This window comes from Chaetodon auriga, chromosome 3, assembly GCF_051107435.1.
Source record: "Chaetodon auriga isolate fChaAug3 chromosome 3, fChaAug3.hap1, whole genome shotgun sequence".
Classification (NCBI taxonomy): Eukaryota; Metazoa; Chordata; class Actinopteri; order Chaetodontiformes; family Chaetodontidae; genus Chaetodon; species Chaetodon auriga.
Genome location: NC_135076.1, coordinates 21,514,033 through 21,658,211, shown reverse-complemented (window position 1 = coordinate 21,658,211; position 144,179 = coordinate 21,514,033). Strand labels below are relative to the sequence as shown.

At 43.5% G+C, this 144,179-nt stretch overlaps 6 protein-coding genes across 7 annotated transcripts; 2 read left to right on the top strand and 4 right to left on the bottom strand.

Moving 5' to 3' along the window:
• Window positions 1-47,836: 47,836 nt before the first annotated feature.
• Window positions 47,837-60,707, bottom strand: tmem59l (transmembrane protein 59-like). Its single transcript, XM_076726106.1, has 8 exons — window positions 60,353-60,707; window positions 58,947-59,052; window positions 57,971-58,065; window positions 57,641-57,793; window positions 51,670-51,775; window positions 51,471-51,585; window positions 50,791-50,908; window positions 47,837-49,675 (listed from the first exon to the last, which is right to left on the bottom strand). Exons 1-8 carry the CDS (start codon window positions 60,515-60,517, stop codon window positions 49,517-49,519), a joined length of 1,017 nt encoding a protein of 338 aa, XP_076582221.1. The 5' UTR covers window positions 60,518-60,707; the 3' UTR covers window positions 47,837-49,516.
• Window positions 60,708-61,653: 946 nt separating this feature from the next.
• crlf1b (cytokine receptor-like factor 1b) lies at window positions 61,654-72,208 on the top strand. 2 transcript variants are annotated; one of them, XM_076726104.1, is made up of 8 exons: window positions 61,654-62,150; window positions 64,287-64,565; window positions 65,043-65,172; window positions 65,389-65,561; window positions 67,400-67,557; window positions 68,036-68,204; window positions 70,083-70,264; window positions 71,113-72,208. In XM_076726104.1, exons 1-8 carry the CDS (start codon window positions 62,099-62,101, stop codon window positions 71,134-71,136), a joined length of 1,167 nt encoding a protein of 388 aa, XP_076582219.1. In that variant the 5' UTR covers window positions 61,654-62,098; the 3' UTR covers window positions 71,137-72,208. The 2 variants fall into 2 exon arrangements, with proteins under 2 accessions (XP_076582219.1, XP_076582220.1); XM_076726105.1 differs by having other exon boundaries at window positions 70,083-70,268.
• Window positions 72,203-75,675, bottom strand: rex1bd (required for excision 1-B domain containing). Its single transcript, XM_076726108.1, has 5 exons — window positions 75,532-75,675; window positions 74,997-75,079; window positions 74,650-74,854; window positions 72,829-72,917; window positions 72,203-72,628 (listed from the first exon to the last, which is right to left on the bottom strand). The coding sequence occupies exons 1-5, from the start codon at window positions 75,532-75,534 to the stop codon at window positions 72,556-72,558; spliced, it is 453 nt and encodes a 150-aa protein (XP_076582223.1). The 5' UTR covers window positions 75,535-75,675; the 3' UTR covers window positions 72,203-72,555.
• Window positions 75,676-77,175: 1,500 nt separating this feature from the next.
• Window positions 77,176-83,347, top strand: fam78bb (family with sequence similarity 78 member Bb). The gene is made up of 2 exons (XM_076726103.1): window positions 77,176-78,463; window positions 79,832-83,347. The coding sequence occupies exons 1-2, from the start codon at window positions 78,087-78,089 to the stop codon at window positions 80,352-80,354; spliced, it is 900 nt and encodes a 299-aa protein (XP_076582218.1). The 5' UTR covers window positions 77,176-78,086; the 3' UTR covers window positions 80,355-83,347.
• Window positions 83,348-83,615: 268 nt separating this feature from the next.
• On the bottom strand, window positions 83,616-94,128 carry slc35a3a (solute carrier family 35 member A3a). Its single transcript, XM_076726102.1, has 8 exons — window positions 93,715-94,128; window positions 93,423-93,632; window positions 92,303-92,457; window positions 92,092-92,214; window positions 88,665-88,839; window positions 86,778-86,896; window positions 86,474-86,607; window positions 83,616-86,365 (listed from the first exon to the last, which is right to left on the bottom strand). The coding sequence occupies exons 2-8, from the start codon at window positions 93,610-93,612 to the stop codon at window positions 86,275-86,277; spliced, it is 987 nt and encodes a 328-aa protein (XP_076582217.1). The 5' UTR covers window positions 93,613-93,632; window positions 93,715-94,128; the 3' UTR covers window positions 83,616-86,274.
• Window positions 94,129-94,758: 630 nt separating this feature from the next.
• On the bottom strand, window positions 94,759-137,067 carry notch2 (notch receptor 2). Its single transcript, XM_076726114.1, has 35 exons — window positions 136,738-137,067; window positions 125,564-125,645; window positions 113,062-113,336; window positions 112,254-112,461; window positions 111,940-112,073; window positions 111,257-111,379; window positions 110,620-110,853; window positions 110,080-110,235; window positions 109,805-109,990; window positions 109,291-109,404; window positions 109,077-109,190; window positions 108,659-108,892; window positions 107,386-107,496; window positions 107,008-107,200; window positions 106,536-106,681; window positions 106,302-106,415; window positions 106,052-106,171; window positions 105,768-105,920; window positions 105,197-105,425; window positions 104,741-104,942; window positions 104,482-104,638; window positions 104,013-104,197; window positions 103,767-103,899; window positions 103,235-103,486; window positions 102,999-103,111; window positions 101,635-102,170; window positions 101,183-101,524; window positions 100,905-101,050; window positions 100,590-100,794; window positions 100,152-100,239; window positions 99,846-99,999; window positions 99,446-99,765; window positions 99,197-99,344; window positions 98,720-98,817; window positions 94,759-98,332 (listed from the first exon to the last, which is right to left on the bottom strand). The coding sequence occupies exons 1-35, from the start codon at window positions 136,808-136,810 to the stop codon at window positions 96,884-96,886; spliced, it is 7,527 nt and encodes a 2,508-aa protein (XP_076582229.1). The 5' UTR covers window positions 136,811-137,067; the 3' UTR covers window positions 94,759-96,883.
• Between the last annotated feature and the right edge of the window lie 7,112 nt (window positions 137,068-144,179).

Here is a 144,179-nt window from a genome sequence, read left to right as displayed (position 1 = left end):
TGGACACTGGAAAACATTTTATCACCAACTCTTGACCCATGCTTAAAGCAAAAGCAGCAGGCACTTGAAACTGCTTGAGAAATGTTTACAATATGGATCAGTGGTGCTCGTGCTGTCAAAATGGTATGTGGATTGGGCCTTTAAAAGAAATAAGTTGGCTCTCTGAAACCCTCATTGATTTTTCTGGTACATTAGCTACACATACAGATATTGGTGAGTGTTTGCCTGATGATAATCACTGACTGTGTTCACGGTTTATGCACCTTTTATTCAAAATGATCTGAAACTGAGAAGCGATCATTGTTGGTCAGAGACTTACCACAGAACCAGCTCTGAGGTTTACTGAATCTGCTTTCTAAGCAGCGAGGGATACATGATCTCTTGTTATTCAGATTATTAAAAAATCAAAAATGAACGGGTTGATGTGGGTCCAGAAGCGATGAGTTAATCAAGGGCGTTCTTGGTTAAGACAAGGGAGGCTTAAGCAGCAGTCTCCAGTGCCAAGTCATACTCACTGTTGTGCATAGAGAGCGATCAGCCCACAGCCGCAGCAGCTTCTAAAGTACACTTCATGTCTCGAACAAGGCCGCGGTCCTGATGAGATCTTTAGCTGATTTTTTGTTAGCTAAAAGGGGATTGGTTATTATTATTCATTGCAACTCTGACACCGCAGTGACCTGAGGGCAACCCACTTTCCCTGGCACTTTTACACCTCCGACTCCAATTACAAAGCAGCTGTGGGGAGGTGGCACGCTGGTTGTTCCATATCACCCAATGTGACCAGCTCCGTATAACAGCATCTACGATTAACCACCAGATCCTTAAAGTAAGGCACGTTTATGGTGTTTGTCAAATAGGCCTAAAGGCAGGATGTGCTTGTGATCTTTAACTTTTAATATCCTATAGCCTGCTCACTTATCAGGCTGCTCGCAGAGATCAGTGTGTGATACTGTGCTGGCTACAGGAAGGAGACACAAGGCAGGGACCAGATCTGAAGTATACAATGGGGTTATGGTGGTTATGCAATCACTTATTTTGGATGTGTTCTTAAAGGGGAGCTCCAGCAAGTTTCCATTGCCTGTCCTTCACATTGAGGAACTCACAAGATGGATCTGAAGAGGAAGCAGCAGAGGGTCAACCTCCAAAACCACTGGATCCTACATTTCCCATAATGCAACTAAATAGCATCCTTCATTAGATCCTTCCTTCCCCTGTTCAAATCCTGCAGCTCCACTTTGCAATGTTGGCTCTCTGTTGGTTAAAAGTCTCAAGCCCAAACTGAGATGAGCCTAATGACATAATCAGGGTTATTTTTGCAAACTTTGGAGAGCCGCCTCCAGAACCACAGAGAACATTTAACTACTGTTTTCACATGCTGAGCAGTGCTGCTTGTGACAAATAAACTGGACTTCAGTGGCCCTTTAATTTGGTGGAATTTCTTCGTGACTTGTTCTAATCTTGGCATTGTATTGATCAATACCAAAACCTATGATTGCAATGCGTGTTTGACGTGAAAGGTTAGAGGAAATAATAGTGCTGATATGTAATAACTGTAATACAATCCAATTTCAAGTAACAGAGACCACGCCTTGCAGAAGAATATCTTTCACTGGTATTTATTTATACTGGATCAGAGCGGCAAAGAAATGAATGTGAGAAGTACCGAATAAAACCAAGATAACATGTCATTATTTGGGCAACCTATAGCAATTTTAGGAGGAATCTAGAGGTAAATGTGCTGTTTTTCCCCGCTCTGCCTTTTTCTCTTTTGGGTGGCCTTTCATTCACTCAGGCAAGCAATGTAGTTACAAAGCCAGAAACCACTAAGCCATCTCTGGCCTCACTAACTTTCTTTACCATGAAATGTGTGTTAAACTCTGGTTGCTCTGTTCCAGTCTGCAGAATGCAGTCCTTCCCCATGAAAGACTTTCATGTTATGCAACAGCTCCAGCAGCGAGGGTCCGCGTCAGACGTGCAGGCATCCAGTACCCCTGTTAGGTCTCTGCTCCGCCCCGACATCGGCCTGCACGGGAAGGAAAAACACAATAAGTTGCAGTCCAGACCAACAGAGGAATTCCCCCAGCCCCTGCCTTTGTGAGGCCAAATTATAATTAATCACAGGTTGAATAATTCAGCGGCGAGCGAATGGATGCCTTTCTCAGCCCATTTCTCGGCACCTGCCTCAGGAGGTGTCCCCAGAGCCTGCACGTATGTGCGTTGGTTAGACTTGTGTGTGTGTGGTGGAGGAGCTTCTCCACTGCCAGTAAAAAGAGAAACACACAACCCCAAAACAACTAAACACTAGGCAGCAGTGAAACCTCCACCCTACAATCCCTATGAGTCAGTCGTGACTCGTAGTGGCCCCTTGATCCGCCTCTCCTCTTCTCCTTTGCTCTCAGTCCATCTTTCCTCTCCTCCTCCTTGACATCTTGACTTACAGAAGAGAAATGGCACTTTGAAATGCATTATGAAGCACCAGATTCCTGGAGAGGGGGGTGCTGGTTCTACTCAAACGCTTCTTACCCTCTTTATGTCACCAATTGGGTCAACAGGTTGGAGGAAGTTCATGTGTGTGCATGTAACAGAGAGCAGGAGACAATGGGAGCCATGCTCATGTGGTAAAATCTTTGATGCTACTGCTGTTTTACATGTAAGTGTGAAATTTACACCAGAGAATACAGAGAGACATCGATCAATAAATCACTCAGCCGTTGTTAATATGAAACATATATTTAACTCTTGGTTGGATTTCAGTCACTGACATGAAACAAGTGTCTGAGAATCATTTGAGTCTCTGTTCAGTTGCTCGGCCTGAATAATGCTCCGCTTAAGGTAATTATTTTTTAATAGCAGAAACTACATATCTCAGCAAAGGCCAAAGAAAACACTGAGCATGTAGGAAATTGTTTGCAAGAGAAAAAAAAATCCATCCACACAGCACCATCTTGATAAACATCTACTGCTGCTGAAAGAATTGTGAAGCTGTAAGCAGCTGCTTACATAACTTCAAGCACTCTGTTATCCCAAATATGAAACTGTCTGTCTGTTAGGTCTGTCTGTCTGTCTGTCTGTCTGTCTGCGTGCCTACCTACCAGCTGTTAAGTCTGTCCGCCTGCCTTCCTGTCTGTTTGTCTGTTTTGATTTGCGTCATTCCACTTGGTCACCAAGTTCATCTGTGCCATTCCCAAACACCCGGCACCCTCCCCAACCACCCAACCCCCCTCGCTTCGCTTCATCCATCTGACACCCAGCGGCTACTGCGGGCCTCTGCTGTGATGAAGAAAGACTCTGTGCTCTTCAGCGCTCCCATAATTAGAGACAAAGAAAGAAAGAAAGCTTTGGCACTCGTTGCTTTTGTGCGCCTCCTCTGCAGATACAGGTTGCTGCCACACATGAAAGAAATAATAATAAAATCCATCTCCCATATCTTTCCTTCCAGGCCGCCTCGTAAAAATGTTCAAAGTCATTGCGAACTTTAAAAACACTATTTCACATATTTCAGTTGACAACAGAAAAGCCTTAATGGGTTAAAGGCATCTGTGTCACATTTCCCCTTTCTTTTTAACTTATATATGCCATTACTTCAGATTTACCAGCAGCTAAAACCACCTTACCATCAATCAGGCCTTGAAGCGAGAAGAGATGAGGCCTTAAAAGACAAGACTGCATTATCACCTGTGGTGGGGTCATGTTGTTTCAAGTGCCAGTGAAATCCAACACAAGAAGTCCAGTTTGATCACCAGATTCGTGATGACAATCACTGCATACAAATGTAAGAGAAACAGGAGAATATTCCTGTTCAGGTTGCAGAGTTAGCTTGTGAGGTAGCTGGATTCGAGATCACGCGAGCCGAGAAAACATCTTGCCAGGCTTAAAGTTTTGTGCTTGTGGCCGAGCTGCAGTCATTCGGAACGATCACTGTCTTATGAGGAACTGTTAGCAGCTTTGAACGTGGTTCAGGTGTGTGACAGCGCGAGAAGTTCGAAAGCAACAATGTTCTGCTCCTGAAGAGGTTAGCGTAGATGCTGCTATCTCTTCACTGAAGGCTTTTCTCCCAACCATTTTCTAAGCAGTTTCCATGGATGGCGTCCCAGATGGCTGTGTGAAACAAACTGTCTGGCAGGTTAGTTACAAAATAACACAAAGAATGAGTGAATGCATGTATTTGATTGGTCACCACAGTCCCTTTCTATTTGACAGGGTATTGTGCTGTGTCAAAAGTTGAGAGTAGGTCTACGCTACGACATCTGATTTTTAAAATGTTGCTTGGCTCTGCATCCACGCTCATGTTTCCAGGCCGAGGCAGAGACTTCTGCCCGCAGTGAAACACCTGAACCACATAAAAACAGCTAAATCTCTTCTTCCTCTGCAACCAACAAAATTATAGATCACAGTTGCGATATAATCTTCCAAAATCATCATAAATATAGGTTAATGGCAACTGGTTTGCCATCTTCTATGTCAACATTTAGAATATGAGGAGAAAGTTATATACATCCAAAAGTTGTCTTCTTAACTTTGCTCCCACACAACCTCTGACCCCCAATGGCTGGCTGACATCATTGTTTTTCCCTGGATCCGCTGAAACCCTGATGAAATGTAATTTTGAGGTGAGAAAAACACAGTTTAATTTGGATGAAGGGCTGACAAAGAGAGAAAAAGGTGCGTTTACAGTTTAACTGGCTTAGCGTGGACGTACACTGAGGTGAACCTTTTTACTGGATGGACCTGCTTTATTTTATATTATTTTATTTCATTTTATTTTTGCAGGACCCCTCCTTGATGGTACAGCATCAACGCAGTGGCCTCGTCGAATGTCTGCATGAACTTCATACACTACATGATTTTGGGTTATCGCAGACAAAAATTGACGTCAAAGAGAAACGTGGGGGTCACTGTGAAATGCTGGTTTTAGATCACACGGCGGCCTGACAGACGTGGCCGGCATCAAAATTCTGACAATGTGTCAACTGTCGCTAAATGTTGACGTGACGTCCCGGGCGCCATTTTTGAACTGATGCCCAAACAAAAACACGAGCGCGGCCCAGATGGCGTGTCTTTGCTTGCATTCGTCGCACAATCCGACATGCCTCACAGCTGATATCAAACAGTCCGACGCAGATTGAGACACTTTATTATACCATCTCCCAGAGTGTGACGTGCAGTGAACCTGTAAGATCGCTGTTATCGCACAGTGTGTGGGGGCCTTGACATTACGGTCCATTAAGCACACATATAGAACATGACAGCGTGTTTGTTTTCACCTCACCAACCTGCTTTAAAGTTGTGTTTGTTCAAGTGTTTGTCTTTAACATGGTCTGCAGAGAGCAGGATGTGTTTTGATAAGTGAGTTTCCCTCCACTTTTTATTCTCTACTCGATTACTTTGTCCCTGTGCCTTTAAGAACAAGACGAAGAAAGGAGGGGAGGGGGCGAGCGAGAATGGGGAGAAGTGCAGTGGCAGAGAGAGAGAGAGAGAGGGAGGGAAGGAGGGAGGCAGTGGTAATGTTCTCATGTGTTTTCTTTCTGTGGGAAGTGGCACAGCCCCACCGCAGCATAAACACACACATGCATGAACACACGCCTGCCAATGTAAGCGCACACGCACACACACACAGGAAGGCAACACATTTTTCTACGTGTGAGTGAGGGTCCCTATCCTCACACAGTCGGGGAAGAGGGAGTCATGTTGACGACCATATTCCACAGCTGCGATCCCATCATCCTCTGCAGACACGGAAAATGAAGGGACGGCATAGAGAGGAAGTGAGACATTGAGAGACGGACAGGAGGAGGGGGACGGTTACTTGGGTGAAAAAATTTGCTTGACAGAGTGAAGAAGGCTGACAGGAAAGCGTGGCTGAGAGGAGGGAAGAAAAGGAGGATTAAAGAGAAACATTTCTGCATGTTAGAGAGAGAAAGACCCCAGATGGGCCACTGCAGCGACAGTATTGGAATTGATCTCACCAGAGGAATTTCCTTTGTGACTGATACATCACAGACAAACATGGCTGTAATGTCACCACCAGTAGATCCCCTTTATTTCTGGGCGATAACTGTGAGGAAGAATTGCTCTGGATTTTTCCAGTGCGGCTTCCTGCTTAGTTTTAGATGGGAACCACAAACAGCTAGGCCCAACCCGACAGAGCCACACTGAAACATGTGGTTAAGTCCTATGCCTGCTCTCTCTCTCCTTCCATTATCCATTATCCACCATGCTCCACCCCACCATCCTCTACTTCCCTACCACCACAACATATTGGTTTTGCTTTCCTCAGTCGTAGAGTCAAATTACCATGACAGTGCTGAGGAGGACGACGGGCTGCAGTCGGCCCGCACTCGGCGAGAAGCGAGAGTGGCGGCTAGCTGTTTCTGTAACAGGCTTTGCGGTACCCTGATCCCCTAAGCTTGACCTGGAGGGAACTGGCGAACCGCAGTCACACTCTGATAAGGGCCGGCCCGGCGGTGGCAGAGGAACACGCGCCCGCCTGCCAGTGAAATTGCATCATCAGCGTGAAGGCAGCCACCACGCCAAAAACACGCCTCGGTGGAACCCGCAAAAAACATGCCGTGCCAAGTCACTCCTCCTACCATCCCCACTCTCCGTTTAGCAGCCTCTCTCCGATGCCACCCCTCATTTCCCTCCCCCTGCTCTCTGTCACATTTTTTAATTCTCTGTTCCAAAACATGCACATGAGCACGCTTGCCAGCTTGCGTGCCCACACTAGCGCGTGCATACATTCTGCAGCACAGTGTGTCTCTGCTGCAGGTCTCCCACGCGCCTTCGTACACCACTGCCAGGCAGCACAGAGCACTGTGACCTCCCACTGCCCTGAGGGCCCATGTGTACATGTGTGTGTGCGTTGCAGAGGGGGATGGGGTTTAAGCAGACGGGTAATGGGGGTTGTCACACCAGGGAGTCAGGGATAGACGGTTGTCTGCTCCTCTGTGCCCTACAAGAGAGAGCTGGTGCCATTATGAGCATCATTCACTCTCCGAGCTTCACAACACAAGCCTTCAGTGATGAAACTACCATTCACACAGGGAGGAAAATGAAACCTGCAACTTTTACAGCCATTAAATATTTCACTTTATTCCAGACTCATCGCCATGAGTCAACTCCGTCTCCTGCCTGCAATTCAGATTTTTTCCGAACGTGCCATCGTTTCACCTGAAAAGAGAAAAAAAACCCCCACCACAAATCAATTACAGCAATATGGAAGTATACCAAGGGCTATGATTGGTATTTATAAAAATGCAGTGACGGGTTGATGGAGACAGTGGAGTGAGACTCCTGTGTTGTCAGCTGCTTGTGCATTTGACCAACTTGGCTAAACTGCGTGTGATGCAAAGACGGGGTCAACGAGGGGACAGGGTTGGCGACACGATAGCTGGAGGTGTGTGAGTGTGTGTCGTGCGAGGGTGGGTGTAGGGGTGGGCGGACTGGATTGTGATCCTGTCAGTGTACAGAGGAGGGGTAGGGGGGGAGGCGGAGGACTCGGTGACGTGAATAATACCACACAGAAAGTAAACAGCCATTCTTAACGTTCTTAACACCTACACCAGCCGACTGGCAGATAGAGGTGGTGGGAGGGAGGGGGAGAGACAGAAGCACACACGGAGAAGGAGATCAGGAGACACTTCTGTGTGAAGTTTTCCTAATTTTTTAAGCTCCCGAAATAGCCACAGTGGGATGATGAATTTAGAGCTGCCTGTGTTGTCAGGAGAGTAGGATGGAGGTATTGTTTGGTTCCCTTCTCCTCCCTCCTCCCCGCTTCCCTGCACTTAAACATCTCGATAGATAGACCCACGGGAGCCTGTCTCCTGCATGAACCCTGCTCCTGCTTTAAATTGCACTGTAAAAAATCTCGAAGTCTGTAAGACGGCAGCAGGGACGGCACACTGAAGCTTTTGTCTCAGCGCGCGCCACTGTGAAGAGAAAAATCAAAACCGAGCCAACGCCATGGGATGCCTGGGGAATGCCACCGCAGGCTCCACACTGAGGTGGAGGCTCGGCAAGATGCTCACCGGGGCTTTTTGGGTTATATGAGAAAAGCATCCTGGTGTGTGTGTGTGTGTGTGTGTGTGTGTGTGTGTGTGTGTGTGTCAGGAATGTAGCATCCCTCCCTCTCACTCTTTTTCCCTCTACCTCAGCTTCACTCAAAGTGGCTCAAACTAAAAACGGGTGTTTTAAGAAGTGAGGAGGGGTTGTACGTTTTGCACTGACTGGATTTCTGTGCGTGTGCGTGTGTGTGTTTTGCACGTGTGCTTGCGTGCTTCAGTACATGTGTGCATGTTACATGGAAGGGGGCTGTAAGCCTTGCAGAAAATAGGTTGACGTGACCTACATATCCATGTGGCTTCTTATTAGCATACACCCATATTTCACATAGACACCCTTGCGCACTGTCACGCACACACACACACACTCACACACACACACACACACACACACACACACACAAGATAACAGTGAGACAGACAAGAAGAAGGCTATTTACATTATTTGCATTGTGTCCTTTGTTTGCCTTTAACCGTCTCAACACCAGACCAGATGGCACTCTGACACACACACACACACACACACACACACACACACACACACATATACACACACGTGCACTATAGATGGTTAGATGGACATCGACACTGAAGGTGTGAGGATTGCATGGCAAACAGTTTCCATGATGAAATCAATATACTTATGACATCTAGGATGTTAAGGAGATAACTGTCATTTGTTAAATGTCCTAAATAAAGTCTTATCTTATCTTATCTTAAATTTGCCTACTCCTATACCAACCCTGACTAAATTACATCTACATACTACCAAAAAAGTGTAGAAGGAAAAGAAATTGCTGCCTGGATTTTGTCCACTGGCAACATTTTTTCCAGTTTAGGAATTGCTACTAACGATGTTGACGCCGTCTTCTGGGTCCAACATGTGGTTAGATTTAGGCCGCAGAAACACTTCGGTTAACGGTAGGAAATGATTGTGGCTTTGGTAAAATATTGAAAAAGTAAACATGTCCTGTCTCTCACTTCAAGTCAATGTTGCCTCTTTCAATATTTAAACAAGACCATGATCTTCCCCTAAACCTTAACCGAATGCTTTGAGCTGCCGAAACATAACCATGAAACCGCCAATCCTGCTTTACTTTCCACCTGCAAATCAAAAACCCACAAAACCTGTTCTGGAGATGGGCGGAGCGGCTGGATGGGTGATTTCAAGGTGGGAGATGTTTGCCTGCATCCCGCTTCCTTTTTAGGTTCACTTTGAACCATGATCGCGATCTTTCCTGACCCTTCACCGAGCAGCTCTTCTTTTAAACATGACTGCGATCCTTCCCTGACGTTCGCTAGGTAGTTTTTGTTTTTAAACATAACCAAACCTCAACCATAGCGGTGGCGGCGGGTCAGACAACGGCCATATGAATCACTTGTAACGCTTTTGGAAGGCACTGACAATGCATGCGGTTATAAAAGACTTAAAAAAATGCTCATATTTTGCCATTTATTTTGAAGGACTTGTTAATAATTATGCAAGAAAACAACATTCCAAAGAATTTCCTTTATGGCAGTTTACATGTTGATGCTCACACTGCAGTGAACGCGACCACCGCCATGACACAGTAACAGGTTAACACATGATGACACACACAGCTCAGAAGGTCAATTCAAGGCTACACTTACAGTACTGGTATTTTAAAAGAAAGAAAGGTACATGGGGGAAAAGCAAAAGCAAACCTCCACAAACATAATTCATTGTGGTTTGTGATTCACCATCTTACCAACAATGACACCATCCTCTTGACAGGCTTTATTCATAAACCCTTTTTTAACACACAATCGCAACACAACAGGAGACATTCAGAAATCTCTGAGCTCAGTTTTCTGTTTAACTGTTTCAGACCCCTGAGCAGGAGCAGCCTCTCTCTCCCCCTCTTCTCTCATTCTTTCTCCACTGCTGGTTCTTTTTTTCCTCCTCTCATCCTTCACTTCATCTCTTCCTCCCTCTCTCTCCCTCTCTCTCTCTCTCTTTGCAGAGCAGCCATCCCCAGGACAACTATTAATCAGAGGCAGAAATGATAGATGTTTTGCTCACCAGCATTGCCGTCTATTTTGCTTAAGTACAAACAGTAGATGTGCTGTGCATATTTATTTCAGAAAAAAAAAAAAGCAGTGGCTCAAAAGAACACACATATTTGCACATCTACAAATGCATACAACACATATTCTCGTCCTCTGTAAACAGCCTCCGCCACAGTGACGCAGAATCCAGACTTAAATATAACAGATTCAGCTCTCTGTGTTTTGCCTCTGCTTGTGTTTGAGTGTCTGGGTATTATGTGTCAAGGCACCTTGCAGCTCCTCCAGCGCACTGATGATTAAGCAGCACAATGAACACTGTGGTCATTGTTGGCGTAGGCTTTCTTAAAAAGACTTTAACTAGAGGCATTGGTGAGTCAGAGGACTGTAACACTAGTTTATAAATAGTGCACTCCACAAGGCGTGAACCCTATTGATATGAATCATTCACTGTCTGAAGTATCATGCAAACGTACCGATCTCTGTTTTTCTTTCACAGTGAACTAGACAACCATCTGACGACCGACCGACCAGAAATGCAGGACCAATTTAAGCTATTCATGCTGTTATCTGTTTCTAACATCAACCAGAAGGCTTGTTATCTTGTCGAGTGGAGGGAGCTCACTGGTGGGGGCCAGCAATTGTACCAGGGTGGCCTTGGCCCCCCGTACCCCCTTGGCGGTGCCCCTGGTCGTACTAAATTATTGAACACGTATATCACACTAACCTCTGCGATGGCTGGAGCTGCTTCTCTTTGGCGAGGCGCCTGATGTCAGATGGTAGTGATGATGATGATGCTGCTGGTTTTCCAGGTTTGGGTCAGTCAGTCTTGAGCAGAGCTGAATCTTTGCAATGGTAAGTTTTGAAAAGAAGTGCTCTCAGTAGTAGATTGTTGCTTTGTAGTTGCAGTAAAATTGGATTTTTTTTAAAGATTGTACCCATAACCTTTGAAGTTCTGGCCCTGAACTACACTGCAGACCTGTGCACAGCCTCAGATCACCAGGCGGGGCACTCGAGCTGCTCACAAAGGTAAAGGTACGCATGTTTTTTATTTTGTTTTCAGCACCTGAAGACTTCACCTTAAAATCACCTCTTAACACCCATTTTTATAGGCTTGCTTTCATGTGACAGCTAATTATGCCACCGAGGCAAGCATTTACACGTAACCCCATTAAATGTGCTGAAGCTGCTACTAATGGCTGAGGTATGCTCAAAAAGAGCAGGTTTGTATGACATGCCATTCAACCAGTGACCACTTTTAGACTGTTTTCGGGGGTGCTCAAGCACAGCTACATGTCATCTCAGTGCCCCAAAAAATATTATAACAATTTTCTTTATTATTGTCCTGTGAAAAGAACAAAATGTTTTATGTTACTTTCATTCATTTCAGCTCAGTGTGAGAGTCTTTTCTGTGTTTTGCTGTCATTTATGGTTGCGCTAGTTTAGCCCCTATACACACACACACACACACACACACACACACACACACACACACACACACACACACACAGAACAGAGGAGAAACAGTTGAAGTGAAGATAATGTTACTCAAGTTGACAACAACTCCCAACAAGAGTGTTTTATCTGTCTAAAACTAAAATGGACAGATTTCGACCTCAAACGGCTGAAATTCATGCCAAGATATGAACCTTTTTTTAAGAGCACCCCACCTGAATCTGGCATCAGTGGTGAGGATGCTAGAAGCTCTGCTGCTGATGGGAGTGAAGCTGCAGAGCACTAGAAGCTTTCCTGCTGATACAGCTGCACCCCCGACAAGCACAGGAGGACAGGCTTTGATCCATCTTGACTGTCAGAGAGGAAATACTCCCGGCATAATAAGGCCGATATCGGTAAGGTGAGACCCACCAAAGCAATCAACCTACAGGAAACACTGCAGTGTTTCTTGTTCTGAGAGAATTGAGCCTTATGGTACATTTTGCAGTGCATTCAAGGCCCTTGCACATTTTGTTCTGTTTAAGATGCAGCATGAATTTGCAGTAAAGACGTGGCAATGCTAAAGCCCTTTTTCAATTTCATATATGACCTGACAGAAAGGTCTGTTTCTCCACAAATGGATATTCAAATTTCGCTCTCATCAAAACAGCCAGGTGAGGCTGTTCGGGTGACACAATTAGGTCAAAATGATGTTACCTGACTGCACTGCACACAGCACCCAATATTCAATCAGAATAATGTTAGAAATTGATATGGATTGTCCCCAATCTCCCTACCACTTACTGCATAAAAGCTCTGTTTGGTTGTTATGTTTGTCTCCCACAAAGAGGGAGAGAAGGAGAGAGAGAACAGAGAGAGGAAGAACCAGGTGAGAAGGCAAACAGGTAATCAGGACCACATAGTTACAATGCTAAGGCTGCTCCTATTTTGCCCATATTCACAGCCGTGTGCTCTACAGTGATTTCACATTATTAGCAGTATATTGATTTACTGTTAGCAAATGTCCTCCAAACTCCTTATACAATTATTTACACCATAAATGCTGTGTTTGTTTAAGTTATGATCAGATTTTTAGCTGCATACAGTGCATACAGTGAAGAATGTTAGAGTGGCAAATGGTAACTGTTTAGCCAAGGACCCCCCCCACCCCCCCACCCCCCCAACTCCATTCACAAAAGAATTTACATGCACATTTTACAACTCCAGCCCCCTAAAGGTCTGATCCTAGAATTACCCCTAACCATAAGTGTTTATAGTTGTCAACAGCCACACAAGAGGGTGGGGTGAAATGATGGCCGTCAAAGAGCGGAGGTAGACATAATAGTGTTGACGTACGGGGATAACAGCGTCCATTCTCAGATTGTATGCTCCTGTGGGTATATGCTCCTCAGTACTTGTGTTCTCAAACAACAATGGTCCATACTCAGCATAGCTGTAATACCAGGGCCAGTGTGTGTTCATGTAAAGTGCCTTGAGTAAATAATGGAGCCAGAAATTCTGGCTTTTTTACATCAGTGCTGTGTTGTGGAACAACCTTCAAGTTGCTGAATATGAGAGGAGCTTATAGAAGACGTTTTTTGTACAACATGTTAACAGATTTAGATTAGACAAGCTGTTCTTGTTGATTGATGTGGGAGCAATTTTTTATTGTTTAAATTGTGACTGTGTTCTTGGATTTCAGGACTGTGTTTAGCTTTTATGACGAATGTCTGGTACTTCTTTGGTTTGGGACCATGTTGGAAGTAAGAGCTCATTCTGAAATGGTAAAACAGTAAGGATGGCTTGTTATCTTGCAGAGTGGAGGGGGCTCATGGGGGCCAGCAACTGTATCAGGGTGGCCTTGGCCCCCCTGCCCCCCGCTTGGCAGTGCCTCCAGCCATGCTAAATTATTGAACACATGTATCACACTAACCTCTGCTGAAGCTGCTTCTCTTTGGTGAGGCATCTGATGTCAGATGGTAACGATGATGATGATGATGATCATGATGCAACTCACAGCTGCTTTACCAGGTTTTAAGAGTCAGTTTTGAGAAGAGCTGCTCCCGGTCATAGGATGTTGCTTTTCAGCTCAATAATTTCGTGGTGTTGGTTGTCAGGCTCATCACCTGGGTCCACATTAAACAGCATCACAAATATGTTCAGTTCCAGTTTACTTTTCATGTCCTGAAGCCTCTCACTAAATGTCTGAGGGAGTTTTCACTCAGCAGCATGTTCAGATGTCATATACACAGTGTTTCCTATTTCCAGCTGCACTTGCCACAACTTTAATTTCGCTTCAAATGATTTCACATTTGACAGCAGAGATGCTGGTGGCTGGTGTTTTAGGAACAGGCAATGTCCACCATAAAGGCCAAATCACACAGACACTTTCCATCAGGTATTCCCTTCAGATCCATGAATTACTCCAACAAGACTCTCCTTCACAAATTCTCCTTCTGAATTGGGTTCCAGCTTCTTGGCTATTAGCTGGCTCACCACAAAACTTGACTGCATAACACTGTCTCTGTCAGAAGAGAAAGCTGCTTGTTGTGCACCCATACTCCACCAAAGTTATCCAAGTGCATCCGTCCTTGCACCTCATCTAGATTAGCATATTTGTAGCTAATGATGCAAGATGCAAGACCACACAAAGTGCCGTGCTGTAATTCTTTGAGTTGGACTTGGTGTCAGGATGTTACATGATGTTAAGAATAATAATGTTTATTAATGTTGTGAAGCCATTTTACACTGTGTGAACAAAGGCTGGACAAATAAACTGGACTTATATCACTATATGTGGATGATGTTGATTTTTATTTTGTTGTTTAAAAATTTTATTAAGTGGAACTTTGTTTTTGTTGGATATTATCAACTCAGTGTAAGTTGTACCAGGGGTGCATGCAGTGGTGGAGCAGATGGTGTCACACACTTTCACGTCTCGGCACAAACTCTATATGGTTTGTTTGCCATTGTTCTATAGTGACTGAATCACATGAGGTGGGAAGTTGGAGGGGTTTGGATCAGTGTGTGAGTGTGTGTGTCAGTTTGGCATGACTAATGAGGATTTAGTTGGAACAAAGAGGCGTATCAGAGCCACAGTGCTGGCTATGAGAGAGGCGCAGTCGTAGCTACAAGATACGTTTGCCAGTGATTGCCCAAGACAACATGGCCCAGTCCTGAAGAATGCTTCCTCCCTGGCCGCCTGCCTTGCTGGCTGGCTGTATGACTTGCTCAGTGCCTCGGAATTAATTGAATGGGCCACTCCACGTGCAATAGGGCACATGCCCTGTGTGTCAAGCAGTGTCAATTTACTGCTGGGGATGGGGGATGGGTGGAGTGGGGGAGTAGCAGGATGGAGAAGGAGGAAGATGATCTGCTGGTTTATAATATTTTGAAAATGAAGCATGGGGAAGGGTCTATCATGAGTTGAGGGTTTCTGGTGGGAGATTATTGTACCACATGCATGAGAACCGCCCCTAGAAAGGTAGACCAAGAGCTAGTCCGCTGCAGAGGATAAGTTCATTACAGTTACAAGCCTCAGAAATCACCAATTAACGGCACTTCAGATTAGAGCCCACATAAATGTTTCACAGAGTTCAAGTAGCGGACACATCCCAACATCAACTGTTTGGAGTAGACCGTGTGAATCAGGTTGAATTGCTGCAAAGAAACCACTACTGAGGGAGACCAATGAGACAGAGAGAACTGCTTGGGCCAAGAAATACAAGCAATGGAAATAAGACCAGTGGACATCTGTACTGTGATCTGACGAGTCAATGAGATCTTTGGTTCCTGCCAGCTTTTGTGGTTTCCACCGTGAAGCCTGGAGGAGGTTTGATTGTGTTGGGGTTATTTGCTGGTGACACTGTTGTTGATTTATTCAAACTTCACGGCACACTTAACCAGCTTGGCTACCACAGCACTCTGCAGTGACATGCCATCCCATCTGGTTTGAGCTTAGTGGGACCATCAATGACCCACAACACAGTTCCAGGTGATGTTGGGGCTATTTGACCAAGAAAGAGAGTGATGGACTGCTCCATCAGATGACCTGGCCTCCACAATCACCCAACCATCCCATAATTCAAACCAAGGCCTGATTATAAAGTTTGTGCAAATGCTAGAAAAATTACCAAATTAAGTTTAGATATATGTGTTTGAAAGTTTGCTTGATTTTTCAGTGTGCTGTTGAAGCAAACGACTGTTGTGTAACTACTTACACACCAAGACTTTGAACAGCTACTCAAAGAGTAGACTGCTAAAGAGCTCCTCAAGGAAATATATAAAGAGACTGTATACAGTAGTGCATTTGTTATGGCAGCAACTCACAAAATAAAAGAAATAAAGTAATAAGTTCTTGGAAGAGCTGTTTTGTCTGCAGTTGAAAAGTCTTCAAATAAAACTGTCTGAAGTGTGTGCCAAAGTGCTTGATTGATGGTTGTTGTTGCACGAATTACATCATTTTCTGTATATTAACTGCCAAAGAAGTGCACTTCCAACATTATCACACAATGTAGAGTCATTTTTTATAGTATCAGTGTACTGTGCACACACATATACGAGGTGTATCTATGGTACATGCAACAGCACTAAAGCTATGATGAACGGTGGTCTGAAGACACACCAAATGCCACAACTGGAACAAAAAGGAACACTTCAGAATAAAGAGAAGACGTAACACAAGAAATGATGAGTCACGTCTTCATATTTAAGCTGGTAGCAAACCGTTGTGAAAGATACCATATGGCATCTGATCAAGTTTCGCAACCGTAAAACTTTGGTGTGGCATCACTTGTAATAAGTCATTACTCAGCACCACCATCATGGGTTTGTGAGACTAAATGAGCTCTCCTGCTGTGTCCCCTTGTTAAACAGGCAGCTGTGGACCAATGTGGCTAACGTTGAGGTAAGAGAGAAAAGGCTTAATTACCTCCGCCAACGAGGTTATGTTTTCACCTCAGCTTATCTGTTTGTCAGCAGGATTATGGAAAAACTATGACCCTATTTACATGAAACTTTGCAGAAGGGTGCAGCATGGGCCAAAGAAGAACCCATTACACTTCGGAGCAGATCCGAATCATGGGGCGAATACATGTATTGTTCCTCTCTTTCGTTAATATAGCGAGACAGGGCATTTGGCCTTTGCAGGAAATGCAGTAGATGGTAGTAAAGTTCAATAGTGACAAAACAATCAGAGAAATACGTACATATACAAAATACTTAAGTACTGGTAACTGGTACAATTACAACTCTAACAATTTTTCTCTCAAACTAAGGTGTGGCTGCAGAAATGTAAGCTAAATATGCACATATCATACAAATAATTATACTATTACTCCGCATCCAAATGTAGAATTCTGACAGATTTGGAAATACAAACATGCATAATGTTTGTATTTGTAGATTTATATTTCATAGAAGTGTGAACTTTTGTCTTTTATGTATGTAATGTGATGAAAGGTTATTTTGTGTGGATAAAGAGAACAATTGGTTTCAAACAGAAGCTGTTAGGTAGCGGGTCAATATGCAATGATAAAAGCAATCGCTTTTACCTTTCGTCTGCTAAAATAGACAAATCCACAGATTGATTTCATCATCATGTCCGATCTATGTGGACAATTATGTTTACTTCCAAGACAAAATCAGGCCAGCTTTTCCTCCTTTAATGAGTCACCCACCCATGAACTCATTTACATGACTGAAAATCATGCTTCTCAAAATCAGTCACGCACTATAGACCCCAAGAACGAACCGGACGTCTTGGCAAAGCTTGAAGTAAGCCAACAGTATGGAGAGTATCGATAATGAGGACACAAACCTCAACTAGACTGTGGAGCACTGCTCAATATGCCAGGATTTGTCCAAGTAGATAAATCAGAAATAATTGCCCAGTTCCCCTATGTTTCCTGGCCACACTGAATGGAGATGAGGAGCCACAACACAATACAATCAGACATCAGTCACTTCTTAGCCTTCATGGGTCAGCGGCTGAAACAATAGGGAACATAGAGTAATTGTTTGCCATATTTTTTGGACAAAGACAGTGCTTTTCAATTTCTTTTTGTCTATATTTGGTCAGCTGAGAGGCAGAGATTATATAGAGCTCTTTGTCCAATTTCTCTCTTTTTTTTTTTTTTTTTTTTTGCCAATCTTGGCTCACCTATCAGCCGCTTTATACATGTGGCTGTCAAAGTCTTCATGTGTAATAATGGCATGTACAAAAGTTTGGAAACCGCTGGGATCTGGGTCCGCATCAATAACGTGATGTCAGTCATTGGTTGCAAACAAGACAATGGTAGCAGACACAGTGTGCCTGTTAGCTCTCGACAGCTTTTCAAACTGTCAGAAATTTCAAAATGCCACGAAAGTAACAGAGAAGTCTCTCAGTAACCGAACCAGTATAAACTAGTTTAAGTGACAGTTGCATAACAGAAGTGTTTACTTTAGGAAATAAATATGGGAGTGTCTGCGTGCATGCTTTTCTCTCTTTTTTTAAACAGAAATTCTTCTAATGTCAGGCGGCAGTGTTAGGTCAACAATGGCTGACCGAGGGGAACTATAAACAGACAGAAGACGGGGCGAGAGGAGCAGGACAAATGGTGTATGGAGCGCTGAAATGGAGTGAATCACCTTTTACAGGGTCCTGCCTCAGCGCTCCTGGGTGATTGAACAGATCAGCGGGGTTCAGCCTGACAGAGTGAAAGAGACAGACAGAGAGAGGAAGACAGGAAAAGAGAGATTTATCAGTATATAGGGATGTGATCCTCCTACTGTATGGTACCAAAGTAGTAAATCACAGTGTGAACACCTGCAGGGTAAAAGGTTGGGTTGCCAAGGTGATGGCAAAACCCTGTGCTAACACGTCCTCATGATCTGTTTCAGGAGATGAAAGCACATTGACAGTAGAGGTTAATTCATGTCCAGAGCACAAAATAACTGCAAAATCCAGGAAATGGCATAGAATACCTTCAATTATTGGTAAACTGGTAAAATATGAGATTGTGAATCTACTCGTATAGCATTTTCCACGTCTGACGGAGTCTTAGAGCCGTGAGTATTTCATAGCAGTCATACATGTTTCTAAAATTCATAACAGAACAAAACAAAGAAGCAAATTTAAAGAAATGTTTGCTGCCCCCTCAGTGTGACATTTGATCGGAAGCACATCACATGCATACGATCAAATTTGTGCTTATTATATCTGATAATTTTCAATCATGCTGTACTTAAAGTAATAGAATGCAAGAAGAAATGACATATGACCAAATCATTACATTTAGCAATTAGTAAGTTAAAAATAATGCTGCAAAAGTTGCAATATCTTTTGATTTTGTCTCTATTTGCTGCATCTTAAGACTCCAAAAGTGTCTCAGTAATTACAACCCAATTCCCAAAAAGTTGGGACGCTGTGTGAAATACCAATCAAACAGAATGTGATGATTTCCTGATCCTTTTTGACAAATTTGAAAATAGTACAAAGACAAAATATTTGATATTTGACCCCTTCGGCTTCATTGATTTTTGTAAATATTCATTTATTCTAAATTTTATGAAGCAAGACGTTTCAAACAAGTTGGGACAGGTGCAACAAAAGACTGGGAAAATAGTGGAATGCTCCAAAAACACCTGTTTGGAACATTCCACAGGTAAACAGGTTCATTGGCAACAGGTGAGAGTCTCATGATTGGGTATGAAAGGGGCATCCTGGAAAGGCTCAGTCATTCACGAGCGGGAGTGGAGGGAGGTTCACCACTTTGTGAACACATGATTGTATACTACTGACTATATTACTGCATGGGTTCAGGAACACTTCACAAATCGTTTTAAATGATTGCATTGTGTTTTTATTTATGTTTTTACACAGCATCCCAACTTTTTTCTGAATCAGGGTTGTAAGAACGCGGCTATGGAGAGACCCCTATGGTTCAATTTGACTGAAGGATTGTTGCAGTGAAAAATGTCCCAATATTTTGAATGCTTTCATAATGCAATGTGATCAAAGTGTGTTGAAAGTGTGTTTCAGAGCTGTTACGGTGGCATAGAGGCCACACAAAGTGCAGCGTCCCCGATTCATATCTGGGCCTGGGACCTTTGCTGTGTGTCACGCCTCCTCTCTTTCTCCCTCCACATTTACTGTTTGTCTTCCAGCAGTTGATGTGACACGGTGACCAGGTCACGATAGCCTTTAAAATGTGCTCCCCTCTCTCTCATACAGAGTCAGGTAGGTCTATGGGAGGAAAAATGGCACACAGAAATTGTGTGTTTGTTTCTGGCAGCAACAACAGCAGGACGGTGGATTTAGCATGAGCAGTGATAACCACCATGACTGAACAAAGGCCCCGTTCAGGCCTAATAGCTTGTATCCAGATATATCTAGATTGTGTCCAGATCCATTTCAGATGGCCTGCAGAGTGCATCTCAAATGTGTCTCCAGTGACCAATTCTGATGAGATTTTGCTTCCCTGCTCACATGTGATTTTATCTGTGGGGATGCTGACGGCTGCCAAACAGAAAAAAGTCATCAGAGGAGAGGACTCCAGCGGCTATTTGCTGTCTCCAATGGGACTTCAAAATGCTTTCTGAATTGGCGGGCATAGTCAAATTGACTGTTTTGAAGCTTTGTCATGCTATATGCACACTGTGCTACAAAGCTGAATATGTAGTCCTTCAGTTCGGCTGTGGGTGCGTGTGCATTCACACTACATTACTTGAGAATATGGTTGTGCATGAAAACAGTTTACTTACCAGTTTAAATGATTCATTCGAGGGTTGCAAGGACTCAGCACAGCATTACAACAGAGCCTGTGAGTCATCAGAAATACAAGCAATCAGACAGGTTTCAAACAAGCCCAGTTTAACCCAAGTTTAGCTGAATGTTCAAATCATTGCACAAATGTCCTATTAAAAATGGCTATTTAAATTAGACCTCCCTGATCCAACGCATAAACTGTTTAATAAACAGTGGACGTGTCCTCCATTATGTCACCCATTGGTTTGTGGACTGCTGTTTGTAAAACCTCAACTTTGACATGAATGCCATCTTGGTTTTGACCATATTTGGACAAGAGGGTGGAGCTGCCATGGATATGCAATGCAACGCCTCCATCCTGATTGGATCTGACTGAGAACATGACATTTTAGCAACTTGCATACCCTGCTTTAGTGTCTATTTTACTCTAAATGGGACCATATTTTGCAAATTGAACATCATGCTGTATTGAAGAAGACTTAAAACAGATGATTGAGACCATAAACGCATTTGGAAAATGTTAATTGAGATAGTAAATCAAGTGAAAAGTAGGGTCGTTTTCTCATAGGCTTACATAGAATCAGACTTCTCTTTGCATCCAGTGGAGTCGCCCCCTGCTGGCCATTAGAAGAAAATGCCAGTTTAAGCCACTTCTGCATTGGTTTATCACTTATTAAACTCAGTGATTTGCAGACAGTTTTCTTTTGGATGCAGTCACACCTGTGTTTTGTTCTGACCTCTTGTGATCTGTTAACGCAAAGTGAATTTTCGGTCTTTTTAAGTGTTAACAGGGTAGAAGAAATGGTGCCAGTTACAGACTCAAATTTTAATAAAAAGAACGGAAAAAAGAAACTGTGATGGAAAGTTCAAAAACACCACAGTTACCACTTACCACAGAGTATATTTCATTAATATTGCATTAAATTAAATGATGCTGGCAAATGATTTCCCCCTAAAATAGATATTTTGTTACCAAACCATTGAATCAATTCTAAGGAATTTTAGTAGATCATACACATTTTTACTTTTCTTGTTATGAAAGAGGTTTCACCCATACATACAAACACATAAATAAACCATACATATACCACTGACTTATTGCTTTGTTTACTTCAGGATTTAGAGTGATTTTCTCCACTGCATTTGGTTTAAATATCAGGGCATAGCCTCAGTTCTTTGGCTTTACAGTACAGAGTCTGTTTAAGCTTTAAAAGAATATTTTATTAACGTATTTTATAAAATTGTAAAAGCCGTTCCCTGGGTTACATCACTCAGAGGAAACATTTCAGTTCATTAACCTTCAGTAAGTTTTGAAAGAACTGTGTTTATAAATTTATAGTTTTGGAATATTTTGGAGATTGTGTGCACAGTAAATCAGTTAGTATCACAGTAAAACAGTTTTTTAATGGTGCAGTAAATACTGCACAGAACCTCGTGACTATACACTACATGTGCACACAAAGAGTATTATTATTTTTCTGTCATGAACCGCTGCCATTGCCTACCATTAAAACCGTTCCACTTCTTGTCTTCCCCTTTACTTGAACTCATTTATTGAGTTGTATTTCCATGACGGCCCTGCAGTATATGGTGCATTTCCATAATATACTCTTCATGCATGCTAATGGATCAGCATATATTGACAGACACACACACACACACACACTGTAACTAACATTCAAATGTAGTCCTGTCAGTTTTTCATGATCAACACTTGTCATTCCCATCAGATCTGCACGGAAGTTAACATTCATTTGCTTCAACGGGTCCAACCTGTTCTTTATGGCGCGACTGTGTGAGTGACTGCCTGTGTTTAATGTCTTGTATGTGCATGTGAAAATGACAGCGGCTTGTTTGGCTGGAGCCTCACTGAACTGTATGTTATCACAGTATGAGAAAAAGTCTTTTGTTTCAACACACCAGATTGCACTGTTTTCACACTGATGATGTCATTAAGCCACATGTTGCTTGCACTTTACAGTGAATCACTGCAGGTACTTTTTAGCTCTCATTCCAGGTGCAGCAGTTCAACTTAAACAATCGTCTCATTGTCTCTTACCAATGTGCAAAGAAGCGAGAGGCGACCGTTCTTCAATGTGGATCGACTCAACTCATTGCATAAGGACACTTGTTCAGGACCCCTTTGCGTCACTTTCTGAGGAACTGGGTACCCCTTTTGTGTCATGTTTCAATGTGCAGGGCTCTGCAGTCAAGTTAGCAATTATAGAAATGCAGGACAGGGTTACACTTTCAAAATAAAGCTTGCAGAGAACAATAATAGTCACATGGTTACTATGAGGAAACAGCGACACTTTGGTTAAGTTCAGGATCCAAAACTCCTGTGTTAGGTTTAGGTAAAGGGTTGGGTTGGGTTAGAATAAGTATGATACTTACATACGTGAGGATGAGCTGTCTAAAGAAGTCAATAGACCATCCTGCACATTGACGCCCATATGTGACGAGCTGGGAATGACAGTTCTTGGAGCTAAATGCTAATGTCAGCATGCTAACATGATCATGATGACAATGCTAAGCTGCTGATCAGGATCAATCAGCAATAAAGACAAAGCACAGCTGAGGATGATGGGATTAGTTCTGCAGTTTTTTTCTTCATTTGTTTAACTTAATCTTTATTTAACCAGGAGGTCCCTTTAGATCAAAATCTGTTTTTCACAAGAGACACCTGCCGAAGATAACATATCTTTACAAAGTTACAAAAATGATAACATAGAGGATTTTAAAACAGATAAGGGACAACGGATACATAAACACAGTGGAAACACAGTTTTTATCAGGGAGAGAAAATCATTAAGCTGTAGCTTAATAGATAAATATTTGTAGATATCTGAGTATAAACCAACAGCATGGGACTTCATAATGCTGCTCGAGGAAAAGTTAAGGGATCACTGACGACACCAGGCTTCACCATGAATATCTGTACAAAACCTCAAAGCCATCCATCCCATAGTTTGTGATATTCAGTCTGGACTGCTATTCATAGAGCCGTGCTGCTAACATGGCTGGAAATTAGCTTATTACTCATGTTTTCAAAAGCAATTATTAAACTATGCATTTGAAACAACTGCATTCAGCATCTTTCTTACTTTTGGAAATCAGACAAACAAATGAATAATCATCATTTCTCACCTAAAATATTTTATCCAGTCCAGTTTCCAGTAACACAGCCTCATTTTTTTGATGGATTGGTAACACAGCAAACTTCATTTTTGATTGCTCAGATGATTTGTGAAATTGAAAAGGTAATTCGTTCCAGCTGTCATGACTGGGAATGGCTGGGGAGTATGTGATACTGTGTGATAGACACAGATTTATGCGATTGTTCCAGCAGCGTTCTTGAACTTTAACATGAGTTGTAGCAGATGAGATGAACTATTGCCACCTCTGGCGACTCGTTAGTGCTAAGCTAATTACTGGTGCTTTGGTGGAGGAGGGGGATGTGAGGGGAGGAGCCAAGCTAATGAAGGATTAGACAGAGGTTGTTAGCCTGTTTCCTTTTGATGGGATTATTTCTGCGGAGTATATATGCTGGCTGGCTTTTAATGATGGTCGTTCTGGTGTCATTGGAAACAACATCCACCATAAAAGTGGCCCTGGGCACGAGAGGAGAGGGGAGAAAAACGAAAGGAAAGGAGAAGGGAAGGAAAGGAAGCTGTGCTGTGACACTGCGAGGTTTAGTTAATTAACCCCTATTCTGCACCGTGGCTGCTCTCTGCTATCACCTCGCTCTGGGAGACACACAGAGCATTAAAGGGATGCTTCGCTGAAAACGCTGCTGCAAGAATACCAACATTTCACACTGCTACATATCCAGAGCATGTGTAAAATGCTGATGTGCTCCCCACCAACAAAGTGTGAAAACTAAATGAGTAAAAAGGTATACATGTTGTGAGAAATATTCATATCATTGGGAGTTGTCATGGTAGCTCAGTTCTCATTGATATGCATACCAGCTTATAATTTCAGCTCTGGTGATTCTCAGAACAGGATGAGTCACACCTACCCGACTTCACCCTCTATTACTTCTCCTTCTCAGAGCTGGCTAGCGAGGACTTGAGACTGAATTCATCCACATTTAGAAGACGAGATATTTACTTTCAACTCAGATTTTACTACGTGTTTACTGTCTTCAACAAGAAATGCTCACACGGACGAAAATCTCATAAACCAAACGCGTAAAGCTCCACTAATCAATATTATATATATTAGCAGTGGATCAAAGTGACAAACTCACAGGGAAAAATCACCAGCTTCTGCAGTGAGATTTCAGCCCCTTTTACTTCATTTTACTTCCACCCATGAACCTGTCATAGTATTTGGTCTCATAATGACGTTTAACATTAAATTCCATCCGCACCGAAGCACAGATCACTTCACACGTCCCCCGAGGTCTGACAGAATAAGAGCTGATTCATTTTTTCTGAAACCTCCTTCTCTTCTCCACCTTACAGGGCTTTTTTTTTTCTGCGGTGGCTCTTCCATCTCATTTCCACATTAAACTGCTGAGTTGTCCAGTGAAGTCACTTGGGTTTGGCTAACAGCGCTAGCACCGATGACAGAACGTAATTCCCTGATGCTCGTGAGGTTCCACTGGTTGCGATGAAACCAGCAGCTTTAAGTTGTCATTCCTAACCTGACAGACGCTTGTTAGCAGGGTGCAGCTTGATGCTAGCCAAGTAGTGCATTACATGTCGGCTAGTGACAATGAAAGTATTGAAATAGTCTGACAATTGAAATAAAATACATGCATTTCACATCGTATCATGTGCAGGGCTGCACAAAATGTTTCTGAGGGCCATAACGGGCCCAAAGGCCACACATTGAGAAACTATGGTCGAGGGTTTATGGGAGCATTCCACAACTTTCCCAGTCTTTAATTGCTCCTGTCCCAACTTAATTGAAACGTGTTGCTGCATCAAATTCAAAATAAGCACATATTTACAAGAATCAATAAAGCCAATGAGGTCAGACAGCAAATATTTTATCTTTATGCAGCATCCCAACATTTTTGGAAATCGCTGTTGCGCAAACATTAGTGTACAGGACGTGTGTGGTCGGATTAATGTGGCATAGTGCATTATGATGACGCCAAAGAAACCATAAGGCTCCTCCCTGTCAGGGCCCAAAGGAGAGGGATGAGGAAGCCGCCAGAGCCCCCGCATAAACCGAACTGACTCAACAACATGACGGACATCACTTGTCAATATTTGTATAATAGATGCTGCCTGAAGCTTTGCACTGTATGTACAACAGTAGGCTCTCTCTCTCCCTCTCTCTCTCTCTCTCTCTCTGCTTTGTGCATCAGTGACAGACTCGTCCAGGGAGTAAATTTGCCCTCTTTGTTTTGTTTTGGGGAGCTTTAATTTTGCTGCTGTTGGAAAATTACCCATAATTGCAGCCTGCAAATGCTTATCCCTCTCTTTCTCCTCTCCAGCTACTCTCTAGTGTACACTAGCTGTACACGCCAACATACACACACATACACACACTCACACACACAAACACACACACAGACCGATACCCTCTGTATAGATAAAATGGTTGCTGCTGAAGGATAGACCCACATTTTCTCACTTTCACACTTGGACACACACACACGTTTGTATGCACACATGCGTGCGCACACACGCACACACACACACACACACACACACACAAACACACATCCACCCTGAGGTTGATAATGAGACTGGGGAAACATGATTTATGTTTTCATAGTGCAATCTAATTGATTTGATTAATCACATTCTTTCTTGACTAATTAAATTACCACAACAGATTACAGAATATTTGGCCACAAACGTGCCCGGCAGCCACGCCGTTAGTTTTCAACTCTGTGTTAGATTACGTGTTTCTCAAAAGCTGTGATCAATGAATTTTATGGCCAATAAATCATTCAAGGTCCATTCCTAAAGCAGAGTTTGTGCTTTGCTAAACATACAGATGAGAACTCCTCAATACATTTGTCCCAGTAGTCAACTTGTGTGATGCAATATGTTTTCTCGTTCAGATGGTCTAGATTGTGAAATTCCACACATACTCAAGATAATATGTAATACACACTGCACATTGCATACATACTTCTCTATGTTGCTCATCCACGCTCTAGTGCTATAGCATACGGAATTGAAACATAGGCAGCATATATCTAATAGCAGACTGCATAGAGCATATTTTAATACTGTCTTTTAAGAGTGTTGATACTGTACATGCTGTCCTTTGGCCCAGATATAGATTAACTGACCTGTCTTATCCAAGCTTAAGCTGCACTGTATGGTTTTATTCCTGTGGTTTTATCTCTCATTCCCTCACAGTGAAACCCAGCACGTGAGCCCAGAATTACAAATGTACTTTCCTCCGAATAGTTTTTAGTATTAGTTTGGAAAATGTATGTTCTGTTGGAAAATGAACCGATACAGTCTCATTTGATGGACTGGTGACATGTCCTTTCGTCAGATTGGATCAGATTTGGCACATGGAAAAGAAAAATGTGGATCTCAAAAAGAAAAAATTACAAAAATAAGAGATATAAAAAGCAAAATCACCCCAGATCTATTCATCTGTCATTCTGATCATGCATTAAAGCCCTCAAAAAGGCAAACAACTGACGGTTTGGGTCCTCTGTGTGTCGTTTAAGCAGCAGATGTATTTCACATGACCTGACATGCAAGTATTTTGCACGTGAGCGACAAAGAGAGAGTGGGCACCAATTACAAGGCTTGTCATTGTTAGCATCTGGTGGTAGCTAGCTAGCTAATTCACTAAAGCAAGACATTAAGGCTATGGATATAAGAAGCTTCACCAAAAAGAAAGAGAATGAAGGCAACGAGGTGCAGGCGAGGCTCGAGGAGGTGGAGGAGGAGTCATCTTCTTCCATCTGTTGCTGTAGCAGCAGATGAGTCAGGACGTGAGAGAGCCACTGAATCATCTGCAAGCTCAGGTGGGTTAAGAAGAGGGCTCTTTAGCAAGGTAGCTAGTCCAGCTCAAATGTTCTTTTTTGTCATGAGAAACACCATTTAAGAAAACACACAGCTTTACATTTGAATATATCTCTGAGAATCACCAGAAATGACACTAATTCCAAAGCACACCTGGCCAGCTTCAGGTCACCACCTCGCCAAACAGTGAGAGGCATTGGCACTCTCTGTGATATGAAGTGGAACGTGGGTAAAGCATGGAAAGAAAGTGGGAAAGAGAGGAGAAACAGTTCAATAGAAGAGTAAAGATTTTGGGGGTGGAAAGACATGACATGAGAGGGCAGAAACACCTACAGATAGCAAAGGAGTGGTGTGGAGAGGTGTGCTGTGTGGTTGTCAGCCCATATGGAATAATGAGCAGTGATGACTATTCATCCTCCCTATGGGATGAAATGTATTATTTGTTTGCTTTTGTACATCCGTTATTGATTGATGTGTTCAAATAATCGGTTAAGTCTGTGTATTAAAAAAAATTATGATCCAGTCATCATTTGGTTAGATTTGGGTTGGCATGTGCTGAGAACAGGAGGAGCGAGCAGAGGAGATGAGGAGGGTGACAGACACCAAAAAGAGCGACAGGAGAGGTGAAGAAGAGGAGAGTATCAGATCGACAGAGGCAGAGTTAACACAGTTTGTCACAGTTCAAAAGGAGTCTTTGTCACACAATAGGAGCAGAAGCTATGAGACCAGAGTTGGTCAGTCGAGCATATGACTGCTTCATCAACGTTATTATTTTTTCTTAAGGTTTTTTACCCCTGCTGCTAAAAACTCCTGCTGCTAAAAATAAAAATAATAAGGAAGTTGAATGAGAACTCAGATTGCAATCATTGTATTTATTCTGATTTCACGTTGTGAAAGCCAGCATTCGCACCTGACTGGAAGCTTTTGATAGAACACAGTGTCTGACATTTTATACTCATTTTACTCTGAAAGAACTTGAAAATGGTGCAATTATCGGGTGAAAATTTAAAGATTTCTGGCCTGGTGCACAATGTTTCAAATACTGGTAATGCTTTGAACAGGTTTAAATATAAGAAATGAACGACAGAAGGAACTTCTTTTTCACAGGTATTTTGAGAAGAATAACTTAATTTAAATCAGCATGTCAGATCCCAATTTTGGATATATATTTTTCTAGAAGTAATGTCAGGAAAGTACAATACAAAAGCATGAATGTGAGCTCTCTTTAAAGAGTACTCCCGTATTTGGTATTCTATTGACAGAGTTGTGAGATACCGATGAAAAAACACAGTGAAAACCGAAGAGTCACGGGGTAAAGCTGCCAGGATAATTTGTCACAAGTGCTTGTGGGATTGTTCAGCAGCTCCAGATACTCCCTCGCCTTCCAATGTCCAAATCAGGGGCCTGTGTCTGACCATTTCTGCAACTTTCCGAAACCGACAGTCCAGCATTTCCATCCAACAATTTACCTTGCAAGGCAGCTGGATTCACACGATCATGGGATGATGAATCCGTCCTTTCCAGGCTCTACGCTACACCCATGAGGATGAACTACAGTCAGTCAGACCAATCAGCATCTAATGAGGGGCTTCTGACAGCTGCAGGCCTGGTCTAGGTGTGCTCCTGTAGGGGTTAGCATAGCTGCTGCTATAGCATCAGTGTATTTCTTCATTGTAAGAAGAGCAAAGAACGGCGCTGGAGCGTTTTCTCGATGGAAAAGATGTTCTCGCTCTTCTGTTGGCTTTGGCAAGAGTTTGATTTAACTCATATGGTTTGCTGATCTGACTGGTTGAAGTTAGCCCGTCATAGACGGTGATAGACAGATGGCTCATCCAATCACGTGCCAAGTATTTTTTGAAAGTGCCTGCATTTTTCCAAACAGTTTCCATGGACGACTTCCCAGATGGTTCCTCGTAACAAACCATCTGGAGTGTCAGGTTAGCGAACAACTGTATGCTACCCTACGAATGCCCCATATTTAAACGCCCAGCTTTTCAGTCCACCTTCGAGTGTAGCCGCAGTCAGCAGCAAACACGTCCGAACTCGGCCAGAAAACACAACGTACAACCTATTTCTTTTCTGGCATAACCCAACCAGAAGGCCACATTTCCTGCAGTGCCACACGATCGTGTTTGTTAGACCCTCCCTGCCTTGTAGATGCTCGTCAAACTCCACATCCCAAATTAAGAATATGTATTCTCTCAACCCAAGCTGAAAGAACCGAATATCATCATTTGACTATGTTCACAGGTAGGAAAATTGGATTTGTTTCTCAAATCAGCTCTTTAAGACAGACTGTCCACACTTTATTTTGTAAGTGATCAGATCTGTGTTTCCACACATCACCAACATATCTGCATGGGTTGCTGCGGTAACGACGTAGGTGTCAGCAAGCAACACAGCTTTCCCACGAGGAAGCATGAGAAAAGGACATCCATCATCTCGCCCGTGATACAATCGCACCGTCAAATGATGGTTACGTGGACTTTTGTTCTCTGAGCTATCCTGCCGCTCTGCTAGCAGCTGCAGGGATTGTGCTCGGCCAGTCTGATGACCGTCACGTGCCGTGTTGCGAGCGATGCAAAAGACACTTTGAAATCCGATTTGAGAGCCCAGAACGTCCTGACTGAGACACATCTGTAGAAATTGCATTTCAAACCACCTCCAGATGTGACTTGGAACCCATTTGCAAAAAAAAAAAAAAAAGATTGCATTTCATGTGGTTTTTTGCTGTCCAGACTTTGTAAGGATGTCCCAAACAATGGATTATGGAAGGCAGTCTGAACAAAGCCAACGCGTCCTCAGTGTAATTTTTCCAATTTGACAAAGATCCTCCAGAGCCACAGAAGTGTTTGTACAACTCTTTCCGATGCCGATCGTGACGCTTTACAACACTGGTTTGAGACTTACGATCATGCAAAACACCAGAAACTTTTGTCATTGTTACCAAATTTGTGTTACGTTTTGAGAACGTAAGATGGAATTTACTTTACATCAACAAATGTAACGGGTACTGGAAAGACCCGGGTGCAATACCCGCCAACAGTAAACACGGACAGACAATCAGAGGACCGAGACAACTGTGCACCGAACTGAGTCGAGAGCGACCTCTGACAGATTTGCTGTGATGAGACTTCGAGGACAGAAGCCACTGAGAAACTTCAGCCAGGGAGAAACGTATCAAGAGTTCAGATCAGGTTCAGATGAGGCCAAAGGCTGAAAAACACACTGAAGAAGATCACTGGTGAGTCAAGCATGAGCCATGACAATCTGGCAAATGAATGGTGGCGACTGGGCTCCTTATAAAGTGAGACTGATAAAGCTGATGGGAAACAGGTGTGCAGGTGAGCAAGAGTGCAGGTGAGCAGGGAGGCATGGCTGAGGAGTAGCAGGTAAAAACTGGCCTGGATGTGACAAACAAATCTGCAAATGCATTGCATGTACTGTTTTCTCCACTCATCCACCAGGACACTGCACCACCAGGCTATTTTCATCAATCTCACTGTCTTTTTTATGGTTGCCGGAAGTCGTCTATATATTCGCTCGGCTTTGGCTGCTGTTATGAAATGTCTTTTTGCCATGTTGAGACACAGGGCTGCTGAGAGTTGGTGACTAAGATGGCCGTAGCACAGAAAATGGATAATAAATTCTGTGCGAGCGGGGTGAGGAAAAAATAAAAAGAAAAGACTGAGGAAAGGAAAAAGGGAAATACAAGGAGCGCGGGACTTGTGAAGTTTAGAGGTACAGCGGGACCTTATAAAGTGGGCGAAAGAGTGTGAAGATAGAGCACATAAAAAGAGAGCGGGGGATAGGGAAGATTGGAGAAGAGAGCGAAGCCAAATAGAAGACAGATTGGTCTGCAGAAAGTGGAGAGCAGCGAGATGAGAAGGAGAGGGTGCAGGAAGGAAAGAGAGAGGACAGAAAAGTGCAGGAAAGAGAGAAAGAGTGAGAGAGACCTAGAGGGAAAGAGAAAGAAAAAGAGGGGGAGAGAAAAGAGGTCATGGAGTGGTTATGAAACCAACTCTGACCTAATCTGGCATGTTTATGACTCTGTGTTTTCCTTTTTTTTTTTTTCCAGGCGCTGAGATGCAGGCTGGAATTAGACTGGGCGGTGGCTTAGGATGAGCTCAAAGAGAGGAGAGCGACACAGAGAGATGGGAGCATATTGTACTGTCCTTTTCACTGAGACATGCAGCTCTGAATATCTGTGTGTGGCTGAGGTCGGGGAGGGTCACAAACAGCTTCATTCAGATGCGCCCAGCAGCACCGGAGCCTGGATCACTGTAATCATTAACCAGTGAAATCAGTGCAAACAATAGAAAGGTGGTTTGGTAAGTTTCCATCATATACAGGAAAGGTAGCTAGTTGGCCTTTTCCCAGAAAGGAAAGGGATGTTGTGAAGGGAAATGAAGCACTATTTTACTTTTGTAGAAGAATTTAAAGCCAGATTCACTTATTACAACTGTGATTCCAACAAAGTTGGGACACCTGTTTGGATCATTCCACAGGTAAACAGGTCCATTGGTGACAGGTGATAGTATCGTGATTGGGTATGAAAGGAGCATCCTGGAAAGGCTCAGTCATTCACAAGCGAAGATGGAGCGAGATTCACCACTTTATGAACACATGATTGTATGAGGGATGTTCCTACATGAGCTCAGGAACGCTTTGTAAAACCACTGTCGGTAAACACAGTTCATTTTAAATGAAATGATTCTGTTTTTACTCACATTTCACACAGCGTCTTAACTTTTTTGGAGTCAGGGTAATTCTGGTCCCGTCATGTTCATTACAGTGTCAGAAGGAATCCGGAGAAAATCCAGTGATTCTGTCCTGTAGACCAAAAAATGAATCAGTAAAACACCAGTGAAAAGTCTGTGACGTCTAACGCTGTTCGCCCATGACTTTCAGTCCCATGTGGGCAATGCCTCCAGTTCTAAGGCATTTACAATGTTGAACTAAGCATTTGTGGTAAATCTACATCCTCCCCACGGCTTTGGGGTTGAATTCATTTTTTGAATATGTGACTGGAGGTACATCCAAGCTTCAACAGGGTGTTGGTCAAGTTTCTCTCTCCACCATTTTTTTCCATTTAAAACTGAATTGTTGTGTGTGGAATTTTCCCTTAATCCAGATCAGAAGTCTCTGGCCATGTTCAGACAGGCAGCAGCTATACATGAATAAACGCAGCAACCTCATTCACTTCAAGTGGGCGGATGCTTTAGGTTGTTCCGCAGTTGTAAAATCCTGTTTCATATTATTGTCAACTGCTGCCCAGTGTTTTTGTACCTGATGAGCCTTCAGGCACATTAATCTATTACTCAACCTGGACGTCCTGGTTCGTATTTCATGATCTCACTGCTACCTGATACAAACACACCCCCGCCAACACCACTTTTTTTTAAGTGCACGGTTGTTTTCAGTCTGAACGCCTACGAAGTATAGAGGGTATTATGTGTTGTACAGATTCTAAAAAAATTCTCCTAAGTCTCTGAATTAAAACATGACCAAAGTTTGATCATTTAGTTTCTCTTCACTCTCCTGTCATTGCCCTCGGCTTCCTTCATTGTCTATAGCTCGCGTCTAATGCTCCAGCCATGCTTTACACTGAATTATAGATTTGACATTACATTCCAGTTGACCTGCTGCCACCCCACTTTGAAAGTGAGACGTGCTGCTTTTCTGCTGGCTCGTTGTTGCATGTGGATTGTACAAGAGAGTCGGTGATCTTCTTCTCATCATAACTAAACCACAGACAATGTGACACTAATGCTCATTTAATATGCAAATCTTTGATCCAACCTAAACATGCGCGAGTATGAACAACTCAAAGCTGCTGGAATATGACAGGAAAATATGCAAATCTGTAGTGCTATCAAGATCTCAGGAGTTTGTCCATTGACAGCTTAATAACAGCCTGTGAAATCTACTGTGAATTTATCCCATTACAGAGATGGCGTGCAGATTTTTTGTAATATTAGATACTTTAAATACGACCATTTATTGTGTGTGCTCGCTATGTACACTCCTACATCCACTCCTACATCCAGAGAAGGCTGCAGAGATCAGCAGAGATTAAACAGGTCACCCAAACTGGACATGTTAGCTTCAGTGTGATGGCACAGTCACAGCCTTTGTAACAGCAAAATTTAAAGTAAATTCTATATTGAGATTTCACTTCCCAACTTCATACTTACTTACCTACTTGTTAACAATGAGGCTGCATATCAAAAAAATTTCAAGTGTATCCTCACAACCAACACTGACAAGCAGCTGGTTATTCATGATATATGATTGTATATCACTCAACTCTGATAACAGAAGTTAATCCTGACTTTGATTGTGTGTGCTCCCTGGTTGGAGCTCTGCAGAGGTCATCACTATGACAATTCAGCAGTTTTTATAGGGTTTATACCTGATGCAAACAATTTGTGGCAAATGCTGTGGCCCTGTGCATCGATCCCAGGAGGGATCGCTGTGTGATTTTTAGGAAATTAAGTTACAGAGGACACTATTTCCCAGATTGCATCTCTGTAGTATCTGTCGTTGGTGTTCCTCGGACGGCTCGGAAGTCATTCTTCTGACTTTGGTGCGTTCCTGAGCTTTTGAGTGGTAATGTGGAAACAATATGGACGCTATAAAGAGGATGTGTTGGCTTTTAGCTTTTCTAACTAATCCTGTCTTAATTCGAGGTCAACAACAACAACAGTTACAACCTAATTCCATATTACAACGACAATACATCATTAAAAATTCATATGCAATACGTGAATTAATGAAAAGTTTCCTACCGGGGACCAAACATTTACTTTAATCTGCTTGTTTCTGCATATATGACGTCAATGTCCGTCAGTCATGTACCAGAATTTTCGACTTTTGTTGGTCCAACCTGAGGGGTGTTCACATGAATTTTCCAAGTCGGGAACTCTTTTATTCCGATTAGTCCGACGCCACATGAAAGCGCTCGTGTTTGTTCAAGTGAATTAGCTTATCCCCAGCCAAATCCATATTTATAGGTAGCTAGCTTGTTAGCAAATGTTACATTGATCATACTGGTGGCCTTCCCCTATGTTTTAATGAGATCTGCCACCTTGGCCACAGCGTCCAGTTGGACATATCGAAGGTGATGGATTAGCACCAGGAAGTGTTTCTTGATAATATCAGCAGCCCTGACTACATTTTTCTTGTGTGTGTGTGTTACTCGTTTCACAATTAAGGTGCATTACTCGATCGTTTGCAACTCCAAAAACTCACAAGCTCAGCCAAATATTTTCAGGAGGTCATATTTTAATTAAGAACAGACCAAAATAGAATACATGGCAATAAAACGTGTTAGACATTTTTGCCATGACTGCAAAGTCATCATAATGTCATGGTAAGTGGGTTATCGTAACAGTGACATATTTTGGAGAGGCACCAAATGTTCCATGTTCATGTGTCATCACAACCTTTCATCACGTTGTGATTATATCAGCTGAGGGATCATGCCAAGCCCGTGTAACATAAACCTTGCGTTGTACCTCGTTCAAGAGCCGCAATTCATTAATGAACTTGATAGTAGGAGAGTGTGTGTGTTTGCATGTGTGTGGCATGACAGATCGAAAGAGAAATTGTGTTTCTTTGTGTGTGTGTGTGTTTCTGGGAACCAGCAGGGAGGCTTACCAAGTCCGCAGACTGTCTGGGAAAAGGCATAAACAGTGGTGTTTTAATGCTTTCCTCTGTCCTCTTCTGCCCGCATCTGACTGCAAAACAACACTGCTCACAGGCTTGTGTGTCTGCTTCACTTTCAAGCGAACGAAGCCAAAGCAGACAGCAATTCTCCAGCTGTATTTCTTCTGATACAACTCACAAACATATTGTACAAGACGCCCGGTGGAAAATTCAGATCTGTATTCAATATTTTTCTTTGTTTTCCCCAATTATGATATTAACCTGACATTTAACTGACATTCAGTACAGTTTGATTAAATGTTCATCATATTTAGATGACGTGCATGCACTTCACAATAAGCTGGCTTGGATTCATGTGTATCATGTGCTGTTTCCTGCAGGGAAAAGGCCAACTAACTACCTTCAGGTTTTCTGTCTTCTCCCTTACAGGGCCTCTTCAACCCCCACCCCCCTACTCTTACACACAAACACACTAAATCTCTCTCTCACACACACACCCACACACATCACCGTGCGCACAATCTGTATGACACACGAGAACACATAGAAATGCTTCCACACACGCACGCACACAAGCACACACACATTCCTACCCGCTCGACTGAGACGGTATGTGAACAAACCACAGGCAGGGAGAGGTAGAGAAGGCCAGGCCTCCACTCTTACTGATTACTGCAGGAGAGAAGAGGAGAGAGGAGGCTGCTGCCAGCTCCTCTCACAATGACCTGCACACACACACACGTGCATACACACATGCACGTACACACGTACAGAGAGAAACAATAAACGTCTCTGCTGGCTGCTACACTACAGCATGTGCAAACGCAGACAACAGAACATGCATGTTCGCACGTATAAAGAGAAAATGTGACGCTCACTCACAGAGACACAATCAGTAGAACTGTGAACACACCCAGACACACTTTCAGATACACACACACCAACGTAGGTGCACCTTTTGGGTCTTAAAACACACAGTGCGACATACATTAATGCTTTTACAGCTCCCACTCTCGGACAAACATTTACACTGGCTCCCCTTCTTCCACACCTCTCCACCCTCTTAAACTCCTGTTCTAACACCCCTGTGTTTATGGAGCCACGCTCACACACTCCCATGTGTAACCCTCAAACCTTCCATGCGCTGCGCTGTACAAAGCCATGCCACACACACCGACACACAACAGTTTACAGCCTCGCAGTGCTGTATGTTGCCATGCCAACAATGCTGAACATACAAAATTTGTGGCTACCATTTCCTCAATCCACGTTTCTGTTGTGCATGTGTGTGATGCTAAAATTGACATTGCAAAATGTTTTATTATATTCATTTTTGAGAGAAAGAATATTGATTTTTTTTTTCCATTTTCCTAATTGTGCTGTAGAGTGGAATAAAAAAACACTTTGATTGCTGCTTAGGTCAGAAATCAGAGACAGAAAAAAATGTTCAGGTAAATTACTCTCATATATTTAGCTTGCTACGTTTTTATAGAAAATACCCAAATCATTGCTTTGAACTCCATCTATACCCTGCAATTCAGTTTTATGCATTTGTTCAGTAACAACTATGCGTCTAAAGTCCATTTGATGCAGTTAGTTTTGGTTTCACATTGCAATTATGTGAGTGTGCCAAAGAACTATGCAGGACATACCTGCGTCCTGTTGTCCTCGCCTACAGCCCCCTGTACTTGCAGCTGATTGGTTTGTAGATGGTGGGCGCCTGGCATCTACAAACGATGACCTTTGTTGTCAAGTCGATTGAATTCGTCTCTCCATCATCCTCTCGGTAAATAATCAAAAAGTTTCCAGTTCTGATGATAGCCTGACAGAAAGTGGTCCGAATGTCTGAACCATCCAAAACCATCCAAAACTGAACCATGACTCAGTTTGATCTGGACCGAGACCACCTCTTTTCATCAGGCTGATGGTTCAATTTTTTTGAGCTGGACCATGGTCTGGGGGAGGTTTCACAACAGTAATTTTGGTCATTTTCAAATCAAACAGAAAAGTCTGGAACAAATGAAGAAGGGGTGGCAGCACCCTTAGAGTCTATAGGCACACTAATGGCTTTGTCAGGTTGTCTTTAGTCACAGCAGTGCTTTGACTTAAATGCTCAGCATGCTAGCATGCTCACAGCGGCTATGCTAACATGCTGATGCTAGCATGCTAGCAGGTATAATGTTCACCATGTTCACCTTTTACATTGACCGCCTGACGACAACACTAGATCAAAAGTCATGGATCACTAAAATCTTCAGGATTCATCCTGTTGGCACAAACAATATTGTTTCCAAATTTCAGGGCAATGTATCCAAAAGTTGTTAAGACATTTCTCTAAAAATCAAAAATGTCAACCTCATGGTGGCACCAGAGGAAATGTTAAAAGAGGAATTCATCTTCTGGCGATCATGAATGTTTCTAGCAACCCATCCAATAGCTGTTGAGATACTTCAGTACGGACCAAAGTGGTGGACCGACGTTGCTGTCCCTAGAGTGGCTAAATATCACCATTACTTTCGCACACAAACACATCAAGACCCACTCAGCTTTTGATAAATGGTGTGTGTGAGGATTAATGCCTTGCATATATCAGGCTGTGTCAAAACATAAGCTCAGTGTTCAGTCAATGGGTTCTGCTCACTGTTTGGGCAAAGAACAGGTGCCAAAGTACACACACATAAGTTTGTACCTCTATACTTGTGAGGACCCTTAATGACATAATGCATTAGCAGGTCCCGACCCTCACGCTATCTTTAATCTAAACCTAAATCTAGTCTTAGCCTAAAACCAAGTCTTAACCTCCAAAAAGGCCTTTGAAGGAGTGCAGAGTGACCAAAATGCTTCACTTTCCAAAAATGTCCTCTCAGAGTCTAAAACTCAAACAGGTCCCCACAAAGATTGAATTACAAGAGCACACACATACACCTTGAGACATATTGTATTTCTCCTGTTGCTGGCCAAGTTCATTGATGTAAAATGGACTGTAAAATGTCCTGTCAAGCATTCACGTGTCCCAATAAAACATCTGCTCCAGACAGGTTCCCACTCCATCCAGCAGCCTGATCGGCACCTGAAAACAGAAATCCTTCTTTTGGGGCTTTGTGTATCTCTGGGTTTTCCATGTCTGCGTTGGAGCTCCTTTGTTGCTGTATGAGTTGGTTGCCAAAATCAAAGCCAGGTCCCCCTTCCTACAGACACCAGGATCAGTCTGTCTGTCTGTCTCCCTGTTTTATTGTCTCTCCCCAGCTCTAAATCTTTTTTATCTCTTTTCTTTTCTCTTTCTGTGTTGACAAAATAAAACTAATTGTCTGTTAAAATAACTCTTTGAACACAAGCCATGACTTCACCTACAGTCATGAATACAGATTGGGATTTGCAGAGATGGATGATTGCTGGGGGAAAATGCTAAATTTAAGAGTTAAATGTCCAGTGTCGTCTGCAGCTCTGTGTGTTTAGTGTTGACGGGTGGAGGTAGGCTGGAGCTTGGCATCGTTCAGGGTAATGTGCATCTAGAAAAAAAAAAAAACTATCTCTGCTCCTTGCTTTCCTATCGCCTGCGTGCCGCCATTTGCATGTATATTGCAGACATAGAAATGCATATGGTTGAGAGGTTTCTAAACTCCCAAACCACCATCTTATCGTCTTTCTTCTTCTTTCTCTCTCTTTCACTCTGCTCCACGTCACCTCATCCCAACCACCTCAGAATCTTTGCAAAATCTCTCCAGCGCCATTTTATTTTTCCCCCTTTTGTCTGAAATATATTAACAAACTCCTCCTCTCCTCCTTCACTTTCCCTCCTTTTCTTTCTTGCTTTCTTAATTTCTCTTTCTTTTGCTCCTCTAGTGCAGCTATTATTGCGAGCCCTGTTCTTTTTTTTATTAGCGGTCTAGAAAGCGTGACATTTATATGAACTGTTCTTGGAGTTTCTCTTCCCTATTGTCTATCAGTGGAGCTGCAGACCCCTCAGCACTGTGGCTCCACACAGGGTCAGCTCTTGCCCTCTGTCGCCATTCATAATTCTCATATCAGCCAGCAATGAAACTTCATATCTTCATATCAACGATCCCTGCCTTTTAATAACACGGGAAATTGCTGGTCTAGGTAGCCGCTTGCAATGAATATTCTGGATCTACATCAGCTGGATTCATTAAACCAGAAGAAATAAAGGGGAGGAAAATATCTCGTTAACTATTGTTTTATGAAAATATTAAATCTGTCATTTACAAGTGACAGTGATGTTCATTTTCTCCAGGTTTTGTCTCCAGCAAAAATGCTTTCATGTGATTTCCCTCGCTTTCTCACATGCACACACAAACACACACTTTCATATGTGCAACACAGCGATGATGAGTGTACCGGAGCCTCTAATGACCACAGAACGTTTCCCCTCCCACTGCTAAGTCTTCTCATGAGAGCAACCTGGAAACTGAACCTGTGTGAATGCATGTGTGTGTGTTTGCTGGGCACATGCGCACATGCTCACATTAAAAGACACAGCTCCTGACTGATCTGTTTAAAGACACACCAGCCTCTCTGATTACTGTCTCCAAAGCCAGCCATAAATAATGAGATTTAGCTCAATTAGGATCCTCTTGAGGTGTAAAACAAGTGGAGAGGCTACAGTTAGCCTCCAGTAATCCACACAGTCCTGCTCGGCCTGCTAGTGGATTACAACCCCTGGGTCACTGTTTATCCTTTACGTAAACTAGCCGCTGTGTGCAGTGCTCGGGCTGTAGAACGGAGCTGAGCAGAGCAGACACTTCCTGGCCCGATAGCATCTGATCTCTCAGCTACTTGACGAACAACAGGACACTCCGGCTTCCACCTTCCCCCCAGCAGCAGTACCATCAGCGCCAGCGCTCCATCCATCTTCCAGCTCTTACTCTGGATCTCTATCTCTACTGCTCAGACATGGGGGCTGGAAGGGCAATTCAATCTCGGTCATATCTGCTGAGAAATGGTGATGCTGCCGCCGCCTTATATGGTGGGCTGTGGGCCACGGGCCACATGTGTATGACACCACACAGGAAGTCCCACACTTGAAAGAAGACCTTTAAAATTCTGATCTACTGTGAGCAGACCATTTAAATATTGATTTCAGGAGATTATGTTCATATGCTAGTGCACCGTTTTAGATTTCTGATGATCTGATATTCACCAGTTTTTCTGTACCAGCCTGGAAATGAGGTGTACTGTTCGCAATCCCTTTGGATTACAAGATCCCGATCTCGTCTTTGGAGTCTACGGTCGAAATTCAGAATTAGTGGGAGTGATACTGAACCAAATTTACAATGGCTCAAAGATTTACAAGCAATTTACAGTCTGAAAAGTGCATCTAGGCTGTATTTGAGCTGCTGCTTGTTAAAGTTCTGACCTCTCCGACAGGTCCAAGGTTCTGTTTTTGAGATATTCGATGGTGTCTGTCCAGGGTGACATGCCCTATTTTCTGCAGATCAATGTAGACTATCCATGAAGTTGAAAGTCAATCCTCGTGGCCAAACTAAGGTTGTAATCAGGTTTTATTTTCACAGCATAATGCGCTTTGATAGTCCAGCAATGCTCTAAGTTCAAGTCATCGATGTTTGGTGCCAACTTGAAATCAGCGTTGTTTTGTTCACTGGCAGAAGATGAGCCCATTTCACAAGTCAGCTAAGCACACCGGGATAAGCAACGGTACTTTATGTTCAGTACAGAAAATCCATGTATTCAGGCAAGGAAGGTGATGCAATAAACAAGAGCATTTAGATGACTTATGAGGATGCCACAGTGATGACGGAACTGCAAAGACAGCGTTAACATTTTTGAGATGACGCACTGAATTTTCATGCAGTTACACAAATCTCCTGCCAATCAGACCGGTGTGCATCTCAATGAGTGACAGCAAACCTTTGTGGGTATGAAAGGCTGCAAACTTCACCTCAGAGGTTTGAGCACACCTCAACCAATATGCGACAAAAACTGTAGTTTTGCAGGGGGGGTGATGGAATGTCTCCCAGAGAGGTGTGGTCTGTCTGTTGGTCTTTTGGGTTTCCATTTTATGGCGTGTTGGTGAGGCCGACACAGATATGGTTTCACTCCCCTTGGCAGAGCCAGGCCCCGCTGCTGACAGCAGGTTTTATTTGATGTGGACGTCCCGTGTTGGGTTTCAGAGCTGGCTTCAACATATGATCTCCATTATGACCAGAGGAGGAGCGCATGCTGGTGGATGACTGGTGACTCTGGGCAGACAGGAGAAAGGGGGCGGCGGGGGAGATGGAGGAAGGCCAACAGATGGAGAGTGGCGTGGTGGCGTGGAGGGAGAGAGAAATGTAGAAGTAGAGAGACAAATGGATCAGGTGGAGGAGACAAGAGGAGAAGATGAAATGGAAGACGGGATGAAATTGAGGGAAATTAAAAGCAGATAGATGTGGAGGAATGAGTAAGTGAAGCCAATGGGCTTTGGTGCAAATACAAACCAGTTTAATCACAGCCAGGCCCTGACCTCTGCATTTACCTACACAATTATTACGTGACAAGTGTGTCACACAACAAAGATAAACAAAATCTTCTTGACTTAATTGTTCAACAGATAACTTTTTTTTAATCACAGTCAGCGGTTTGGTTTGATTTCAGGGTCTTACAGAATATTTACCACACAACAGATGTTGATGACACTAATGAAATGTATATTTTCTTTTGGATATGCAGATTACAAGTTTACATCTTCCCACATGGTCATCATGTACCATCTGTTCATTTATTACATAAAAGTCAAAGCTATTAATGCTGTTGGCTTTATTGCTATTTCGTAAATGTTTTTGATAAATTTGCGAGCCCATGCATCATTCTCCTTCAACACATTTTACTCAATTACTGAATTTTTCCCAATTTAATAAAGACATTTAGTCCATTAATTTGAAGATGTAAACATAGCACCCATTACAGTAATAGTTACATATGAGAGCAGTTTAGCTGAATGAAAGCAAATTTGTGTTTTCAATAAAAATAATTAAACTCAATAATATTCTGAGATTACAAATGAGTCATCTTTTTCATTTTCAATACTCCACTAAACAGCTCCACTGCTGCAGGATTCAGCGGCACGCAGTCAGTCTTTACAGCATAGGTCTTCACTTTTTATGAAACTTAATCCATGACACAGACCAGGCCTATATTTAATTGAAATCTCAACAGTCTCACAGCAAACTTTATGAACCACTTCCAGCATTAGTTCCCCAGTACAGAAAATGAGGAGGCTGTAATACGTTCCCTTGCATACAGAAATGAAATGAAAACAACTACTAGCTCAGGATGCAAATTGCTAATCTCATACAGCATGCATTATGCTCCATGAAACTTAATTATATGTTGGCACAATACTTGGATGTTACTTAACTCGTGGCCTCTAAGTGCAGCCCTTTGAAATCTGGAATATGTTCAACTAATAGATTCAAGGTGTTAGGTGGCATTTTTTTACAACAACGAGAATTAACTACATAAAAAGTCTGATAAAGCACCTGCTGTGAAAGGTCAAAAAGATAAGTGACTTAACTATGGCAAATAGAGGTTGTGCATAACAAATTTATTAATTCTAATAAGGATGTCTAATAAGTCAGAGTGTAGAAAAATGACTTAAGAAATATACAGAGTGGCCTCCCTGTCATGCTTTCCCCCATACGTCAAAGTCAAACTCCAACTAAGTGGCGTGATGACTGACACAAATGGAGCCTGTGATGACAGTAATATAAGCAAAACAGTATCATCATCAGTAACGCTGGCAATCAATTTTGACAATTAGGATTCAAACCTCTAACAGATGATATTCTGCATGACCTCCAGAGGCCTAAAACACCAACAAAAAAAGTATTTTGCATAATCATGTGTGCATGTCACTTTGAAAACAGTGTTATTAACACAGCCTTGCAAATGTAATTCTTCAATAACGGGAGTAAGTTGCTTATGGTATACAGCCTCCCATCTTCTCTTGTGTTGATAAGAACTTGGCCTAACTTTAGCACCGATGTGTTTAATAATTTGATGGAGGAGGGGGAAAAATCATATTTATTGGATTTAACTGTTTTGGGGTCTCTCTCTCCGTCAAATTGAGCCTGCACACCATTCTATAATTCCTTCTTATCGGCCAGAGGCTTTAGTTATTTACTTTAAAATGGACTAATTTCTTATTCCAGCGGAGGGGAGACCGGCCGCTGACTTGAACAGCTGCTTCATGACCCAAAAAACTGTCAGTCTTTCCCTGGAATAAATTGTGGAATGTTCCATTTCGTGGCGCGGGGGTGCGGCAATGTGGGAGATACCACGAATCCCAAGAGTAACGAGTTGTCTTTCTGTTGCAGCGAAATAAACATAATTAAAATAACATTTTAAGTTACCCGATTGTACTTGTGTGACATTCGATGAGGTGTCGACCCGGACTGGACACGCTGCTTTCTACCGCTCACCCCCGCCTCTGAGAGCAGAGATTCGTGTAGGCTCATAGTAGAATCAATTCACAGAGAGGGCAGCTTGAAACCGGCCGCTCATGCCTGTGCGCCTAGTTTGGAGAGAGTGGCGTGTCGGGCAGCTTGGAGTTTAATAGTCCGGGTAGCATCCGTGCTGTATGTACATGTCTGTCTCCCCATGTGTACGTGCATGGCTGCTACGGCTGTAAAAGACCGAGAGACAGAGAAAGAGAGAAGCAGAGAGAGAATGTCCCCGGAATTTTAATTTGGCATGTTGTTAAAGCTCTGATTGAATCTTTGTTATAGGCGCAGCGGAAGTTTATGACAGATGTCGTGGTAAAATAAAGTTACTGCTTCAACCAAGTCCGCTTTGGTGGTTGTTTCCCCTTCTCTCTCTCTCTCTCTCTCTCTCTCTCTCTCTCTGTGTGTGTGTGTGTGTGTGTGTGTGTGTGTGTGTGAGAGAGAGAGAGAGAGAGAGAGAGAGAGAGAGAGAGAGAGAGAAACAAAGCGACTGAGATGAAGAGTGAGTATTTTCCCTCCCCCCACCCCTCCAAAAAAAAAAAAAAAAAAATCCCACCAAACTTTTCACCGTGTCAAAGCAGATCTGACACAGAATCACATTCATTTTGACACTTGTCACACACAGTTGGCGTGACTCAGATGGCTGCAAAGTTGACAGGTTTCATGCTTTGCTACCTCTGTTATTTGTGCATGATGTGCACAAAGAAACATGGGGGGGGAGAAAATCCGATCAGGTCCAGCAGCATTCAAGATTTCAATTTCTAGACTTGTCAGATTATGCAGACAGTCAACCATCCATTCAAGAAAAGCATGGGCCCGGTATGTGCTAGTGTTAGGAGGGAAATAAATGCTGAAAGTCTCCCTTAACTCTGTGGCATCTTTAATATTAAAATGCTTAAAGGCCAACTGACACGTCCCCATTAAGACCGTTTCTCCTGCTTCTCCTGCAGCTTCATTAAACTTCTCATCTGCAGGTCACTTTCTTGCACAAGAGCGAGAACACATGACATTTTCATCATTTTCCCTCAGTGTAGTCTCTGAGGGGAATTATTCCCAAATATACACTACAGTGTAGACTGTCCAATCAATCCCCCCGATGAACTCTCCTTCTCCTTCCCCCTTAACTGTCTCTGACTGTTCGCTCCTCTCTCATTATTCTGTTCATTTTCACAGTCACACACACATCTTCACATGCAGCTCTGTGTGTATTCGCCTGTTTATGTGTGTGCGTGTGTGTGTCAGTGGTGGTGGCTTGTTTAATGCACTGCAGGTTGGCTCCTGCAGCAGGTCTGGCCAGATAAGAGCAGCACACAGCTTTCTGCTGGGAGGGAGGGAGAGAGAGAGAGAGAGAGAGAGAGAGAGAGAGGAACATTGCCTCTTCGCTCACATAAACCATTAAATTGTAATAATGGGGCCACCAGCATTCAAACCTGGATCCATAGCGCCCCCTGTGGGTGATCAGCTGAGCGACAGTGACGGGGGATCCTTGCTTGCTGGTTGTGCTGTGTTTGTGCACCCCACTGCTGAATGAGGCACTCATGGCAATTACTTGGGGCTGATTAGCCAAAAGGTGCAACAAACTATGTTCATTTGCGATGTCGCGTGGAAAGATGAAGATCAGCAGGGAGGAAAGAGGGAGGATCATGAGAAGAGAGGGAGGAATAAAAGGGGGCGATGGCAAAGAGAGGAACTTGGAGATTTCACATGATGGCTGTTTATATAGAGTCTGATATTGTTTTTGCTCCAGCATATTTAAAATGCCTTTTTTTTGCACTACAATTATTTTCCTGGAGGTGTTGAAACAGCATTTAAATCATCATATGAGGAAATAAACATCTGCCATTGGGAAACATTGTACTCAGCCGTGTTGGTATGTAAAGTCATGGCTCGAGCCTTGATGGGAGACACTATCTGGTGAGACAGAGCGAGGCCTGAAGGATGTAAAATCTCAGTTTGTCTCTCCCTGCGTCAAAAGTCTGATTGTGGGAGACAGAGAAATAGTGAGACCACAGGGCCCATTTGCATTAAATGAGTCAGCGTGTCAGCGTGGAAAGTACAAACCATTCCTACTCTTTTTCATTTTTAGCTTCCTCCTCCTCCACAGCGTCCACACACAAACATGGGATCTATTTGTAGCCAGTTTGAGACACACACACGCACACACACATATGCAAGACCCCCCCACCACCACCACCACCACCACCACCACCACCCTCCTCTTCTCTCTCCGCCTCTCTCCGGTTCGTTATCAATGGGAGCCCAGCTGCTGCCAAAGCCCATTCACTGCACACAGAGCGAAGGCCGGCCCGGTCAAGTTAGTGAAGTGGCACTACAGTAGGCAATTTTTCTCTCTTTACCTAAAGTGTCTGAATGTATGGCAGACAAATCAGAGCTGTGATGCAGCCTCCTGTGAGGTGGGTGAGAGGGAAGTCAGAGACACAGATTTACACCCTCTGCCCACACAACAGCCTCTGACGAGAGAAAACAAGAAGAAGTCTTGCTCTGAAAAGTTTCTTGAGGCCTCAGGTGTCATCACCTGTCGACGCACACTCGGTGTTAATGGAGGGTGTCGGTGCTGCCTTCACAGACCTACAGTATGCAGAATGACCAGCGGCCACACACACACGTGGCACTTTCCCCTGCCAAAACATCACAGGGTAATGTAACGTAACACCCGCTTGTAGAGAAGCTTCTTCTCTTTGATTATGTGTCACAGCTGACAACAAGGAGGCATGTTTTGATATTTCCTTCTGTCTGTCTGTCTTTCACACAGCCAGCCAGCATGTTATGCTAATTGGACACATGCACTGGGAGCTCTGGTGTGTTGCCCCCGTCGTGTGGTGTTTGATTATGTATTCATTGTATTTGGTCTGCTTTTGATGCAATGACAGAGAAACCAATGCAGATTTCTGTCTTCTTCTCTTATTGTCTCTTTTCTTGAGTGAATCTTGTTGGAGATGAAGCATTAAATGAAGCTAAATGCCTTCATTATATCTGTTACAGGTAAGCGTAAATAGAGCAGTGCGTGGTATTATAATCTGGTCTATTTTGGACTGAACTGCACAAATTTCACTTTATGAATGACAGACGTCAGGTGTCTGATTTCAGCCAAAATGCACGCGCCAGCTCAGGTTTAGATGAACTTCATTATATGTTTCTGTCTCCTGCAGGTGAAAGCAGGCAGCTGCTTCATCTATTCTCTCAGCAGTCATCCCAGCAGCTAAATCTGCCTTCACTTGATGCTGCAGCTCTCATCTGTCATGTTGTTTTGTGATCATTTTTTTCACCCCTTCAGAAACAAACTTTCAGCTCAATGCCACCCATTATTTTTCTCAGCTATCATGCCCTCCTCAGCCCCTTCTGTGCATACTGTCGTATGGATTTTCCAGTTAAGAGCCAGAACTCTGCAGCTACACATCTGTCCTCTATGGCTGCAGAACCTGCTTTCTCTGATTAGATAGACTTTATTTATCCCACAATGGTGTGGGACATGATGTTAAATTGCGTCGAAAATAAAATCATTGCTCTCAGATGCATAAATATGTATAATTATCAAATTCATCACTTCAGCTCAGGTGAACTGAAAACAAGGCACGGTGGACTCCAGCATTTAACAGAGTGCCTCCAATAAACTTCTCATTATGGTAGAAATACTGGAACTCTGCTGCCACCAAGTGGACAAAAACTTGTATTACACACTTAAGATGGGTTATTGGGAGTGGAAGCTTTTCCTGAAAAATCACCAGCACTAAATGCTCAATTATGATTTTTGAAAAGAAACTGATGACCTACATTATTTGACCAAAAGTATGTGGACACACCTTTGTTCTGGGGCTGTTTTGGTGGTTTGTGTGAAGCAAACCCTGAAGCACCAAGGAATGGTGAATTATACACTGATGCTTTAGACAAGAATGTGCTTTCATCTTTCAAATTTGGAGAAGGTCGACCTCTGCTTCAATGCAACAAGGTCTGAAGCACCGGCCTGCACAGAGCCTGACCTCCAACACCTTTGGGATGGATTAAAATGTTGACTGTGAGCCTCATCCTCCAGCATCAGCGGCCGACTTCGCTAATCCCAGCAGCCAGTGCATGAAACCTTTTGGAAAGCCTTGCTAGAAGAGTGGAGCCTGGCATAGCATTGTGTTAAAGGCCGTGATTTTGATGTGAGCTCCTCAACAATCACACAAAAGGTGTCCACATACTTTTGGAAATGAGGCGTATCTTGAACTCTTCAGTATTTAGATATTCAGTCTGCTTTTCCTCTGGCTAGAATTTTTTCTTTATTTTGCAGCTTCATTTTTTTTCTCTAAGAGCTTCACACACACACACACACACACACACACACACACACTCACACACATATGCACAAATGCACGCTCTGGCTACAGTGTATAATATGAACTGTTTATGTGGCAGTATTCTTCTTAATTCATTCCTCTTTTTAGTGTAAATGGCAAAAAACACACACTTAACCCTCTAATTTATTTACAATGAAAACACTTTATTTCATCATGTTGTAAGTATCATTTCATTGAAAATAAACAGACCAGTAAAAAGGAAACAATACGGTTTGAAATTCATCTTCCTTGTGATACGCCTTCAGCTCCAACCAGCACAGATTTTGATTGAATGGCTTTTTAATTAAGAGTCCTTCCTGTAAAATATGAGGATATTGTCATTCATTACACATTCTATTCAATGTTTACAGTAAATAGTAACACAAAAAATCACAAGTCTACAGCAGAGGCTTACCATACTGGCACGGCCGGAGGTTAAGATAAACTACCGAAGCGTCACTTGCATGCACGGTTTATTGTCTACATAGCCTGGATGAAACGAGAGCGTTACAGGACATCAAAAGCACTGAGAGGAAAACAGAAAATCTGCTCTAAGACTGTGCAACTCTGTTCAATAACAAAGACCTATGTTAAAAGCTTTGCATTACACATCGTTACAGAGGTTATCCTTCAGTGTGTGCTCCTAGGACATACAAAATAGTCAGCTATTAGAAAGCACATGGCACATATAACAGCGAGGAACTCTTGAAGTGATATAAGAGCAATAATATGATAATAATAATAATAATAGTAATAATAATAATAATACAGTTATAGGTGCAATCCTCTCTCTACGTGTCTCTTTCCATCTGTGTTACAATGTATTTTACATACAGAGCAATTACATTTGCATGATGAATTAACTGTACATGGCACTTCAATAACACTATTCAACAGATAACTCGTGTCGATGACTGAATAAATAGAGGAGAAAATAAATAAAGGTTTTCGATCCAGTTCCAGTTTTGAATCTGCCAGTTTTTAGTATTTGCTCCCCATAAATGCACGTGTGCTGTTGTAGATGTACGCACACACACACACACACACACACACACACACGCCCACACATCCGAACACACACAAACACACACACACAGGAATGTGGCGACAGAAGACGCTGTTTTAGATTTGAGTTTGACCGTTTCTCTGGACTTGGTGAGAAGGTGTAGCTCACCTGAGAGTTACTTTCCGTCATGGAAGGAAAACATGATTTATGAATTTCTACAGTTTACTAAACAGCTCAGAAAGCTGATTATGTAAACAGATTATAAACTGTGAGCCACAGTATCTGTTTCCTGCAGCGCTCACAGGCCAAAGCATTTAGCCCACCTTCCATTCGTCTTCCTCCCTCCTCTCTCCCCATTTTTTCACACCTTTTCTCGCTCTCAGCAACCCATCAATTAATCCAAACTCTCTGTGAGAACGAGGCAAAATGAAATCTAAAATGAATCTCGGCGTTTGTCTTCTCTCGTCCACGCAGGACATGAAAAATGATACGAGGGCTCTCAGCTGTAATCCATCCTCTCTGCTTGTCTCCAGCACTGACTTATCAATAAGCAATGAGCAGGCGGATCATTACGGTAAAACTTGAGGATGGACTTGAGGAAATCTGGACTGTACAAGAGAAATGAAGCGCCATCAGACCAACAAGAGCAAGCTAGATGATTCAGTATGATATCCTAAATGACGGGAGGGTGCCATGCTCTTAAAAATATGCTTTAAAAAATTCTGGTGACTGAGTGAGTCCCGTGATGTGTTTCGTTTCACCCCTTTCACTGAAGGGCCAAAGGTTTCAGACATGGAGCTCTCCCGCTGGTCCCTCCTAAACACAGGTTTTGTTGAGGTCAACTTTCACCGGCAGCGGCCCGGCTTCCTGACTCTCCTCTGACTGTTTCACGGCGACGGCGATCACGGGACTCAGGTGGTACGGGTTGACTTTGTGGGCATTATCCAGAAACTCTTTATCCCCATTGATGCTCAGCTGAAAAGACATCAAGGAGGAACAAGTGATAACAAGTCCGGGTACACATACCTCCACCGACAATACTTCACCACATCTTGACTTGATTTGACTGCATGAAGCAATTAAGTGAGAAACCCCAAACGGGGAATGTAAAGACAGCCTGTTTAAAGTCTTTATATGGCTGACGGTTCCTGTAATGATTTGATGGAGTGTTGTAATTTAAGTTGGAGGGAAGGAGGAGGATGCACACAGCTGCTGTCCTAGAAACCCTGTCTTTGATTTAAACAAGGTAAACACAGGGAATCTGGGCTGCATCAGCAAAGTTTGGAGAACGCGTGCCACTCAAATTACAGACTGCAGATGCAGAGACACCTTCACTCGGCTATAAGCTGGGACACTGCGTAAAACAGGCAGATTGTGATCATTTACTGATCTCTTTCTGACATAAATTGGAAACAGTACAGTGGCAATTTGAATTTGATGCGGCAACAAACCAGTTTCAAACCAGTTTGGACAGGAGCAACAAAAGACAGAGAAAGCTGAGGAGCGCTCCAAAAACACCTGTGTGGATCATTCCACAGGTGATCAGGCTCATTGGTAACAGGTGATAGTGTCATGATTGAGTCTGAAAGGTGCATCCTTGAAAGGCTCAGTTCCTACATGGACTCAGTAACACTTTTGCAAATGATGGCATTTTTGTTTTTATTTATGTTTTACACAGTGTCCCAGCGTTTTTGGAATGGGGCTGTGCAGCAGTGTCCCAGCCGTTGTGGATGGGAACTGCTGATAGGAACCAGATATTACAGTCATGTTTACTCTGCTTCACTGGAATCACTGCTGTGTCGTCAGGCTGACGAATGTATGACAAAGAGAGTTTGTCTGATTTTGGGTGCACCTTCACCAATTCAAGTGACGCAAACATCATAAAACATGGGTGCACACGTCGGCAGCACACATGCAAGGACCTCAGGCTTCAGCCTGAATTGAAATGTGCTCCTGGATCTCCAACTGCCCCTCCACTCGCTCTGCCAAGTATGCTGAGTCACCCTTGGATTTGTGAGCGTATTAAGTCATTGCTTCCCCTCACATGTGCATGTGATTACACTGGTGTGGGTGCTTCCCTGTGTGTGTACCTGCGTTTTGATGTGCTGCTCCGGCGCGGTGACGAGGCTGGCGCAGCTGAGCCACAACATGACCATGATGGACAGGAAGAGACAGGCCGCCAAAATCCACCGTGGAAGGCCTGAACGTCTGAAGAACGAAAAAAAGAGACGCAAAAAGAAGGAGACAAGAGTTTGTGGATGAGACTAGAGAGGGGTAGAAATACAGAGGAACTAAACATCAAATAGTTCTCGATCCAGTGTAACTAAATGTGTGAAAATGCACTTTCAATATGAGAGATATGACAATGCAACTACTACTACTACTACTGCTTTAAATCCCTGTCTCCCTCCTTACTGTCAGTATGGTATTATAATTATCTTCCAGAGACAGGAAACATTGAGTCATCTCAGCGGATGCATCTCAATCCATCACGTCTACCTCTGTTTTTGCGGAAGATATATCATCACGAGGTGATTCAGCTGAACGTGTAGATTGATGTGGACCGCATACATCACAGCGCAATGATATTATAAGACCGGCAATAATCAAAGCCATGATGTGCGCTGTGATGGACTCTCTGCAAGCTGATTTTCATGCTGACAATAAACCGCTTGTAAGGAAGGATCAGGCTGAGAAACTGTATTTTATGCGGAACACATTAGCTCTCCCATCTCACTCTTCAACTCTCCACAGGGTAACTCCAGCTCACCTGGACATGCAGCCGAGGAAGTCGTGCTCAGCTGTGGGGTCGTCCGTGTGCTGGACAGGGTGCTTCCCTTTGCCTCCTGCTTTGGATGCTCCCCTCTCGCCATGTCCCCTCACACCTGCCAAATGGGGGGGGATATTGCAGCAACGTGCACAGATAAATGTGTGCATGTGCGGTGTGTGTGTTGCGTGCATGTTCTCACCATGGGGCCTCTGGGTGTGAGAGTGGACCTGAGGCCAGGGTTTGTCCGCCACGTTGGATCGAGGAGCCTGCAGCTCGGGCAGAGAGTACTCCATCTCTGGCTGGCTCTGAGGAGATATAAACAACAACAACAAAGACAGTCAGCCATCATGGCAGCAATTATACCCCCGTAATTCACCAGCAGATCTGACAGGAAAGGATCTGTTTAGCAGAGCGAGAGGTCAGACCACAGAGGAGCTGCAACTAAGAATAGTTGGCTGGGAAGCTCCAGCGAACAGAGAGAAATACCACAGTAGATGAATCAAATATGAGAAATGAGAAACTTAACAGTGAGCTTTAAAGAAACAGTTTGGAAAATAGGCTTTCTTTCCAAGATTCAAATCAGAAAATTGATACTACTTTCATGTCTGTACGGTAACTGTGGAGCTAGAGCCGATTAGCCTAGCTTAGCATAAAGACTGGAAGCAAGGGGGAACAGCTAGACAAATATTTGAATGTAAAAACGACACGCTGTGGATTTAGTTGCTGATTATTGAGCTTTAAAGGTGCTGGTAGCTGGATTTTGATACCTTTTGACAAAATCAGGCTAGCCACTTCTAGTCTTTATGCGAAGCTAGGTTAATCTCCTCCTGATGCCCGACACATTTGAAGCGTAGAACGAAAATTAAAATGAAGTGAGCTGTAGAAAAGATCTAATATATAGTTGATTTAAATGTAACACCCAGCTGACAGTCACCGAATTTTATTTTAATATCATTATCAAAAGTTGACTCGATGTAAAGCATTAACATTTGATGCTTAGCTGAAACCAAAAACGCTCTTTTTGCTTGCTCCACTGAAAGGTCAGAGGTCAAGATCGGCTAACGTCTACAGGCCTGCTGGAGCTGGAATGCAGTTTTCTCAACCTTTAGCATGACAGGTCAGGGTGAGGTGGCCAAGTTATATTAAAAAAATGAAGAAATGTGCGTTGAAAACAATAAACATCAGCTAAAGGTGACAACAAAGGTAGAACGCTGCAGTCTGATAATACACATTTTAATTAACGTTTGAATCTGAATTCACTCTTCTGTTCAGTGAAAAGACATCTCCCAAATCATAATCAAGCACACCAGCAAAATGGCTGTTTTATCTCATTCTGAACATTCAGTATGTTGTATAACTTCATCAAACTGCCTTGAAACTAATGATTTCCACCCTTTGTTCCCGCTCACTCACACTGCCTGCCTGTCTCTCACACACCCAGATCAGTTAAGTTAAACCTCTTGAACTGGGACTGAACTGAGCTGAAAAATGGCTTTTAAAACAACTGCTGCACACATATGCACACAGCCTGCTGTCAGCATTTGCACTGTTGTGTGTTTCATTATGTGCACACTGTTTCTGGTTCCCCTGGAGAACTCATTAAAAGAGGATTTTGGTTCCCCACCGCTGACCCTGCCTCCACTACAACAGCAGCTGTAGTCGGTTGTAACAATACCATCGCCGGCCCCAGCAACAACACACATACACAAGTATTTAGAGGAGTACGGTATATCCCACTGCAGTAGTGTCAACCTCCCAGTATATATCGATTTTGACACTAAGTGGATCAATGGACTTTGAAACCTCTTGCTGTGTCTTACACCAACTAAATTCCTCCTCAGCTTCATTTATTCTCATTACTTTACTTTGGAAATAGTTGATTCTTTATCTGCTGGACGATTTCCATCACTTGTCCAGAATAACAAAACCACCAACTGTAGCTGACCGTGGGGACGTGGCCGGTTAGTCTGCCTCCAAAACACTTACATTCCCTCAAACCTCTTCCGTTAAAAAGCTTATTTCACAACCCCGTTTATTACCCCTAGCGAGCAGTGTTTTCTGACAAAGTGCATTGAAACCAGATGCAGCGCCAGTGTAAGGGTTTGAGGAGACGAGGGTAGATGCGAGGGGGGTGATTCTCATTGGCTGCACACTGAAGAGATCTAACCATCAGAACGAGCGGAGCCTGATCTGCATCTGTCATGCATTATGAGGGGGAATGCAAAAGGTGCTCTGGCTTCAGAAAGAAAGAAAGAAAGAAAGAAAGAAAGAAAGAAAGAAAGAGGGGTTCAGAAATGTCTCGGTCATAAACAGACAGGGTTTCAGTTGATTTGGACACAGGACACAGTCTGTTTTCGTAGCTTTTGACGGTTGATAAATTAATATAAAAAGACCTATATTGTCGATCTGGCTAATATTTTGTGTAGACTGAACTAATTCTAGCCTTTAATCTGGAGTCTTAAAATCTGAACTTTAATTACAGTGCCCCCATGTGGTCATTTGATTCTATTTTTTTATATTTCCATTAGCTGTGAAATGTCACAGGAAACGGAAAATGTGTACAAAAGACGAAAACAACACGCAGTATGGAACGGATTTAGTGCCCCAGACTGAAAGACAAATGTTTCAGGCTTAAAGGACTTAAAGTCTGGTGATATTCTGCATTTCTGTTACTGTCAACAAAACTCATGAAAAGGCCAAAACCAACAATAACTTGATCCAGCGAACGAGAATTGACAGCACAGCTTCTTACTCTGTGCCATGAAGCTCCACTGCAAATCAGTGAGCCACATCTTAAAATGAACATTTAGATTGTTTTGACTTCCTCCTGCCACCATAAATACTCATTAGCGCATCAAATGTGTATTAATCCACCTCTGAAAATAGTCCCAAACAAATGCACATTTACTCCTGTTCGACCAATGTTGGCTAAAACCTAAAGCGTGCAGCTGTTTTAGGAAATTACTGAGACCTATTTTTAAAGATTTATGTCTTCAGTAGTAATTAATGTGCTTGTCGCTAAGCGCAACAGACAATAGGAAGGTCAGAAAGTATTTTTAGCGACATTTATCAACAATAATTAAAACAAATTTAAAATATAATATTGCCAGCCTTTTCATACATGCATACTGTACGTCATGCTCAAGTCACTTAATGTCACTTAACTGTGCCTGGATGAGTAAACTAAGCTGAGAAAACACTCTGACTTCCATTTCAGTGCAGCATAAGTCAGAGTCACGCTTCCTTCAAACACTGTAATTTCACTGGTCCTGTCTGTTCTGTTCTGTTCGGGGGTTTTGTTTCTTTAAATTCATTCGGGGGGAATGACTAATGCAATTGTCAAGAAGAAATGGGAGTAGGGATTTCTCTCTTTGTATTCAGCCTTACGCCCAGTTCAATTTGTTCTGCGGGGCAGCTCGCTAGCAGAACCGCAGCTCGGCTGGAGGAAGTCTTTAATCGACTCACTTTTGTCCCAAACGCTCTCACACTGTCGCGCTATCATGGGCTGATTGGTCAAAATAACAAGGGAGTTGTGTGAAGGGAATGACTGAACTAAAGGGCTGTGTTTTACCAATATTTCCTCATGATTACAACCTTTCTTTCTTTTTTCCTTCCCTGGAGAGAAACCTCCGTTGCGGCCTAAGAGTGACTTTACTCCACCCTTATAATCCGAGCTAACTGCTGCCCCTGACTGCGAACTGGTAGCTGTCCTTTTATGATGCTCGAGGCTGCACACAACTAGTTATTCCTATAACCTGAAGTCACACAAACACACATATGAGCACACAGATGGATGTATGTAGACAGCTCATTACGGACATCCACATCATTTATATTGCAGGCAGCGTTGGCTTGTTTTCCCCCTCTGCTGTCCCTCAACTTAGCTGGACTTTTTCTGTTGTTTCAACACTCTGAGAGTCAATCTGTCAAGTTGGTGGCGGTTTGCCAGCTGCCCACTAAACACAGGCCTGACAGTCTTCTCACAGCCCCGTGGAGCCTGGCTTCCCCTCGCCGCTTCAGCCCGCATGTCACTGCCATAAAGAGCAAACATCCATCACCAAGTCCGAAAGAAATGTTGGTAATTTCACGTTCTGTGGCTGCTGCATCTCTATATGGGGTCAGTCTGCAAGCAGCTTCTTCTACCTAATAGTGAATTTCAGCATATAAAAGACTCCTCTGTTACACAGAAGCTCTTCTATATGGGTTACGGTGCATAAATACTATCATTTGCCACTGAGCCCTTTAATTATGGGGCTAAAAATGTCATCACAGTGACATTATCCAAACAGGAAAACCCCTGACAAGGATGCAGGTTTCTAACCAGTTTTGGAAATTTGGAGGATATGGTCGGGTAGTCTGGTGGTTAGACGGACCAAATCTTATTATAGCTTTAATGTATAGGTAGTTCATGGAAGTGATCTTAGCAGTATGTTCAAGTTTGAATAGAACAACCTCGAAGGGATCATACTTCAAACATCTAAATTTGCTGTTTCAATAATAGAAAACGCCGGCAAATGTTTAATCTGCTTCTAATCTCTATAACTGCAGATATCTGGTGTGCGTTTGTCGTCCAAGCAGTACTGAACAATCACATTTGAGCGGGCTTTACAGGTAAAAAAAAGAGGCGGAAGACTTTGAATCTTTGAACCCGTCAGCTATCATCTGATGACAATTTAGCTTTTTTATTTATCTACATTCGCATGCAGGTGTCTGTGTATAGAAATTAGCCACAGTCTCAAGTTGTTAAATTTGAAATTCAAGTTGGTTCAAGGTTAAATCATCATCAGCTAATGGTTCCCGAGACTGATCTGTATCTGGATCCAGATCAGCAGGAAAATACACATGAGGTGACAGAGAGTCACTGTATGCGGTTCATCAGCAGTGAAGCTGTTCCTCAACAGTCGGACAAACCACCAGGACCAAAATGCACCTCCCTGCTGATGGTCATCACGCTGCTGCATGAACAATGAGTCTGTCAGCTCCAGGAATAACTTGTGAATTTTTATTTGTCACGGCCAGAACTTTATTCTTTAGTGCCGTCCACTCTCTTTTAAATCTTGCAGCATGTTTCCGTCCTGAGGCAAACTTCACCACAGCTCGCCCTGCCGGTCATCAAATATGCATGGTGCTGAGGGCATGTGACATAATTTAAAAGGACATTTACAAACAATTAAAGTGCTGAAATGAATGAATTCACCCACCTTGTCCCCACCCTGCTGTGTGCCCTTGCTCACTCAACCTTCACAGAAGCACTGACTCTAAAATGGGCTGTGAGTTATTCTGGCAGCCGACCAAACTCCACAGCAGCGTGAAGCAGAGGAGATATTTCACTATCGTAACAGGAAGCAGAGGTTAGCTCAGCTAATAATCTATAAAGGTCCACTGGTTGGCTTTTAACCTCCAATTAAAAACATACGACATGAAAAAGCTTTGCAGATATTCATTTTAATATTTATGGAGATTTCATTTGTCTGTGTCTGTTGCAAGAAAGTACTTAAAGATTCAACTGTGTGCAGATATTCAGACTGACAGTTTTCAGCTGTGTAGTGAAATAAAAAAAGGCCTTGCACACTGAATATTAGCCACCACGTGATTCTTAAATTACTTCTTACTCATGCAGCAGAGGAGACTGTAGAAAAATGCAGAAGTGATGCATTCTGTGTGTCTCTTTGCATTTGTTCACTGATTAGATTGGGTATGAAGTGTGTTCAGCCAAAACAGGAAGAGGACTCATCCTGAAATGCGCTGAAAACCTGCCTGTCGGCCTGTTTTCTTCAATTTCTGGGAATTAAGTTTGGGGACAACGTAGGTGCTTCCATCTACACTGTGGCCCATTTTTCTTCTTCAGTTGAGCCACAGGAACCCCAACTACAAAGTTTTTCTTCTATTAATTATTAACAACCAACTGCTGCTGCCAGAAACACAAAAACACATCCCATCGAGCAGATTTGCTCGATGGGATGTGTTTTTAGGAACTAGGTTTAGGTTTAAAAACAACTGGGTTGTATAAATTGCTAAAACAGCGCAGAAACTTTTCCGGAACCGTTAACCATTTATGTCTTAGCATTAAACACAGAATGGACGGATCAGAGGTAAATGCTGTTTGTGAGGCACGAGAATGATGGAAGCCCAAAATGCAAAGTCTGCCCGCCCACTGAGTCGGGTCCTACCTGAAAAACCACCACCTTGCCGTCATCAGCCTGCAGGTAGAAGGTCCAGGTGGAGGAGATGAAGCTCTGGGCAGAGCTGACGATGTCATTGCACCAACTGGACACGGCCTCCATCACAGAGGGGGGCTTAGGGCGGAGAGTCATGGCTCTGAGCTGCCAGAGAGAGCAGGACACTCTATTACGAGTACTGACTGCCAATGTGTTTCAGTATAAGCACACGCTTGAGTTCTCGGTAGTGATATCAATCTTCAGACGCCCAGTGTCACTTTGGCCTTTATACCTGCTTTTCAGTATTTACGCGTGCAGCCATTGACTGCAGAGCTTTCTCACCTTCCTCCTCTTGATCTCGGGTTCAGAGGGTTGGCTGGCACAGCCGGTGCTGCAGGCGTCCTGCTCCAGCAGCTTGATATATGCCTCCTGGCAGGCTGGAGAGGGAGAGAAAGGGAAGGAGGGACAGTTGTGAAGCATGAAAGAAAGAGAAGAACAAGGGGTTGAGAGTGCAGATGAAGGAGTGAAAAGAAAAAAAGAAGCACAAAAGTGAGTGGGCATGCCGCACTACAGTCAGCTGGGTAGGAGACAAGAAGAAATAAATCAGGTGCAGGCTGTTTATGTGGGAAGAAAGATAAAGATGCAAGCGAGATGTATCTGTTGGCCCCTGTGGAGGCGATTCACTCCACGTTGCCGTTATTGAAACAGGGGGCGATGGGGCATCTGCTGTCTGGATGGCAAATCACATCATTGATTTCCAATACAGCAGTTCAAACAGGCCGAACAGCCTCAACCACACAGAAAATACCCACTGAGCCTGCCAGCTTTTAGGAAACAGTGCAATATTTAGCCCGGCCGTGTTCGACATTTTAATGTTTAAGAGATGTCAGACCGGAAAGGCGTGTGAAAGCAGTGTGGCTTCAACCTGCTTTTGTCTAAGAATTTATCTAAATGTTTGATTCCACCTGAAATTATCTTACATTTGGTTTCTACTCAAAGGAGACCACAGTTACCTTTAAGTAGAATAGAGTGAGTGATGGATATATATTTACTTCCCTGTCTTGTCGAAAGGACTCATTGCTTCAGGGTTTTAATACACAATTCAGGTAGAAATTACTGTGAGTAAGAAGTTGAACCTGCACATTATGCTGCACTAAGTACACCTGGGTTCAACTGCACGATGCAAATTGTATTTTCATGAGGATTCACGTCTTCTGCTTTGACACCACATATCGAAGGCTGAGGCCTCCGTCAAGCAAGACTAAGACCAGCAAACTCATTCAAACAGCCCAACAGACAGATTGACACACTGACTCACCTCCCTGACACTCCTCCCTGCTGGTATTGAAGCCGGCGTTGCCATTGACAAACTGACAGATGGAGTAGAGGCGACAGCCACGGTGACAGGCGTTCATTATGGAGTCCTACCAGCCAGACAGAGAGAAGAGGCGAGGAGGGGGGGTGTGTGCAAAATTAGAGATGTCTCCAGCACTCTTGGATAAACTCAACATAACCTTGTTAGAAAATATGTCAGAGAGATGGGTTATGGTATCTCTTAATGACACGCTGCAGCTGCTCTATTATAGCCTGTCATAATCAGTCACTGTAAAAGAAAACTGGTGATAATGAGCCAGTTGCATAAAACTTGTGCAAGAAAATGAGGCGGTGAGAAAGGAAGCTGCACATTACTGTAGTCCCTTTGGTCATAATGCCTTAATTCTCGGCTTCAAATGGGGAAACGGCGCCCTCTAGTGACCTCTCTGGGAACAGGAGAGACAAAAAAAACCATGACCGGTTTTTTAAAGCCTTCCACTTGTCATCATCTTCACTGCATTTCCCTGTTTATTCACAGGACGCAGAGAGGGGTGCTTATCCCAAACCACGAAGCTCTGCCTAACAGTTTAAAGTCGACTGCTTATTCAACATCCCTGTAGTTATCATCCAGCAGGGAACTCGACACATATGCAAAAGCTGCCTGTTTTCAGTCACAATCTTCAAACCAGGTGACTGTGATCCGCTTTGCAGCTCTACTCCTGCTGCCCTACAGGACGCCTGAACCACACCTGAAGGCAGCAGAGGAGGAGGAGGAGGAGGAGGAGGTGGGAGGAAAAACATCCGACACTGAAAATCTAAGCAAGGCTCATAACCACAGAAACTCCTGTAATTCCCTGCCATCACCTACCGTCCTGTTAGGATCCAGTCTGGCCTTGTTTGAGCAGCAGAGAGCTGTGTAAACTGTCGGTGAAGGATAACTGCTTCATGCTTCACAATAGTCTCACTGATCCTCCGTAACCTGCGTACGATACGTCTGGCCTCACCGACCTTAATTGCGGATTCAGAAATTCAGACAATAATTGGCGCAGCTTGTTGCAATTACGTCTTAGATGAGCTGCCTGGATGCAGTTCACTTCTTGGACGAGCCTTTAAGATGCAGAAGAAAATGAGCTGCATCCATTTTCGGCCCAATTGTGCGACGTAGCATCCAAGAGAGGATGCATCGAAAAACCGGAGCAAACCTGCAATTACGCACAGACCAAAACGCGTTTATATTATATTTTTCGTGTAAAGATAGATGCCTTTTTTTCCATGCCGGGTTTAATGTGTTTGTCTGTGCATCGTTGCAGGCGCTGAAATGTCGGACAGCAGGCTGTAGCTGTCACCTCGCTGCTGATAATGCGCTTTCTGCAGAGGCAGCCTACGCTACAGCATACAAGAATAACTTACTTTAGCGGGGCTTTTGTTTTTGATGGTGAGCTGGCATTGCTTTTTGCAGTAATTGATGTCGCCCAGTTGGTTGTCAAACAGGTCCGAGGACGCCGCCGCGAGCCCAGCAAGAAGCACCGAGAGCAGGGCCGACAAGCCGCACATCCTGCCGCCGAGCCGGAGCATCTCAAACCCTGGAGAAGAGGAGCGGAGAGTCGAGCTTCCAGCAGCACTGAGCTCCGTTTTTGTGGCGGCGCTGTTGGTGCGGATGCTGCTGCTTCTGCTGCTGCTGCTGCCTCAGCCCGGGTCCTGTCTGCTCCGCTGATCTGCTTCTGCCCGTGGCGTCACGCGCATCATCATCATCATCATCACGCACAAGCTGCCCCCCTGCAAACACACACATACACACGCACAACCTGCAGAGCAGCCTTCACCGCAGTGCACAATGTGGCAGTGATGACATTCATAAATATGTGGCAGATCGTTGATAAGGGCGAGTTTCGGCTGGCAGATGTCTTGCACAGAGCAGACAGATGGGCCGGTGGCTGAATACTGACACATACACAATCAATGGCACAATTATTAGCTGATTGTGAGGGTCCTGCTCGAGCACGTGAGGGCCACAGCATAGATCAGCTGAGGACAGATTATGTGAGGAGCCAACAACATAAAAACCAGTAGAGTGAGTTTAGAGTCCAAATGGTTTCTTTGTCTGTTTGATGGTTTATTTGTGATGCACTCTGCAACTTTTCTTGTTAAAGTGCTTAAAATAATATTTTAATATGACAACAACGATGATGACTGTCACACTGAATACTGAACATTAAAGGACTATTACACTGAATGCCTCTTATCATAAATACGCATGAGCAGTTCTCAGCAATAGGCTACAACACTAAAAGTACAAGATTCAAAACTTTAAGTAACAGAACATGAGTACTACTAACCCTAACCCTAAGTAAAAGTACTCATTATGCAGAACGTTGCATTTTGGACTTAAATTGTTAAATAATATTAGATTTATTGTACTGATACATGACCGCAGTTCAAATATCGTATGTAAAGTTGTAATATAAGTAACTGTAATCGCCTTGTGTACTGTATTGGAGGAGAAGTAGAAGTTGCATAAAATAGTGCAAGTAACTTGAAATTGCTCTTGAGTACAGTACTTGAGTAAATGTACTTAGTTACATTCCACCGCTTTATTATATTATATTATATTATATTTTGAGAAAATAGTATTCCTTTCATACAGACATTGATGTTTCTTGTCTAATTGTATTCATTTCACACCTACCTGGAAGTTTCACACAAGACGTCACGACCTCACCTGAAGCAGCCAATCACAGGTCCTAAATGATAAAACAATGAAAAGCACAGAAAGTTTGTGATGTGCAAACTCAACTCCGCTTACTTACTCTGAATTTCCTGAGTGTGTGTGTGTGTGTGTGTGTGTGTGTGTGTGTGTGTGTGTGTGTGTGTGTGTCTCTGTCTGTCAGGGAGGAGACAAGTTGAGGAGCACTAATGACTTGTGGCTGTGGGGGAAAGAAGGGAGGAGCAAACGGTGTGAACCTGAGTGTTTCTGCAGCAGCAGCGGAGTCACTGAGGAGCTGAAGAGGAAGCAAACTTCAGCCTTCACTCACTTCGGTCTGCAGACTTCCTCTGAGGAGCCGCTGCGGAGTGAAGCTGCTCCAGGTTGACCTCCCTGTCTGCTCTCCACGTCCCGGAAACGAGAAAAGGACGCAGGGAAGCGCAGCGGAAAGAACCATGTTCTCCTGCATGTTCCTCCTCCTTGCTCCTCATGTGTTGTCCTCGACTCGTAAGTACCAAACTTTATTGACACCACCTGATCGACGGAAGCGAGTTTCCGTCGTTACCTGCAGATTCTGTCAGTGTTTACAGAGTGAGCTGCTGCTGTGTGGAGGCTCCAAACCGACAAAACCAGCTCACCTCATAGATTAGTTGTGTATAATCAGCACAAACGGTGACTTTTTTTTTTTTTTCCACCTGCCCAGGTGTTAGTACCACCCCACCTACAATCACTATAAAAGGTAACCAGAGAAGACAGATTTTCCTCATTAGAAGAAGGCGATCTGTTGTTTCTCACAGCCTCAAATGTCTCCTTGTGTGCACAACCCAAAGATATTCAGTTTACAGAAATGATTCACTTTTAAGAAGCTGGAATCAGAGAATTTTTTTTCCCTTTTTTTTCTTAAAAGATGACTCAAACTGATTATTCAATGGTCAAAGTAGTTGACAACTAATTAAGTGCTGCAGCTCTATACTGTACATATATCAGCCAATATCCATTGTTTTAATTATAATTTGTGATAATGATTCTGTTCTTTTGTGTGTCTTTATTTCAATTTGACAACTGTGAGACATAAACATCAAAGATGGTGACAAGAAAAACACGAGAAAGGAGAAAAACAATCATAATTCCCACATAACTCAGCTAAAAATAAACTTGTCTGCGTTTTGGGAAGGGTTAGGGTTAACAAACTTGTCTTTGTGAAACTTTTTATTAGATTGCACTGTAATAAACAATCGTGTCAACAAAAACAAAAATAATAGTCTAATTGTTGCATTTTCCACTAAAATAATTCCTGATGCAGTGACACCACATTAATATGGGAGTAATCATTAGATGTGATTGTGTACCTAATGGTGGATTAGACTGACAACGAGACCTATTAGACACGGTGGTGATGGAGCTGATGAGACAAATTGAAATAAACAGTGTTCGTCGGCGCGTTCGCATGAAGGAGATGCAAGAAAGACGCTGACTCCAGTTGCAGGAAAATGATCTGGAAGCAGCCTCTTTATGTGTGTCACTCCTCTCGTGTGCTTTTCATCTCTGTACATGTCTGATTGTTAGATGCCACTGAGGCTGGTGAGGCTAGAAGCAGCGGAGTGCCACATATTGTCCACCGCCCACGTGGAGCACGGTTAATAAAACTCTGCACATTAATCCTCGTATCTCTGTGAAGAAGGAGCCTGGTGGCAACATTCAAAAGCACTGCAGAGGGTTTCTCATGGGCATCAATCATAACAGCAAACCTGAAGTCTAAGAGGGGTCACGGTATGGAAAAGCATTCAAGGATTTCACCGACAAACCAGGGTGACCTTTCTGACTGAGCCTACAGAGGCTCCATAAATCCACTTCATTACTGGGTCATAAATATGTGCTGAGCTCCTGCTCTGTTGTGGTGCAGTGCTGCTGCTGCTGCTGCTGCTGCTGCTGCTGCTGCTGCTGCTGCTGCTGCTGCTGCTGCACTCCTCCTCCTCACACAAACACAAAGTTTTCTTTGGCTTGGCAAGAAATGTGGAAACAGTTTGTTCAACACTTAAACAAATCAAACTGTACAGAGTAAGAGCTGCCCAGGACCTAATGCATGTTACTGAGGAGAGTCAAATTAATGGGGACGGAGCTAAAAACCTAAAATGTAAAAAAAGAAAGAAAAACAATATTAGCAAGTTTACTAGATTTTTTTTATGGCTTCGCTGACATTTACATTTCAAGAAATATATGGAAGCTAATGAAAGTAGTTTGTGTATTCGCTGCATCTGGAATCAAATCGTGTAAAATAAGTAGTGGGCTTCTGCTCACAGGCACCACTAAATGTTTGGAAGAAGTAATGTTTTGGCCATTAACCTTCATCAGGCATAACTCAATAAAACAGTAGCACACAGGCTGCAAAACCATCAAAAAAGAGTGAAATCACAGAAACAACTAAAGCGAATTTACATTCAATAATTAGTCAATAAACCACTGAAAGAAAATTTAATTATTTTATACGATTATTTATTCATTTAAGTCATCATCAACGTAACTCATCAAATGCTGGGATGAAGACTCGGGTTAAGTGTCTCCAGGAAATGAATGGAAGTCTACGTAATGTCCCCAAACATAACGGAAACCGACCGTGTGTGTCTCCGTCCGTCCAACACCCAGATGTCGCAGTGATCTCCCCTCAGGATCCCGTCCTGCGCATCGGCTCCAGCCTGACAGCCACGTGCACGCTGAGCCCAGAGCTCGGCCTCCACTCCAGCACGCTGTACTGGACTCTGAACGGGATGTGTCTGTCCAGCAGCACCTACAGCGTGGTGAGCCCCGACACGCTGAGTGTCACCGTCCACAACCTCAACGGCTCCCAGCAGCAGTCTGGAGACAACCTGGTGTGTCACGGAGCAGATGGACACGTCCTGGCTGGTTCATGTCTCTATGTGGGCAGTAAGTGGAGACTTTTCTGTCTAACTAACTGACTTTAACACTGCTTGGAATTAATCCAAATATCCAGAAATCCACATACAAGGACGCACAAACCCTATATGAATATGTTGTGCTGTGGATTATGATGTGTTTGCATGTTTCCCCTCTCAGCAGTTATTCAAAATCATAATCAATAGCACGAGTAGTCAGAACCTCTGTTGGACACAGCTGTTGATCTGCTGTTTGTCTATTTTGGGCATCTTAATATAAAGTTTATGAAACTTCATAAGACTCACAGAACCCATGTTTGTTGAGAAGTTTTTAGTCTCACATGAAAGCTCTTCTGATTATAATCTGATGCTTTTTGAATGCGTTGACTTGATGGAGTGAATCAGATTTAATTAAAATGAAATGTTTTCTTTGACTTCACTCGAGCTTTGTACTTGATTTCGGTTTCTTTCTTTAAACTTTTTCATTGTTCTTTGTTTCTCTCTCCAGTGCCTCCAGAAAAACCAGTTAATTTAACGTGTTGGTCCCGTAACACCAAGGACTTGAGCTGCAAGTGGAGCCCAGGGGGGCGTGGTGAGACCCACATCCGAACCAAATACACCCTCAAGTACAAGTTGAGGTGAGCGCCTCAGACCTGCTGCAGCTCACAGGTGATCGCCTCGTCCAGCAGAACTCAGGTAGACGAGAATAGATGCGTTCGTGCATCAGAACAGTTTATCGTCCCGTGAGAGGCTGCAGTGTGTTTCTACAGAACTGAAGGTTAAAAAAAAAAAAACAGTCCGCCTTTTCAGAAACAGACGGCAGACTTTATTTTGGTCACTGTGTTTCTGTCCAGGTGGTACGGGAGAGAGACGGAGTGTGAAAACGACAGCGCAGGGAAGCAGCGTTACTCCTGCCACATCCCCCGCAACCTCGCCCTCTTCACCCCGTATGAGATCTGGGTGGAGGCAGCCAATCAGCTGGGCTCTGCCACCTCTGACATCACCACCCTGGACATCCTTGATGTAGGTGGGTAAATTAACTTTTTGATGATATTTTTCCTGATTTGGCTCCTGGAGGTTAAGTAACACAACAGCTTCCTGTCTTTTCCTTTCCTTTCCTTTCCTTTCCTTTCCTTTCCTTTCCTTTCCTTTCCTTTTCTTTCCTTTCCTTTCCTTTCCTTTCCCTTTCTCGCTCTGGCATTTCTTTGTCTGCAGATCTCCTACTTATGGCTAACACACTTCTGTGGAGCAGAAGAGATTCATTATTATGGTTCGCTCCCTTCGACCTGTAACAACATTATATGTTCAGGTTGCACAGATAAACTGTTTTCCTGTAAAAGTTAACTGGACATCATGTGCTTACACCTCAGATAATGGTTTCACAGGTTTCCCAATGAGAAGTTCAGGTTCTGATGTACGAGCGATAGCAGGTATTTCTCCAGCGCTGTTGCGGTAGCGTAGTGTTGTGACCTCCAGCGAGTGCCACATTATGAAAGCAGTGTTTATCATTCGTGACCGAGCATCCTCTTCCTCCATTCATCCTCGCTGCACACTGAGGAGCAGATAACTTGGAGCTGTGAGTGGGTTGGAAGAGATGAATGTTACCACATGTATGATGCATTGTACCGCTTCAATAAACAAGAAGCGGGAGAGCGTCTGTTCTGGCCTGATGTTCCTCTCTCTCTTGAGCTGAATGCAATAGAACAAATGAACTACATCAGCGTCACACGCCAGCCGTGGAGGATGTACGAAGCTGAAGGTTACCAGCAGGAAACGCTTTTACAAGACGTTTAATACGTTCTTTAATAAGTTCCTTTCTTCGCTCTCGTGCTGCCGTCCCCTTTATCTTTCCCTCCGTCTTTCTCTCCTTCAAAGCACTTCATTTGCGTCCTTTATTGCAGAAGGTAAAATGTTTTGTTTAGTTCTGACTGAGGAAGTGCAGACTGACCTGATGCGAAGCCTGCGAGCCAGTCTGGATGGGAGGAGGACACTTTTGTCATGTCAGTTGTTACATATTCAAATGTAAACATTTAAATCATTAATCTAAAGGAAAGTCAGGAACGTCTATACATATTAGATAAGACTGACGGGACCTCTGGAAAATACTTTCTGTCATCTTTGGATCACCAGTATGCAAAGGTGGGAGAAGTACTCAGATCTTAAGTGAAAATAACAATAGCACAATGTAAAAATACAGGTAAAAGTCATGCATTTAAATTTTTACTTCAGGAAAAGCACAAAAGTATTGGCATCAAAATATATTTAAAGTACCAAAAGTACTCACAGTGACATATTTCAGAATAATTTTATATCACTAAATACTTGATCACAAATGTATTTGAATGATACTCACACTTCCTGTTTTTACACTTTTCTGTATTTTTCAAGTTTTCAGCTGTTATTTTCATGATAGATTTTACAAACTGAACTTTTTCCTGTTTTCATTCCTTGTTTTCAGAAAATAAAGATCCTTTGGCGAGAAGAATTAACAGAAACTATAAATCAATAAAATACTGTATACAGTAACAGAAAGACACCAAGGAACAAAGACTTGATCGTACTGATGAATGTTGACTGACTTTGTTGCACTTTCTTTCCAATTTAAGGAAACTTAACAACATATAAATAAATAAATAAATAAATAAGGACTCATTTGAACGTGTATATGAGACAGATGGCAGCTGGCTGGTTCAGCACTGATCAACCTGACCATGATGAGACATGACATCTGTCTGCCCTCAGTGTTGTAATATAATGTAATCTCTCTCCAGAGGTCATTCAAACCTCTTGCATCCTGTATCCTTGCCCTACATACTGTACATCTGCTGTGCACAAACTTTTGAACACTTGTCCTTGTCCGTGCAGTGACCACAGACCCTCCTGCCAACGTGCAGGTGAGTCGTGTTGGCGACCTCGAGGACCAGCTGACGGTCCGCTGGGCCAGCCCCCCCGAGCTCAAGGACGTCCTGTTTCAGGCCAAATATCAGATCCGCTACAGACTGGAGGACAGCACTAAATGGAAGGTGGTCCTCACACTCTCTCACACATGCCTGCAGACTAGCCTAGACCCCATTCCTCTGCAGCTGAGACACCTCTGAGGCGCTGCAGCACTGACTGATCAATTAAATGATGAGCAGAAAAGTTGGCCCTGCTGCATGTGTGTTTCATTATATAGCAAAGAGTACAAATGTGAAAGCCTTGACTGCTGGTAATTCTTTGCTGGTACATTTTTGAAGGCCGGCTTTGATTCAGAAGTGCCGTAGTGGAGCTTTTTTAGAAGCCGTCATTCCTTCAAACAGCTTCTTTGATGTTTTCTGCCCACAGCTTCTTGGTGCTGCGTAGGTGCATACCGAATGTCTTTGAATTCTTTACTATTGAGTGAGAGGATTAAGCAAATACAGTTAAAATATATTTGAAGCCAGACTACATTCAAAATGAAAGCAGAACAAAGTTTCGACTCCTCTCATTACGTCCTCTCTGTCATTTTGTTCCCTCTCACAGGTGGTGGATGATGTAGGTAACCAGACGTCGTGTCGGCTGGCCGGCCTCCAGCCCAGGACCGTCTATTTCGTCCAGGTGAGGTGCAATCCAGTGGGCATCTATGGCTCCAGGAAGGCCGGCATCTGGAGCGACTGGAGCCATCCGGCCGCCGCCTCCACACCCAGCAGTGGTGAGCACATATGACGATATGAAGGAGGCAGTGCCTGTGTTTTAGGACATTCACTACAAAATTCACCAAGTGTTTAAAAGCAGAACTTTTGTAGTCAGTCTCAACTGAAATGGCTTTAAAAATGCTTCCCAAACATCTGTGATGCCCACAAATCTTGATCATTCGTTCCTTTCTAATAATCAACCTTTCATCGCCAATTAAAGCCAGGAAAACAATGTCCTTATCCTTGTTTCAACATCCTGAACAAACAGATCCAAACCGCATGTGACCCAGGAGAAACCAGACATCAATAGGCTAGATACCTTGATAGAGATCTCGCAGCAGAGGATTAGAAGGAACTGCAAAGAGCCAGGGGGACATTTGATAGATTTCGGTCGTCGGCTTCAAAGATTGATCAAGTTAAAAAGCTGGTTGTCTGTCGGCGGCACACACAGGGCCTATAAAGCTTGAGTGGAAGCAGGTTTGGGAGCAGGAGGAGCAGATAATGAGTTACACTGGTCATGCGGTATTTACTCCCCAGAGGGAGGAAGTCGTTATCGTGCTCTGTTGTTTGCCATAAAGACTTGTCTGCAGCAGACTCATGACTTTCAGTAGCCTTTCCTCCCCAGAAAGCCAAGTATGCTATATCACCTCCACAGTTTGGGACGTTAAACTGAGAAACATTTATTTCTGTATGTGATATTAAGCCACGTGAATCATCAGAAATGTTCACTGAGCTGTTGTGTTTTTACTAGAAGCCTCTGTAGTAGAGAGGTCTGCTGCCATGCTGGCATCTCTGTGAGGCTCTACTGAAGCACAGCGATGCTTTGAGCTAAATGCTAACATCAGCATGCTAACACTCACAATGATAGTGCTAACATGCTGATACTCAAAGGACAGATTTTACTTTGGTCACCAAGCTGTGGTGCTTTGAGCTAAATGCTAACAAGCACAAAATGACACGGCTAGATTGCTAATGCTCAGATGCTAAAATTTACCATGGTCCCTAAGCATCGGTGCTTTGAGCTACATGCTGACATCAGCATGCTAATATGCTTAGTAACAATGCTAACACGCTGATGCTTAAAAGCTAAAATTTACCATAATCACAAAGGAGTGGTGCTTCGAGCTAAATGCTAGCATCAGCATGCTAACATGCTCACAGTGATAATGCTAACATGATGTTTAGCAGGTGTTATGTTTACCATGATCACCATCTTAGTTTAGTACGTCATCATTGCTAACATTTGCTAATTAGCACTAAATACAAAGTAGCTGATGGGAATGTCACTAGTTTTGCAGGTATTTGGTCATAAACTAAAGTATCAGACAAATAGAAATTTGGTGCTCGTTGAGAAATTGGGATAATTAAATTTATTGCACTCGATCCTGTTTTGAACATGAACGTGTGTCCAAAGGTTTACGGCAATCCTTCCAGTAGTTGTAAAGATATTTCTGTCCGGACCCGGAGCCAGGCTGTTAAAAAAACAATTCAATTTTCTTTATTTCACAGTGTTCATCCATTCAGCATCAGTGCTGCTCTCCAGTGTACAAACAACAACAACAACATGAAAATGAAAACCTGGCAAACATTAATTAACTTTCAGCTCAAAATCTAACAGTATCTGTTTCACTGTGTTTTCATCTTTTTGTATGAGTTTTCAGTTGACATTTATTTTCATCTTTGCTGAAAACTGCATGAATTCATAGTTTCTGAAAAAGCGGCAAAAACATATCAGTCACATCTGTGCTGACACATTACACAGTGAGCATCCATACACCACCATGCACGAGCACTTGCCCTAACTATAACCTTGATGCTGTTCTCTCATCCTCCCTCCTCCTTCCTTCACTCTCTCCTTTGTCTCTCCTCCTTCCCCCCTCCTCCCCTCCTCCCAGAGCGGCTGCAGAGCGGCTCGTGTGATCCCAAGCCTGGTCAGCAGAACTCCACCCTGCGGCGGGAACTCAAGCAGTTCTTCGGTTGGGTCCGCAAGCACGCATACGGCTGCAGCGGCATGTCAATCAAACTGTACGATCAGTGGAGGGTGTGGCTGCAGAAGACGCACAAAACGCGCAACCAGGTAGGTAAGCAGAATCTCTCCCTCTGTCTCGCTTCATGATCCCAGCCGAGCCGCTCTCACAAACACAAACAGCCGCTGCTGCATTGAAGTCCCGAGCTGAATTTCTGACCCTGCCTTTGTTATGCCATGCGGTCAGCATTTTTTACAAACACACAGAGGACTGATTTCTCTTGAACTGGCTCTGTGAAGTTTCAGCCCGTATTTTATGATCAGGTGAAATGTGCGGTTTTGACTTTCCTGGCCCAGAAGTGGGAGCATAAAAGTAGACATGCACTCTGATTTTATTACGTATTTTAACAATGTAGAGTTCTGATCTTCAGCTGATGACCACAACAAAGAGGAAGGAACATGGACATGTAATTAACAGCCCCGCTGTAATGTGTTCCCTTTGTGTTTTCTCCTGGCGTGAGGAGCCCCTTCCACCAACATAACTCAGGCCAAATGGCACAGAGACCCGCTGTCGTCTGTGTGTTTATGTGACTTTGTGAGGAGATACTTTCAGCCACATCCTCTGCTGCTCAGCCCTCGAAGTCACAGGGACCTTCACTCCACCTGACTCAATTAGTTCTCCGGGTCTCTGGGTTTTTGTGCTTTATAGGGCACACGCTGTCTCCTGAATAATGTCTTTTTTCACAAGCCGTGACAGGTTCCCATTGATTACCTTGAGAGGGAGGTAGCAGGGGGTCCATGGAGCGATATGCAGAGAATGAGAAAGAGGTGATGCAATGAGAGGGGGGGGATGAGAGAAAAGTGGCAGCCAGACAGAGCAATTATGGTGATGATTGTAAATTACATGGTTTCTCTCGTTGAATTATCCCTGCGTGAACCATCTGCTTTTGTCTTTTCAGATTCTACAAGACGATAATTCATAGCGCCGCCGCCGCCGCTGGGCAGCACCGTGGCATTCAATTCAGGAACAGCATCAAGAAACACTGACAGATAACCGGCCCCGAAGGTCCCAGCTGTGTGAGAGGTCCAACGCCCTCAGCCTGAGGGACACTGCAGTGTGTGGTCATACAGCCTCGGCTTGACTTTAAAGATCCCGGGTGGAAGATAAATGGAGTGAGACAATGCCGCCTTGTTCTGCCATTTCCGCCGGCCAAATCTGTCTGTCAGATCTGTTCGCACAAACATAAGTATTTAGATCCTCAGTAACTGCAGTTGTAGTCTGGGAAGTTACTGTAACAGAACAAAGTGCGCAACCCTAAACCTACTGTTCCAGGTCAGGCAACGTTTTCAAAGTGCTTTTGTAAAGCTTGTAATGTTTTCTCCAAGCAAATCTGAATATGTGAGATGCCCATGATTGATGATCCCTTTAGGACAGTTAGCTCTGCTTCTGTTACTGTTTGAAATAATGAGTACAGTGTAGGGCTGCAATTAACGACTGTCTTCATTATTGGTTAATCTGCTGATTAGTTTCTTAGAAAACAGTGAAAAATAGTCATTTCCTAAAGGCCAATGTGACGCATTCAAGTCCTTTGTCTGACCAACTGTGCAAAACCCAGAAATATTCCATTTAAAATTATATGAAGCAGGGCAAATTATACACTCACAACTAAGAAGATGGAACCAGCGGATGTTTTTAGTATTTTACTAAAATAGCAGGCGAATTATTGTTGCAGTTCTAGTTCAGTGAACTAATGAGCTGCTTAAACACAGTAATCTCTAAAATGTTGTCTCATATCATTCATGTAGTCTAATTCAGTTATTCCTAAACTGCAGCATGTGTTGCTGTATCAGTAATTGTAGTAAGACCTCACCATGTGTAAAATGTATATAGACTTTGTAGACTATTTGAAGACATTTTCATATGATTTGTATTTGTATAACTGCATATATAAGGAATATTTTTGACTAAGTTATATTATTTTACCGCACCAATAACGCCTCTGACAAATACTGTGTATAATGTATAAAACAGTCAAAAGTAAAACTCGACTTGGAAAGTGGCTTTTTTTAATTTAAAAATACATTCATAAAGTAAACAAAGATGAGTTATTTAACCTTATTATTTACACATTTCTTCATAGTATGAACACAAGTTGTTGTTCCTTTCTTTTTTCGTCTAGCTGATGCATGTGTTAACACAAGCGCATGACGACAGAGAGAAACACGCAGAAAGTGAAAAGCCCCCCTGGGTGGAATAAGACTGCAGCGGCCAGCAGGGTGGGGCCGAGGGGGTGGATCAATAAGTGCAGCTGAGGAGTCAATGACGGAAGTTGCAGCAGAGGAGGGATGATCTGTCGGTGGTGATGTGAGAGGGAGGCTGCAGGCCTCCTGGGAGCCACCTGTCAATCACACTCCTCAGAGTCATACTTAAAGTCCTGCATGATCTCACTCAGAGCCTCTTTGTTCTTGATGATCCTGGATAAGGAAACAAATTGTGTTACAGCACATCACTGAATATCTCTGACAGTTTTATGACATTACAGTGGTAACAAAGGTCTGCTAAATTAGTAGGAAACAGGAAGTTCTGCAGCCGACAGCAGGTTGATTGTGAGTGAGAGGATGGGTCAGCAGGGAGCTAACGCAGCAAACAGAGGGGACGTAATAGCTGCTCTTACTCGTGCTTGATCTCCTGAATCTCCTCTTGACAGTTTTCATCCTCCGGGTGATCCTGGGCCCGCTGCCTGGCCAGCTGCAGCTTGGCTGTCTGTGGAGAAGGGGCATCAGATTTATGCAAAGCATTCATCAGTGGAGGATGGAGAGGAGACACAGGATGGACTTGAAGATAATAGGAGCTTTATGATGTTACTGGCAGAAAGGAAGTGAATATTATAAAAGGAGCGTAAAACTTCATACAAAAGTGCTGCACATCACCTCTGAATACCAGACATGTGACATGTGGGAAGCACCAAACTGTTAACGTTTTAACACCAGACTCGCTCAAACTGCCTGTCCCATCAGGATGAGCGTCACAGGCGGACTGCAGCTTTCCACTTGAGAAACACTGTAGCACAGTGAATGATTTTCATTCAACTGAAATTACGGTTTGCTGTCAAGTCGGCACAAAAAGCCCCAAATAATCTCATCACTTTTCCTCCACACGTGGTGCTTAAAATATTTAAGACCTGAGCTGCCAGAATAAAAATAATCGGTGAATCCTCTGGATCCCACAACCATCCAGCAGGTTTGAGAGTCTTTCTTTAAAAGAAAAAAAACAAAATTGCACCATTTATCACAGCCAGAAACTGTGCGACATAATTTATCACTGAATTTTCAAACTTCTGACAGTCCTTAAACAAATCATGCTACGAACCAAATCTAAGCTCAAAGTGACATTTCAGCAAGTTCACTTCATTTTACAGGGCTCATTTCAATTTTGGCCATAAATTGATCATTTGCACTGCTCAGAGTCTGTAAAAAAACATTAAACTCTGCGTACCTTGATGCACCTGGGAAGCCATGAGTGTCTACGCTGAGACGTGAAACACAACGTCACGTGACAACAATTCAGTGAACAGTCGACTGAACTTCAGGCCTTGTAAATATTTCAACACGTATATCATGTGGAGACCCCCCGCCCCGCCTTTCTTTTCCTACATTGGTTACACTTGCAAAAATTTTGTATATATAGATTTCTTTTTTCAATTTTGCAAACTAGATTATCAAAGAAATTCAACTTGCATTTTTTTTATGACTTATGGCATTACAGCTGCGTTATACTGCACATAAGACATTTTTGAGTTGTTCTTCTATCCATGACACTACTGTGAAAAATGTGTCAGAAGCAAAGAAACTGCTTGAGTGTCTGAGGGTCCTTCATATGACAGTGGTAAAAAAGTGTATTTGCATAAGAACTCTGCCTCCTTGTGGTGAAACTGTGGAAATGTACCAAACACTGAACAAAAGTTGAGAACTAAAAATAACTTAGAAAGTTTCAAATGAAAGAATCAGTCCTCCACGACATAGATCACATTTAACTGCTTTTTACTTAAAACCAAAGAAATCAAAATGCAAACTGAGGGAATGATTCTCCATTTAAACACTGTCCTGTTTGTGAATTTAGCTTTTTATTCAGTCGGTTGGATTTGACAATTTTCTTTTTTTATTTAGAAATCATATATTAATTTTGTCTGTTTCTGGATTGACTAATTAATTATCCTTATTATTTCTTCTTCCAAATATCCAGATAAATAATCAATCACGACCTTTTACAAGTCTCTTTAGCTTATCTGTACTAAGATGTTGGTGTCTATTTATCATTAGTCTACAGCTATAAATCAGCTGATTATATCACATTTACCTTCTACATGTAGGACAACCAGTGTACATTGGTGAAAAATAATGTATATACACACTTTGCATTATAAAAATTTTTCTTATCTTGTCCACTGCTGTCTCTTGGACTCCATACAAAATCCACATCGAGTGTGTTTACTGACCAGTTCAAGTTTCTGCTTCTCTTTGCTCTGCAGCTTCTCGATGTGCTCAGAAAGGTCTGGCCTGTCAAACTCGTGGTGCAGCCTCCCCTTGATCTCCAGCACTTCCTTGGAGATGCCGTTGAAGGCCTGTGTTATCTCATGGACCAGCTGCCTGTAGTGGTCGAAGTCATAATGGGGCCCTGTCCTCAAGTAGGCCTCATGTCCTCTGGAAGGCAGTCAGCAGGAAAAACAACAAGAGATCAAGAGCAATGATGGCTGGAGACAGGAAGAAATGTGATTGTGGAGGTATGTGCAGCCGTATACAGAAACTGAACAGCAGTGTTAGTCGTTACTGGATCCAAACTCACTCTTCAAAGAGCTGATACGTCTCTACCCGCTCAGACTGAAGGTGGTAAAACCTCTGGATGAGGGCTTTAAAGTCTGCAGGGACCTACAGGGAGAAGAAAGTTAACACATAACATGCAGAGCTGAGAAAATTAAGAGAGTACAACACTTCAAAGATGAAATACGGTTGAAAAATATTAGGTTTTGCAAAGATTTGTATCGATATTATAACGGAGTAATCATGTTTTGGTCTTGAAAGAGACTAAGCAGTTTCAGCAGTAAGAGCTGTGATTTCTGACATGTCACGGGTTAAATGATTTAACCATCTACAAAAAAACTTTATTTATAGAAATTTGACAACTGCTGCAAGTAAATTAAATAAAAGCTTAAAATGAATGTTTTGAAGTAACAAACAGCCCACTGAGTCTGCTAACAACAATACAACTTCAGCTACACTCGTGAAGTTAGCATTAGCATTAGCATTAGCTTAGCACATGTGGAAGTATCGGTTTTGAGCCTCTCAGACATTTAACTGCAGGATAACAGTCAGAAACTCACCATGGTGACCTGCCAGGAACTGCTGTCGCTGAGTTTCCAGAGTTTATAACAGCGACATGTCTATATTTTCTAGAAAAACAGGACGTTGTTTCTCTCCTGTGAAGTGAATCAGCTGCCTTTCTGCTACTGCTACAAGGAAGTGACGACAGCACAGCCTATTTCCGTTGGTTTTCAGAATAAACGTTCTCATACAGTAACGGACAATTAAAACCTTGTTAACTCACTGTTTATATTTCGTGTTTATTATCGACCTTAGAGCTACATTTGTAATCATATTTTCCTGTACGATGATGCTGAACGTTCCTACATTTGTGGGAGTTGCTGTTCATGATTCCAGAGCAGTATGAGAGTTTTAAAGCGTAATAGAGCTTAATTACACAAATTTAATTCACAATGTAGACAAAGAGTGTCTGGTAAAAATAAAAGTTAATAATTAATAATTAATATGATCGACCATATTTTTTTTTTTTTTTTTAAAGAAAGAAATAGAAAGGGACACAAAACCATCATACAAAGGCATTAAAACATTAAATATATTTGGTGACTCCTGCATCAAAAACCTAAGTGCAATAAAAGTATGTCCAATAAAATGCATACAGTATATCAGAATGAAAACATCAAAAATGGTACATTTATAGATATAAACATGCACATATGCACAAAATAGCAATAAATATATATGTGTGTGTGTGTTTATGTCAGCTATGGAGTGTATAAGCTGCTGGTTGGCTGTAAAGTGTTCAGCAGTCTGAAGCTGTTGTTCATTCTATTACTGACGTATGCAATTAAAAGACAAGTCAACATTTGTCCAGCAAAGCCATTTAATTGTCTTGTCATAACCTATGTCACTGAAAACAAGATAGGTGCTGTAAATAGGCTTGTCTTAGGTCATCAGAGTATCTGACGCCTGTAAATACAGAGGGGTCTTTTATTTACAGAACAGGAGGAAGAAGTTAATTTTTGACCAGGGAAACAGCAGCTGACAAAACAGCCTCGCAGCAAGCTCCACTTGGTAGCTGTAGCTTTCAGTATCTTGAGCTTTTCTTTTCTGTATCTCAACTTTCAGGGCAGCGTGGAGGAGAACATTTTTTATAGCTCCAGGTTAGCTGGCCAAACTCCCCCTGCTGAGGAGGACCATGCACTGGAACATTGTCTAATGTAGCATGTGATTGTTTTGGCAAGACTCTGACGGTTTTATTTTGAAAAATGGCATAATGCTTCCAGCAGCTGACTGCCACTAACCAATCAAATGTGTCTCTGCACAATTAGAAACACCCCCATCTCTTTATATTTAACTCCAGAGGATTTATTATTACAATGTATTAACAATCATAGATGGAGTGATGTTTAATAAGCACAACATCTGGACTAAATACGTCCAAAAATAATCCCTGAGAGCAAAGAATAAACCTGTTGCTTCTTCTCTTGGAGCCCCATTAATAAGAATTACAGCCCGTCCACTGGAGGCTCATCTGAGCCTCGTCTGCTTTGTGTTTATGCGATTAGAAAGCATTATTCCAATATGGAGGAAAGAGGTCGTAAAGCTACTATTGTGCAGACGCGGGCACTCCTACGCCTTCAGTCTCCCTCTGCCGTTCATTGGTCCATTCAGCATCTTCAGCACCACGCAGGCTGAACAGCGACACTCAGCCATGCAGCTTTCAGCAAATGAGGATGCCGAGCGGCGGACGCTGCGCTGCACGGCTACTGTGACACTGTTTATCTGATTTTTGTTTTTTTGGTTTTTTGGTTTTTTTTAGCCGTAATGCCATCGTTTCATCAGCCGGTGACAGATGTGGACAGCCGGTTTACTTGCAGCTGATTGCCTCCCTTGTTTTGATCGGAAACAACCCGCCCGTGTCGTCTAACTCTGCAAGAGGAAGCGTTTTTTTTTTCTTCTCCCCCATCACAGATGCTCGGACTCGCAGGTTTTGTTTGTTTCACCGGGTTTCCCTCCCGTCGAATCGACAGGCATGACGGACAGTAACGCCGCCGCTCGGGTTAAAGGCAGCAGCAGCATCTCATGTGCAGTGCCGCATCAACAAGCCTCGCCGCCCGACCACCGGGTCCCCCTGCCGGCGCTCCGGTGTCCGCCGGTCCCCCGACGCCTCTTATGACATGACATCTCGGGGAAGAAGGAAGAGGATCAAAGGTTAGGGGCAGGGGTTCGAGCAGGAGCGCAGACGGGTCGGATCCGTGGGGAGAGGGCGCGCGGAAACAGTGCGCACTGTTTGAGTGGAGAGGAAACAATCACACCTCAATCAAAAATTCATGTGATACTTTATTAATCCCTGCAGGGTACTTTCTCTTGTGGCTTGCTGCCTCCAGGGAGGTCAGAGCACGGGGTTAGCCACGGAGCAGCGCCCCTGGAGCGGGTTGATGTGCCCGTACGACAGCAGGGCGGGTGCCTGCTGACACAGAGGGACTGAACCTGGATCCTGGTCCCACTGGACCCAGCTGTCCCCCCGCTCCTGTGATCTCACTGAAGCCTTATTGTGATTCTGATCTGGGCCTACAGCGTGGTAGCACCCACCTTTGCCTTACAGCTTCATCTGATGCACGGCCTCATAGTGTTGATACTGGTCGAGTCCCGGTCAGCAGTGCTGTTCCACAGGCCTGTCAGGCTCTCTTGGCTGCTCCTGACCATCACCTTTACCTGCACAGCCATGGGCTGCATCCAGAGCATAGCCTGTAACAAGTCACGCATCAAACGAGAGAACATCGTGGTGTACGACCTGTCCGCCACCATAGACCACTGCCCGACTGTCATCGAGGAGAACTCGCCCATAGTGCTTCGGTACAAGACGCCCTATTTCAAAGCCTCGGCGCGGATTGTGATGCCCCCTATTCCGCGCAATGAGACATGGGTGGTGGGCTGGATCCAGGCGTGCACCCAGATGGAATTTTACAACACCTATGGAGACGTCGGCATGTGAGTTCACACCTCTGTCACCTGCGTCCCCATTACACCCCCGTGACGTGCTTTCAGATAGAAAAAAAAAACAAAAACCTGTGCGCGTGCGTCTAGTCTGCGCGAGGCTTTCAGCATGCATGCTCGTACACACACTCTGTGCAATAATGTGCTGTGTGCATCACGCTGAGTTACATAGAGGAGCATTTGTGCACGCAGCAGGTTAACTGTGCTCGTCAGCCTCCTTCATTCAAACGCCCACCGACAGATTCTGTTCCTGTGACTTTGGCACCTAAATAGAAAAGCTGCTATTAAAGGAGTTAAACAACAGTTGATGCTCTCACACTCAAATTGTGCCCACGGAGACATGTCCTCCCCCACACCCCCACGACACACACACACACACACACACACACACACACACACACACACACACACACACACACACACACACACACACATTATCTGGAGGGCATATGTGAGGGGGTGTTTAATCCCCCTGGGTTTAGGGAGTGGGTGGGTGTAGGGGGCTTAGGGTGTCTTGTCATCAGATTGGTCATGAAAGCACAACAAATAGATGGAAGGGGGCCACCAGATGACAAAAACTGATGGGCTCAACAAAGAGATCATGTTAATCCACTGACACACTGAACCACTTGATATCATTTACAGCCGGCTGTCGTCTCATTGCAAGCTTGTGTCTGGATAAAAATTTTCAATGATCCTGTTACTTCTGTTGTTTTCCTTGTCAACAGAAACTCACCACTTTTAATATCTCAGGCAAACAAGTATGCAACAACCTTTTATCCAAATGTGAATTAAAAAAAAAAAAAAAAATCACCGAAATCCAAAGAAGTGGAACTCCCAAAGTGACAGGCAGTTCATTTATTATTGATGATATAAACAGTTTTGTGCTGTGAAAGTTGAGCTGACACTACTGATCATTGTCTTTATCAATTAATCTGTCAGTTATTTTTTTCAATTAACAATTTAGCCTTAAAAACGTTTAAAAAAAAAAAAAGAGGTTAAGAAATGACAAGATGACATCTTTGAATTGCTTGATTTGGCAAAACAACACACATTGGAGAAGCCAAAACATGTTTGGCTATTTTGTCTGATAAATGACCAAAATTATTAATAATATTGCTAATTACTTAATAAAATAGTCATATATTTTGTGTTGATTGACTAATCTCTGCACTGTGAAAGGGATCAGGCCTTTAAAAAGCAACTTAACAGCAGTTGAAAATCTTAGTTTTGGTCTTTTCGTGGGGTTTGTTCATAGTGGTAAAAGCATAAAATGTCACCATATGAGTCCTTTAGACGAAAGGCTCACAGTCACCCAGAACTCTCCTTGCTTCCAGTCTCATACTGTCTGCCTCCTCTCAGGTCGAGCTGGGAGCTGCCTCAGCTACGAGAAGGTCTGGTGAGGGCCATCAGCGACTCAGACGGCGTGAGCTACCCCTGGTACGGAAACACAACAGAGACGGTCACCATCGTGGGCCCCACCTCCAAGCCATCGCGTTTCATCGTCAGCATGAATGACAATTTTTACCCCAGCGTCACCTGGGCTGTGCCGGTCAGTGAATCCAACACACCCTTACTGACTAACATCAAAAGGGACCAGAGCTTCACCACCTGGCTGGTGGCGCTCAACACCACGTCCAGGGAAAAGATCCTGCTCCACACCATCAAGTGGAGGATGAGGGTCGACATATTGGTGGATCCATCCCTGCCTCTGGGCTCCAGGGCCAGGCTGGTGGGCCGGGTGCACCAGGACCAGCCTCGTGTGCTGACCCGCATGGAGCCCATCCCTCCTAACGCCATGGGGAGGCCCAACGCCAACGACGCCCAGGTTCTGATGTGGAGGCCGAGGAGAGGTCCTCCGCTTGTCGTCATACCACCCAAGTAGAGCTCCGAGAGCATCTGATTGGCCGTTTGTTACATCATATCATAGTGGGCCACTTCTGCAATGAAACGGCTGACAAGATTATCAGATGAAAAGACAAAAACCAGACAAAACGAAGATCTGTAAGCAGGCTTGAACTGTCAATGGCACAAATCAGAGTTGCAGCCTTTTTGCGATTAAAATCTTGAGGGGACAACTGCCTTAATTCCCCACCGCTGCCTTTGACAATCCAGAAAGTATGTTGGTCTCTCCTTCTGGTGCTGTCGAGCTGCTGGGCGTCCAGGCCTTCACTCCGGCCCGGCACAGCTGAACGAAGCTAACTTTGAAAACCCGCCATCAGTGCTGGGATGTAACGCAAACCTGTACTGTAGCTACTCAGGCCCAGAAAGAAGTGATCAAGCCTAAATACTGACCCTGTTTAAAAAGGTTCTTCAGCCTTAATGATGACGTAATACTGGCCTGCTCTGTTACTGTACAGTAAAGTGCTGTGTAAGAGTGCAGCCAAGGAAAGGTGTTGGTGTTTATGTGTCAAACAGGTCCGAGGAGGACGACAGCGCTGTGGGGTTTATCCATTACGGACAGAGATAACTATAATACCAGCTGAGACGTTACTGGATGATGTGCTTTTAGAGATGATGTGAGTGTGGGTGTGCAGGCGTGTGTGTATGTGTTTGTGTGTTTTCTATAATGGAGCCCCAGGGTTGGGTCCGGGCTTGCTGCTTTGTCACACCAGACTGCCTCACATACACACACACACATACACACACACACACACCAGGGGCCTCATTTGTGATTATGCTACAGAAAGGGTATAAACAGAAAGATTGCCGACATACACGCATCCTCAGAGCTACTTCTTCGTTGTTTTTTTTTTTACATATCACAGAAAATGTTGAAATCACAGCTTGGATTCGGTGACATGCACGCAATTTGTGTGCTGAGATGAATCTTAAATGAAGCCCTGCAGCAGGATTTTCTTCTCTTTTTTTGTTCAAACACAAATGGCCAGTTCGTCCAAGCTGCAGAGCTTCTCGCTCCCTGCCTTTTGAAAGCCAGCGATGCCTGAGTTGATGACAGCCTTCTACAGTCAGAACATCATTCTGCCTTCCCCTGTCCCATCTGATCAGATTTGTGAGGTGAAGAAGCAAGGTTACTGTATTTTACGAGTCATAAAATGAGTCTGTCTTCTGTTTGTCCTCTGCGAGAGAAGCAGAGCTACGACACGTCTTAATCCAGTCAGTTTATGTTGTTAAAGGTTGTATTGAAGGAGGGCTGTATTTATGTTAGAGGACGTAAAGAATCCGTTTGCCTAAATTACAACAAAACGTAGCTTCTAACTTACTCCCAGCTTGTATTTAGCCGTAAAGATTTGGGGTATTTTCTCTGTCCCAAGTTTTGAAATATCTGTCAGAGTGGTGAAACGAATGAATGTAATTTCCTCTTCGCTTTGAAAAACAGCATTTAAGCAAGAGCCTGCAGCCGTGACAGCAGCTCTGTGAGGCTGCACCAACACTGACGAGCTCAGGACGACGCTAACATGCTGGTGTTTGGTCATTAACCAAAGTACAGGACAAACTAAAACAATGACTTAACAATCAGTTGATTACCAAAATCCTCTGGACGCCACAGATATCTGAGCCAAACGTCATGACCATTTTACTAAAAACCAAAAATGTCCACCTCATGCTGGAGGAAAAGCAGAGGAACTGCCAAAGTAATTAGGATACATATCGTCAAGGAACCATGAATATGCATGAAAGTCCTTCAGTAACATTCAATCAGGACCAAAGCAGTGGACTGATCCCCATCCAGAGCCATGCCAGAGTGTATTTCTGATGAAAAATTAGCTTGGGTGGAGGCTGACATCACATGGACAGATTTTTTAAAACCTGCAGAATTAAAAGTGAAACTATCTACAAGGCTGGATTCAGACAGAAAATGTGCGTTTTGTTGTCATTTGGGTGAACGGACCCTTTGAAGCAGTATTTGGTTTGGTTTTTGTACGTCGTACAATCTCTTGTGCCATTCTGATCTTTTGTAAGATGTGTTTTTAATGAAGATTCACGACTGCAAATGGAAAAGCAGAGTGCAGCCTACCGACTCTGAACATGTCACACTCGTGTTGAAGACGTTGCTCACTGTTTTCCAGGCGGGTCTATATGCTGTATTTCTGTTGGTACGCGCTGAGTGGGCCAGTGAAACAGGTCAAGCTGAAGTGCTGAGCTGGTCCAGAGGAGACAGAGATGAAGAGAGGCGGAGGATGTAACCACGTTATCTTACCCATGCTGCTCATTACTCCTGGTGCAAACCGAACGAGCCTTCGCACGCACACACATAAACACACCTCATCTAGAACGACACTAAAGCCGTGATCGCCGAGCGCTCTGCCTGTGCGTTGCACGCCCTGCAACCCACTCATCATATAGAAGGCGTGGACAGCGGATACCTTAACAACATGCCTATTGTAGCCATGACACAGGAGCAGCTTGTGAGGCAAACAGCACGCGAGAGCCCACGTCGACAATCAAGGGAAACATCTAGAGCAGCACTTTTAACTGGAGAATCAAAGCAGCTGACGCTTACTGGTCTGCGATTTTATTCAGAGGACTGAGGCTTTTTTAGGGCGAAACAGAGCGGAAACCTTTTTCACACGATGCCCCTATATTAAAATATAGCGTTAATGAAAACATACGTTTATACTTGACCAGGAGGTCACAGGGCCTCACGTGTCTTTTACAGTAACAGATGTGCCTGAGGACTCGAGGGCAGAGCGGAGCGTTGGCCCTTTAAGGGGAGCTTGACTTGTTAATTCCTACTTGTTCTGCTGATCGACCGGAGTCTGATGCAGCTTTTGGTTTAACATGTCTGGGTTCTGGTGTTTTACAGTGTTATTATAAGGAGGACGTGAAACTCTGGCGTGTTACAGTCCTTTCTCTCAGACTGTCTGGCTTTTGCATGCAGTGTTTTTAAACTCATTAAAACAAATGCCAAAAATATCAAGGTGTGAATTTATTCATGTTGTTTGCAGTTCTGAGGCGATGTGCCAAGAATTAAATTAAACTAGACTTGCAACTGCGCTGAAATGAATCTAGAATCAGCCGTCAGGGGAGGAGATTGAGATGCCTTTTGATTGGATTTTAGCAGTTGAAGCTGTGTGTGTGTGTGTGTGTGTGTGTGTGTGTGTGTGTGTGTGTGTGTGTGTGTGTGAGCGTCTTAGTGCAGGAAAGGAGATAAACTGTGAATTCAACACAAAGACACATTCAGGGACGTTAAAGGAAACATTGTTCTTTTATAAAAGATTCACATACTGGTAATTAAAATAATAAAGTTATTAATTTTACCCGCTTTCTCCCAAGAAAAATAAAAGTAGTTCCAGAAGAAAAACACCAGTCAAACCGTACAATCCAAAATGACTCTCTGTGTATCTGTGAGCATCAACAGTTCAGACTTAGCTGGACCACATTCAGTAATTTTCTGATTACTGTGCCACAGAATCAACAGAACGTATTGTTACAGGAGCACAGGACGTGAGGAGCTGGGTGTTCGTAATCAGTGGCTTTGAAAAGTCATGTAAACGCCTGATTAATGGATGAATAAGTTAAACAGACAATTCATTTAGATGTATAGATCACAATTTAAACGGCGCGATTATTTACACCCGAGGTTAACGTAATTTCAAGTTGCACAAAATAACCTTCAGCACATATTAAACCGTCCGTTTCACCTTGAACGAGAACCTGTTACAGCTCAGAACAGCATTTCTCAAGTGTCAGATTAGTTTATTCCTGTCGCATTTTATTCATACACCCAGATTACTGTCAAATGTTAAACTCCAGCAGACACACGCGGACCAGAGTCATACACGAAAACAGCTCTGCCGCTGAGACACGCTCTATATGTTATCAAAGACATCCCAGCGACTATATGTTGCCTGGCAACAAAAACTGTTTCCAAAAATAGCTGGACAAAACCCAAAACGAGCGCCGTAATTAAGGAAACAAAAACGAGTTATGGTCACTTCAGCTACCATAGTCTAAAGGCTCTCGGTGCATTGACTGTGAGTTTTTTGCCCCGAGTTTTGCCTCCCAGGCCGATCGGGCCTCTAAGGCTGAGTACGAATCCCGACTCTGTTCCAGGCTTGAACCCCAACCGTGACCCCGAACTGAGCGTGACCGTCATGCCGTGCGGTACTGTACACAGCCTCAGAGTCGACCGGGACCTGGGAAGGCTCGTTTCAGGGAAAAAAAATGGGTTGAAATGTGCTTTCAGCTCAAAGTGGTACAAGAAAGAGCCTTAAATACAGCAGCTCTGAGGTGAACAAGCCCACACCAAATCTAAAAAACACGGTTGTGAAGAAGCTTTAGAAACTCCTGCCCATCTGCCTCTTCAATACTTCTGTGCAGTGATACTCAACTTACGGCCCACAGGCCAAATTTGGCCCACGATAGGGTGCCGGGTGGCCCGCCGACCATTTTCTAATTCACAGTGACAATAAATCCATTCACGCTGGGAATTTTTTGCCTTTTTATACCAATTCTGGGCTGTGCGGAGGGACAGATATGCCTGTTTGTATGTTGGGATAAATTAGGCTGTCAGCACACACACACACACAGAAGGCTGATGGCCTTTCAGGCTGTGCAAAGTGCAGCAGGATCAGACAGCGACAGCTAGATTCCACCTGGCACGGCTGCGTGGCGTTCTGGCTGCGATGTGGTTTTGTTCTGTCGTCTGCAGGGCTTCAGAGTCCACTGGGAGCGTTTCAGAAGTGAAGCCTGCCCAGTTCTGTTGATTTGGTACTTTATCATGAACGTTTGTGCTTCCACCTCAGGTAAGTCCTTTCTTTTTTGGTCTGTTTTAACTGTATTTATTATTGATATATGGTTGGTAGTGGATGTTTTATTCTGAAAATGTACTGGATTCGCTGAGCGGTTCCTGTGTCTGACTTCCGGTCTGGCTCGATCTGCTCTGAGCAGTTTGACGTGGCGTCCGTCAAACACAGACCAGGCGCGTATTTTCAGCGGAGAGCCGCTTCTGAAACGCCCCGCGGGGCTTCTGGTGGAATCAAAAGTGGAACGTGACACAGCCGTGCCCGGTGGACTCTGCAGGGGAAACAACTGAAGAGGAGCCGAAGTGATGCAGAAATGAGGATCACTCTGCTCCCATAAACGTGTTTCACACTAAAATAGCTTAAATATGCTTCTGATTCTGTCACAGGTGGAAGCAGTTTATGTCTATGGAGTGACTGCAGGATGGATTCCAGCTGTTTAATGTTGTATAAACTTTGAAATCTAACCAAAGCATTTACAACTAAACTCAGTTTTAGTGCAGTAAAAGATGCAAAAAAACTGACTGCAGTAAAAAATGCAGTAAAAGATCTGATTTGTTAGTTTAGTGAATAAGTCATTTAATTTGAAAATGTCAGAGAGCTTTTAATGTTGATTCGTCTTATCTTGGTCATTTTGCAGAAGCGGCCCCGCGGGGCGAAGTAAGCTGAGTATCCCTGCTTTAGTGTCAAAGTGTGATCGATGTGGCAGTAACAGTGACTGGCAGTCAAACAGGCTCTTAATGAAAACAATCAGTCGGTCCCGTGGAGAACTAAAGGTGCGGCGGCCAGGATTATCTCTACAGCGGTGACTGGAAACACTGGTCGCCCTTCTCAGCTGAGGCACTTTTGGTGTGTGAGACCCATCACAGCGTTGTGCTTGCTTTTTGTTTGAACCGTCTCTCCCTGTCCCTCCGCTCCCAACCTGCTTACCTCCTCCCTTCCTGCTCCCCTTTTTCTGTCTCCTCCTTCCCGTGATCACAACATATGATAAAGACCTTTCCCCTTCTTTTCCTCCAGCCCTCTGTCCTCCTTTCCCCTCCACGTCCTGACGCTCCAACAGGACCTCCTACTGCTGCTGCAGTGTCAGCCGTGAGTGTCCTATGCCCTGCTGGGGTTGGGGGGCGGCTTGCCTTCGTAGCCGTACAGGAAAGTGGCCACGATGACCAAAACGGCCCCCAGGAAGAACACGCTGTGGACGACAGCAGACGACACGGTCAGCTTGAAAACGTGATTGCGGGAAGGAAAATAAAGGTAAAGAAGTGCAGACAGGAGGAGGGGAAGTGACTGTGTCCTCTACCTTGTGGGGTCGAAGTCCTGCAGCCAGAAGTACGATATAAGAGTTGACAGGATGATGGAGAGCGATGTAGCAAAGCCCTTGAGGATGTTGTCTGCATACTTGATGACCGCCGCTATGACCAGACCACCCAGCGCCTGGAGAAACAACAAACACACAGACACAGATGGACGGAGGCGTGACCTGTGCGGGCCGACAGGGAGTCTGGTCCACGGACTAAAGGGTCCGTCACCCCAGAGGCCGGGCTACACATGTGACAGCTTTGGTGGGAAACACACTGAATCGCTGGCTGTGGAGCGAGCGTTACCTGCAGCGCCACGACAGTCCAGGTGACCGTGTTGTATCCCTGGAACATCCCCGACTCCTTCACCCTCTCTCCATCGTAGGCCAGCATCCCAAAGAGGCCAAACACAAAGCCAAACATCCCTGGAAACACACACGGAGTAAACGAGTGAGCTGAAGATCTGAAGTCTGAGCAGAACAGCACTAAACTGTCGTGATTCAGCTAAAGAAAGAGATTCAGATGTGTTCAGAGCAAGCAGCAACCAAGCAAAGTGCAGAAAGCTGCAGTACCTCTAATGGCCACTTGAGGCTGACTCCAAAAATGAGTCAATCCCCCATATTAAAACGCCCAATTTACAGCAGAAGTGCTTACAGCCTGGTGCAGTTTTAGTCTCTAAAGCTAAATTCCCTGTTCATGACAACATTATGGGGGTGAATTTTTTCTATAACTCACTTGTTTGAATTTTATTTTTGGCCTTAAAGTTATGCATAATCATGAGCATGGTCACTCTGAGGGACAGGAAGACACTAGGACTCAACAACCAGGCTTCTATCAGCTCCATCTCAGCTCCACCTTTGCGTAACTTTGGATTAGCCAGGAGTCAGGCACCGCCACGACATCACTGAGCTTCACCTATGAGACACTTATGAGTGACATCATGGAGACCACACCCGTGTTTTACACAGTCTGTGGTTCAGAGGTGAATTTAGATGCGAGATTTCATATAAAGTCAGCAAACAAGGTCGTGCAAGGATGTGTCCCTCAATAACTTTAGTAAAGATTTTGTGATTGAGGATTTAAATACAGTTGTGAAGTACAGAGACAAGAGGAAAATGGAGTTTAAAAAAACTGTTCTGGGATCAGTCAGAGGCTGTGCTGGCACACAAACACACAAAAGCATGCTGTACATAGACTGGATTGGTTGCTAACTAGCTGACAGCTAATGCTAACATTTGTCAGTCCTGCGCCTGACTGAGAAAGAGTTTAACACATAAGCATAAAACTGCAAACTGACCTTCTGTAAGGATTAAATAAGCCATAATGTGTTCATTCGTGAGTTTTAAAGGGGCTGAAGTTGGATTTTGTTACCTACAGACTAACTGTCCCCCTCCTTCTTTCCAGTCTTCATGCTAAACTAAGCGAAAGTTGTGTTGACGCTCTCTTGGCTCTCGCTTTCTATTTAGTGTACAAGCATCGATCTTCTCATCCAACTGTCAGCAAGAAATCAAATCAGTGCTTTCCCCAAAAACATCAAACTAATTCATTAACATCTTGCTCCAGCCTGCCCTCCAACTACTTCTCAGTGTCATTTTATGTGTTTCCACATGTTAATTGTTGTAAAATTATTGATTAAACCTTTGAAAGAGCCTAAAGTGGCATCTTCAAATTGTTGCTGGATCAACACTAATTCCTAATTTCCTTAATTTCATATTTTCTTGGATCACTTTAACAGCCGCTAACAACAACAGCAAAATAAGCCCAGCCTCTCCTTCACTGCTCTTGCTGCAGGTTTGGGCTCCAACATTTAAAGCAGGTGAAAAAGCTCCAAGCTCACACCAGGAATCGCAGGAGACTTAACACATGCCTCACACGCTCCGGGGTAAAAATAAACTAGACAGGAACATTCATCTTAACAGAAACATATCGGAGGTAAAGAGCCCAGCTGGCTCTCTGAGCAGGGAAGAAAGGAAACTGTCCACACACACACACACACACACACACACTCCAGAAACATGAAGGTGCCTTTTTCAATCTGTTTTCCTCACATCGTTCCTCTGCTGATGGATCAGCATCCATCAAATGGAACTTTAACGTTACTTTTCGCTGCGTTGAATTACATTTTACATGCACATTGTCCTGTTCGAGCCCGACCGGGCAGCCGATCGATTCAACTGATCGATGAATACTGACCGAGCTGGATGTTCCGGACCCAGACGCTCTGCTTGCTCTCCTTTAGGATCTTCTCAAAGTAGACGCCGGCGAATCCACTGGAGCAGCACGCCACCAGAACCGCTGCCACGCCAACAAACTGGGAGCCTGCAGAGAGGGCCTCCTTCTCTGGGACCACCGTGGACTCTGAGGGCCACTGCACACACAAGAGAAGCACTTGGATTATAATAAAGCTTGAGCTTCAAAGTTCAGTCTTGATCTTGGAAACAGAAGTTTGGCTAAAAAGGAAAAAAAAAAACGCCTAATTCAAGGTCCAATTACTAGTATTGATTAGATCTTTCAATCCACTGAGGAAGACTGCAAGACATGGTTGAATGCTAGTTAGTGGGCCTGAAGTAAAAAACAAGTAAAGTCAAAATATAAAACCACTGCAACTGATTTAAGAGACGGCCTCAGCAAGACGTGGACGGGTGCAAACTATTTTTATGGATAAAACAAGTGAGAAATAACATGGTGATTAGTGAGTTTTGGAGCTGCTGGACCAAACCAGGTTAGCTGTTTCCCCCTGTTTCCAGTCTTTGTGCTAAGCTAAACTAACCCTTCTTCTAGCTGTAGCCTAGTATTTAAGGGAAAGACATGAGAGTGGTTTTGATTTTCTTATTTAGCTCTCGCCAAGAAAGACATTTCCCAAAATGTCAAACTATTTCTTTAAGCTCTGCAAAAGGAAACTGCACCCCCGGTGTGTCAATATAAGAGGACGCAAAACAAACAGCTCAGATCATAAGAGTCCAGAAAAGTTTGCATGCCCCTTAAAACATAAAAACAGAATGTGATCATTTCTAATGCTTTTTGGCATGTACTCAATTGAAAACAGTACAAAGACAATATATTCAAAGTGTGACCTCATCAGCTTCACTGACTTTTGTAAATATCTGCTTATTCTGAATTCCATGCAGCAACATGTTTCAAACAGGTTTGAACGGGAGCAACAAAAGACTGAGAGAGCTGATGAGTGCTCACCTGTTTGGATTGTTCCACAGGTAATCAGGCTCATTGGTAACAGGTGACAGTGTCATGATGGGTCTGAAAGGTGCATCCTCCGTCACTGCATGTGCTCAGGAACATTTCCCACAGCTTGTTTGCAAATGGTTATATTCTGTTTTATTTAGGTTTTACACAGCGTCCCAACTTTTTTAGAATTGAGGGATGTTCTCACGTGTTTTCTAATGAATAAATATCCAAATGCTGATGAAACGTCCACATGTACGTACTTAATGAGGCCTGAATAAAGGTTCACAATCGCTCATCTCTCTCTGAATTCTGATGCTGGGTACCTGAAATTCACACAAAGGCATCTTCACAACTTTGCCGAGTTGTAAAAATGCTGCAGAGCGTGAACTCCTGCGTTATGTGCTGCAGTAAGCAGGAAAATGGGTGTTAATGCAAAAAAAAAAAAAAAAAGTATTGTAGCCACAGCACTTTTTCATTCTGGAGCGAGAGGCTGTTTGCCTTCCACCTCTACACCGACGCCAAAACAAAGCCTGCCGAGTGAGAACTAACAGCACAAACCTTGAGAACGAACGGTGAACACGAGGAGCTGCATTAACGCAAAAACTGGCCAATTATCTCAGTGGATTCATGCTGACTTTTCAGCTCGTTCGTTCGCTTGTAGGTGGGTGCTTTGGCTGTGTGTTAATATCATATCGGATGTGATGATCTGCTGTTTGAGCCTTCAGGAGGCGTCATGGATAAACAGCCTGGTTGCGCAGTTCGGGAGTAAATGTCTGTACCCGTCTGATCCTGCAGATTTCTGAAGGTGCATCTTCACGTCCTCCTCCTCCTCCTCCTCCTCTATTGTGCTTCTGTCTGAGTGCTCTGCCAATATTAAGATCACATCCAGCGTAATACCAACTGACTGGGCATTTTCTTTGTTTTGCCAAGAAGGAGGAGGAGGTGATATCACAACAGTCAACACTTCATCATTCATCAGCACATCCCTTGTAACCACTGGCAGCCAATATTTATTCAATGTTCCGGTTCAGGCCTCATTATTTAGGTTTATTTATCGAACCTTCACACAGCCACAGGACTCCCTCTCAGAGTAAGAGTTTCTCGTCTGTATTTGGCCACTGGAAGAAATTAAAGATCACGCAATCATTAAAGCTAAACGAAACATTCCCAAAACGCAGCTGAGTAAACGCTTCATCAGGCAAAGTGACAGCTGCAGAATTGGCCGCAATCTCTCTCCTCTTTGATTTAAAAGACACTAACAAGATGGATTTAGGCTTTCTGTGGGATTCTGGGCAGACGGGGTTCAGCAAACGAGTGCAGACTTAAAAAGCAACCTGAGCGCAGAGACGGAGAGGGAACACGCTGAGAATCACTAAGATTCGGGCGAGCGGTTAGTCGATGGCTCTGAGTTATTTCACAAGCTTATTCTGCCTCCTGAATGTGATCAATTCAAGCGAAGTTTGCCCACAAATCTTTCCTGGCTCCCTGCTCCACGGCCGCTAATCAGAGAGAAAGGTCCCACTAGCAAACTGTGGCGTATGTAACAACATTAACCGAGTAGATCACGTCCCTCAGACTACGGTAACATCCTCTCTGCAAACACGGCTGCTCCGAGGAAGAAACACCAGCCGAAAAACTGTAAAAAATACAAAATGTAGACCTCTGAATAAAAATGATGAAACAAAAACAACATGGCAGTTCAGTCTGATTATCAGGCGAGCGGAACGATCTTGTTTGTGATTCTGTGTTCAGTGTCGTAGTTGAACAACCTTTGGCCACCTCACACCAGAAGAGCTGAAACTTACTCATGATTAGTTTGATCACTAATTAATCTGGTTCCTTTATCAATCATTAGCCTATAAAATGTTAAAAATGCCCATTACAGCTTCCCAGAAGGTGACATCTTAAAAGTCTTGATTGCAACAGTGAAAAATCCAAAGATATTTAGTCGATAGTGATATAAAAAACATCACATCCTCAATTTTGAGAGGCTGGAACGGGAGAATGTTTTGGCTTTTTTTTCCCTCCATCTTTGATTAAAACGATTAATCCATCACCAAAAGAGCTGCAGATTATTTTTCTCTTGGTCGACTCCAGTTATCGATACATGTTCTCAGACATGACTGAATAAAGAATGCAAACGTATTCTCGCTCATTGGAGGACGCTTAGCTGTGGGATCTTATTTTTTTAGCCCGAGCAGAGATTTGTTAGCTTGCATCTCATCCCGTCTCCTCTTAAAAACAAAGACTTTCACCCAGCCGATCATGTCTCCGCTGTCGTTCATACAATCCATTTACGTGAACTTTTACTCTGATCATCGGTGGAATACACGGCTCTTTAAAAAGCAGCAGCTCGAACGGACACCCAGGAACCACAGACAGGGTGTGAGATTTTTCATTTCTACAGCTACCAAACAGACAAGAAGCTGCACCGGACCTGCACGAGAGTCACTCCGGTCATGAGAATCAGCAACGAGATCCACTGGTAGATGCCCAGCCTGCGGCCCAGCATCGATACCGAGAACAGCGCCGTGGTCAGGATCTTCAGCTGGTACGTCACCTGATGGAGACAAAGTGGGGAAAAAGGTAAATAATCCCTGAACGAGGATGTCACACGGCCTCCAGACACAACCCGCCCTCTGCTGTACCTGGTAGGTGGCTGCGTCCAGGTTGGACAAGGCGACGTACAGCAGGTTGTTCTGCAGCGTGTAGATCCCCGAGGGGATCGCCAGCTTCAGCGTTTCGATGGGTTTGTGGATAATTTCCTGCCGCAGGATGCTGTTCAGAGCTCGCATGCTGTAACCTGAGGAATGAAGGCAAAGTCAGACCACAGTTGACTGATTTATCTGATAACTTTGATGATGACTGTTGGAACAAGATCAGTTATTGGGACAGGATCCAGACCTGAGGGGCTTCCTGGTTTTACAGATAATTCAATAAACCTGCTTCTGTTGCGTCAGGCAGTAGGACAGGCGTAACTCAAAGAAACAACCCGAAGCAACCTGACAAACCTGATTCCTCCGTGAGAGAATAGGGGGTCAGTGACAGCATAAGAGCTATTTTCAGCCTGAATTATTGCGCCTCAGCACTATTTGTTACCATAAATATGTCCGTGGCACTTTCAAGTACCAAACTCTGACACTCTTTTTACTCATTCTTTGATCAGACAGTTTGGGATTTCAATCATTATGTTGCTGAGATGTATTTTCTATTTAGGCAAAGTTCTGGAGCGGCTGCTGATGTTTAGACAACATCGAACATGTCAGAACTTCTGATTCAATGAAAAAAAGTTTTGTAGAAAACTAGAAATGGTTTCTCATCAATATCAAAATCAGCTCTTTTATCAACGCTATCATCAAAAAGTTTCAGACAATAGTCAGATCTGGATTTTAGTATTTCACTGGTCTCAAGCTTGTTAGATTTTAACTATTTTTTTCATGTTGTATCAAAATCCAAATCATTTTTCATAGTTTGCGCTCAAAGGAGAAATAAATTCATTGATTAAGTCGACAAACAAGCTGGTTCCAGCTTCTCAGGTGTGAGGTTTTGTTGCTTTTCTCTGCTTTTAATCCACATTAATGCAGTTTTCAGTGTATTGGACTGTTGGTTATCTAAACAAGTGATCACATTAACCTCTGCTGTGAGTCTCTGACGCTTTATAGGCCTCACAATAAATGAATAAAAAGATTAGACCAGGTGAATCTAAGGAAAATGAAGGCTTCGTGGCACCCCTGTGATGTGAATGTGATTGCGTTCAGGTGCGCTCACTGTGCTCCTTGAGGACGAGCAGCATGCAGCTGAGGATCTTCAGGACCTCAGCCACCACCACGGCCGAGGAGGCCAGGTACCGCGGGCCCTCGGCCTGCAGGGTGCGGGAGTACCGCATGGTGAGCACCAGCGAGGTGGTCTGGAACACCAGCACGCCCAGAGAGACGTACTTCAGCCGGGGTGAGGCCATGTCTGCTGGTCGGTAGGAAGCTGGACACACAAAAAGAAGGCTTTCAGCAGGTGAACGAGGCTTTTACTCACAGACAGACACGAATGAGACAGAGTGGCTCACCTTTCTGTCTTTCCCTCAATGGCGCTTTAAAAGCAACTTCACTGGTGTAGATATTCGCCTCTACACAAAATAAAGCCCCTTTTAGGATTAAACCTCGGGTTTTGTCTGCTCTCAGCAGCTCTCTGTCAAGCAGGCAGACCAGGTACTGGAGGCTCAACCCAGCTGTCAAAACAGCAGCACTTCACGTCCTGGCGTCCATTGACCCGCGCTGGATACAAATGCTCCCTGAAAACCGCACATTATCCTCTCAGCGTTTCCACACCGACTGTCCCATCGTTTAGTGACATTACGGCGCGCTAACAGTCACAGAAAAGAGTAAACTGTTACGAGAAAGTCTACCGATAGAAAGAAATCTCATACAACTAAGATCCTGGATGACTTCCGTGTACAGATTTCTTCCTCGTCTTGCGTCACGGCTTCCTGCGCGAACCAGCGCCTCCTGCCGGACAGACTACACACTGCGCCACTCATATTTATTTTAAACTGTGAAATGAAGCGTTCAAGGTGATTTCAAAGGTATTTCCTTTACAGAAATAACAGAAGAACAAAAGACGACGAATAATTACATATTTATAGCCAAATTCTCACCAAATATTTTATTTTTTGGAAGATCCAGCATCAAGCATCTCTGTGTCAAGTAATTCAATGAAACCACAAAAAAAAAAACATTGTTTCTACACACTACTGTAGTAATGTATTTTTTTAAAATTACTGTTTCATTCTTATCAATATATTCACATTGTACTGTAGAAAATACAACCACTGACCTTAACATACTAATTTTACATGGCAGGAGGATACAGAAAAAAAACGTAAACATTTATAAAATAGGCATTAAAAACATGGAAAAAAAAAAACTTTGATGATTGATTGGCATGCATACGCACACCTATACTCATCTGGTGTGTGTGTGTGTGTATCTATATATAGAAGTCTGAATTCTGTACTCGTCTGTGTCAGACTCAAACGATTTCAAACTCCAGCGCTGTCTGAACCTGTTGACAAAAACACATCATACTTAAAAAAAAGACAGAAGTGCAAAAATCTATGAAGATCTGGGCTTTATTTCAATAAGCACATTTGGTTGATCATTTGGTTTTTTTTTTTGCAACAGACAACTTATTTTATCATCAGTTTTAGTTCTTCTACCTTATACAAACACGGTGACAACTACTTCATATGGCATGTATATTATAGGTTATTTGGTTAACAGAGGAAAGTACAATAAAAAAACATTTTATATACAGAACATAGACACATGGCCTTGCATATGAACGGGAACCGACATGCTCAGTTCTTTATGAAAAACGCTGACTGACACCTCAATGTACAGTACTTGTGTTTTGTGAAACTGCAGGGACATTATCAAGTACAGAGAAAAAGGTACAGGGTAAGATTTATTGAACATGATTGCAGTGGTAACATTTCTTGTGATCAGATGTGCGTGCTGTGCGTCCAACTCGACAAAAGAATCACAACACGAACTGAAACGAGGGCAACGGCTGACAAAAAAATGGACAAGATGTAAATTTTTGGCAGGAAAAAAAGAAGAATTTGGTCTTAGAGACGCGGATGTTCCTTTTTGAAATGTCAAAAATAAAACGGCGAATGATTGTCTGTGTCTACAGAGCAGTCCCACAAAGCCACGATCAACATCAACTTTACGAAGGCAGACAAATAAAAAATACTTTATTGAACGTCACTCACCTCCAGACTTGGTTTGTGAATCATGACAATTTAAAAAAAAAAAAAAAAAAAAAAAAAGGTGCACAGATACACTGATTGTAGTTAAGCAAAAGGCAAAACTGGTTAAATGATTTTGGAAGAGAAACAGTTTAAAAAGAGGCGGTTTAAACGGTAAAAACATGCACCTCTGTAACATTCAGAATCATTCGAGAAGTGCGAACAGAATTGGTATAAAAAAACAGAAGTCGACAACACGTCTCTGCCAAACCGGACTCAGTAACAACAAGCAGAATGTGCTGTAAGTCTATGTACATTTCATCATAACATACTAAAACTAATGTATGTATTTGCATAAAGTTTGTCAAGCTTCTGAATGAATCCCTCAACAACACGTGAAGTGCAGTCTGCGGCGAGACACAATGTAACTGCACCCAAACCAACTCTGATTTGGTTTTCAAATCAACGCTTTTTGTATTTCTGTAACAGGAACTACCTTCAAAACACGGGTAATACACTGTGTTCTCACTGCACCTGCAGCGTGCAAGTAAAAACTGCATTTACTGAATGTTCAGATGTTTGATAGGAAGCACTAATATCTATCAATTGTAATCAATGCAGTAAATACATTTAACCCTTGTTCTCACAAGAGTAGAGCTATTTAGTAAAATGATGCATCTGTGTGCATTTCTATATAATCTGTAATTTTATTCATCTTTGTAGTCATGCAACAGCATTCCATGAAATTCCCCCTTTAGCTGATAAAAAACGCACGAGTAAAAAAAAAACAATAAGGCAACAGCAAGGTAGTTTTGCTGACTTAAAGCATCAACTGAATGTGACCCATCGTATTACAAAAGTAGAATGAATGGTTTCGACGAGGAGTTAGTATTGGCAGGCTTATCACATTAAACAAAAATAAGGATAGCATATAGCAGAACGAAGTAACAATGTCCTCAAGAGCAGATGACATCGATGCAGAGCGTCCTCTGACCCGTCTCAGTGTCCATCTGAGCAGTCTGTTTTTCTGATGCAATACCAGCCGGCCGCCATCTGGTCGGCAGTTCCTCGATGATCCCTCAATAAACAGTTTGTGTTTGGGTGCCAAGGGCCAAAAAGAAAAGTCTTGGCCAACAGAGAGCAGAGGATGCTCAGCTGGGATCGAAGGCACTACACGGAACGTTGACTTCAGCTCGTGACGGGCGGCCAAGGTCCACGCTTTTTTTTTTTTTTTTTTTGGTATTCAGAACTTTTGCTTTCTAGCTGGTAATACTCAACAACGTTTTAGGAACTATACACACAGTTTTTCTTAAGTGCAAAAAAGAGAAGAAAACAAAGAAGGGGAGGTGACAGATTATTATAATGAAGAACAAACAAAGAGAATTAACGAGAGAAGTGAGAAAAGCATTGTATGAGTTACTATGTGTTGTTATTTAACTACACAGAGCCCCCAAAGTCAGTCTGTTCATGCTTTCCTCTGGCCGGCCTACGCAAACACCTGCATGTTTCCGAGCTGAGGCTGTTGAGAGGCCTGCTGCATCTGTTGCGACTGCGGCTGCAGCTGCACCTGCTCTGGAATGTGTGTGTGGTGTGAAGACGGCAGTGCGTGGTGGGGGTTCCCCAGAGGGGTGGGGCTGGTGGTGACGTCAGACCAGTCCGAGTTGGAGTGTGGCGAAGAGGACGACCAGGGGTCTGGGGACTCGGGTGAAGGGGTGAGATATGGGTGCTCGCTTGGTGGGTGGGCAGAGTGGCCGGGGGTGGTGCCCTCTGAGCCGGCGGTGGTGTAGCTGTGCTGGGAGGGCGGTGTGGGGTACTTATCCACGGGGCTCTGCATGGGCGGATAAGAGGGCAGCTGCCGTGACTGGCCCTCGATGGCCCCATGGCCTCCGTGGCTGACGGTGTGGGGGTGCTGCAGGGTGTGGGGGAGCCCGTGCGCCATGCTCATCTGCTCAGGCATCTGGTAGATCATACTCTGGGAGCAGTGGAGGTGGCCTGGCCCCTGCTGGGAGTGGCCCTGATTCTGGTTCTGCCCCTGGGACTGTGTGACCTGTACCTGTCCCGGCTGTGGCTGCTTCAGCATGGCCTGGCCTCCCCCGGGGGCCATCATCTGGAACGTGACAATGGGCGGCAGCTGCTCTCTGCTCATGGTGACATTCATGGGGGTCATCATCGGGCCCTGGCTGTGGTGTTGGCCCATGCCAGGGTGAGATCCTCCCATCTGGTGCGGCACGAGGCCGAACATGTGGCCGCTGTAGCCGTGCTTGGTCATGCCCACCCAGCCCTGCTGCTGTCCCAGCATGTGGCTGACAGGGGGCAGCATGGGTCTGGAGGTCGGGCTGCTCAGGAGGGGAGGCGAGTTTGCCGTGGTGGAGACGGCGCCGGACACGTCGCCTGTGTACGAGTGCGGCGATTCCAGGGAGTCAACAGGTGACATGGTGACAGAGCTCTCTGGAAGTCCTGCTGCCTTGACGCCATTCGCGCTTCCTCCCCCTGCACCTCCTCCACTTCCTCCTCCCACTCCAGCACCCACGCCTGACCCCTCTCCTCCAGCAGGCTTCTTTCTTCTCTTCGCCTTCATGTCTTTCAGCTCTTTAGCTCCCCCACCAACACCTCCCACCTTCGCTCCACCTCCGCCCCGCCTGCTCTTCTTGCCCTGCGGGCCCGGGCGCATGCCGATGAAACCCGCTCCATTCGCCCCGCACATAACAGAAGAATTTCCTCCTCCACCCATGTGGTTAGGCCCATTGTGTGGACTGTGAACCAGATTGTACTGGTCCAACAAGCGCACGATGTCATGATGCATACGCTCTTGAGCCGTATCGCGAGGCAACCGATCCAGGTGGTCGGTGATGTCGCGGTTGGAGTAGTGGTCGAGGAGAACCTGAGCCGCCTCAAAGCTGCCTTCTCTGGCTGCAAGAAACAGCGGCGTCTCCTCCTGAAAGAAAACGCAGCAATGAATCATATGTGTGATACAAACATAAATGTCATAAAGCACATGAACACATTAGACTATACAGGGATGATTTCAGAGGTTTCTTTGGGCATTTTGATGAGTGGACTCTCAATTTAATTTGTGCATCTCAGAACAAGTAAAGCTCTGAATAACAGTCATTAAATGCAACTTTTTACATATGTGGGTCAGTGCACTTTTCACTTAAATAGTTTTGTAATGGGTGACTTAAGTAGTAAAGTACCTTTGTTTGTAAAGATTTTGTTAGACTTTTTATTACTGTTACACTACTGTATACACAGTCTTCATAGCAAGCACACAAACTAAAGAACAACGGTTTGAAATAGCACAAATGAAAACACAAGAACCGACCTTATTGTCTTGCATGTCACGGTTGGCTCCATTCTTCAAAAGCACAAGAGTTGCCTCCACATTATTAACTGCAGCTGCCCAGTGCAGAGCAGATTTGCCTGAAATGGTAGGACAGTGAGAAGAGACAAAGAAAAACATCCATGTTAACCAGAATGAAGTTATTGCAATTTTCATAACTCTGCTACTAACCAGAGCTCCTCAAGTCTTTAAGCGTTACTGTCCAACCAGACTGTGAAGCACTGAAGCATGACAGCGTACTACCATGAACACTTCAGATTTGCATGGATGGATCTAATCCAGAGGCCTGTCATGCTTACTGACCAGCATGATTCCTCATACGTATTCTGTAGTTTCAATATGAGGATTATTGTAATCCAAATAAGTGTGGACATGACATGCTGTGATTCATACACCAGGCTTCCATTACAAGAATAAGTCATTCCACAGGGAGAGTAAATATATGGAAAGCTTGCTGACCGTGGTCGTCGACAGCATTGATGTCAGCGTGGCAGTGGATCAGTTCTTCCACCATGCCCTCCACAGCGAGCCTGGCTGCCAGGATCAGTGGTGTAGTGCCATCATTCATGCGGGCATCCAGCTCGGTTGCACGATTACGGATCAGAATCTGAGAGACGACAAAGATACAGACGCACGAGATATGAAGAATACGTGACCGACAACATAAAAAAAGTTGTTCTGGCTGATCTGATTGGACAGCCGTCTCACCTGGAAGACTCCCTGGGCATCAGCCGCCACGGCAGCATGTAGCGGAGTTCTGCCCATGTTGTCGTGGGCGTTGGGATCAGCTCCAGCGTCCAGCAGTCTCTTAGCAGCGTCCGCCCTGGCATAGCGGGCAGCCAGGTGGAGCGCCGTTTCTCCCGTTCGGTCGGTCTGCGCCATCAAAGAAGCACCCTGAGCAATCAGGTCTGAAATGACACTCGGCCCTGGTTCATCTCCTCCGCTCTCTTCCTCCTCTTCTCCGTGCAGGCTGCAGTCTGGGCCTCCACCGTTACGCAGCGATGCCAACATCAGTGGGGTGAAGCCATCTGAGAGAGGTGAAATTCAGTATTGAAGAAATGATTGAAAATCAATCAGATCAAGATGTCAAGAAGTGCATTTTTCTCACCGGGTCCCTTCACGTTAACATCCAGACAGTCAGCATCCAGGTCGGCCTGTGGGGGAGTGAGGGTGATGTCGGCGGCCTTGCGATGCTGCAGGGTCCACTCCCTCCGGTCAACGCCTCCATCCATAGCGATGGGCAGCAAGGGTTTGTCTTCGGTCTATAACGAGCAACAGAACTTGAAACAACGTTTCACAACAACCAAAAACCGTTCCTCATGTTCCAAACATTCCTTGCCCAATTTAATTTAAACTACTCCCATCCATCAGCTTTATTTGAGCCATTCTTTTTTTTCTGTCTCAATTCACTTACTCTTGGTTTCTTGGATGGGACTTCGTCTTCCAGCCATCTCTGACTCTGACCTCCATCAATCATGGCTCCATCCTGGGTCTTGAAATTCCTGATATGAGGAAAAAATAACATGAAATCTAAGTGAAAGTAACATTTCATTCTGCTTCTATTATAACATGTATTCCAGGACATAGAATACATGTTACGTTCCAGCTCTGTTTCACACTCCAACACCAGTATTGATCGCTGGGAGCTGGCCAGTACAACCACTTTCTTCTACTGATGCCATGGTGTTGTTCCAGTTACTTAACGTACAGTATCTTACACAAAGGTTTCATAACCATAGGAGGGATACTTATCCACTGTCTCTGCCCACATTTCCCCTAGATCATCTGTATTTCACTATGATATGACGTCTCACCAATTACTTATTATCATTAATCTTTTATATCCACTCACTTCATGTCAAAGTCGTCCTGTCCGACAGGCTCTCTCCTCTTGTCATTTTTGTTGGCCAAGAAGCCGTCAGGGAGCCACAGGACACCATGTTTATGCTTCCTCTTGGCTGCGAGGACCCCCAGCACCAGGATAAGCAGAATAATAACCACTGCAAGTCCGACCAACCACGGTAAGATCGACTGCTTGATTGGAATGAGCGGGTAACCTGGAGGATACAAAGACAAGCCCGCATCAACAGTTGTTTTGTCTTCATTTGATTTAGGTTTTTACCTAAAAACAAACCAGTTAAATTCCATTAGCTGCTGAATAACTTACTACTGTTAACAGACACTAGAGGGTAAGGCAGTTCAGCCTTGATGTGTGCTGCTGCGATGAAGGATGCGGCCTCGTCAGCGTTGGAGAAACAGTCCACAGAGGTCTGGGAACATTCCCGGTTATCGATTTCCAGGTACACCACAGATCTGCGCAGACAAACATGAAAAAGAAAAACAGTCAGTGACACACAGTTAACCGGTGATCAATTTTGTGCTACTCAGCATTATATGGCAGCTTGAAAAAAATTAGGCGAGTATCCCATCATAAACTGTCCTTACCCAATAACCTCCCTCTGCAGCTCCCGCTTGCTTCTTCTCCTCTGTACTTGTCGTCCGTGCTCCTCGTCCACCCCAAAGTAAGGGTACACCATTGGTTTCTTATTGTCATCCAGCTTCACCTGCAGGTTGGTGTGCAGCAGGGCTCCCAGGGAGCGCAAGAAACCCCTCAAGTCTCCAAGCAGCTCCTCGGGCTGCAGCCGGACCACGATAACCAGTGTGCCATTCACCAGTTTGGCTGGAGTGTCAGAAGAACAGTCCAGGCCATCCCAGCCACAAGCCTCCGTGTAGCAGCTCTGGTCACAAATACCATTACCATAGTGGTCTGCGCAGTACTTGTCATACCTGAAAATACACAATATGAGGAGGATGGGAGTTTGGTTTTTTGGCTTCACAACATTTTGGGCTTTAAAGGTTCTGCAGCAATGGCAAAATAAAGAGGAGGGGTCACATACTTGCAAGAGGCCGGTGGGATCTCCTGGCACTCAAAGCTGTCAAAGAGGCACCCAGGGTTGTCACACTCCTTATCACATTGCCCATTCTTAAAGAGATCCCAGCAGGGGACACTGGCAGTGCAGTTAAGCCACGGCTGCTGCCAGTTGAGCGAGCAGTCTCCTCCATCCCACTGACATTCATGGTTGTTACACTGATCGTCACAAACTTTATCTCCTGAATGCAGCTCACACTGCAGATAAGGGCAGGCTGACCGGCCTGGGATGAGTAGTTTGTTTTCACAGTATCGTCCAGAGAAGTGCATGGGACAGCGGCAGCTGTACTGGTATGGGTTGGATGGGTCTTTGACGCAGGTTCCTCCATTTTGGCAGGTCCACGGACACCTCTGAGCATTCTCACAGTGAGGCCCACTGAAGCCTGGCTGGCACTGGCAGTACAGGTGGCCAACTGTGGTCTCCACACAGCGCCCACCGTTCTGGCATCGTAGCTTTAAACAACTGTATCCTTCTATTTCGCCACAGTTGAACCCAGTAAAGCCCTGTAAAACATGAGATGTTGCTGAATTTTAATATATTGATTTAGATGCACAAAAAACACTGCAGCTGACGTTTCATGAAACAAATTACTATAACTACACCTAGGCTCCTACACATCTGCTGCTTGTCTACTATACCTGAGCCATGGCGTGGCCTTCTGAAGCAAGCATAAGAATAAGAGAGGGAGCAAGAGGTTAGTGGAGAGGAAAACAGGCAATGAGTGTGAAAAGACTGACGTTCTAGTATGAGAGAAAAGGAAAGGAAAACACTGCCACCTGTGCATTTTCATAATATTCTGAGGTCACATGGTGTGTTTGTATACAATTAATGCACGTTAGCCAATAGACTAATAAGAATATAACTGGAAAATGGCAGCTTACATAATAATGAGAGTATATCAAGAAAATAGTGGATTGTGATTATTTTTTTGCGTGGGTTGATAAATTGTAACAACGCCTGACAGTCCTGCCACACCACTGCCGGCCATGACATTCTGCCTTCAAACAAGGCACTTTGCACCTGGTTCACACTGTGAACTTTGTGGCATAAGAGCAAAAACATGAACACAGAACTAAAAGCAAAGCCATGTGTGTACGAGGCACGCCAATAGCTAACTGAAAGCAGGGCGGGCACAGCAACTCTAAAGTATAACATTAGACTGCTCGTGATCAAATTACTAGAAAGCAAAAAAAAACGACTGTGAAGCCTGTTTTCAATGACAAATAAATAAAAAACGCTGTGTTCAAGACGTGAGCACATAAAGAGAAGTCACTGAAATGATGCTGACTCATGCTGTCAAGATGACAAGGGCTGACATTAGAGTAACTTACCGGTAAACAGGAGCAGGTGTAGCCATGTACTGAGCTCATGTTCATAGAGCAGATGCCACTGTTGTGACACGGCTTAGACAGACACAGATCCACCATGGACTCACAATGACGACCTGGAGAAACAAGGCCAGGGAAAAGAGAGAGGATTAATTACGAAAACTGTACACAAAACCGCTAACAGTTTCCTGGTATTCTAACATACGCTGTGTCTGTTTGAGCAGCTGATATTATTGTACCTGTGTATCCGAGGCGACAGCGACACTGGTAATCGTTGACCAGCTGCACGCAGTCGAGGCTGCCGGGGGACTGGCAGGGTCCAGACAGGCATTCATTGAGATCCCCCTCACAGTGTTCTCCAACGAACCCTGGAGGGCAGGAGCACGTGTAACGGCCCACACCGTCCACACACTGTCCTCCATTCAGGCAGCGAGGTTCCCAGGAGCCTTGCTTAGGGGCACAGTCATCCACATTCACTTCACACTGGAGCCCTACAGAGCAAAGAAGAGATGGATATTACCGCATGAATCAAGTCAAATAAAAAATCTTTTTCAAGATAACATTTTATGAGCTCTTAATACTATTTTCAGAGGCATCTCAGGGTAATCACATGAGCATATGAGACTATTTTTTACTTTTATACAAATAACGCCACACATCTGACTTTATTTCCCTCTGTGAGAATTACTGGGGGCTTACAGAAGATGTTGTTTTTTGCCCCGACCAATCCAATGTTTCACTTGACTGAGATGGCAAAATATGCAGACTTACCTTGTGTTCCAGGTGGGCAGGCGCAGGTGAATCGGTTGATGAGGTTAATACAGGTTCCTCCGTTGAGGCAGGGCTTAGAGTGGCATTCATCAACGTCATACTCACAGTTCACCCCCTGGTAGCCTGGTTTACACTGGAGCAATGTAACAAGAGACAAAGGTCAGCTCATTGCATGCTTTAGGAATGTTGTTGCAAGTGGGCAAATAACACAAAACATGAAATCTGAACAGCTGAGATGTTACTTACTATACACTCATAGGTGCCCTGATAGTCCTTGCATGTAGCTCCATTTCGGCAAGGGTTTGACTTGCATTCGTCCACCATCTCTTTACAGTAGCTGCCCGTGTATCCTGGCTGGCACTCACACTTGTGGGAATTACCCACATTCACGCACCGCCCGGCGTTCTCACACACATTTTCCACTTCCACACCTGTAACAATTTGGTAAAGGAGGCACATATAGTAAATTAAGAATATGAACATAAATCATTGCTGCAAACTGCAAAGATTTTGTCTGATGAAACAGGCTACAGAACAATATCTAAATGTTTATTTCACTCAGATGCAACTTTTCCCACGTGGTGACTTATTCACCGTCTAACAGAAACAGAAGTTCATCATTGCTGTAACAGGGATGATACCTGCCCTTCTCCTAATTATAAACAATGCAATGTTGGTTGCTGAGGAAACAATACAACAGGAAGTAGTTCCTCACCCTTCTTGGCAGCAAAGTCCTGGCAGGACTCTTTGGGGACGTCACAGTAAAGTCCCGTCCATTGTAACGGACAGTGGCAGGTCCAGGAGGTTGCTCCTGTCTGAGAACAGGAGCCGCCGTTGAGACAGCGCACCTGGCTGCACAGGTTCACGTAATTCTGTACACAAAAACGAAATAAAAGAAGAGAGTTAACTTTGGCTGTAAATGTTACAGCTACAGCTCATCCAGACACTATTGGAGTGAGACAAAGGCAGTTTACCTGGCAGTTCTGTCCATTGTATCCTACAGGGCAGGTGCAGCGGTAGGTGCCCAGGCCATCAGTGCAAGTGCCTCCATTCTTACAGGGCTGAGAGTCGCACTCATTGTGCTCGTACTCGCAGAATATCCCATAAAACCCAGGACGACAACGGCAAGAGAAGGTGTTGATGTCATCAATGCAAGTCCCATTATTCAGACAGGAGCTGGAGGGATGGAGATAAAGAAAACTGATTAATCTGTCCTTCCGTCTAGAGTGCTAAGACATGCTTCAAAGGTACAGTACGGGCCCAGTCTTGAAGTTCAACTTCATGTCTGCTTTTACTCAGATTGGACATTTGTTTTTAGACTAAATCATCATTCCGTCAAGTCATTGGAGGATATGCAGTAGACATAATCCAGGAAGAATTCACTGCAGCAGAACAGAACAATTAAGCATGGTAATAAAATGCTGGCTCACCTCTGAGTGCATTCGAGGATGTTGTGTTCACACAGGATTCCATCAAAGCCTGGTCTGCACTCACACACAAAGCTATTGACGTAATCCCTGCAGATGGCACCGTTCCTGCAGGGCTGGCTGGCGCACTCGTCTACCTCAGTCTCACAGCGCTCCCCTTCGAAACCCGGGCGGCAGTCGCAGGAGAAGCTCCCAACATCATCCACACACGAGCCTCCATTCAGACACAGGTCTACAGAGGGGGAAGAGATAGGGATGAGAAGCTTTCAAAGAACAAGTATTCTACTTAAATAGCAGCCAGTGTTATCAGGAGTAATCCACCAGCAGTCTGGCCGAAATCATAAAAGTAAAAAACATTGAGTTTGTTTGTCTCAGATATTTTTACATCGAGTACAGGCTGATGCCCATGTGTAACTCAGTATCTCAGGGGATTTTCTAAGCTGCTTTCTAGTGGTGCTTGGGACATTTTTAGTCTCCAATGATATGCCAAATATTACAAAGGTGTTATCATACACAGTCATGATGAATACAGAGGTGCTGATTAAGTGACTGAATTAGTTAAAGTGAAACTTACTGGGTGAGCAGTCGTCAATGTCTGTCTGACAGTTGTGTCCACTGTATCCAGGTTGACATTTGCACGTGTAGCTGCCCTGGCTGTTCATGCAATGACCACCGTTTTTGCAAGGGTTCTTTTTGCATTCATTCACATCCTCGCTGCAGCGTGTACCTACACAATTGTGAACAAACAGATATTAGTACGGTATCGATCTAGCTATAATACATAATAATAGATCTGACTTTGCTCTCAGGCACTCACACATGTCTCACATCTACACAAACACAATCACACACACATACCTTGCCAGCCAGCGGGGCACTGACAGGTGTAAGAGGTGTAGTCTGCAGATGGACGACACACTCCTCCCATCTCACATGGCTGAGAGGCACAGGGGACCTGTTCCACCTCACAGTGTTTACCTGTTTTGACATTGCACACAATATCAATAATCAGAAATTGTGTTAAAATGACATTCAGCAGCCCCTACAATGGCTGCTATTGCATGTTAGCGAGGGGGCGTTGATGTGTTGGAAATGTGCCATCACTAACCTGTGAACAGAGGACTGCACTGGCAGGTGTAACTGTTGACTCCATCTATACAAATGCCATTGTTCAGACAGGGCCCGGATGCACACTCATCGATGTTCTTCTCACAGTTCACACCTAATGAGAGAGGAAGGGTGATTCAAATACTTCCGTGCCATTTCTTCCACTGATCACTAAGTAGGACTTAGATAATAATATAACAGCGACAATAATAATACTGATAATAATAATAATTACCTCTGAATCCAGGTTGACACTGACAGGTGTAGCCATTATGTCGGTCCACACAGGTGCCACCATTTTGGCACGGACTGGGCTGGCACTCATCCTTTTCCTGCTCACAGTGTTGTCCCACCCAGCCAGCTTCACACTCACAACGGTAGCTTTAAACAAAACAAAGGCCCGCATACGTTTAAATTTGTGGAATTTAGCCACGTAGTAACAAATAGCAGCAGGCTGTCTGCAGCATCAGTTCCAGCAGTACGAGAGTGATTAATACTTGGATTGTTCTAGTACTATATATAAGAAGTTGCACAGATACTGCAGGTTTTAATGTTGTGCAAGGGCCAAATTTGGAAAGCAAGGCAGGGTTACCTTATGGAGCTTTTAAAGTTCCCTCTAATGCTACATTCCTTCCCATATTCAAGCACTGGATTAGATAAGGACAGATGGATCTCAGAACATGAGTAGCAGTAGAAGATTAACGTACCCGTGTTGCTGTTCAATACAGTCTCCATGCACACAAGGCTGAGGAGCACAGTGGTCGGTCCCAGAGAGGCACAGAGGGCCGTGGGTGCTGGGTGGGCACAGGCAGTGGAACCCGTTGACCCTGTCCACACAGGTCCCCCCACTCATACACGGGTTTGAGTTACACTCATTGATGTCCACATCACATTTAACTCCTGTTAGAGAGCAAGTCAGAGGCAATCAGTTGTAAGAAAAGCACCCACTTGATTTCTGTGTTGATTTCAGGAACAGCATCCAAATCTTAGGTTGCAGTGTTATAAATATTTATTAATTTATTCATTTCTGAAACACTTTATATTGTTATCATGTTGACTTCAATGGTGTATCCAACAAAACATACCTGCATATCCAGGGGCGCACACGCATTTGTACTCGTTAATGCCATCCTGGCACTCTCCGTACTCACAGGGGTTGCTGGCACAGTCGTCTTCATTGATTTCACAGTTCACCCCTGAGCAGAAAAAAATACAATGACAAACTCATATAGAATAACAACAGTCAGGTTATTTAATTTAACATTTCATCTGCCTGTAAAATGTTCACTGAGATTTAAAAGGAGCACATCAAAAGGCACCCAATCACATCCTTTTGGGTGAAGTGATTAAGGAGTTCCACTAGAGATGGAGATCAAGTGGCTGTTATAAAATATGACAGTTAACTGATTCACCACCAGAGGGAGTAAGACTCCATAAAAATGGAGTTCAGGACTCAGCAATAAATGTTAACAGAAAACCCAGACAGACATTTAATACAGCAGAGGCCTGCTACCACTCAAGTATGACATATTAAGTTCGAAAGCTACCAGAATAACATTAGAGGCACAACTGTTAAAAGTAGGAGAAGAGCAAGAGAGAGGAAACAGAAAGACAGAGGAAGGTATAAAGAGAAAACTAGACAGAGAGGCATGTCAGAGGAGGGGAAGTCAGGGCACGAAACCAGAAAGTGATACCTGACAGGGTGACCTGACACCAGTTTTGGAAAAGTGAGGACAGTACAGACCTCAGTACCAGGCCTCAGGCTGGTACAACATACTGAACTGAGCCTGCTAATCCACAGAGCAACGCGGGTTAGCACCGCTCAACCCAGACTTGTGACTGCGACACACACACATGCGCACATACACACAGACAGAGCACTCTACACTTTACTGTATGTCGAAAGCTATACAGGAAGCTCGAGATGTGGGGGTTGGAGGTCTTTACATTCAAGCCGTTACCTCTGCTCTTACACCGGTAAGAAGATTAACTATTAATTATTTAGAACAGATTCTTTCAAAATAAGACTGGGGAGATAATTTATAATTCAGTGAACTTGAACTCATACAATGTAATGTTTATGGTTCAGTCTGTATGGCTACTACAGGAATCAGGCGTCAAGCAGAGCAGAGCTTTGTTTAAAACCTTGCAAAGAAGTGACTATTTGGAGGAGAAAGTGGCTGAAACCCCTCATACTCGGCCATGCAAGGAGTTTTTCTCAGTTAATAAGGCTGCCCCCAAACATCACAGTTGTGCAGCTGCTTGCATCATTCACGTGCTCCATGGTGAATGACACTTGAAGAATAAACTATAATTAACTATACAGGTAATTCATGTTGTAGCACACCAAGTACCAACCTGTGGTTCCCGGTGGGCAGTTACACTGGTAGGCATTGACCAGGTCAATGCAGCGTCCACGGTTCTGACAAGGGTTGCTGTGGCACTCCTGGACCTGGATATTACAGATGGAGCCTGTGTATCCAGGATAACACTCACAGGAGAAGGTGGCAATGCCATCTCTACACAAACCATGGTGGCATGGCTCTGGTACACAGTCATTGATGTTCTCCTCGCATAGCAGACCGGTGAAGCCTGGAGGAGGAAATTTCTTCTTAGAAAAATAACACAGGCTATTGCATCAGATTATTTTCTAGGTCAGATGGGGTTTAATGTCATGCAGTCTACAGTTTCCCTTGTTTTTATAGCAGTGCAGGCCCAATGCATTAGAATTACAATGTTGCCTTTACTTCAACTCAACATGGTTGTTCCCTTTTACCTTCAGCACATTCACAATCATATCCATTGGGTCGGTCGATACACTTGGCTCCATTTAAACAGGGCGTGCTGGAACACTCATCTATGTCTATCTGGCACATTTCCCCACTGAAGCCTGAAAACAGAATGCACAACAACAATCATTTAAAAACAGCTTTAAACAGGCAGGACTTCATAAGTCACTTCAAAGAAAATATAGCTTCATGTGTACTAACCTGCTGGGCACTCGCAGACAAAGCGGCTGACCTGGTCCAGACATTTACCCTGGTTCAGACAGGGGGAGCTGAGACATTCATTCACCTCTATTTCGCAGTGAGTCCCCTCAAATCCTGCATGCATGACGAGAGACAAATTTTAATCATTTCTTCTTTCTTTTAATCCCATCCCTTTGCAGTTTCTAAGCAGTTTCATTTGAACCTAGTCGTGTCAGCTGCCACAATAAAAACTCCACCAAGGAAGTCGTGTTTTTTGTCCCATTTGTTCGCAGAATATTAAAAAAGCACAATTGAATTCAAAATTAGTATCCATCACTACAGATCTTTGGATTCACATGCAAATATTTGTTTTGATTGTGAAGCTTTGGTGGAGTTTTCCTCACTGTTATTCACTGCACCTTTTCCTGACTGCAAAAGACTGACACTCACAAACACTGACAATTTCAAATGCTACACTTAATAAGATAAAAATGATTAAAATGTAAGGTAATTCATGATTTCTGCAGGAATGTACCGGGCATGCAGATGCAGGTGTAATCCCCGATGCGATCCAGACATGTGCCATCGTTCTGGCAGGGGTTTGAAGCACACTCGTTGACATCTTGTTCACAGCGCGGCCCAGCGTAACCCCGAACACAGTTACAGGTGAAGGAGCCGTCGGTGTTCACACACTGACCACCATGTTCACAAGGGTTTGTACCTGGGGACGAAGAGGAACGAGGCATGATTGAGCAGAACAGATCAGAGGCAGAGATTCGCGTTATGTGTGTCTAGAACTTTTTTTCTCACCAATGCTGCATTCGTCTCTGTCGATGTTGCAGGTGCTGCCTACATATCCAGGAGGACAGTTACAGTTGAACATGCCACTGATGGGGTTGGTGTCACACTGAGAGCCCTCTCTACAGGGGTTACTGATACAGGCGTCATCTCTATGGCAGAGCAGACCTGAAAGGGACACCATGTTGACAAGGAATGAGTGAAGAATTCCCAGTGTTATACTGAGTTCAGAGAAAAGCAAACTCAATGGAAATTTGGTACTGGGGTGAGGTTTAACAAGGCTTAATCCAAATACAAGAATGTGTCACTAATCAGTCGTCTGGAAATACAAGTCTGTTCTCTGCTAAAAATTTGTGTTTTTGACTTTTGACACAAATCATACCCAGTGCCTTTTCATCAACAATATCTAACAGGAAGTATTGAAGTATAACAGTCTAACAGCATTTCCGTTTGTCTTTTATCTCATTTTGTCTTATTTTGCAGCTATCAGCCGAATGCATTTTAACACTTGGTATAAAAACGTGCACATGTGGTTTCTCACTAGTGGCCTACCTGTCTTTCCGTGGGGGCAGAGACAGACAAAAGACGCAACACGGTCGATGCATGTGGAGCCAGCGCTGCATGCCGCTGTAGCACAGTCATCGATGTTCTCAGAGCAGTCGGGCCCACTCCACCCATTAACGCACACACAGACATAGCTGCCGATCAGGTTGCTGCAGGTACCTCCGTTCTGGCAAGTGTTTGGCTGCAGGCGACACTCGTTCACATCTTCTGTACAGTGCTGGCCTGTGGAGAGGCAGAGAGGTGGACAGGCAGACGAAGGAAAAATGTACATAAATCAAGTTAATATGCCACACAAGTGTGTTAGCACAGACACTTGTGTGAAGAATGGGTTTCTGTAGGACGACTAATCAGTACAGAAGAATGGCGAGAAGTATAACATCAAAACAGACAATATGAAAGTTATATATCATTGAGCACAGCACAAACATTTATTCCACCTTACTGCTCAACTGGTGCACTCAACTGCTCACCCGAAAATAATAAAGACTAACCAAGACGATTATATTGCATCGAAATTTTAGGTATTGAGGCTCATTTGCAGTGTGTGCCTCAGTGTTTGTTCAGTCTGGGTGTAATAGTGGTCACAGGAACACATAAGCAACAATGGCACACACAAAACCCTTACCAGTCCACTCTGGAGGGCACTGGCAGTTGTAGGTGTTGACTCCGTCCATACAGGTTCCCCCATTAGCACACTGATGACCGGGGCAGTCGTCAATGTTGTTCTCACAGTTAGTCCCATTGAAACCTGGTGCAAATGAAAGAAAGAGACATTAATTTCATGATTAATTGTTCATTGTTTTAATTACATGTCCATCAAATGCATAAGATGTTCTATGATATTCTCTGGTGTACATAAGTATTATGGCATGTCCTGGACAGGTAGTGTATGAACAGCAGCTGAGAGTGTGAGAGTGTGAGTGTGTGTGTGTGTGTGTGTGTGTGTGTGTGTGTGTGTGTGTGTGTGTATTTGTTGTGTCTACTTTGCTAACTGTGGCAGACTAACAGCACAGTGTGTGTAATACAACACAGCCAACAGGATCAGACTGTTTACACCTCAAACAAAATAATGTAACAATACAGAAACTCAAAGCCACATTCATTCATAGATAACGGTAGTTACACTGTTTTCTTTTCCATTCATTCATTTCTTCACTTAAATTTCAATTGCTCAAACCTTTCAAAGAACCTTACTGCTTTCCCTCTGTCTGCCACTCTCTCTATCTCTCTTATCTCAGTTGGTGCGTAGCTTGTTATTTTACCAAACGTGGTATTAGTTTAGGTGTAGGCTTTTCCTAATTCAAATACCTGGAAGGCAGTGGCACGAGTAGCTGGTTTCGGAGTTCTGGTGGCAGGTGCCTCCGTTGAGGCATGGTGAAGGTGAGCAAGGAATGTACGAGCTTTCACAGTGTCTGCCAGTAAACCCCGGGGCACAGATACATCTGAAGCAATGACAGAGTCCATTTTATACATTTGGTTTCATTCAGTCTTGACAGAAAACACCTATTCTGTAAGAATTCAGTTTTATAGACAATATAAACACATACACACACTTTGCAGTCGTATTCCAGGTAATCTCCCTGACTTATTTCACATATGGTTGTTAAAAACTAGATTCTCACTTGTAAGAGCCAGGATTGTTGACGCATACTCCTTCGTTCTGGCATATAGAGGGTGTGGCAGCACATTCATTTGTGTCATTAAGGCAGCGAGGACCTGTGTAGCCAGGAGGACAGGAACATGTGTAGCTACCACCAGACAGAGAACTGCACTTTCCACCGTTGGCACAGGGACTAGATAGACAGCTGTCCTCATGCTCACATCGTGGCCCTGGGAATGAAGAGGAAGAGCTGAGCATTAGTGATTTGGCTATCCTGTGTGCCACTCATCAGTTTAACTATTTAAGGAGAAATATGGCTTAAATACATGCAGGGAAGCAATATGCAATGACAGGTATGTATTTGTAGTTAACTCAAACACTTCTTATGTTGGTTGTATACTGTTTAAAACGTATTAGCAGTTACCGCACAAACCTATAAATTTGGTTATTTTAATAAAAGATTTTTTTTTTTTTTTATCACCTTCTGAATTCATGAATGCATCAACATACACATACATACTGACGCACAATCACAGCAAGAAGCCACTCATTGACTCATGGTCTAACTTTTCATTGAATTTCATTTATCTCTGTAAAAGTTTTGAGAGATCCCCCCGACAGACAGAAAAAGCAGGGCCAAAACAACTTTGGTGGAGATCATTGCTTAAAATGACCTGCTTTCAAAAACATTCAGGAGAAGAGTTAGGCTTCACTGTTAGCAAGTGTATTTGCATTCAGAATGTCTAAAATAAAAAAGAAATGATTGGTCTTGTGATAAATGTCTCTCCCCTCGTGGCAGACTCCTGTGAGGTGAGTTAACAGTATCTCACCTGCCCATCCTCTGGCACACTCGCACTTGTATTTGTCGAGGGACAGCAGAGTGCAGACACCTCTGTTGGCACAGGGGTTGTTGGGGTAACAGGTGGAGTTCTGGGGAGTTTGGCAATGCTGTCCGGTATAGCCAAGAGGACAGGTGCATGTGGCGCTGCCCGGTACAGGTACACCAGCTGACATGGACACAGAGCAGTTCCCTCCATTCAGGCAGTAGCCAGGTTGACACGGGTCCTTATGGTGGCAGTATTCACCCAGAAAGCCTGGTGCACACCTGGACACACACACAAAAAAAAACAGAAATCAGTGATGGAGAATGCAAAAGGCACACAGAAGGATTTAAATTTAATCACCCCTCAATACAGACAATAAAGCTGAAAGATGAGTTACTCAAAAAGACAAATATGTATATGTGTAGGCGCCTGGCAGAAAGGCAAACACGCAAAACAAAAGAACGAGTTTCAGTCAGGTGCACGTCATGCACCACATCAGACAGCAGCATTGACATCTGCAAAAAAGTCCTGTAGTACATACACACACACGCACACACACACACACACATCAAAGAAACAAATGACCCGGCACAGGTAGACACTGCTGTCTAATACACAGTCTTTCCACTGCTATTTGGTGATCTAAATAACAGTATGTGGGGAACCACAAGCCTAAGCAGGAGTATGAGCAAAATGTGTGGTTGTGCATGAAAAGAAACTAGTTGTTATCACTTCAGCCATTAAACTATATGGTAAATGTTTAATGGTCTGCATTTACTTGGTGCCTCTATCCCAAGAGTGATATGAAGCTCCTTACAGCACAAGGCCTGATGCTGGACAGTGCACACATGCATGCACATGCACGCGCTCGCACACACACATACATTTAATTATGTCACTTACACAAACTTAGATTCATTTCCTGGAGACTAACCCTTATCCTAACAATAACTACTACTTGCCTACCCCTAACACTAGCCTTAACCACTGTCCAAATTAGGGATGGAGCTTTTTGGAGCCAATTAACTGATCTTTAGTCTGAAATGTGTCCTTGAAAGTTGCCTATGTATGTCAGGAACGCCCACACATGCAAACATATTGACATGCTGTCAAGACAAGGCCAGAACTGAACCACAAATCCTACAATTCCCGATGCAAACTGCTCTGAACCCAGAGCTGTTAACTCATAAACCTTGTAAGAGAAAAGGGGGAAGCTGAGCTTGGTGGAAGGGCTAAACTGGGGTCAATGATGGCAAAGAAGAAGCTAAAAAGTGGAAGGATGTGAGATGGAGTCATCTGGAAGTTGTTGACTGAAGCCTGCAGAAACTAAAAACAACAAGTGGAAAGCACCAGTAATTTTTCAGGTAATGTAATAAATCAACAATACTTGTGCCAGCAGATAAATAAAGTCATAACCTACATAAATGTGTCCACAGTACAGGTAAGGAACTTATCTTGACAACTGCAAGGTGCTCACAAACAACTGTAAACTGTATGACTGAAAGACTTCTCTGTCGTGTTTTGACCATATTTGGTCTACGTACTGTGTCTGCGACACCTTTCCTCTGCTTATTCATCACCCTTTCCCTTTGATTTCTCTCTTTTTTCTTCAGCAAAGTGATTCAGTCTCATGCTGAGCAGTGGGGAGGAAATTACAATATTACACAACACGTCCACCAGGGATCTCATCAGAGACGGCCCTTCGTCACTTTCTATTCCTCTGTTTTTTTGTAGTCCCTCCCACTTTCGCCCACCACTTCTCTATGTGTGACAGTATTTGGTCAGAGGTGTTATTTTGTTACTGAGCAAAAAAGCTGATTGTCAGGTAACTTCCTGCATATGCTATTTTCGTCCACTATCGGCATGTGCATGGCACATGGCAGACACACTGTCTGGGGACTGTCGGTGACAGAGCGACCTGCTGCCTTTCTCACAGGCCTCTAAACCTGCCTCCCCAGAGGGGCTCAGGTAACATAATAACAGAGGAGAGGTACACCACATAGTAACCAGCACACACATACACATACACAGACAAATGAATAACATCTTTCATTGCCATTCCAGATTATTTCGCAAATAAACAGACCTCTGGCATGTAAAAACATAAGAGAGAAGAATCAGAGATCAGTGTTACGAGCCGTATAAAACTGAGAGGAAACGGTGGAGATGGGAATTATTTGAAATTCAGTCTCACGCTTAGTAACGTTTGTTTATTATTGGCCGCTCCACCCCAAAGCAGCTTGAAGATTAGGTTGTGAGCGCATGGGAAAGTAGGAGAGTCATGAATCATGCCATGCAGAAGACTCGCAGATCAATCACATCTGTGAAATGTGTGAGTCACCCAGTGTCTCTTCAAATATGACAAACAACATCTGGAAACAAATTCCCACTCAGACTAGCATTTGGTTTGCAAATATTAAGTATATCAAATGCAATGACATGTACACAAATCAACAAAAAAACACTCAAATGCATGAACACCATAACATTGAGCAATATGTTTTTATGCAGCCAAAATCTGATATGTCATACCAATGTCTAAAAACAAATCAGAAACACTGCACTTAAAAGCACCAAAAGTCACTGCTCAAAACAGTCCCCAACAGATTCACAGTTTACTTCAGTTAGTAGAACTTGCTTAGATTACTGAGATTATACCCTATGATTTCCATGACGCAGAAAACAGAACTTGATAATAAAATTGGAATGAACCGTAAAAGGCTGAATTAGGCAGAAATTGCCAAAACAGCACTTAAGGCCAGTGAACAGAGAAAAAAACTATGCTGCACACTCAGTGAGAGAGAGGCAGTGCTACAGCCAGAACTCATCATTTCAACAAACTTTCAGAAGTGCAACCATATCGGCACATCCAAGACGCACGTTCGTTGAAGACCTTGTGGCTGTATGGGCGTAGTCAGATATTCTGTTGGGAAAAATTAAAAAGCTACGTCCGTTTCTGGTCAAGCATTTTAAACAAGGAGGAGCAGTCCCTGAACATGAGAGAGGATCCATCACACCCACTTCGCCGATATGTTCAGGCTCCATATGGAGGTTGTCCTGCAGAGGATCCGTTAGATTAAAAAAAATCACGCTTTGGTGTGTTGCATCAAATTCATTGATATTCATTAAATTTTGAATATTTTCATAGTGATGAAATTTTATTCATCCGCCACATGATTAGCCACAAACACAGTATATAGAAAAAATTAAATGAAATCTGGAAAAAATGAAGCTGATTTCACAGGGCCCTCTGGTCTTTTTGTGGATTTTTTTGACAGCTACAGAAAAAGAGAATATCACGAGTCTTATCTTTTAAATACGTAGTTTATGTCACTAAAAATACTCTCTAAAAATCCTCATACTTGTGGTACTGTCAAACAGACAAACCAGATGGTAGATTAGTGATGTGTGATGTTTAAAGCAGATACAGATTTCATACCTACTCACTTCCCTCTTCCCTGTATCAGAATGTCTGCATTGCAACTCCCTACACACCCCTAAAACACAAGCCTACACATCACAATGTCCCTCCTCTCTAAACACAAACACAGCCTGGCCATGATATCACAACAAGACCGCCATCCTGGGAATTAGGACTGCTCTTTTTTCTCCTGGACAACCTCTCCACCCCCTCTCAAGGAGCAATGACATGGCCCTCTGCCCTGTGACATACATCACATTAGCAGGCTGTCACACAAAGAACACCGTGTCCAGGTTAATGCCAGGTTTACATTTCACTGGGAACATTTCACACATTTTTACTAGTAAAACTATGGGGAATATGAGACGCATTTTCAAAGTCAAGTATAGCCACTGCAGTGAGAGAGAGGACATTTGAAACTTGTGCTCTGTTGTAAAGTTTAGCCTGGTTACAAGCTTTTTAACCTTGGAATGAATCATTTGTAAATAATTTTGCATGAAATACAACTTCTTACTTAGTCTCAATGTGCACAAGAAAGATAAAAGGGGTATTATAATATTAAGTTGTCATGTGACTGCAGACCACCCTACAACAATTCTTTTCTACTTTGAGATTTTTTGTGAAAATGCCAAACTGTTGAGAGGAAAGATGCACAAGAACCTCCATTAAATTCAATCGCTGCTGTCTAATCAGTCTTAACAGAACCCCATGCCATGGCGTCGGGAAACGATACCACCCTGTCCTTCAGGTTTCTGTGGCAGATAGGGAGCTCATTATTAGCCTCTGGCTGTATCACTCAAGCCTGAGGCAAACAGACAAGGCTGTGCATGATTCGCATTAATGTCAGGGAGTGGTATCTAGCTGAGGAAGAAATAACACAACACACTGACACCATGTCGCTGTATACAACGTAGGAAACGCAGTGATTCTTCAGACAAATTTAAATACACACACACACACACTGCAGAACACATTGAAGAACTTGCATGCTGATGAATGCACATGGACACCTTAACACACACAGTCAGATCTACTTTCATGAACAACTCTGAGGAGAGGGTTTCTGCAGCCAAATTCATCTATGGGATTCTTTGTTTTGCTCCATGAGGACTTTTTTCCTCCCCTTTTCTCCATCCTTCTCTTTCTCCGTGCAATTTCCTGCAGCCCTTCTTTCCCTCTCTTTCTCACTCCTCCACCTCTCATTTCTAACCCACTCTCGAGGTGTCAGGTTTCTACAGCTGGTTCACATTAGCGCCCCCATCTCACGCACACCCCTCCCTCTCTCTGTGTGTCTCTGCACCCCTTCTCTCCTTCGTTCTCTCCCTCCTCCTCCTCCTCCTCTACCTCATGCTGACCTCTGCCTGTCCTGGCTGGCCATGGGGGCTTCAATGAGCAAAGAGGGGTGGGTTGATTCTCGCCCACTCATGCTATGTCTCTCACCTCCTTCATTCCTAATTCCTACGTTCCAAGCTCCTCAACTCTCTCATTCTCCTCCCATCCCCAGTCCTTAATTCTTCTTTTCTTTTGTGCTAATTCTCTCCTCCTACCTCTTCAACTTCCTCTCCTAAACTACAACCCCTCCACCTCCTCCTCCTCCAGCCACTATTCTAGTCTCAGCGTCGCTTAATAACTCCATCATGGTCTCCCCCTGCGGCTATCACAGAGAAATGGTGTGAGAGAGAAAGAGGGAGAGCATAAACGAGCTCACATTTCAATCCCTGGATCACTCCCTGGCTTGGCTAGAGCATAGGTGGCCTATTCACTGTACTGTAGTCCTGTGTGTGCATGCATGGATGGATATCACAAGTCAAGTGCAGAACACGTCACTGGCACTGACGCCTGATAGATCTTTTCAAGAAAAGTGAGTTGCTTTTGTTGGACGGTGTAGTTAATTTAAAAAGACCTGTTGCCATTTCAGACTGAGCATGCACCTCTTATCAGATCCAGAAGTCTGGAGAAATAGTAATCCAGATAACAGGGCTTAAGTTTGGAAACTACAGTCTATGATATGGTTAAAAGCACTGACACATCGATATACATCATGGGATGGAAAATATATGTAAAATACTAAAACGGATGTGTTTAACAAGACCAGACTCTTCATACATAAAATCAAAACCTTTCTTCAGTCACTGAAGCTGGATGGTTGAGTTGCACTTTGACTGTCATACTAAACCCTGAAGTGACAGAAACAGGAAAGCCCTTTCTAGACCTCAAAGGTGAACTGTGGAGCCCAGTCGATTGGTTTGAGTGTGCTCATATGCAACTCACTGGGGAGGTGCACCACTGTGTGACCTTATCTGTTCTAAAAGCTCACACTGACTTCTTTGGTACCATTTCTGTGCAGGCAATCCCGTCAATTCCTGCTGCTATGACTGTACACGACAAACGATGGGAGCTTCAGTTCACTTACATAGGCACTGATGCTGTAAGCACTGAAATTACAGCTGACCTGGACCCCAGAGCAAGCTTCAATCCATGTCTCCACAGGGACAAGAACTGACCTAAAGCTAAAAGGTCGAGGAGAGAAGAAAGAGATCAACAGCGATGCATTTGTGGGTAGCTGACTCGCCCTTTCTACTTCCTTCCAGGCTTATCTGCAGTCTCCATTGCCATTTCTGATAACAAGCTGTCATAAGCCATCAATGTAAAAGACTATATATGCTAAATACTGATAGATATGAAAAAAGGTTTCTTAAACACCACCTCCTCAACCCCAGCACTATATCAAGGAAGAGCTTATGGCAGTTTCAGGATGACCTTGATGAAATAAAGACATCCCAATGAGCCTATTTGTCCTCCTACAGAATGACAGTGAGTTCTACCACATGTCTCTCTTGTACTGCTGAAGTGTAAATGTCGTGTGTGTATAGGTCTGGCAGTAGCAGGCTGGTGTCAGTGTACCATTTAGGCCCCATAACTCAGTGAGTGCCACAGACAAGAATAGGCTTTTTCTACATCCGGGAGGTGGAAACTATGAATATATTGGTTACAATATAATTGTAAGTAGAAAAGTAGTTTCAGTGGGTTGGAGGGGTTTTTTGCCCACTCCCTTACTTTTCAGTAGAGTTTTTCCCCCCCTCATTTTCACAAAGAAGAGCAGAGGCAGCAAAAATAACACGATAGAGGAGGTGGGCAGGGGGAGGTGTGGGAGTGGTGTCAAAATTAGAAAGAAAAGCGTAAAAGATAAAAAGAGGATAAAAAAAAAGAGGAAGGTGCATGAAGTGAAGAGAGCGCAATGAAGTGGAAGTAAAACCCAGAAACGTCATAAGAGAGCCAGACATACGGAGAGAAAAGGAAGCCAGGCAGTCAGACTGAAAAGCATCAGCGTCGACTGAATAAAGGAGCGCAGAGCAGGGTGGAGTCCAAACTAGGGACATGTGGTAAAATCTCAGACTGTGTTTAAAAACATGTTCAAAAAGACTCATCTGAGCGGCTGTGGTACGCAACACATTTTCTCTCTGAGCACTACATCTGCCTGTCTCTCTACGCTGTTCTGTCATTACCCTGTTTCTGTGGTTGTTTAAACTGGAATCTCCAACAATAGGTCTGCTGGCCTATAAAGGGTCCATATCTAGGTCTACACTATACATAGTCGACCACTGACCGATTTAGAAATTCATAATAAAAAAATGATACAGTGTATACTGTCTGCTTAAGGTCACTTCATAACTGCATTGCTAACATTAACCAAACCTATTGCTGCAGCCCACCCAAGTAGATTTGCTCCCAGCTAATAGTTTTTTCTCGTCAACATTTATTATGTCTTCATTTCAAAATGAAGGAACTTCCCACTGGCGCACAACCAAGAGGGAAATGTTTATGATCAAATAACTAAAAGTAGTGCATTGAAGATGCACTAAAACTCACACTGTTCAGAGCCTTTATGTCACAGTGCATGTGCAGAATGTGTGACCTTGTGACAAAATGGAGGGACTCTTGACCCCAGCTGCCATCCTTGATGTGTGACAGAGCTGTCACCTTACTGTATGTGGGTTTATGGTCTGGTTGCTACATTCCCCACTGTTTTGTAAGGCTTCCTCTTTCTGAGGGCAAGATTTTATCTCCGGATCTCCAAACAGCCTGGTGTGCATCCGCATGTCTGTGTGGTTCACCTTTTGCTTGTTTGTTTGCTTGTTTGTTTTTGTGACTGTGCCTTTTATCATGGTGATACTACTGACCTTTGACGGCAGGCCATGCCGACCAAACCCAACTCCAGGTTGGTTGGCATTAGTGCTGAAAGGATCATTGAATTGACAGAAAATAAACTGACAACAACTTCAGTGTAGGAATAATCTTTGAAGCTATTTATCAAGCATGAATGGCATTCCTGATTTTTCAAATGTGAGGATTTGCTTCTTTGCTTGCTTGTACTGTAAATTGATTATCTTTGGGCTTCTGGCTGTTGGTCGAACACAACAAGCAATCTAAAGACACGAATCGAAACAGCTGATTATAAAAATAATTCCTAGTTGCAGCCATAGATTCCACCAATGAACAGTCAAACTGTCTCATCATTTATGCTCTTAAAGACACTCATAAGACACAGAGAACTACATCTTCCAAATGCTCAATCTAACATGTTCACTGAACCTGACCTCTCCATGGCACCATGTGAACTTGCCCTAGGCTCAAGGTGCCCCCGACTGTCTAGAGACACACACGCAGACAGGGTGCATACACTAACATGTACACAAAGAAACTCTTATCATTGTGGTTCCAGTCTCAACCACATCTACGACGCTGTTAGCTGGGCTGTGGGAAGGAGATAAGTCTTTGGAGAGTATGCGCAGGAAATCACTGCTGTGGGTTCCAATCTCCTACTCTTTCTTGGGTTTGTTGACTTTAGTTGGGATCATACGCCTAACCCAGTTAAAATCTATGCGGGTGAGTGTGTGTGCGCGTGTGTGCCTGTGACAGTGGGTGTCTCCCATGGAGGAGTGGAGGTGTGACTGGTCTTCACCATGCTTCTCATCTTTCTCCTTTGTCTGTTCCCTCCCTCCCTCTGTTTACTCTTGTAGCCCCTTTTTAACCTTAAGGCATGAGACTGAGAGTTGATGTAGACATGAAATCACACCAGAGCTTTCTGTGAGGTAACGAGCTGACACAAACAGACTGATCGGCAATAGGGTTGGCTGACTGTACGAGTATATCTGCAATTGGCTGAGTCCATTGCCGGTTGGCTTTATGTGGGCGATTTATTAGGCAATTTTTGTTATTTTTTTTATTTTGGTAATTTGCTGCTGCTCAGTGACAGACTCTTGTTCTGTGAGGTAACCCAGTGGCACAAAGAGGCTAGCAATTGGAGAGAGAGGCATTGGGGAAAACAACATGTAGAGCCAGAATATTTTCACAGCTAACTTGGCGAATTATGGGTTTATTTCAACCAAACCAGAGCCGTTCATTGCTGTAACAGTGGAAAGACAAACGAAGACCATTTTATTTTGTTTCTGTAGAATATGAATGGAGTGTGTTTTACGACAAGTTAACAAGGCAATTAAGCTTCAGTGAAAGACAGACACTGGAATGCAGAATGTTTACGGTTTCTGTTTTATAAGGAAACTCTATACGTGTAAGACTATTTACATGCTTGACATTTTATGAATTTATTTATTAACTTGACTCTCACACACATCTCCCAGATGAAACCACAATATTTTAACATATCACCCAACCCTAATAGACAACAACAGCCAGAGCAAAAGATCCTCAAAAAACCTACAAACACACAGATATGACTGGGAAATGGAGCAGGTATGGCTATAATAAAGGCAAAAGGGTGAAGATCTCCACAATAATAGGGTTATGGGAGCAGGATTAAGAGGCCTGGAGAGATGTGTTCAGAGGCACCTAAAACCCTGAAGCAGAGGGAGGGACAGAGGCATGGATGGATGAGCGACAGTTTGATGAAGGAGGCGAAGCAAGAGGGAAATTACACTCCTCTCTGCTCCGCTTCACCCTTACCCCCCCACCCCACCCTTCACTGCTCTCTCATCATTAGTAAGGAGTTGTGCTCCGGGGTATTCCTCCTCAAATTACCTGAAAAAAGACATCCTCTTTACTTTTGGCCCTTTCTCTTCCTCTGTCTGCCCTGCAGGCAAATTCTACCTGTCAGATCAAACAAGCAGCAGGTCTGCACAACACAGTAACTCTCTCCCCTCACTCTTAAGAAACCTTTTTTTGTGTGTTGTTTAAATATAAAAGGCATGACAGTGACTCCAAGAGAAAAAGAGTGGAAAAAAGAGACATTGTTGGGGAGGGTGAGTTAATCAGTTTGCACCATAGCCCAACAGCAGACAAAGAGATCTTGTTCTGGAGGAAAATAGGGTTTGGACAACATAATGTGTGTATCCTGTCTCTAGCTTGGACTGCTCAGGTATTAACTCAGTGAGTCAGGCTCCATGTTCATGTCGGGAATCCTCTGTGGCCCACAAACAAGGCCAGTGTTTCTGTGCTCTTATCTAACGGCTCATCAGAAAGTACCTATGAAAACCTTCTGTAATGATTTAAGTTACAAGCACCCACCAAACAAACTTGTGACATGCACAAATCCATACAGAGACACACTCACAAAACACACCTTTTTTCACACCCAAGGCTGATGGCTTGCAGTGTCACCGGTTAGACGACTTCTCTGCACCCTGCCCTACTAGTCAGCGAGTCAACCTCTCCCATGTACATTAATTCTCCTTCACAACGTCCTTTATATCTAAAATAAGACACATAACTTCCAGTCTAAGCACAAATTTCCAAACCATTTTTCAAATAAATTTTTTCTGCAAACGTCTACACTTCTGATATGTATATTAAAAGTTTCCCTTAAACAAAAAGTCTCTAAAAAGGAATTATAATATGTAAAACACAGACTTGCACATATTACTAGAGTAGGTTTTTGTTTTTCAGAGTTTCCAGAATGTACGGGAACTCTGCAGAAGAGACACTGGAGGCAAGTCGACGAATGAGAACAGGCACAGAGGCTCATTCTGTTGCCAATCAAAACACAGCCTCGTCTCCACTGTGACTTACGGATATCAAATAGAAGTAATACACTCCTCACCTGTAAAAAGGTATCAACTTTTTTTCCTGTTATTACATAAAGTGAGAAAAGTTAATAACATGATCACATTTTGCTCTTACTTCCAACTCCTGCATTAAAAACAGGCTGGCAAACTGTAAACTAGAAATACCTTCAAATGTCTTAGCAAATAGATGTAACAGTTGTTCACAGTGGAAGCCTTACTGATCTAAGTCTGCCATATCAACTGCCTGTTTAATTATAAAGTAACTCCCCATCTGACCCCAGATGTGATCCATGTGACATAATTAGGCTGGTCTGAGCCAAACAGCCAAAGTGGCTGTTTATTTACAACCGGCTCCCTTTAATAGGCTGACACACATAATTTGATTTTTACACAATCACCCTTTTGACTAGCAGCACAGTACAGATGGGACCAGACAGACCAGACAGAGGCAAGCATATCTATTTGTGTGCACATATGTGTGTATGAGAGTGTCCATGTGCAGTTTTTCATGTGGACAGCAGAAAAAATTGACTGACTAGTTAATCAGTCTAACAGCAGGCCTGCGCTCTGTCAGCTGACTCTTCTAAACTAAGAGACTCCTCTCTGCGTGTCTTCAGGGCAGGAGCCCTTTCTTTTATCGTCATTCAATTCTCAGAAAAAAAAATAAGAAGACTTAATGGCCATGAATGGAGACAGCGTGGCTGAGCAAGAGATCTAAGAAATGAAATATCAATAGTTTTCTTGTGCAAAAAAATAAATACAAAATCATTTTGTGCCATATTATTCACAGTTGTAATTAAATGGTTGTAAAGGCAATAAAAACAACATAAAAGCTGTCTGTCATGAGCTGTCCTTGAAAAGGTCACCCTTGCCATCATCACATCTTTATTGCTGGCCTAACCTGCACAGCCATCACCTGCACCTCACTAGTTCATAATGCAGCTGCCGTGCTTAACTAGATGCACCAAGATCACATCACATCCACTAGTGCCTTTTAGATCCTGTCTATAGCGATACAACTGTTTGACTAATCTGTAAAAAAGAATATTGCTCATACACACTACACAGAGACAATGACCCCTTTGCACCTGCAGTACAATGTCTCTGATCTCCAATTAGAATGAGGGAATGTCAAACACTAGTTAAGGAATGTTGCTTTCCTCGTCCTATTTACAGAAGTAGCAGACTGTTGAAATTCCAAAAGTTCTGGGAACAGACACACAGCGTGATTCACATCACTTTTGGTGAAATATGATCAGGTTCATGAACCAGCTATGGTGTGCTTTCGTTGGGAATTTGGCTCGGGAGTGGCAATGCAATTATAAAGATAGCTCAGTCTTAATTACAAACCAGGCTAAGCTGTCAGAAAGTGGAAAGCATAGATCAAATAGGCCACTGCTCTCCTTTACACTACAGCACTTTTCCTCACTGGTCTGATTGCACCACCGGTAGTAGAAGAGACTCACTTGCAGGTTATTTCATGTTTCCACAACAGCATGGCATGCACCCAGAAACAAAAGGCTACGCTAACGTGTGTGGTGAGAGTGATTAGCCAACTTGTCATTTTGATTCAATCAATCAAGATTCAGATTGTTTTCTTCTCATAAATTACACTGAATAGGTTACTTTCTCAAGTAATAAAAATGTCTCATCACTGTCTTGACATCCCTCAGCAACAACAAATCAGTGGTAAAATATATTGGCAACATTAGAGCTATCAATTTTATAGCAACAAGAGAGTAAGTAACAAAACCCCCAAAATGTCCGAAATAACATCTTGGAGGTGGAAGTGTGTGTATTGGTATTGTTCCCAGTACTGGTGTACTTTGTCAGACAGAGCAGTCTTTTATTCCCTCTTCCGTGCCTGAGCAAAACCTCATGGTCCCGTGGACAGGCTGGGGTTGATCTAAAAACCCATTTCTGCGCTGGCTTTCACATCCACAAATCCCCTTATAAGGCCTTTCTATTTCCATGTTCTCATTTTTGTTAGTAGTGTTGTAGTGACAGCACGAGTTAAACTGAAAAGCCTGTGTGTTTGGTTACAGACCCAGCATGTCAATCTTACCTGCAGTACTCTGTGCCATTGCTAAAGGTCAGACATGTAGCGTTGTTAACACATGGCGCCTTATCATCCATACACTGCAGAGCTGCAAAAGACAAGAGACAAGACAGGGCAATCAGAAAGGTTTCATCTGCTACATGTTCAGTCAAAATATCAGAAATATTTTAAGTGTCACCATTTCCGTACATGTGTCGATGGCACTGCCATATATAACAGTGTATAAATACAATCCTCACACCTAAAAACAGAGAGATGTTGTAGTAGTGTCAGGAACGTCAGTTTCCTCAAATGTGCAGATTTGTTTTGTATAGTGAAAATGTCTGCTCCTAGCCCGTTTCCCACTCTACACTGTTAATCAATCCATTTGATTAATAGTGTCCATCATGTCTTGTTCTTGACTGTGTTTAGACATAGACATACAGAGACACCATGATAATGATGTCCTCCTGATTGGTGCCAAAAAAAAAACTAAAAATGTATATCACAGAAATAACCTGTTTAGATGACAAGAAAGTTTTTCACAAGCTGGGTAGCTCTAGTCTTGCCAGCAGTGCTTCATTGCTGCTAAATTTCAAAGTTGGCACTGCTCAAATCTCATTCAAAATTGGTTAGCATGGGTGGCAAGATCCTCCTCACGCACACTCCCCTGTCCTCTGAGGGACACCTTCCACACAGTAGTCTTCAGATTTGTCCCCCTCACCTTCTCCTTACAGAGATAACGCAGGAGGCTCACCACCTATCTGACCTATGAAAAACCACCCTGGAATCAGCCAGTGGTCATAGGGTGGACAGACAGAAATGAGCCTTGATGAAGACAACAAAGTCCAACTATCTCCCCACCAATGCAACACTCACAGCCAGACACATAAGCTATTGTGTGGCCTCCAAACTGCCAGAGACACATCTCTCAAGTGGTCTTCATGCACATCATGCCAGCCCAACATGCCAAACAACAGAGTGGTGTTCTCAGTCTCATTATTCATCAATGTGATACGGTAGCCAAAAGAAAGACCCCACTGTTAAGGGAGTGCAATTAATTAAACACAGCTCTTATAAACCATTGGAAGTGGTTGTAACAACTGCTGCTATGTTTACATTTTGCTCCATTTACAGTCTCATGTGTCTTTGACAAAATTAAGGGTAGATCAGCTGATTTCAAAGAAATGCCAATAATGTCTTCACAAAACAGTCATTGCATTACAGGAAGTGCTCTCAGAAATGGTGTGACTTCCTGCACCTAGGTTAATCACACTGTGAGTGAGTTAATCACTCAAGTGGAGGAGTCCTTGTGAAGACTCTTAACTATTATTAACTCTCCTCGATATGATTTTGCAGTGTTAAAAGCTGGACACATAGTTCAAGGTCCAGTCTCTGAACTGGTCTGGTCAGAGAGCAGCGGCAGACTAATGCCTTAGAGTCAGGCTGACAGACATAGTCCATTAGACATGGGGATACCATACATAAACCACTGTGAAATTCATAATCCCAACAAGGCCGCACATAACCATGCCTCCATGTGCACAACTGCACAGACATCCACTCAAATAAAGTAAAGTAAGTAGAGCTGCAGCTGTAGGACAGAGACCACGGAATATATTGTGTCTTCATGGGACTATTTCTGTACTGAGCAGACATACAATATGCACACTTGCAACAAAACATGAAAATCATGCACAATCATGCACATAACACAGCGTAGATAGCAGAAAATCCACACATGTGGTTAGACTTGTGATACAGTGGTACTTTCACTTTTGGTTTTGTTCACATTTCTGTCAAAATTTTATGTAAAATTATGTTTAATATTCTTTTAAATAAATCAAAAAAGGACATCAAATATGATTTCTGTACAGTAAACCTGGGCAACACACCATAGGCTATGGCATGTGTGCCACAGAAAGCAGCAAGCAGCGAGCAGCGAGCAGACAGTTGCAAAATCAGCAAAAAACAAAGTAATGGGGGCAGAGGGGTGAGATGAGAAGACTAATGCAAAAGGCAGAAGGAGTGAAAGAATGGAGGCAAGAGAGCTGAGACAGGAAAAGCTGCTGTCATCTACGACTGGTTTGACGAGCTTCCCATGCACGCTGTCGCAATGCCAGACGCAATGATCTTACCAGATTTGGGACAGCCTGCCTCCTATTACGCCATTTTAACACACACGCACAAACCAATTACTCCATGACATACAGGTCACCAATTTCCCGACTGAAAGTTTGGACAAGGTTTCAGCGATCAGTCTCTCTACAGTAAAACAAACAAAATGTTCACACACATTCAAATGACTGACCGCGCTGGTTGTGATCCAGACTCATATCAACAGCATTGTATCCTCTCTACCTGGCTGTTCTCACACTTCACTATCAATGAACCATGGACAGAAACATTTCCCAGGAATGAGAGCCTTGATAAGACCCAATCGACAGAGTCAACAGTGAAACTCCAGGCAGATGGTGCGAGCTGAGAAAAAACACAGTTTCCTGACCCCAAGTACTACTATTATTGGGTATTTTCCTAATGAAAAGTCCACATTGCTTTTCTCACTCACTAGCAATTGTGTGTGTTGTGTTTGTTTATGTGTGTGAGTGTGTGTGCATGTACAGGTTATGGGGGGGAAGAGGAGTTTAAGTGGAGAACGAAAGCAGGAGATTTACAGTGTCTGCAGTCTGGTGGGACTGGGAGGAGAGCTGTGTGTGATCCCTGCTGATGGAAGCTGTAGCTGTTAAGATGCCATTATGCAAAATGAAAACAGAGAATCTAAACGCTGATGTCAAAATGCTTTTCTCAAACTGACCTCAACATGACAATATTAATAATGTTATTTGTACTGCACCTTTCAAACATAGTTACAAAGACAAAAGAGATATAAAAATGTATACAATGAATACTAAAACATTAACAAACAGAAGGGGAACCCTCTGATCTGCTGTGCGTTTCAGTATGTAGACGTGGCAAAGGAAAACTATTCACTGTGTTGCTGCATGGAAAATCAGGGGGGTCACTAGAGCAGTAGCAATAGGTATGTTTCCATTCACCTACTTTTTATGTTCAACTTTTAAAAGCTGAGCAGAAGCGAAATAATGAAAAAAAAGTTGGCATATCAAAAAAGAGCAGATACATAAAGGCTAATGGAAACAGATTTTTTGGAAAGACCTTGATGTCATGGTACCTGTTTATTCTACTGTAGAAAAAACATTTAAGCCCAAGTGGAATCATATTTAGTCACCTCTTCTTGTAGTCAAAAATAACCTGTTTATTAAATGTACTGTATACATTATACGTACTTTAGACAGCATGTTATTAATAGGACCACACCAACATTTAACTGGGCCGTGTAGTGTGCTGCAGCTGATTAACTATCTAGCCTGCAAACTGAGTGCAATTTTCCCCTGTGAAGTTAGATAAGAAGGAACTTTATAATGCTAACATTACTGTATAGAAATATGGTCTCCAGCTACACAAACTTTAAAACAGCTCTTGTGCATAATAAGTAGCTAATTTGTTTTTCTCTCCATTTAAGTTTTCACTTTCTATTACTAGAAGCATTTACTGAGCTGTCCCCACTGCAAGTGGACCTTGGTTTTTGTAAACTGTGGTGGATGGCAGCAACCACAACTACTTTTGGACACATGCTGACATAAATTCCAGGTTAAAATAAGTTAAAACCAATCTCCCCTTTTTTAAATGTGGGTATTTTTCTGTGAGAATCTGTAAATACTGAAAAACACTGAGCCTTGCGAATAAGGTTTAAGGGAAAAGAAGGCAAAATTCACAGCCTTTAGAGGCTAAGACAGAAAAAAATGAGAGGGGGAGCCGGGTTGTTGTGCTCAGCTGGCATTACACTGGTTCCTCCCTCAGCATTCGCCACTGCTTTGTCACTGACACCACAGCGGGTCCCTAGAGGGATCCAGCCATGTCATGAGAAGAAAAAAAAAGACTGTCAAAGAGGTATTAAGAGGGAGGGCGAGAGATAGATGGGCTTTGAGCTAATAGTTGAGGATTGAGATGGGGAAGTAATTACGAAACTACAGACAAAGAGTGCACACGAATGGGTGTCCCTCAGCACTGGCACACATCCATACAGCAGAGGGCAGGAAGTTGTTCGCGCTGAGTGAGGAAGTAACCCCATTTCCTGGAATTGCTGTACAAGCCTCTATATCCAGCAGGCCAAACAGTCCCCATGGTAACTCGCAATAAAATACCCTTAGCTCAGCATGGAAGGAGGGAGATGAGGCTCAAACTAAGCACTATTACCCTGAGGGAAGCTTTACTGGCCCACACAAACAGCAGAGGAACCGAGCAGACGAACCAAGCAGGGGCTTTAAGGCTTTAGTCTCGCAGGTCAGCTTCAGTTTAGAGGGTGGTCACATACTGTAAGACACAGATGTGTGCCAACAGAAACAGAAAAGTGTGATTACGAGGGATGTTTCAAGCTCATGTCCTGAATCTTTCTCAGGACAGATCAAGGCATTTTCAAATGCATCAGTATTAGCTTTAGCAAACCTGATCCATTTCCAATCCTTTATGTCCTTTAATGTAACCCATTAGACTCAAGGCACACCAGCTGTCAAAAGAGACCCATGCCCTGAAGTTACAACACTGAAACCTGACAGATTAGTAAAACAGACATAAATCAACCAGAAGCTTAAATTGGTAAAAGTGAGAATAAAGTGCACGACAAATATCTTGATTGGGACAGCCCCAGCAATTACCCTGGCAACTTGCACACTGACACGGCCGTCGCTCTGTTGTAATTACTTGCAAGAGTTGAGAGTCTCATCTAAAACAGAGTGTCGGCCTGCTGGCTCTGTTTGTGTGTGTGCGTGTGTGTGCGTGTGTGTGTGTGTGTGTGTGTGTGTGTGTGTGTGTGTGTGTGTGTGTGTGTGTGTTGGGGGAGAAAGAGACAGACAGACAGACAGACAGACAGACAGACAGACAGACAGACAGAAACAGGGACAGCAGACCAGAGAAGACAAGCGTGGGACTTTCCCTTGCTCACTCACATCCTTTTTTTTTTTTTCTGATTCAAAACTTTTTTTTATTATGATTAAAGCAAAACTATTGTGCAGACATGTTCAGTTACATTCAAAAATACTTTATATGGCAGAAACTGTAGTCTAGAATATATTTAGCTTGCGGGACTGTGTCCATAAGTATGCTCATACAGACAATATGTGAATAACATACACATTTATTGATACAATGTCTTGTCTGCAGAATTATGAGGTCAAACTCCCTTTCATCCTATTGCGTCAAGCGTGTTTTTAGCGTGTATTTCAGTTCTCATGCTGTGACAGTTCAGTAAAATTGTACTTGTTAGCATTACTTTAGTTCACATGTAGTTCAGTTCATCAGAATGACAACAATCATACATTATATCTCAATGTGAGATTTTTTTCCCCCTCATACCAACATATATGGGTGGTTAACCATTATGAATAATTTCCGCTAGTCTAGTTTGGCCACACATAACGACTTCCCTCTCTCCTCTCCCCTAGTATTTTTATTATACAGCCTTTTCCTAGTTAATCACAGCAGGGGTATTTATACAACAGGCTCACTATTTGTCACCCGGTGACAAATAGTGGGACTAGATGGACTGTTGCCTGACCAGTGCCAATATTTCTATGCACTGGGCAGCGTTTTTTGTTAAACTCTGCATTTTAACCAGATAATCATGTGTCCCAGCTAAATTCATTCATCGTAGGTTACCCAGGCGCGCCTCCTTCTCCTGCCTGATGTGCCCTGCTTGGTTCATTACTCCATGCGCCCTGCCTGAATGCCCCTGGATTACGGGGCTGTGTTGGCCAAAGAATGCAGGCCGCAGTAATTCCCTGTTAATTTGCTAACCTGTTCAACAGTGCAGACACAACGCTATGTAATCCCCTCGACCTTCACAGCAGCAAACACCGCCTCCTATAATAACAGTGCATGTCGTTCATGCAGGGCATGCACCTAGCTTCATTCACATTTTGACTGGCATTTATTTAATATGAGAGGATCAAAGTCACTGAGAGCAAACTGTTCAAGCGGGCATTAGTGCTGCATTAGCACGGTGAAGCAAAATGGTAACAGGCCCATAACTATGACTTTCACCTCGTTTGCTATGCATTTCAACTTCAAGACCTTAAATCACAGTAGCTCCATGAATTTATAACTATTCTAAGCCGCCATGGCATCAGAGGCGCACACACATGCAGCGTGTCTTTGCATGGAAATGCAGACACACATACATCTGGTGCACAGCCCTACAGACCTTCACCCACTGAGTCATACAGTTGTACACATTATTTACTACTCTCTCCCACTACAACCAACAAGCACAGGACCGAAACATGTGCGGAGGCCTGGCTTTTTAACTACACTACTAATCTAAAGGGTGGAGATGGCTGAACTGAATATAACCTGAAAGATGAATGCACAGTATCTTACTGGGGCTGTGATGATAACCACATGACCACAATACTGCAGTCATGTGATGCCAATGCGCAGTTGAGCTCATTACCGTCATCATTGTGATTTTTTTTCTCTTTTTTTGCTGGTTTTTAGTGAATATGGTGTGTGATATCAAATATAACAAAGTCATTAATCATTGTTTTGTTATCGTCATTGTTTTCCTTCCTATGTTTAAGGGCTTCTGGAGGAAAACAAAACTTTCAGTCACTAATCACTTAAGATTTCTTTTGTTTGTGTCAGTTTATTATTGATTTTTTCAAAGCATGAGTACTTGTGATATCTACAGATAACTTTCAATCGAAGATATAATACATAAACATAAAAGAAAAGAATAAAGTAACAGTTGGAGTTGGATTTTAGATTAGACTGTAAGAGCTTATAGCAAACGCAGCTCTCTAGGCGATAATGCCCATACAGTTGGCACTCACAGTAACTCCGCTTCTGACACCATGTCATGTTGGGTTCTTTCAATAACTCAGACGACTACAGCGAGTATGTTTTGTGACTTTCGTTAAAGCACTCAACAGCATTTCGCAGTAGGCTAATTGATCAAACTCTGCTCTTTTGGGACCAGACCCCATGTGACCCCTGAGCTCATGTGCATGTTGATGTAGGACGTCATGCATACCTGAGATTACACAAAGGGATTGGTTGACAAACTCAAACCAAGGCATCGCGGGATCGATGGCCCACAAGAACAATATATAAAGTATTTTCAACATGTAAAAATGGATAAATCATCATAGAAGACATTCAGTGTAGGATTTATCATTATGGATTTCTTGCAAAGACTCCAAAAAGACCGCATTACAAATTCTGAAAGGGATATGGCCGCACCAGAGCCCCCATTGAGGTGGAGGAGTTGGGGGTATTGGCGATAAGTCAACAAACCATGGACAAACATTTATTTTCAGCAGTAACAAATCATCCACACAGTTAAAGCCCTACACAGTATCTTCCTGAGGGAGCAGATGAGAAGAGATCTGACAGAAACCAAAGGGAACGCTTGCAGGGTGTCACAGAGAAGATGTCTTAAACTGTATTATTAACACAGCCACAAGGCAGTGGGTAGAGCTGGTGGTCAGTAAGTAATGCAGTGTTGTGGGTAGCTCAATAAATATCTTTGTCTTCAGAGCACAGGGCGAAGCATGGTGGAGATAAATCACATTTCACACCAGCTTGGGGCAGATGCAAGTAAACCATGGGCGGCACAATTGCTGGCCTTTGTCAGTTTGTATCTACAATGCAATACATACACACACGCAAATATATACACACACGCATGTCAGCTGTCTACGGTTTGCACTGGGCAAATATATGCAACTGTCCACATACCTACACCATCAGTATAACACTTTGTCGTGTGCTAGAAAGATGCCAGCTACGCTTCCTCAAGAAGCAGACTGATATTCAGCTGGACTGTGGGACAATATTAACCATGTTCCTGCATCAACATAGACAGACTTCATTGGCCTTGACGGCCCCTAAAAGTACATGATGCACAATCATGTATTATCTTTTCAAGACATCATATACAGCAACTGTCTTTAGCAATATTTTCAGCTCAATTAGCAAAATAAACCACAAAAACTTGATGACAAATGCCAGTGTACCCTCTGGTATGTTTTTTACAGGTAGTTTAGGAATGTGTCTGACATCACATTTTGCAATCAGAGCTTGGTAACACTGAGCAAAAAGAAAATACAGACAGTACCACATACTTCAGGCAATTAAAAATGGCTGATTAATGTAGTACAGGGAATGTGCTGTGCCACATTTTCACTGTCTCTGGAATAATATGCTTAAACCGTGCTGTGGCATGCAAAGTTGTGACTATAATAAGCATTTCCATTGCACGCTCTCAGCAGGGGATCATTGTTGTGGCCTGCAATATTGTGGCCCTGCTTAGGAGTAAATTCAAACTGTTCCTCCCTAACTGAGCTACAATGCGCTAAATTGAACAGCTTGGCATGTGTGATCAGGTAGGTGAAGAGGCACAGAGCATAATCTTTTGCATTTTTATATTTAGCAGATTGCAGCTCTTTTATGATCCACTCTCATGTGCCACATTGGAGCTCTAAGAGTCAGGTAAAGATACAGCTAGTGCTGCCTCACGTTAAAAGGCAAATGAGTTCCAATTATTGCAATCAAGCATAACAAACCTGTGAAATAAAAAACTGCAGGCTACAGCTGCCTATTGCAGCATAGGTAAACCGCAAACCTTCCTCATACCATCAAGGTAAACAACACCTTCTACAGTGCCGTCCTGTCATATGGAAAACCACTTCTGCCTTGCACAGATCAGGCTGTGGTCACAGTTGCTTGTGGTGTGGCACATTAAAGCAAAGAGTCCCGACTACTTGGAAGTTTAGCATTAGCGGGAAAAAGTATAGGTGGGGATGCAAAGGGGAGGGGAAAGAAAATCATGGTGCACAAAGTGTGCGAGTGAGAAAAGAGAAAGAGGGTGAACAGAGAGGGAGGGAGGAATGTCAAACACCAACAACATTCCACTGCCTCTCCTTGCACTGCCTGCAGCACTTTTACATTGTCTTTTCTTCTTTTGTGTAACTGCTCTGTTCAGAAGTCACGTATAGTCCAAGAAAATATGGAAGAAAGAATAGCAGGACTACATGTTTCAATTCCACGGATGAGACAAGAATCAGGGTTAACCCACCGAACCTCCATTTAAATAGGCACAGATAAAACATCGTTATCTTCAACAGAGGAATTTAACCATGTTTAAGGACTTCTGTATTTGGTGGAATGCTTTACCATAATGGCATACTAAAATGCACATAGTTACAGAGAAACAAAGCAATGCATATTGTCAGTAAAATGTGTTGTTGGTTTCTTTTACATGCACTTTTCTCTATTTTAGCATTTTTGGTTATATCTCAAGCTTCAGCTCTTTGTAAACAACTTTAACTTACAAAACAAATGGGCATGATATAAGTGAAATCAATATGGCTTGAGGTGTATTGTTTTTTGGAAATTACCTTGACCTAATTAGGAACCTAGCAGGCAATATGCTGTTTGTGTTTATTGGTATTGCAACTGAACTAAAGTTGACATTGTCTGTTGGTCTGCTAGACCTTCATCAGCCAACTCTCTTCTACTCTTTTAGGTGCCATGTGGTCGTGTGAGCCACAATGCCCAAAGGTACTTTGAATTTTTCAGGAATTTCTGTACAAAACAACCTTTCATTCTTCAGAGTCCTTTGCAATCCACAGTGACCTGACCCGAGACCTAAAGACCTATTTAAGGACTTGCTGTTGGACTCCAATTAGTGGACACTAATTGGTGCTTAATTAAAGACAGGTGCACTAGATGGTAAACTAGCCATCCTATATCTACTATACACATACACACTGCTTGCAATTCTATGACAAATGTACAGCACAGGTGCTGGATTTGAGGGATTAAGATCATTTCCAAGTACAGCTAGGTCCCACAAATATTTCTAAATCTTTATACCAATTCTCTCCTGTTATGTCACATTTAAGAGCACCCAGGGTCAAAAACGTGCAGCATTATGCTGTACATCAGAGCTGCAGCGATTCATCTATTAACTTAATTCATCAATGCACTATAAAATTAAATGCCAACTATTTTGATAATTCAACAGTTTGAGTAATTCTTTAAGAAAAAAAAGTCCAAATTCTCTTAAATGCAGATGTTCACTGGTTTGTTTACTCCTCTATGCCATTAAACTCATTATCTTCCAGTTGTGGACGCAACAAGAAACTTGAGGTTCTCGTGTTGGTCTTTGCATAACACTGATCAACAATTTCAGAATTTTCTGATATTTTACAGACCCAACAACTTATCGATTGATGGAGAAAATAATCTACAGATTAATCGACAATGAAAATAATCATTAATTGCTGCAGTGCTGTACATGCAATACATGAGCATGGTCTTGTAAAGGGAAAAATAAGTTTGTTTCCTCGTGAAACTCTCCACAACCATAATTATGGTGGTAGATATTTGCCCTAAAATTCCCAGCTTATCCACTCCTTCACCACTGTCATCTCTGTTAATTCAGCAGGGCAGTCTAAACATGGTTAAGTGTCCATTTTGAATTCTTTCTCTTGCTGTTCAACATCTGGGCAGCGGTGCAGCTCAGCTCAGCCTGAACAGTCAGCAGCGGTAGGCCATAGGGTGCATATTCACCAGACCTCAACAATGTTAGGCACAGGGTGACGTTATCTTCAGTTTTAGGGGACTTATGGAGGTGTGCAATAAATTATAGCCTTTTAAACCATGTGAGAAAGACCCAGGAGTCTTTAGGTATTCATAACGTATTAACAGTGATAGCAAAGACAGACAAATGTGAGTAAAGGTGAGCATAACAGCGACACCCTCAACCTCCATAACGATACTATAGTAATATCAAAGCAACGTTAGCTAACGTATGTTTTGGGTAAAATGCCTCAGCAGTTCCGACGCAACCGCAGCAGAAACGAAACATTCACCACAAATTCCAGGTAAAAGCTTGTCTAGAAGTTAGCTATGTGTCTGAGGTTAGTTGTTGGAGGAGGTTTTGCCTTTTCTGTTAACTTTTTCAGAGCAGCTCACCTAGCTAGTCCGACACAAGTGTACAAGCAGTGACTGCAGAGATGCTACGTCTGCCCCGCGTCCCGCTGATGCGGAGGCAACGCAACGTGACAAGTTATGAATTATTAGGACACAACAATGCGGCTTCATCATAATAACAGACTTACCCAGAGAGAGGTGAATGAAGCAGAAGACAAAGACTAGTGATTTGCCCGAGGAGAAACCGGGGATCTGCTCCATATTTTCTGTAAAATCCACATAAGGTCGCCAGCCCAAAGTTGAGTTGTCTCCGGGACGGTTACTTCTCAAAAAAAAAAAAAAAAAAAGTATCGATGGAAATGGGTCACACACAAATAAGAAAACGTTAAGTGTAGTGCCGAATTAAAACATTTCAGCAGTGTTTTACATGTGTCCAACAAGTCGGTCCGTAAAAACCCTTTAAAATACTCCTAAATCTAACTTCTACCAACGACACACGGCAGCGAAAAACTCTTCCACCTCTCGGAGTTCACCAGTCACTGAAGTCACTGCGAGCCAACACACACAAACCCATATCCTTCCGCCGAAGTCAGTGGGGATCTATCGTCGGGCTGAAAAGACGGTTAAAAACTCGTTAAAATCTTATATCTAAATCACATTTGTGTGTCACCGCTTTAGAGATGACCCTTTACTCAGCATGTGATTTTTTTTTACCACGGACACAACACACAAACACAGCAGAAGTTAAAGTTTTCTTTCTCTGCGTCGCGCGGCGGAGGAATTTTTTTTCTCATTTTTCTACGTCTCGGAGCCTGGTATGACTCAAAATTAACCCGTTCAGTGATGCCTTTTTTTTTTCTTCTCTCCCATGAACTGCACGTTTTTTCCCGATATATGTTTAACACCTACTCGTTTTTTTTTTTCTTCTTTTTTTTCTCGGTACTATGATTGTTAAAGCCAGGCTGTGTGCCGGGGCTCAGGTCTAGAGCCTTCAAGTTTACAGGTAATTTATGTCCACGAGACTGTTGGCTGTGAGAGACTTTGCAGAGGCAGACAAAAAGGTGGGTGAACAATGACTTATAGTGACTTATAGTGACGTTCAAAACCACCTAGATATACGTTTCATACGCCTAAGTCATTTTAACTTTGCATGCATGTCGTTATTTAAGACTAATACACGATTTTGGGAATGACAGGGAAGACTGAGCATAGACAGGTGAGTGGATCAAGGTGAGTTTTCCATTTCTGTGTCTACCTGCAGGTTTCAGGTAAGCCACCACTTTCCCACTGCATTAGTTCCATTCTGCATGTTAAGTGTTCTTATGGGACTAATTGGGTGGAGTCATATTCAAACACTGAAAAAAGAGAAGAGAAAGACAGTACCATAACTAGCCAGTGGAATAGATTGTAATTAATCATTTTATCACTGGAGCAGAAATAATCAGTTAATGAGTCAGTCAATCAATTAGTCATTTTTTGAAGGAAAAATGAAAAACAGTTTTGGTTCCAGCACCTTTTGACTCGTCAAAGAAAGACATCACATGCTCTGGATAATGATGGCAGGCTTTTTATAAGAAAAGCATTTCACAACAGTTGATCCGTCTTTAATCACGTCATTGTTTCATTTAGAGCAAAGTGAGCTTTAGTATCTCAAACGCTGCCCTTTAAACTCCCTCTCTCTCATGCACACTCACTCAATCTCTCTAAACTGTTAGTGACCACGGTAATCCCAAACTAATTATCCCTTATCATCCTGAGTGATCCAGGTGTGAATCACTGGCTCGTCACAATAACAAGCCCACGTCTCATCCCAGTGATTTGTTTGTCTTTACACCCCGTTAGAGAAACACTGCCGAGCCTCCTGCTGCTGCGACCGGCCCTCTGTCCTCTATTCAACCCTGCTGAAAGGCCTGGAAACAGGGGGAGCAAATTGATCTCCTCAGGGGTCCGTACTGACAATGCTTTTGTTGCTGTGGCCAATGTCAAGCTCTTGCTCTCCATGCGTGGTTGGGCGTCAGGTGCTGGCACCACAACAAACGCTGTTCAGGCATTTGGTCAGATGCTGTTTTTGTTGATAAACCACGTCTTGTGTTTGCTTATTCTTCTTATCTATCACCAAAACATATAAATCCACTGCCGCAGATGCGTCGCTTTCTGAGTTATCCCTGCGTCTTTTTCCACATGATTGTGAGGTAATTCATTCAATACAGAATTTCTCCTATTACACTTTGATAATCTCTTATTTCATAGTAAAACCAGTGGTCATGTGATCCAGTAGTAATGTGATATAAATCACATCAGAGGATCGCTTTGTCTGCAGCACTGTTTTCCTAATGATGTCACTCCAGATGTGGGCTTATATAGTTTAGGAAACATGGGGTGAGAAAGGGTGTGGATCTGCCTCGTGAGCAGAAAACGCTGATTAGTTCCTCTTTGCCATTGCGCAGATGAAAGACTTCTAACACAGAAGCCTGACACAGTTTCAACGAAGAAAAATAAAGCATCGGAAAACAAAGTGTTGGGAAAGCTCAGTCTCACCGATGCTCTAAATCCCCTTTAACCACTTTTGTGTGAATGCATCGACAACCCCAACTCCAGATTGATATGGCAAAAACACCTAAAGGTCATATAATTGCAGTTCTGGTAGAACTGAACGTTTAAAACCAGATTAATTAGCTGTAAATGCTGCCAGGAAGCAAAGGAAATCAATGGGTGTGTTATCAGGACTTTAACACTGAACATTTTTGGCTTGGCTGCACGAGTATTAGTTTTTTGTGGGTCAGGTATACCGCAGAGGAGTAATAAAACTCGGCCTGGATCAGAGCCATCGACCTCTGCCATGCTGGTGGGAGAACCACTTTCATCACCGTTGGGGCTCTTCACACTGATTTGGAGCTCATCAGTCAGAGTGACTCCAGCTGTCTGCCAGTAGATTTATACTGCAGAACATGGTGTTCAGGGGGCAGATTAATGACTGATTACACTAGAGACAGTGTGTGTGTGTCTGTGTGTTCTTGTGCACTCCCCTTAACCATAAACACGCCTTCTTTCCCCAGTGTGATAGCCATGGGAAACCAAATCAGCGCCTGTCATTTAAGAAGTCACCCGGCCTTTACGTTCTAGGATGGCAGGCAGCGGAGGCAGTATGAAGTGTATATATGATGCCTTTCTATAATTAGATGTGGCAAGGACTGATTCACTTTTCCCGGCTGTGGCAACTGATTTGCTAACAGTTGTACATATAACTGAGGCAGGTTCATTGCTTCTGGATGTTTCTATGCACCCCAGAGACACTTTATCCTTATAATTACACTTTTTGCACCGTAGCGTCATGCTAACCATGCTGTTAACCTTTAATGCATCTATGTATGCTTCACCGAGATCAAGTTTAGTTAACACAAGTGTTGACAAGCAGGCATTTTGTGCTGGCTTCGCTGAGATGAGGCATTCATGGACCTCGAGCGTCGGGTGTGAAGTTTTGATGCCCCCTGGGTCCTCATCGGGCTTTTTGCACATGTTGTGCCGGAAGCATCGTCTCTCCAATGTCATCTTTACTGTGTAAGCAGATCTAGGGGACAGGAAGCTAAAGGGGGTATATTTAGGGTTGATTATCACCTCCTTTCACTGACTTGTTTCAACTGCTGTAAGAGAAGCAGTCCACGCTCTGTAAAAGGCTGAAAGATCCATGGATATATATTGATCAGAGCATATCAGATGAGGTGAGTTTCAGATCTCCTCGACACAAGCATCAACAGGAAAAGTTTGGCCATTCGAACAGGGTCATCAAGATAAGAAGCCGCATGGTGTCTAATTTACAGAGAGATGCAGAACTGATAAAAGAGTTTCCAAGTATTTAATCACAGTAACTCATTTTCCTGTGTGAACTAGAGGTTATATGAGTCAAATGTCAACACCGGGGGAGATAATGCACACATAAATTAAAGAAGCACACAAATCAGCACTAAATCTGTGTAATCATTTACTTGGCTGGACATGGGATCATTTTAAGAGAAAGTAAACATACCTGAGTAAGGTTTTTTTTTTTTTACTGGCCCGAGTTTTATTGTAAACTATTAAACTGCAGAATAGCCACAGATACAGAATTTATAGTTGCATGTAATCGCTCAAGACTGATTTACTGTGACCTTACAGTTCATTAACATTGCACTGAGGTTGCCATTTGATTGATCGTCAAGCTGATGGATGACTTTGTAAACCTCCATCAGTTAGCCAACAGCGTCACACTGCAGACGTCAAGCAAAACAAGAAAAAAAACTAAATCACCACCTCCAGCAGATATCAATAGTTGGTGATACCCTGTAGCTTTGGACATATGGTATGTGTCACAGTATTATGGTGTTTTCGCAGTTCTCAGGGTCCTCAAGGAAAGCAGGCATTTTGTGAGTGTGAGAAATCAAGATGGTGTATGTGCGCGAACGTGTGCGTCATGGCGTTCCACAGTGGTCAAAGGTGGAGAGTCAGCGAGCGCGAGGGCCGACGTGACCGAGCGTGGTGTGGGTAGAGGCCTCAGCCAAGGAGTCCCTGATGAGGAGAAGAGGGGAGTTGGCAGAGAGGTGAGGAAACAGGTGATGAAGGAAAGGTGTGAGGAGGAGGTGGGTGTGTATGCGTGTGTGAACACCTCCTGTAAGGTGACCTGCGGCTCTGGCAGGGCCAGGTGGACAGGAATGTGCTGTTGTGTGTGGATGGGATCCTCCCTTGAGCGCCCCTGCCTGCCCACCGTCACCCCACACTAGCAGTCTATTTATATTGCACTGTGGGAAAATAACGGCTCCAGCAGTGTCATCTGGGTTCTGCAAGGTTTATACTCCCCACCCACACTCTCTCTCACACACACACACACACACACACACACATACATAACACCACCACACTTCCCAACTCCCTCAGTCACAAACAACCTCAGGACAAATTAAAGCATATGGCCTAACTGGCATATCAGCGTTGTACACTGGCATTATCACTGCTGGTGCTCTCAATTACCCTTGAGCCTCGCTAACACAGGACTCAGCTGTGATCACCACACAATGGATGATTTAGAGTTGACTTACAGTAGTTTTTTATGCAGAGGAGCAAGTCCTAAAGCTAAAAACACATTACAGTTTGTGTTGCCTTTAAGTAACACTGGGGCTGATGAGGAAACAGATTTGAATGCTTTGACAGGATTTCAAATACGCACACACAGACAACATGCACACAGACGTGTGCAAAATTCTCATTTGCAGAGAGCAATCAGTCATCTAACAGTCGTATACAACTGTGCCTCTGGGATGAATATAGTTTTACTGTCTGCAGCAGGAAGCAAATATGGAGCTAAAAATAAAATAAAGGTGTAAATGATTAAATATTTAAATGCGGAAACAGCGCTGCAACTGAATGGATATAACACTAGACCCAAAAACATGTCTCACAAAAGAGCATCTGGTGTCACATCTTGAGCTATCTCTATAGCTTGCAGTTAGTTTTGGATGTCTCCTACAACCTATAATTCAGTGAAGGAATCACAAATAGTATGATGGATAGAATTCAATGTGGAAAAGTTATTGACCAAATTATGGTCGCTGCGCTGTGGCAGGGGGCCAGATTAACCCAAAATGAGCATATGACTCTTATGTAACCTAAACCCTGAATTATCTTGCAATGAATATTTGACAAGGCACTAAACACCCTTCACCAACTCTAAGTATGAACAATGATGTGTTTTAAATGACTTTATGGTGGAGACGAAACATCTTGGACTGGTTGTTGTTGACCGCTTTGAGGGTGGAGGTATGTTTAGATGGTGGGAGTCGGTGGGACCTGAAGTTAACACCACGACCTCCTGCCAACTCCCACCCAAGGTCGTCTCAATCGTGGGGACGCACATTCAAGTACAGATGCATGCACACGAGCGTAGCTGTGCGTGCACCAGCTGCAGTACATAAACACACAAAAATACTGACACGCACATTTAGACCCTCCGTCATCGTGCCCTGGCCCCCTGAGGCCCGAGGGTGCAGCAGGTCAAACTAATCTGCCGCAGTCCATGATGTTTACCACGCGGATGGGATGAGAACGCCAGGCGCGGGACAGAGAGGAGAAGTGGTACTAAAAGATATTAAAATAATGCATGTGAGTTATCAGGTGCATGAATGACACAGTTAATACAAATACAGACAAAACACGGATGACCTGCAACGAGAAAACGAGCTTCAAATCATTTGAAACATGCACATGTAAGGAAAAATATTTCAAAAATTCTACCTTTAGTCTGACATCATTTGGTGAACGGTTTGTCTATCCCTGGCTGGGCATGTGTTTGTGCATATTCTCCGTGCTCAATTCACAACATGTGTGCTGACCCTGTTTTTCTCTGCATATTTGTGTGTTTAACTCACACGCTGAAAGTTATAGAGAGTGTGAAGTGAGTGTGCTCTGCATATCTTCCAGGGTTAATTGTATCATAAATTCACAAGCTGCTAAAAGACAGGCATGGCTGGAATTCACACTTGAGCCCTCACTTTGTCACACGCACAACCCAGCTTTGTGTGTGTGTGTGTGTGTGTGTGTGTGTGTGTGTGTGAAATGTGACGCTATTAATAAACCAACAATGTTATCTGCCTGAAGAAATGGAGAGATGAATAGGTAATGCTGGGAATCGAGAGAAACATATTTACCTTCAACTGTTAGGTACATTAGAATATTAATCTCGGCTGTTTTCAGAATTTCAGTGAAAAACAGTTGAGTGTATCAGAGGTGTGTTTCTCATCAGGCGTTGACTCACGGTTCTACAAAGCATCTCTCCCGGTGTGACATACATTTACGTATCTGAACGTCCTTTGTTCCTCCTCTGTCTTGCTTTCTCTCACATTTCTCTCTTCCCACCTTATATCCTGTTTTTGTGTCTGGCGTATTCTTACCCACCCAAAGGGCGATTCTATCACTCACTATGAGATGTGGGTATGTATGCAGTGCTGGGAAAAAAAGGCTAATTTATTACATCAGTTTTATTACAGAGTTAAGTCTTTTTTAAATAGACTCTCGCAGTATTACGACGGCAGGGTGCGAGGTGTCATCATCGGTCTGGGATGAGGTGATAAAGAGTACACAGAGTGCAGAGCAGGTCCAGGCCTGTGGAAAACACTGCACACTGACCCCCCCTGTGAGAAGTTCCCAGTTCCCAGGACCCGGTGTGTACGTTTGCTGGGCAATAACTCACCAGGTCCCTTGACTTCCTCTTTCGGCCCTCTGTATTTTATGACCCTCTCCTCTGCCATACAGCTGCTGTCTCCGCAGCTTCCCTTTGCTCTGATTGGGTTAGATGGGAGTTTGAGGGAAGAAGATGAAGGAGAGGAGACAGGGGAAGCAGCTGGGATGAGGTGGGAAGCTGGTTTGATATGGGATGGAACATGTTTTTATCATGGCCATTAGAGATGGCAGGATGGAAACAACTTCCCTTGTTGTGGTCCACATCTGACTGTGCCCTCCCACCACACTACAATATGTACAGTAAGAAACCAGCGGTCTGATAATCAGATCAGTTTACTTTTTGGAAATTTTGTAGCCTATATACATTAATGGTCCGCGGACGATGAATCCCAGTTACTCTGCTGATCGTCTGACTTTCTCACTG

Coding starts and splice junctions, on each gene's coding strand:
- tmem59l (XM_076726106.1), bottom strand. CDS start 60,517: ATGCTCCGGCTCGGCGGCAGGATGTGCGGCTTGTCGGCCCTGCTCTCG. Junction 51,586..51,669: donor TCACACCCAGAGGCCCCATG/GTGAGAACATGC, acceptor CCCATTTGGCAG/GTGTGAGGGGACATGGCGAG. Junction 49,676..50,790: donor AGCAGCACATCAAAACGCAG/GTACACACACAG, acceptor ATGTCTTTTCAG/CTGAGCATCAATGGGGATAA.
- crlf1b (XM_076726104.1), top strand. CDS start 62,099: ATGTTCTCCTGCATGTTCCTCCTCCTTGCTCCTCATGTGTTGTCCTCG. Junction 64,566..65,042: donor TTCATGTCTCTATGTGGGCA/GTAAGTGGAGAC, acceptor TTCTCTCTCCAG/TGCCTCCAGAAAAACCAGTT. Junction 68,205..70,082: donor CGCCTCCACACCCAGCAGTG/GTGAGCACATAT, acceptor CCCTCCTCCCAG/AGCGGCTGCAGAGCGGCTCG.
- rex1bd (XM_076726108.1), bottom strand. Junction 74,855..74,996: donor ACGTATCAGCTCTTTGAAGA/GTGAGTTTGGAT, acceptor ACTGCCTTCCAG/AGGACATGAGGCCTACTTGA. Junction 72,918..74,649: donor AGAAGCAGAAACTTGAACTG/GTCAGTAAACAC, acceptor CCTTCTCCACAG/ACAGCCAAGCTGCAGCTGGC.
- fam78bb (XM_076726103.1), top strand. CDS start 78,087: ATGCACGGCCTCATAGTGTTGATACTGGTCGAGTCCCGGTCAGCAGTG. Junction 78,464..79,831: donor ACCTATGGAGACGTCGGCAT/GTGAGTTCACAC, acceptor GCCTCCTCTCAG/GTCGAGCTGGGAGCTGCCTC.
- slc35a3a (XM_076726102.1), bottom strand. CDS start 93,612: ATGGCCTCACCCCGGCTGAAGTACGTCTCTCTGGGCGTGCTGGTGTTC. Junction 92,215..92,302: donor TGGACGCAGCCACCTACCAG/GTACAGCAGAGG, acceptor TGTCTCCATCAG/GTGACGTACCAGCTGAAGAT. Junction 86,897..88,664: donor GGTCCGGAACATCCAGCTCG/GTCAGTATTCAT, acceptor GTGTGTTTCCAG/GGATGTTTGGCTTTGTGTTT.
- notch2 (XM_076726114.1), bottom strand. CDS start 136,810: ATGGAGCAGATCCCCGGTTTCTCCTCGGGCAAATCACTAGTCTTTGTC. Junction 108,893..109,076: donor TGATTGTGAATGTGCTGAAG/GTAAAAGGGAAC, acceptor TTCCTCCTCCAG/GCTTCACCGGTCTGCTATGC. Junction 102,171..102,998: donor ACACCTGCTCCTGTTTACCG/GTAAGTTACTCT, acceptor CATGTTTTACAG/GGCTTTACTGGGTTCAACTG.